Genomic DNA, 121,896 nt, shown 5'->3' with positions numbered 1-121,896 from the left:
ACCTGCTAGACCTTTTATTAAGACATGTGCCCTTTCAAATAATACTTGTTTAACTGAATTTGCCACATCTACAAGCAATATGAATGCCGCTGAGCTATGAATAAGCTATGAATACTTATGCAATGGAATCATTTCAGTTATTTTTAAGTTATTTTTAAGTTATTTTTAATAAATTGTTAAAAATCTGTTTTTTGCTTTGCCATTATGGTGTATGGAGGTATAAAAACTTTCACATAGCACTGTATGTTTAGACATTTACACAGTAGAATGTATAGGTTGTGTTTTTGTTGAATTCATCTCTACAAAAAAAAAAAAAAAAAAGAAAAAAAATTCTAAAGCATTGTTTTGGCATCCTTGCAGAACTTTCCTATGAAGATCAACTATTTATGGTTATGCGTCACTTATCAGTGTAAAAATTCCATGTCTTTGTGTCAATCTTTATTCTTATAAAGAATACTGTCCTGTTAGGAATTGAACTATTAGATCTAACTTTACAATACAAATGTGATCATCCTTAAACATCTAAACATGTATAATTAAGTACCACCAATCTAAATTTATTACTGAAAGCACTATTTAAGCTTCAACATTTGTGTGAACCCAATTAAAAACCCAATAGCACTGAAACAATGAAAACTGTTTAGGAGACCAAAGAATAATTTACATTTCATGTTTATTTCCAAGTCGTCTCAAAAAGGTAAGTCATCTCTAACGCTGAACCATTAAAATGTGCTAAAGCACAGCGGTCTAAATTTCTAAAAGCTGCTCAGGACAAATACAATTCAATGATAAAAAACAACATTGTCAATGTATCATAACAATAATACCATTAATAATAATAATATAGTAATAACAATAATAAAAAGAGTAAAACAGCTACACAGTAGAAAGAATTCAACATCACAAGTGAAGAAAAAATAAAATGGAGGGTAAAATGTACAAAATTCTGCTGGGCAGAAGATAGTGAACCTGTTCTTCAACAAGCATTTTTCTGGACTCGATGTGTGTGTGTGTGTGTGTGTGTGTGTGTGTGTGTGTGTGTGTGTGTGTGTGTGTGTGTGTGTGTGTGTGTGCGTGCGTGTTTTCTATTCAAACATATCGTCGTCATCATCGTCGTTATCGGACTCTGCAAAGTATTTGACTTCTTTCTTGGCTCGACCGGACCGATCTCTGCTTGAATCCAGACGGCTGAAGCTGTTAATGCCCGCGTTGTTATCATCTTCATCCTCAGACACTGCCTTCTTTGGTTTCTACAAGCCAACAAACACAACATTGTAAGAAACATGGGTAACTGCAAGCTCCAGAATTGAACCATTAAAATGTGCTCAAGCCACTGTGCAAAAATATTTACCAACGTGCATCACAGTCTTACAGTTCTCTCTCTCTCTGTATTTTGAGGCTTTAACTGGTACTAAGTTTTATTTTATTATTGTGCTGTAAAGTATAATTACAAGAATCACCAGATCACTGGCGCCCTCTGCAGGACAAAAAAATAATCCACCTATTCATTATTATAGTCATCATTACAAGTGATTATGAATAAAAAAAAAAGTTCTCTGTATTTCTAGTTCACATGGGTCTACTTTTAAAACTTTATTGCATTAATAAAGTAGGGCAAGTCAAGATTATTAACTGTGCATTTTTTTTTCGATGAAGAAAAATGAAACAAAAGCACCCACATCAGTCTCAAATGGGTGCTCGACTAAAAAGCAACAAGTACAAAATAAAATATAAAGTCGGCAACACCAAAGCTCCAAAAATATCAAAAATATTTATTTTTAAAACAACCTTCGCATAGCGTATGTGACGTTTCGAGCACGCAGGCTCTTCATCAGACACATAGTTGTTTTAAGAATAAACTTTTTTTTTTCAATGTAACGTTATATAAGGGTTTTTGATATTAATATTTTTTGTGAGGAATGATCATCTCAATACAACATCAATATTATAAGTGCTGTTACTGACAGGATAAAAAACAACTAGCCAGACGTTGCCTGCAAAGTGCAAGCATCCTACATGTGGCTCTTGGATATTGCAGTTGCAGGTTGGCAGTGCTTAATTTGTAAATAAATAATTGCCGGATCCAAAACAGCAGTTAAAAAGCGCTGTGATCGACACTAACACAACATTGAACGGTGATGCCACAACTATAAGAGCATTGTTTACAAGTTTCTGCATGGACTGCAGCCTAGAGCACAGGTTTTCAAACCCCAAAGAACCGAGAACCGAGATGACAGAACGTGCATCCTGTTTGTTTTTTGTTTGTTTCGAATTATGTCTAACTCTTACCTGTATTACCCAAAATAGTGGAGTACTTTATGTATTAGCTATCTGATCGCGCCGGCGCCACACACACACACACACGTTGGGTTTACATGTTTTATGGGGACATTCCATAGGCGTAATGGTTTTTATACTGTACAAACCATACTTTCTATGGCCCTACACCTACCCTACACCTAAACCTAGTCCTCACAGGAGATTGTGCACACTTTTACTTCCTCAAAAAAACTCATTGTGCATGATTTATAAGCCTGTTTCCTCATGGGGACCTAAGAAATGTCCCCACAAGGTCAAAATCTACTGGTATTCCTATCCTTGTGGGGACATTTGGTCCCCACAACGTGATGAATACCAGGTACACACACACACACACACACACACACACACACATGTTTGTTTTTGTGAATTGTGGGGACATTCCATAGACGTAATGGTTTTTATACTGTACAAATGATATTTGCTATCACCCTACACCTACCCTACACCTAAACCTAGCCCTCACAGGAGACTGTGCATATCTTTACATTCTCAAAAAAACGTATTCTGTATGATTTATAAGCCTTTTGAAAAGTGGGGACATGGGCAATGTCCTCATAAGTCACCCTCTCCTTGTAATACCTATGTCATACCCATGTTATTACACAAATTTGTGTCCTGATATATCACAAAAACAAACACACACACACACACACACACACACACACACACACACACACACACACACACACACATCACATATTTTAGCAATTCAAACTTGACATTCTCAGTCTGTACATTATCAAAATAAAATACAATCAAATGTTACTCTGGACAATTTAAATAGTGCATAGCCTAGTATAACTGGTCCACTCTGCTGTTATGCCAAGCATATTTTTGCTGAAGAGGCTATTTTTTTGTGACGTACAAAGCCTAGTTTACATCATAAATTATACTTTATCATTCAAATGCATTGCAAATATGGAAATAATAAATAAAAAAATGTTCTCTGTATTTCTAGTTCACATGGGTCTACTTTTAAAACTTCATTGCATTAATAAAGTAGGGCGGTCAAAATATACACATTAACTGTGCACTTTTTTTTCAATGTAACATATTTAAAATATTTAATGCAATTAACAGCATCCATTTTTTGCTGACATTCTTTGGCTAGCATTAGCGAAAGCTGCTTCAGACATTGGCCTTTTACTAGTTCTGATATTAATATTTTTTGTGAGGAATGATCCTCTCAATACAACATCAGTATTATAAGTACTGTTTTCCCTGAACATTCAATGACGCCATTAAACGGTGATGCCACAACTATAAGAGCATCGTTTATAAGTTTCTACATTGACTGCAGCCTAGGGCACAGGTTTTCAAACTCTGGGTCAAAAATAGGTCACCAGGATGATGGAAAAAGTTACTTTAAAAATAAAATTTGTTGTCATACACTGCAAAAAAAGCTTTTCTAGCTTAGATTTTTTGTCTTGCTTCCAGCCAAAATATCTAAAAATTCTTAAATCAGGAAGGATTTTCTAGACAAGTAAAAATTATTGTCTTGTTTTCAGAAAAAAAAGTCAAAATTAAGTGCATTTTTGCTTGAAACAAGATTATATATGAAAGGTATAACTATGCGAAATATATCACAGGCACAGCGCTGCGCAGTCAAGTTCACGTAAAGGAAGCGGAGAACCGCGATGACCGAACGTGCATCCTGTTCGCTTTATTTGACAAAAGCACAAATGTTTTGTTTGTACTGTGAGCGTGCAAAAATAAAAGTAAACACTTTGTGGTTTCGAATTATGTCCAACTCTTACCTGTATGATCAAAAATAATGGAGTACTTTATGTTTCAGTTATTAGATCACGCTATTGCGCACACACACCGAATATTCCAACAATTCAAACTTGACATCTCAGTCTGCACATTATCAAAATAAAATACAGTCAACCAAACATGTAAAATGTTACTTTGTACATCACGCTCGTATATCGAGGGGAAAAAATATCCTCTTCAGCAAAAATTGTGCTTGGCATAACAGCAGAGTGGAGCGGTTATACTAGGCTACGGACTATTTAAATTGACCATTTTACATGTTTAATAATATGTAAATGCTTAATAAAAGCTGAAACATAAAGTACATCATTATTTTTGGTCATACAAGTAAAAGTTGGACATAATTTGAAACCGCAAATTGTTAACTTTTATTTTTTCACGCTCACAGTTAAAACAGAACAGTGTTTATACAATATTTCGCTTGATTTGGTATTACTTCTGATATTATTACTCTCTCTCTCTCGAAACATTCAGCTGCTCACTAAATATGTTTTGCAAGCAGTGCGTGTTTGGAGAGAGTGGGTTAAGCAGTAAGCACCAATCAATGAGAGCGAGTTTGAACTTAAAGCTGACTGGTCGAAAATATGTTGAGGACCAATACATATCCTCCAAATACATCTACATAAACCCGTGCTTACTTTGTCTCGTATGCACGCACGCACTGTCACGATCTAATGCACTTGTTAATGCCGGATCTTTAAAAAAACAAAAATCCAAAATCTGACATTTCCCGGAACAGGATCTGGCTCAAATAAAGCACTGGCGGTGGGGGATAGATTGCGTTAATTATTTAAAATAATTTTTAATCAAAATAGTTCAAAATGAATATTAACATGAGATTATAGAAGCAAATAGTAATTCAAGATATTTCTGTGTTATTTTTCCCACCCCTAATTATTCAGTGGAGGATAATTCACTCACCCTGCTTGTGGCAGTTTTTCCAGTCTTCTTCACAGGACTATAGTCTTCCTCCTCTGAGCTCGACTGCTTCCTCTTCCTGCCTCGGCCTTTCCCGCCCCCTTTAGGCGCTGCTGGTGCTTTTTTAGTGCCTGTGTCTGAGTCTGAATCCCAGGCGGATGTTTCAGGCTTCTTGGCTTTTACAGGAGCTTTCCTCTGTTTAGGTGCGGTGTCTGCAGGTTTCTTAGCTGGAGTAACAGAACAAAACCATTCAAATAGGCTGGAAAGGAGCTATTCGCAGTTAATCATTAACATCATAAATGGCAAAAAATACTTTTCCAATACTTTTTTCAATACTTAGATTTGTTGTCTTGTTTCCAGCCAAAATATCTAAAAATTCTTAAATCAAGAAGGATTTTCTAGAAGAGTAAAACATTTTCAGAAGAAACAAAACAAGCCAAAGTTTTTGCTTAGAACAAGCTAAATAATCTTTTCAAATTTCAAACAGAAAACAAGATTATTTTTCTTACCCAACTTTGCTTGTTTCAAGCAAAAGCACACTTAATTTGGACATTTTTACTCGTCTAGAAAATCCTTCCTGATTTAAGAATTTTTAGATATTTTGGCTGGAAACAAGACAAACAATCTATGTAAGAAAAGCATTTTTGCAGTGTAAAAGGGCTGAGCTGGTGAGATACATGGCAACTGTACACACATGCTGGTAAAGATCTCTGTATAAATATATTTCTGTTCATTTAAAGACTGAAACAGGATGTTTAATAAAAAAAAAAAAACATGTTGGATGAGACCAGGTTTTCTCCATCAGAAACTGAATGGCTTGTGAAAAGTGGTTGTGCCATGAAAGTGATTTTGTGGATTGTGCAAGAGTACTGCCGGCACCCACTTTTTCACTAGTTATACAATTTTGATAAAATACTTCCAGGACACACTTTTCTCTCTGAAATAACATGCATGGATGAGTCACAGTTGCATGAACAACACACAAAGGAAATAATAAAGGATTACTCTTTACGGTCACGTACCTTTTTTCGCTGTAGGTTTGTCAAAAACAGATGTGCTGGAATATGATGAGAACACTGGACCCCTGTCATCATCGCTGTCTGACTTCACATCTGATGAACAAACACGCAGTATTAACACATGCACTTGCAGTTTAGTTCCTTGTTTTTACACATGATAAGCCATCATTTGACACATACCGTCATCGCTGCTCTTGTCAGCATAGGTGGCTTTAGATGACAACACAGTCTCTGGATCCTTTTTCTTCGCTGGTGAAGTGGACCTGAAAATGATTTAATTAAAACAAAAATGAGCTGGCATCCCTTACAATGTGAGAGTAAATGCATACTACACAGATTCACTAAATGGGTGGATCTCACTAAACCAATCAAAAATATGCAATTGTCTTAATTATTCTCAGATGTTAGGTTATTATTGTAAAACAACATTTGTTCCTTATATTAAAATGAATAATAATATTAATGCACTTATATTTGTATTTAAATCAGCATAAATGTAGTACACCAGAGCATGTATAAATAAAAATAGTAACAGTAAACAAATTGACATGGTAATCACAATTTTCTGGATGACAGTAAAGAGAAATGTTTAATTGTCATTCAAATAATGTCACAATGCAAAATCTAAATGGTCCTAAAAGAGCCAAATTTATACAAAACGTATTTGTGAAGTATGAACTTAAAATGCTTGTGACAGGCTTTGCGAGATTCACCCAAAAGTAAACATACAGACGGAACATACATAGTAGTAAATGTTGTTTTTGGAGGGAAAATGTCATCGTCGTCATCTTCATCTTCATTATGTCGCTCTGTATCTTTATAGGAGTGAACTGGTGATGCTGAAGCATCATTTTCCTGTTCTTCATCACCATCCTCGTCGTCCTCCTCCTCAGAGAAGTCAAAAGTGTACTTGGCCTTCACAGCTGTAAAACAACACAACACAAATAAGTTACTTTTGTTGAAAATTCAACTTCAAAATGTTTACATGTGCACTACCACTTTTGTATTATTTAATCTTTCAGGAGCTGGTCAGTTACTTCAAAAGATATTAAATATTTTTTTTATAACTCTTGCGTGTTAATATCATGTAGCAGTCCAGCCCACCGATGCCATACAAATATATATGGTGAAATAAAAAGTCTGTTGCATGACATGAACTGTCATTTCACCAAAGCCTGATTTAAATGATTAAAACATTAGCAGTACAGAAGCATTAACAGAAGCACGCGCACCTGATGCTCTCCTGGATGTGGTGTCTCTGGGAATAACAGGTTCATTTTCATCCGGCTCATTATCGGACCGCTCGTCATCGACTTCATCATCATCTGACCACGGATTCCTCTTCTTCACTTTCTTAGCTGGACCTTTAGCACCTGCTGGCTTTCTTTGTCTCGGAGTACCTGAAATGTTATATCACAAATGGAAATATTAAAAACAAAAGCTGTTTTGAAAGTAAACTGAAGTTCAAGAGAGTGCCAGTATTTATTGTTACCAGGTTCCTTCTTCTCTCTCTTCACCCGTGGAGCTTTGGGTTTAGCTCCTGGATTGGGAAGGCCAGATGGAGAAATGAGGGAATTTTCTGCTTCATTGGAGCCCAGTGCGCTGTCCTCATCAAACTCTGCCTTTATGGCCGCGTCTACCTCAAGCTGACACAAACATGCACATCATTAGACACGTAGAGACTATTAGCTGAGCTTTAGCCTATTTAAGTATAATTGATTTGCTCTTCACAAATAAGTGCAGTTATTATTAATCTTACATAATTTGTCTCACATTAATTTATTTGACAGTGAAGCAAACAGTGAGTTTGGTGTGCTGACATAACATAATAAAGAGTTTTTGTTTTCGATTCGTTTTATTTGTTAAGTAGTAATTTAAAGCTTTCTTCAAATAGATACATTTATAATTTCTGTGAGGCATGTATTCGCTGAGTTTCGGTTAATTTTTGTAAAGCGCTCCTGTTCAAGAAAGAGACGGCAGAAAGCGCATCATGTTTGCTTTCTTTATTTTATAAAAGCACTGTTTGTAACTTTTTGTTGAGTGCACACAAATAAAAGTCCTGCAAAGCAGCTTTAGCTTCCACTCTCTGCACAAACTATTGGATATGCGCCTAATACCGCACATTTATAGGTTTAAGGTTTAAACTAACATTGTTTTATACTTGAACTGTTTTATATCTATAGATTTTATTTTAGGCAAGTTGTGATGATTTGAGAAGGCAAATTGATCAAACAAACTATGATCAGTCTTTCGCTGGACGCTGTTCGTTAAAAAAACAAAAACTGGTCCAAACGTTTTTTCTAAATTAACTTTAATAGCTGAAACATAAGTTGTTTTGGGAGAAGTGGGAAAAAAGATGGGCTCGGGTCAGACTCAGGCCGAGAATTCAGTCAAGAATAACTGAAAGAGTTTGCCAAAGTTTACTAAACTGTGGGCAAGATTTTGACTCTTGCTGCTGGTTTAAATCTGGCTTCCAGTATAACATGAAATGCAGTACAACTGAATTCTATTACCCCTGTATTACATTTAATACACTGCATGACTATATTTACAGTAACATTCAGTATGGATACACTACATTTGTTGACCGATATATATTAAGTTTATACCACACACACTCATCTTTACCTTCTTCTTTTTGGTGAGTTTCTTGGAGGCGTCAGCTTTCATAGCAAGTGTGACCTGTGGCTCTATCCTGCGGCCAAACGGAGAGGGCAGAGTTTCCTCTAGGTGCATCTTCTTCACTTTAGGTTTGCCCACCTTCCCCTTCACCAGCTTTACAGCCCTTCCAGAGTTTACGCTCTCCTTCTCCTGCTCCTCTATACGCTGGAAGAAAGACAGGGAGAAAACTCTCAGACACTTTATCACATGCATCACAACTCAACCCAGTCCTACAGATAATGTCTATAAAAGAGACTCACATCCAGCTCCTCGATGAAGATGGCCAGATCTTCCCTCCACAGATCTTCTGAATTCTTCCTCTGGAGTTCATTCAGCTCTGCTTTCTATATAAAACATTGAAGAGCAACACTCACAGTTAACCCTAAAGATTTCTACCCTCTGCTGTTCAAACAAACAGCTCACTGTGTGATTTTTAGTGAATAACAACTGAAAATCTGGCCTTTTCCACACACAAATCTAGTTTATGACTTGAGAAGAATAGATAGCACAGGCTGTAAGAGTGATAGATAATAATACCTTCAGGTCTCTCTGCTTGAGGAGTTCCTCAACCTTCTCCTTGGTCAGACACCACAGAGGCATGTTCAGAATGTAGTTAAAATTTGGCCCAGAGGAAGAGCCAGAGTCCACTGAGCTGTCACTGTCATTACCATCGCCATCCTCATCCTCCAAAGACTAACGTCGTCATCATCCAACCCAACAGGGAGAAACAGCGAGATATGAACAGTGATTAAAAAAAAGTTTAAGCACTACAGACACTAGAAACTATAAAATCCAACTTACTATAATATTATAAACATAAACAATTAAAATAAAAAAACAACTTAATAACAAAGTCATATAGACAGGTCAGGCTCAGGATTGTTCAGCTGTTCATATCTAAAGCCTTGTCTATAAGTATAAGACTATAAGAAGTAAAAACATCTGATCATATTGCCAAACTTGTTTTAATGTCAACATTTCTTAGATTGGTTTAAAAATTGTGTGTATTCCATTAATTTTTAATAATCTTTTTTTTTATTAAAATATAAAAGAAATTAATTAAATACAAATACACAAATACAAATGGAAACGGGCTCTAACACAGTCAATGGACATCTTAGCAAACAGCAATGATGTAATTTTTGTTGAGTGCAACCAAACACTTAAGAAATAAGTAACTCACATTATACATGTCTACAATTTTGTGTTTAGTTTAAAGGAGAAGTTCACTACCAGAACTAAAATTTACAGATAATTTACTCACCCCCTTTTCATCCAAGATGTTCATGTCTTTCTCTCTTCAGTCGTAAAGAAATTATGTTTTTGAGGAAGACATTTCAGGAATGATCTCCATATAGTGGACTTCTATGGTGCACCCTTTGTTTGAACTTCCAAAATGCAGTTTAAATGTAGCTTCAAAGGGCTTTCTCGGTTATTTTCTAAAAAATATACTTTTTAACCTCAAATGCTCATCTTGTCTAGCTCTGCATGTGTATTCTAGTATTCTAGTTCAGGACAGTTAGGGTCTGTCGAAAAACTCCATCTCATTTTCTTCTCCAAATTCAATATCATCCTACATCTAGTGTTGGGCGATATGCTCAATTTTCAATTTACTCTGACTATCGTCGATACATGATACTATCGTCTATTGGCACAACCCTACCTACATCACTGTTTTTCCTTTATTCTAAAAAAAGTGTGTGATCTTCTTTGCACGTTCACTTTGTAAGCACTGAGTCGGTTGTTGCCCTGCATAATATTTGTTAACAGTGAACTACATGAAATATAAGATTATGTACAGGTCTGGGGAAGGTGCAAGTGCGTCAAAATATTTTATTTGCATAATTTTTTTTCATAACCCATTAATTAAGTTAACGTGTTAAGCCCCGATACAAAACTCTTTTTTTTTTTTTTTTTTAGAAAATTACCGATCGTTTCGCTAGTTAAGACCCTTCTTCTTCCGCTGGGATCGTTTAGAGCTGCATTTAAGCTGTATTTTGGAAGTTCAAACTCAGAAGTCCACTATATGGACTATATTCTCAAAAAACTATCTCTTTACGACTGAAGAAAGAAAGACATGGACATCTTGGATGTTCAAGGGGGTGAGTAAATTATCTGTAAATTTTAGTTCTGGAAGTGAACTTCTCCTTAAAAGCATAGATCTTATCTTAAGGCATGAGCTGACCTCTAACAGACCTCTACAGACAAAGCTGTATTTATCATTGATATTTCCTCACATACCTTCTCCTGGGCTTTGTTCCAGGCTGCAACAGGGTCGGATTCATATCCTCTTTGCACCAGCATTCGGATCAAATCTCTTTTTGACTTGTTCTCTGGTAAAATAATACAAAGCATTAAAACACACTGAGAGCACATTTATTTTTTAATGTTTAAATAAATGGATCTTCATTCATTTGTCCTCTACAGTAAGGCTGTCATTAGCAGTTAGACTGAAGTAGAGATTCAGATTAAGATCAAGATAAAGATCTCACCGATTGATATTTTTCCTTCAATCTTCTCCAGCACAAATCGTGCCTGGTTGGAGAGTTTGGCTGCCTCAGAACCCAGACTACCAACCAGCCAGTCCTTCCTCAGTTTATAATAGTGCAAGCGCAGCTCAAAGAACTCCTTCAAGATGTCCTGCACAGACTCATAGCGCTTCAGACAGCCCATGTGATCAAACAGCACCTACAGAGCAGAAATGAAAGAGCGTGAGGCAAATAAAAATCACATTATCCCAGAGATGGGCACTTCAGTTCAGACTTCAGACTTGCCTTCAGACTCTACCAAAAATAACTCCAGACTTGACTCGATCTGGATGCACACCGGCACCATGACGCGATTATTTTTATAACAGAAACATGGTAAGCAGCAAAATTATAGATTACTTTCACTAAAACACAGCAGTAAAAACAATGCTGCAAATCTAGTTATTTTTCTTATCTGTTTATCTATCCATAACCTATGACTCTGACTGTTCAAACCGGATGTGACAAGATGTTTCTGATCTAAATTTAGCATTATTTATCTGTAGGCTAAGAACATTTCAAAATAATCATGTGCACTCTTAAAAATAAAGGTGCTTTATGATGCCATAGAAGAACCTTTTTTGTCTAAAGGGTTCCATAAAGAACCTTTAACATCTGAAGAACTTTTCTGTTTCACAAAAGGTTCTTTTTGGAGAAAGAAGGTTCTTCAGATTACAAAAAGGTAAGAAACAGATGGTTCTTTAAAGAATCTTTGACTGAATGGTTCTTTGTGAGAGCAAAAATGGTTCTTCTATGGGATCGCTGTGAAGAACCTTTTTCAAGCACCTTTATTTTTAAGAGGGTAGGCTAATTATAATTAGGAATATTGCTGTTAGATGGCTGGGGTATAACTTAAAAACTTTTTTGTTTTTAATCTAGAGGCCATACCTCTTGGAACTTCAATTGAATACTCCTGACTTATATCAAAAAGAAATACTTTATTTGTATGGTTTTGTAATATCTGCGTCACATCTTTCCTCATGTGTCATGGTAGAAAGTACTCTTATTATAGCATTTGATTGCAGCAAAACTGTTCTGAACATGGTAATGGATTAAAACATATAAGTAACAGGCTGCATGTACATTAACCTTACATCTTAACACCCGATCATAGATCATATATTATGTCTATAGCCTATAAAACATCTTCGTAAATAGGAAGATTTCAATGCATGAGGATTCTGACTGGGATTTTTTAGCGAGCCATTAAATGACTTGAGACTTGAGACTTGACTCAGACTCCAGTGACAAAGGCTTCAGATTTCACTCAGACTCCAAGTTAAAGACTTCTACTTTGCTCTGTTTACGTATATGACACAGGTCACACAGGTAGTGATCTACTCCGCAGTGGTTTATGTTTCTGCAGATTGCTTTTGGCCTAATTATTAATGGAGATGTGAAATCATGCTTGATTCAGCAGCTTCAGGGGGAGAGGTTCTTACCATTGAGTTGCAGGTGAGGGACGACTGGAGTTTGAAAACCTTGTGGAGACCAGCTGCCTCTGCCTGTGCAAGCTTCTCCTCTGTCATTCGCACCACAAACTTCACTGTGGTGTCAGTGTGGTATTCCTTATAGTCGGTGATAAGAGGAGGAGTTTTATCCGATCCTTGGAGCATGGGCTCCAGAACCGACTCCTTATACGCCTGAGAGAGAGAAAAAGATGGCATTTCTGGCATCATCAGAACACCAGTATTACAGTAAAGAGATCCAGCTTTATAAAATCAAGTGACCTTACCTGAGTCCAGGTGCGAACAGGAAGTTCAGTGATCTCAATGGTATTTTTGTCCAGGACAGACACTTCTCCGCTGACCAAATATTGGTTCTGTCCTAGCTCGTGAATGGTACCTTTGAAATTCTTGTAGCTGGGCAGCTAACAAAAACATGAACAGATGCAGAGAATGAGTAACTGGAACTTGAACATGAGTTTGACGATCCCTTTATCCACATTGCAAAAAAATATTTTTTTGTCTTGTTTCCAGCCTAAAAATCTAAAAATTCTTAAATCAAGAAAGATTTTATAGATGAGTAAAAATGAGGTAAGAAAAATAATCTTGTTTTCTAAACTATTTAACTTTAGTTTTACTATCTTAACAACACGGACAGAATGGCACTCTTCTGCAGAGGCGCTTCAAAAAATAAAAAATTGGGTAAACGTTTGCCAAAGATTTACTTTGTCATCAATAATTATCAATAGCTAATCACTTCTGCAAATTAGACCAAATTCCTCTAATAAAACAGGCTCTGAATTGTTCAGACATGTGGTAATAATGAACATACATGGTATTAGCCGAAATACTGTAAATTAGATGTGTGCCAAATAAAAAGGAAAGTAAAAATTAAGTAAAAAGTTCTCAAGCTTACTGAAGAACCCAAAAAGAAGAATACTAAGTTTATTTTATTAAGTATACTTAAGTAAAGTTCAAGTATATTTTTAAGCATACTTTATGTAGTAAGTAAATAAATATTAGTGTACTAGTAGTATACTTTTAAGTGTACTCTTTCAATACTTTCTAGTATAAAAGTAGCAAACTTTGAGTACACAACTAGTTTACATCTAGTTGTTAGTTTGTACTGCAACTATACTAAAAGTAAACTTATAGATAGACTTATAGTTTACTAATTAAATACTTTTTAATGTATTTTTAGTACATTAAAAAGTAACAAGTAAAAATAATGGAACAAAACGAGTGCTTAATATGTGTGCTTTAAGTTAAAAATGCTCACACTGGAAAACAAGCATTGAGGTGGATACCAAGATTAAAGTTTCAGCCGTTCTCATGATATAAAATGTGATACCACACTAATAAACACACAGTGTTCAGGACAATAGTAAGAGGGAGGTCTTACCATGGGAAGAGGGTCCTGGTGGTTGAGCATACGGTTAATGTTGTTAACAATCTCTCGCGGGTCATAGTTGGAGATCTTGCAGGCCCAACCGGTCCCGATACCCTCAGCTCCATTCACCAGTACCATGGGAATTATGGGTATGTACCACTCTGGCTCCACCTTCTGGTTGTCATCATACAGAAACTTCAGCAGGCTGGAGTCCACAGCAGGAAACAGCAGTTTGGCCAGTGGACTGTAAGAAAAGAAAAAACAGATTTTTTCTTTTTTTATAAAGCAAAATATGATTACTAGTTAACAGTATGTTTTAAAATTACGACTAAAGCATTAGGGCTGCCACAATTAATCAATAAAATATATTGATAATAATCCTTAATTGCTGTACATGCTAGCACGTCACGCTACTATTTTCATTTTGCATAAAGACTCAACACAGCAAGTGAGTCTTCTTACAACAGTGCAATACAATACGATCACAATAATTTTGACTAGAACACACGTTGCTTTGTCTTGTTAGACATGGAGTGAATGTTATTGAGCGACACCTGCGCCACAAACTGGTCTCAAGAGCCACGGAGGAGCTCCAGAGGGATAAAAGAAAGGAGTGAAGATGAGAGAAGACCAGGCCTGGGATTTTTTTTTATTGGCGATTTGTTATGTTTATGTGTTTGTTATACGTTGTTTTTGTTTACCATTTTTTATTTAAACTGCTTTAAAATGGATTTTAAACAATCAGCAGTTGATGTTTTTGGTTTAGACTGTAATGTCTATATTTTAACTAGAGATGCACCGAAATTAAAATTACACACTGGGCCAAAGGTCGATTACCGAACATTTTTTTGTGCTTTTCAAAGAAAAAAAAAATCAATTACAAAACAATAACATTTAAAAATATTTATTTATCACTGAATATTTTTAAAATTCTAGCCTATTAACAAAGCAAAAAATTTATAAGTTAGTAAAATATTATTCTTTGGCCATTTTAAGACCTCTTGAATCAGGCATGTGCTTTTAATGTACAAATAAATGCAGCCTTGCTGAGCAAAGGAAAATGTTAGAATAAATGTATTATTAGAGCTGTTGGAATGATTGTTATTATTTTAGTTATTTAGTTATTTTATTTCACAGAACAACAGTAAAATTACAATACTAATATTTATGAATGTTGCCTTTCTATTTTTGCAGAAAACCGCAAGACCTCAGTACTACACTGCAAAAAATTATTTTCTTACATAGATTTTTTTTTTGTCTTGCTTCCAGCCAAAATATCTAAAAATTCTTAGTAAGGATTTTCTAGATGAGTAAAATTGTTTTCCAAAAAAAACAAGTCAAAATTAAGTGCGTTTTTGTTTGAAACAAGCTAAATAATCTACCAATGGGGTTAGAAAAATAATCTTGTTTTCTGTGTTAATTCTTTTTTTTTGCTTACCCCATTGGCAGATTATTTAGCTTGTGCTTATTTTTGAAAAAAATATTCTGAAAAAAGAAAATAATTTTTACTTGTCTAAAAAATCCTTGATTTAAGAATTTTTTGATATTTTGGCTGGAAACAAGACTCTAAGTAAGAAAAGCATTTTTTGCAGTGTACTTTTTGCTGACAGCAGCAAATTTATGAATGATTCTACTGTTACTTACTTAGGTAAAGTAGTGGTTAATGGACAGGTTCGACTAATTGAAGCCAAGATTGAATCCATTTGTGCCTTCCCAGTCCCTTCAAATCGTCGAGAATTGCGTAGGTTTCTGGGAATGGCTGGCTATTGTCGTGGATTTTGTCCAAATTTTGCATCCATTGTAGCACCCCTGACTGACCTTATAAGTACCTTTTGAATGGACCACCGTTTCTCAGCAGGATTTTGATGGAGCAAAAGCCTTGTTGGCTAGCGCTCCTGTGCTTGTTGCACCAGACTTTTCCCAACATTTTGTTTGGCTGTAGATGCCAGTGAAACGGCAGTTGGGGCTGTACTCCTGCAGAAGAGCCAGGATGGCATAGAGCATCCAATTTCTTACTTTTCAAAGAAGTTCAATCCTCATCAGAGGGTTTATTCTATTGTACAGAAGGAAGCACTCGCCCTTGTCCTGGCTGTGCAACAAGTCTATTTGGGATCGTCTGCCAGTCCCATTATTGTGTATATGGACCATAATCCTTTAGTGTTTTTACATCGGATGAAAAATCGTAATCAAAGAATAATAAGATGCAACCATCATCCTGCAACCATTCACACTTGACATTAAACACATTCGGGGCAGTGATAATATAATTGCGGATGCCCTATCTCGAGCATGAGGGGTTTTTTTTATCTATTTTTCCCTATTCTTTCCTCTTTCTATCCTGGAAGTGGATCGGGATCTGTTGAAGATTTTTTTTATATTTTGTTTTCCACCCCCCTTTACTTATATATTGTATTCCTCAGGGGAATATTTTTGTGGGGGAGGTGTTACGCCTGCCTATTGGGCTACAGGTGACAGTCTGGTAAAGCCTGGTATGTCTTTTAGTTGAGCGCTCTCTCAGGTGTTGCTTTGGCTTGTTTGTTTTTTTTCCCTTCTTTGTTTTTTTACCACTAAATACTCGTGCGTGCATAGTTTTGTTTTCCACCCATAGATGTCTATTTTTTTTTTGTTATGTAATTTTTTGGCTGGAAACAAGACTTTAAGTAAAAAAGCATTTTTTGCAGTGTACTTTTTGCTGACAGCAGCAAATTTATGAATGATTCTCATCACACAGATTTTCCTCGTGCTTTGGACTTTGAACCCTGGCTAAGGAGCTCGAGCAGCGCTGAAAGTATAAATACAATTTGTGCATGTATTAGACAACACAGCGTTCTGTAGTTTATTTACTAATCAGTCATCATACAGAAACCAGCAACAACCACACCTTTCTCTTCTCATGCGATGCAATACTAAACAGTCTCTCGCTGTCTGTGCTTGTAATGATTTTTGCGTCTTTCTCAGACAGTTTTAAATGCTTCCACGCTGCCCACATGTTTGCTGCATTAGTGCGCCTCTATTTTAATGTCATTGTTCGGTATAATTAGTTCGGACTTTTCACTTATTTCGGTTGCCAAACATTCATTATGTTTTTGAACATAATGTATGGCCTACACAAGTCTACATGAATACATTCACTGTGTTTTCATAGCCTTCAAAATGCACATTTTTTAGTTCTGCACCAGTATATTTCGAAACGAATAAAATGTTACCTTAGCATAGTGAAGATGTAACGAGGGCTAGCAGCATCTTTACCGCCATTGATACGGGTACCAAACTGACCCAGAGGCTGAAGGATGTTGACATTGTTGCTGCCCACAAAGTTCTGGGCTAAATTCACAATAGTCATCATCAGGGCTTGCTGCAGAAAAGATAACATTTCTTGTCAAAACATTTTCATTAAGCATACATTTGGCCATTTTTAACATAATATCTTGAACTTGAAAGGATTCAACATTTAAAATATGTTTTTTCATGACTGTTGCATATGATAAGAAACCCACAGTAAATCACTATAAGAGTGAGGACCAAAATCAATGTAAGAAGCAAGTTTGCTACAAACTTCGCCGTGATGGTATGCAGACATCTCAGCTACGGATCCGGCCAGCTGGGCCACCTTGACTTCCCTTTTATCATTCCTCTTCACACAGGTGAACAACACCTTCCTCTGACCCGGCTTTAGACCTGCATACAGCAGTTCAGAAGCTCAGTCAAACCACAGACAAGCAGCAAATCGACATCATAATCAGGACAGCAAAAATAAAGAAATATATTAAGGTTACAAGTGAAGCCAAGAATGTAACTGAAGATACACACCATCAACAAGCGATGGAATCGAACGCTCGTTGTCAGAGTTGGAGAAGAGGATGAGCTCTTTATTGATGAAGTCATTGTAGGACAGGTGTCGTGTTGATGTGCCGTACAGGAATTGCTGTGAGGTGCACAATGAAAAGGATTAGTTTCCTAAAAGTAGTCACTCATACTGGACAATGAGAATAAGAAAACAGAAATAAAAGTTTAGTTTAAAGGAAATAAAAGTTGGTGAAGGCAAACTGAATGTTGGCTTGACATAGTCTCGCCAAGTTTCAATTGACACTTGTAGTTTATGTTCGTTTCTGTGATTTTTGAGTTTCCTGAAGTAACTACGCTAAGGTCTTTTGCCTATATTACAGCATATGATCACTTTATCCATACTTGTTTTTACACCTCTCAGTAACGTCAGGGCTCTACACTTACTTTTCTTTTTAGGACTTAAAAAATTTAGGAGCACAGTCAAATATTTAGGAGTACATTTGAAACAATAATTAAAATGATTATAATAGATTGATTATAATAGAGCTTTGTGAGATCGCGACGAACTAAGATGAGATGTTGATTTAATACAACAGTTAAAGGAACCGTATGTAAGAAATTTATTTCAGTTAATCATAAAATGGCCCTGACATGTCACTAGACATTAAGAAATCATGTTCATTTCATACTGGTGGTGGTTGAGGAGAGATCCCCCATGTGACTGTAAAGCGCTTTGGGTGTATGGCAATACATAATTAAAGTGCTATATAAATGCATCATTCATTCATTCATTCATTTCAAATACTAATATCACTGACAACAGTGGTCCGGCCAGGATATTGTCATGTAAAAGTGAAAGTTGCAGCCCTCGACTGATGTTGATGTTGTCATGTTGTGCCTGAGGCGCCACCTTCCAGCTATCGACTAATCACAAAGTCAGTAGAGTTTCGTCATCCGGGTTGCCAGCTCTGCTCTAGTTACAGCTTCAGCTACGAACGTGTCGGATAAAACACGTATAACGTTACGAAACCTAAAAGACCTCGTTATGAATCCGAAATACGTCGTGACAAAGTCCAAAAAAAAAAAGGATTTGTATAGGAGATGCCTTTGAAAGACGGAGATGGCTGAAGCTCCTTGTAGTAGCCTACGTTCCTGCTGGATCCTGCAGCTTAGCTGGCAACCTCGAGTCACAGGGGAGGGGGAGGGGATACACCGTTCTACAGTATTTTGAAAGTGACTGCAGTAGGGTTGGGTCGATAGGCGATGCCATCGTCCATCGCCGATGGCCAATAGACATCACGATGCTAAGCCGGCATCGCGATCCTCCGCCCCGCCCCCGCCGCAGCACCAACCCGCTCACGAAAAACACACACTAAATCCCTATATAGCCAAATGAAATGCATGCTTTCAATTTCTGCATCTTTACTTATTTTATTATTATTATTATGAGGAAATAATAACAAGGAAGTTGTTAGTGATCACAATACAAATTACAGTGAACTCCTAACGAATTACATGAAAGTTCGTTTACATTAATAAATGAGGCATACAAAAACAGCAGAAAAAAAATCTAAATAATTTTAATTAAATTAGATTAAATAAACTACACCAAATATGCCAGAGCTTGGAACAAAAACAAGAGTATATCTTTTTTTCCATCGAAATACGAATGTACAATACAAAGCCTAGTTGGAACACTTGGATTTGTGCCGAAAAACAGAGGTGCGTGAGCCCAACGCGCTATTTTTAGTTTCGCTTTGTTTTAGTTTCTTAACTTTATATATTTTGTCTCATTTCTGTTCTGTTCTAAATACCTCTACATTTAAATCATTCGTTTTGGAGTCAGGGTAACTAACTTATAGCTATGTTTATAATGTTAATACATAATATTTTGCTTGATTTGGTATTATTTCTGATATTACCCTTTCTCTCTAAACATTCTGCTGCTCAGTAAATGCATTTGGAGAGAGTGGGTTAAGCAGTAAGCAAATAATGAGAGCATTATTGAACTTAAAAAAGCTGACTGGTCGAAAATATGTTAAGGACCAACACACATCCTCCAAATGCATTTATATAAACCCGCGCTTGATCTTGTCTCGTCTGCACGCACGCACTGTCATGATCTAATGCACTTGTTAATGCCGGATCTTTAAAAACAAATACCGGAACGCAAAAATCCAAAATCGGACATTTTCCAGAACAGGATCCGGCTCAAATTAAGCACTGGTGGACACGGTAGGCTACAATTAATTAATTCGTTATGAATAAATTATTTAACTACAACCATCCCTCACCCCCGCCCCCGCAGACGATGCCATCGTCCATCGCGATGTTTCACATTAGACATCGTACGATGCCAAATTGGTCGACATCGCCCAACCCTAGACTGCAGTACCAGTTTTGGCCACAATCCTACATACGGTTCCTTTAAATAAACAAAAAGTTATTATTAAATGACTAATATTGTCTGACTATAACGCTATCGCCTGATTAGGAAAGGAAATTAATAATAGAGTAGGTGTGTGTTTGACAATGGTTTCGAACACAACTCCAATCCTAACTGAGGACTGGAACTATCAATTTCATAAACTTTTGTTAGAACTGCTTCCGAATTTTTTGAAAATTACAGACTGGTGTGTTTGATTAGGGATGGAAGTAAACTCTGCAGGATTGCGGTCCTCCAAGACAGAATAAACATTTCTCTTTCATTTGTTGGAGTGTGTAATTGATAGCAGTACCTCAGGCAGCCCATGCATCCTCCTCTGCCGTCTGTCCTCCATGAAATTAGTCAGCCACTCTTTCCTGTCATCCGTTTTCTTCTTACTGAAGGCCTGAGCAGAGTTCATACACGATGTTAACGTCAAAGTAATATGTAGTTGATATCTGAATAAAAGTAATGCTGTAAACATAGTACAAACAAGACTAGAGGGGCTCCGATCAGGATTTTTGAGGCAGATCACCAATTGTCGATCACAGGAAGCAGCATCGATACGATCACCAATCTTTTTAAAGCCTTCTTTTTATCATGTCAAATTATTTATAGTGAAACTCCAATTAGGATGTTTAGGCATTTAATCAGTTTTTTAATTTGAGGGCTGGGGCAGAGCATTTTTAGACATTTTTCAAGAATACATATATAACTCACCTAAATGTTTGATCATGCAGTGCATTTTTTTAATTGTGCAATTCTTGAAAAAAACATGCTTTTCTCACTTAGATTTTTCGTCTTGTTTCCAGCTAAAACTTCTAAAAATCAAGAAAGATTTTCTAGACGAGTAAAACAAATTTCTTGTTTTCAGAAAAAGTCTAAATTAAGTGAGTTTTTGTTTAGAACAAGCAAAATAATCTGCCAATAGGATAACCAATTTTTTTTTTTCAAAAAGAAAACTAAATTATTTGTTTATTATTTGCTTCAAGCAAAAATGCATGCAACTTTGACTTATTTTTTATGAAATCAAGACTATTTTTACTTCTCTAAAAAAATCCTTCTTGTTTTAGGAATTTTTAGATATTTTGGCTGGAAACAAGACAAACAATCTATGTAAGAAAAGCATTTTTGCAGTGTGTTATTGAAAATGCTTTTTCAGCATTGTGATTCGTTTTTCTGCACAGTACAGCAATCTTTCACAGACGAGTTTAAACACAATGTAAGCAACACAATATTCAATGCTTTTTACTTTTGCATTTACTTCTAGATTTATATATCAAGTTGCTCAAGCAAGTGGAAAAACATTTAAACTGCATCTGTTTTCACAAACATTCTAAATAAAAAATGGCTATTGACAGAAACAGTCGGTTCTACTGCCTTTGCTTTTGCATTTAAATCTTTATTACAAGCAATCCTGTTTGCAACAAAGAACTTTGTTTTCCTATCTTGTATTATTGCCTTATCTAAAAATGCTCTTTTCCTTTAAGCCTAGCCAAAAACCCATATGTGCACTGCAAAAAATGCTTGTCTTACTTTCTAGACGAGACGAGTAAAAATTATTGTCAAAATTAAGTGTGTTTTTGCTTGAAACAAGCAAATAATCTGCCAATGGGGTTAAGCGATACATTTTCAAATCATTTTCTGTTCAAAATAAGATTTTTTTGCTTACCTCATTGGCAGATTATTTTGCTCATTCTAAATAAAAACTCACTTAATTTTGACTTGTTTTTCTGAAAGTCTAGAAAATCCTTCTGGATTTAAGAATTTTTAGATATTTTGGCTGGAAACAAGACTAAGAAATCAAATAAATCTAAGTAAGAGTGTTGACTGTGCAACACATTAGACTTTAATTATATGCAATTATGGTGTAATTATGACATTTTCACAACATGACATTATGACATTAACACGTTAACGCACTGCAAAAAACCTCTCACGGCAGGCACGTCATCAGCTTTAGATCGATTTATGAGATTGGCCTTTTTAGAGACCACCGAGCAAACATCCCAAAGCGATTCTCGGCCAAAAGTGTTCGGTAGCTGATCAATTGGAGCACCCCTAAACAAGACCAGTAGTGAACAGTAGTGACTAACTAACCAGTGTAATAGCTGCATCATCTTCAGTGCCATTGTACTTGAACATAATTCGATGTCTCTCCATGTCAGCGAAATATTCCTTTGCTTCTTTGCTTGTACTGGTACCCAAACCTGACAAATGTGCGGTAAACATAGTCATGAATTCTGTTTGTTTTCATATAGAAACAGTTTCAAATAAGTAGCGATCAAAAACAAACCTTTGTAGTACTTTATGTGCCAAGTTTTATAATTGTCTGTATGCTTCTTCCATTCTTCAAATTCTGGGATGCTGTAGAACGCCACTTCCTGTTTATTCTTGTTGGCCTAAAGAGAAAAAAACAAGTATAAAACCTGAAGCAGCAGCACTGATAAACAGAACATTTACTTCATTGGATGACTGTCATACCTTTACAATGGGTGTGATGAACTCCTCCAGGAAGGTGTGCTTCAGCAGAGATGGCCAGTTGTGATGGAAGAAGTTAATGAGGAGACCCTTGATGTGAGAGCCATCTTGATCCTGAGAGTACACATAATAGAAATGATGCATACATACTTAGTGGATAAAAAAGACATGTTCCTTTTCAAAAAATAATCAGTGAAGACCAACTAAAGCACGTAATCACACCTGATCAGTCATGATCATAATCTTTCCGTAGCGTAAGGTCTTCAGGGACTCTGGGTCATCATAGCTCTTCTTGTATTGGAGACCCACAATTTTGATGATGTTGTTGATTTCTGCGTTCTCCATGATCTACAATCAAAACAGGGGTCAACTTCCATTTGTATTCACAAAAAGCAATTTCTAACTAATGAAATATTTTAGAGCCAAGCATAACTAGACAAATAAAAAAAGACCACCTCAGTACTGTATTTTCAGTACAGTGCAATGAATTTTTCTTTTTTATTAAATATCAAAGTATAAACCCATTATTATAGTATTGTCCCATTCTATGGGAGTTTCCAATAATGTTACGCACACACAGAAGTTCTGCACACCCTTACCAAAAAGAAGTATACTTTAAGTTTATTTTTTTAAGCATACTTATAGGAACACTACACTTTTTTTGGAAATAGGCTCATTCTCCAACTCCCCCCGAGTTCATAAGTTGAGTTTTACCGTTTTGAAATCCATTCAGCCGTTCTCCTGTTCTGGCGATATCACTTTTAGCATAGCTTAGCATAGATCATTGAATCCTATTAGACCAATAGCATCGCGTTCAAAAATGACCAACGAGTTTCCATATTTGTCCTATTTAAAACTTGACTCTTCTGCAGTTATATCGTGTACAAAGACCGGTGGAAATGCAAAGCTTCAATTTTCTAGGCTGATAAGATTAGGAACTACACTCCCATTCCGGCGTAATAGTCAAGGAAGTTTGCTGCCGTAATAAGGCCAAAGCAGGAGCAGTAATACCACGCAGCACATGTGCAAATGCTAAACTAGCTGGGAACTCATTTCTGATAATACTCCGCCTGCTTCGGCCATATTACGGCAGCAAACTTCCTTGACTCATTGGTCATTTTTGAACGCGATGCTATTGGTCTAATAGGATTCAATGATCTATGCTAAGCTATCCTAAAAGTGATATCACCAGAACAGGAGAACGGCTGAATGGATTTCAAAACGGTAAGAAAACAAATTATTAACTCGGGGGGAGTTGGAGAATGAGCCTATTTCCAAAAAAAGTGGAGTGTTCCTATAAGTATACTTTATGCAGTAAGTATACAATATAAGTGTACTAGTAGTATACTTAAGTGTACTATTTCAATAATCCTTGGGACTAAATTGGCCCACTTTCTAGTATATAAAAGTATACTATAACAGTAGTAAACTTTGAGTTTACATTTTGAACAAAAAGCTTTAAAAAAAGTATTCATGATAATAAAGGCATAAAAACACCCCAAAGATTACATGTGAAAGCATCTGTTGTTTCGGTTTCTTCTTCACTTATGTTTTGGAAATTCTGTACAGAAGATGTGTAATAGCGCCCCTAGCATATAACAATGAAAACACAGATTCTCAGAGCACAAGTACAGCTCAAATATATTTAGACTTTTTCTAAGTTTACGTCAAGTATACTTAAATGTCATTTTAAGTATATTTCTGAGAAGTACATAAAAAGTAGACTGAACGTATACTTTCCTATTTTTTTGTTTAAAAGAAGTATACTAAAAGCACGCTTGAAAAAAGCATCTTTTGCATTGGGTAAAACAGTACTGCACTTGTTTGGAACATGCATGCTGAACCAAAAGACTTATAAAATCTTGTCATTCTCTATTCTTATTTTTTATCATGGTTTGTTTCTCCACGTCAAGGTTCTTGAAGCTTACCTGTTTGTGTGTGGCCTCCCTCACGTTGAGCATCTTTCCTCTGAGTGGGAACACTCCATATCGATCTCGTCCTATCACTCCTAAACCGGACACAGCCAGGGACTTGGCTGAATCTCCCTCAGTCAGGATCAGAGTGCACTCCGAAGAGTGTTTCCCCCCTACACAACGAGAATTAAGATAAATTAAGCATTTCAAACAGCTTTGTCATATTTACAGTACTTTGAGAATTCATCTGGCAAACACAGAAGCTGCTAAAATAAAACTGCAATCAACAAGTGAAACCGTTTTCACATAAAATGTTTTCACACTGACACTGATTTCCGCATGCAAGTTGCTTGTTCAGACCAGAAAGGCTACACAAAAGATGTGCCATTTGCTTATCAAGAAGCTGATTTATTTGTATTTTGTTCTTTTTTAATAATATTCTTATGTTGGCCTCAGTATTTCATGTGCTATGACTGAAAGCTGTTGCAACTTCCATTTCTGACACTCACTTGTCACAGAGAATAAAGTCAAACAGTCAGTTTTTTTTTTGCTCGGCTTGGTGTGAACAAGTCTAAAAGGCATAATTTTCTTTATGCAAGTTATTATTTTTTTCTAAAGATTTTTTTTGATCAAACATTGGTCAATCTCCTCTTTGGACGTGCATTTAGAGAGAAATGCATCTTTGCGTATTACATAATGAAAGAGTTTTTGTTTTCAATTTGTTTTATTTACAAATTTGTTTTATTTTTTTATTTTACAGCCTTCTATAGATATATTTATCATATTTGTGAGGCATGTATTCACTGAGTTTCGGTTCATTTTCCTGAAGCGCTCCTGAGACGGCAGAAAGTGCATCATGTTTGTTTTCTTTATTTTATAAAAGGTAATGTTTTGTTGATATTGTGAGTGCACACAAATACAAGTGGACCCTTTACAGTTCCGAAGGAAGTTTTACTAAAACGTTTTAATAAAAAACAAAACAAAATATAATTACTTTGCCATTACATACAAAACGAAACTATTTTAATAGCTGAAACAGTAAGTTCTTTTGGGAGAAAAGGGGGAAAAAAGACGTGCTCGGGTCAGACTCGGGCTTTAATGCAATGTGTGCGAAACCGAAATGAACAACTTGTATAAAAAACAAAATCCAATTGCTTATGATAAAATAAGACAAAAATATAGGGATTTGTTTCTGCTCACTTGGATAACTCCATAAACCTGATAGCATTTTGATCCACTGTTATTTGGTTAAACTGTTAAAAATTATGACGTTTTGTCACTATTACTTTTGTCACAATAACAGATATTAAACACGCGAAATGGCAAAACGTTGCAATGGTTTCCAAGCTGTTTCGAGACTTTTAGTGTAGATTATTTAATAATCGTGACAGGCCTATTTATCGTTATCTTTTTAGTTATTGTTCTTTGTGTGAACAGGACTTTAGTCAATTAATCAAATAAATAATCAACATATTATTCAAGTATCAAAATGATCATTAGTTTAAGCCCTAGTTCAATTTATTAAGGATGAAAAAGATTGCGTCCAAAAGTGGAAGTACTTCAAATCTCTATTAACATTTACAGCAGTTTTTGGTGCTGTTGTAAAAAGACTATTTTCAAGCTTTGTTTTATTGTGTGCCTTATGAAAAGAACTCACTACATTAAATATACTGAGATATATACGGTATATTGCCATTCTATGAAGGTGAAACAGTAGCAAAACTCGAGAGCTTGTTGATTTGAATGTGAAAACGTGTCATATTAATATTTGTATTTGTAAGCTGAAATATGAACTCACAGCTCTGATCTGAAAAGCTGAATCTTTGGATTTGCACACAGACAATGATCCAAACACCTGTGTTTTGAATTTGAAGTTGCAAATTAATAGCTACAAATGTGTAAAGTGATATCCACACAAACAAATGACAGACGCAAGTGTGTACGACATATTTGCTTTCGCACTTAACTTCAGTTTTACTGTACAACCTCAAGTCAGCACTTACAGCCTCTCAGATCTGGCAGTACAACTTCAAATCCTAGCGCTTTGACTTTTGCTGCTCTTTTTCCGATATTCCTGTTGCAAAACTCACTCGTGCACTTGTACATGCAGAGGTGAGAGAGCAGAGCCGGGGGCGGGGCTAGGGTGGGAATGAAGTCATTTTATTGGTCGATGCCTGACCAATGAACAACGCTAGCCATCACAAATTGCAGTGCAGTTAGAAACATTTTTAATGCATATGTATCCGTTTTTAGTAAAACACTGGAAACTATTTTCATTGAATATCCTTAGCTTTTAGGTAATTTTGCACTGCATTCATCTTGTCATTCAGTTATAATCTGCTAAACAAATAATGCAACATTTTTCATATGTATGTCCTATTGCATATTGCAGAGTAATATCGCTGTACCAGAACCGCTGAGAAACAGAGTTGCGACATGCTTTGATCTCGCCGCCACGCGGTTCATGGAGCTCTCAATAGTTCCAAAAACTCTGCGCTGTAAATACTGTATATTTGAATGGGATTAGTCAGGACACACAGGAGTTTCGCTGTATTTGCAGCAATTTCTAGTAATTATTAACACATAATGTGCATTGATTATGTTACTAAATAATATGCACAATAATTATGATGGTCATTTAAAATTAAACATTTTGTAATATGCCTATCGTTTATATAACAATTAGTGTAGTATTTAGGGTTAAAATAGAGAAAATGTTTTTAAATTCCAGTGCAAAGAGGCAAATTAGAGGCATTTAGTGGCTAGAAAGATAATATTCATGTGTAATGTCATGGTTTAACCACTAGATAGATAAATACTTTATCTCTACCCAGCAAACACAGAACATTCTGGGAACGTTCCCATATGGTTCCCATTTGGTTATTTTTTTCGGAAACCAAATGAGAACGTTATTTTTAGGTTTTAATTTTATAACCTACAGAGAACGTTCCCAGAACGTTCCCTGCAGGTTATTTTTAGTTTTTATTTTATAACCTAAAAAGAACCTTCCCAGAACGCTCCCTGCAGTTTTTTGTAGTTATTACCATGTAAACGAATTAAAACTTTGCAGATGACTCTGATTTTTCTAATGCTGAAATGTATTTTTTTTCATCATAAACAAACTAGAATCTCATGTCCGAAACAAGCTTTTAATAAATTACATCAAAGTGGTCAAACCGCATTATAATGATAATATAATTTTAATTTTATAGCTAAAATAAGCCAAGGTTAAGTGTATGAAAATCATATTATAAACACTGTTTATTTCTTTACTCAATCACACGCTTTCTCCTGTCCTCAACATAAAGCGGCGCGCTTACGTAATTTAAAAAATCATTTCATCACGGTCATTTCGTTTTACTGACTGACTAAAGTTTGTTGATTGATCTCTATAATAGATAATTCATTATAACTAATATATATATATATATATATATATATATATATATATATACGAGAGTAAATATTGTTATTTTAGGGAGATTTGACACGTCTTTACATATGTTAACCATAATATTAACCAAGAAGTTTTCGTTCAGTGACCAAAAGAGGGAAGCACATCATCGTTAATTCAGTGGTAAGAAACGAATGTAATGTTTTCCTAGTTAAAGTCAAATAAATGTTATTCGTTTTTAATGTCTGTAAAAAATTAAATAAAAGAAGCGGAACGCTCCCCTAACCTAAAAAGAACGTTCCGGGAACGTTCTAAGACGTTCCGGAACGTTCCCAGAACGTTCCCCTAACCTTAAAGGTGCAGTGTGTAATATTTAAGATTATCTCTAGACAGAAATGCAATATCATATACATAACTATGTTTTCAGGGGTGAATAAAGACCTTACTTAATTAACCATTATGTTTTTATTACCTTACAATTACCAGTTTATATTTACATACACCGCGGGTCCCCCCACATGGAAGCCGCCGTTATGTTTCTACTGTAGCCCTGAAAGGACAAACTGCTCTACAGATCACGTTTCATCACTGCTGTTCTTGGGAAAAAACACTGACACAATGATGAACAAGTAACTGCAATATTCACAATAACATCGTTTTATTGAATTATCAAGTAAATATAATTCTCTTATTTACGTTTTAAAAGAAACTTCGTTATTCTTTGCTGTCTGAAACGACGACATCTTAATCGCGTGTCGGTTGCCGTAGTTTCTGTAAAGGGAGGGGTGAGCGGTGGACGGAGCCGTTGGTTGCAATCAGGTTGCAATTCAAAACTTAACCGCTAGATGCCGCAAAAATCTACACACTGCACCTTTAAGAGAAAATTCTAGTTACGTAAAGAAAACTTTCCTGGCTAACCAATAGAGAACGTTCTTTGGAACGTTCCGGGAACGTTTTGGGAACAAAAAAACTAACGTTCCCAGAACGTTCTGGGAACCAAAAATTGTTAGCTGGGTAGTTGCTCAAAACAGTATTGCTGGTCATAACTGCTTATTTTTTAATATACATTTAGGCATTATCAAGCACTCGATTTTTTTAATTGTTGCATTTAAAAAGGTTCATTAATGACATCTAATGTTATGATATTTATGCTTATAAGCATAACCACAAGTGAATACTAATAAAGACAAGCAAATAAGGAATTTAACCCAAAAAAGAAGTTTAAATTATATTTGAAAAAATAATAAAAACAACAGAGTTATATGGCAACTCTTGTACAGCGATATTCATTGGTCAGTCATCGACCAATAAAATGACTTCATTCCCACCCTAGCCCCGCCCCGGCTCTGCTCTCTCACCTCTGCATGTACAAGTGCACGAGTGAGTTTTGCAACAGGAATATCGCAAAAAGAGTAGCAAAAGTCAAAGCGCTAGGATTTGAAGTTGCACTGAAAGATCTGAGAGGCTGTAAGTGCTGACTTGAGGTTGTACAGTAAAACTGAAGTTAAGTGCAAAAGCATATATGTCGTACACACTTGTGTCTTTAATTTTGTTTATGTGAATGTCATTTTACACATTTGTAGCTATTAATTTGCAACTTCAAATTCAAAACACAGGTGTTTGGATCATTGTCTGTGTGTGCAAATCCAAAGATTCAGCTTTTCAGATCAGAGCTGTGAGTTCATATTTCAGCTTACAAATACAAATATTAATATGACACGTTTTCACATTCAAATCAACAAGCTCTCGAGTTTTGCTACTGTTTTACCTTCATACCATTCAGCCTAAAATAAAATACAGATATGATTTTTAGACTGTATGACCAACCCACCCTAATGAGCAGACCATGCTGATCCAGTTGTGACAGCTGAAGAGAGCAAAGTGGTTTATCTGTCATGGACCTACCAGCATCATTGGCGTCATCTAGTTTGGGGATCCCTTTAATCTTGCTGTGTTTGACAGAGGAGCATTTCTTGTTCAGCTGCGTCTGGGCCTTAAACTTCACCCAGTTCAGAATGCTCTCCACAATACCACAGTTTGTAGCCTACGATTGGACAAATCAATCAGACATCGACACACATTAAATTCACATTAAACTTGTTTTCTTGTACACAATTCACTGGCCACAGCTTCAGCTTTATGCTGACTTCAACAAATGCAATTATAATTGTTATGTCTATAAAGCTAGAAGCTCTTGATAATGAGAAGCACTCTAAAATGAACTTACAGCTCTGATGAATTTCTCAGAGAGAACACATTTGGAGCCAAAGCTTTTGGTCTGTAGAGTCATGTTCTCCTTGGTCTGAGAGTCAAAGGTTGGGTTCTCGATCAGGGCATTCACAAACACCCACAGATGGTTTTTAACCTGAAATTAAAAAAGATTCTCTTAGATCTGTTAAGAGACCAAAGAAGCAAACATTCAAGTGCCTGTATAGGTATTTTATCATATGAGCATGATGAACTGTAAATATACACCTGGAATGGTTTCACAGTGACTCCAGCTTTGTTCTTCTTCTTCACCACTTCAATCAGTTTCCCCACTATTTGGTCCACAACATAGTCAATATGTCTTCCTCCCTAAAATATCACACAGCTCATGAGTATCACATGACTTTAAAAGAAGCATCAGAAGCAACCAGTACAGCAGACTATTGCAGAGCATGCTATTTGATGTTTTTACCGTTTAGTGTTTTACTGGTGCAACCCTCTAAATTTAGCTCCTTTTAAGCACCACTGCCCTCCCCAGTTTCAGTAATGAGTAACAGTGTTTTACAAACCTTGGTGGTGGCAATGCTGTTGACAAAGCTGATTTGCTGGAAGCCCTTCTCACTCATAGTGAGACACACTTCCCAGCGCTCATTCACTGACTCATTCACCACCTTCAGAGCAACGCCCGTCTCATCCAGTTTATCCTTCACATAGAGATCCACATAATTGCGGAAACCATTCACCTGCAGCAAGCGACACAAACGCAGATGCTCATTAGGGAGATGGCTCTTTAAAAATGTTTATCTGTTATGCTTTTATGCTTTTTCTGTTATGTCTGTTAGCTTTAGCAAAACATTTCATTACATTGATGCATACCTGTCAACATGCATTTTGCGTACCAAAATATAGGAGATGGTATCGGAATAGGGGTGAATCGTATCGCTTCACATTGCATCGCATCGGTTGCTGTTTCATATGTATCGTGTTGTTTGCCTTAGTTATGGACATGTATATCTTTAGTAAGGGATAATCAATGGCTTGCCCTGCATTAAAAGGATTTTAAATGCACGATGTGGAGGCATAGAACTGCCCGACGCGAAGCGGAGAGAGAGAGTATAATATAATGTAGCGATCTAGTCTCTCTCTCTCTGTGTGCGTTTGTGTATGAGAGATGTGTGTTGTTTAGTGTGCATCAATTAAAGCAGCGCATTAATATAGAACAGAGTATTAAACTGACTTGGAACTACCTGTGCATTTAACGGTTCTACTGCATACCTGCCAGCCAATCAGGATCCAGTATTCAAACAGACCATGGAATACGATTTTATAACGCATTAGCATCTTGCAGATCCTCTAGTTCACATTTACAAACTGCGTGTTTTCTGCATAAAAATAAGGGTTGATTTTCACTTTGGTGAATTCATTCTCTGTCAGCAGATGGCGCTTTTAGGACGGCAAAAATATAGCTGTTTCCCTGGGAATCTCCCCTTAATCTCCCCCGGAGATTAAAACTGATAGAAGATTGAAATTAAAGTCTTCCATCCAGCTATTGTTAAATTTACATGTATATTTTGTTTTGTTTTTTAGTGTACAATAGGGGTGGAACGGTTCACAGAAGTCACGGTTCGGTTCGTACCTCGATTCAGACGTCACGGTTCGGTATGATTTCGGTACAGTGGAGGGAAAAGCAAAACAAAAATGCAGAAGGCAATTAGATGTATTTCCACTCACATACCCAAACAACCGCTGAACAACGGCAACACACAGTCCTCGTCTTTTCCACCACTCTCTCGCCTGTACTACTGTAACTGACTGGAAAAGCGAAGTTTTCCCAAACTTGCGATCTAAGGGGCCGTTCACATGTCGCGCATAAAAACGCGTGAAAAACGCTAGGCGCGCCTCTTTCTTCAACAAAGCGCTCGGGCGCTTGCGCTCCGGAAGCGTCTGCCGTTTCTAAGCAACCATCAGCTGCGCTCTAGCTCCAAGCCTATGCGTCTCCATGCATTGTTTCTTCTATTAGCGTCAAAATAATGGGGGCTTGGCAAATCATAAAGTTCAGGAAATCCCTGGACCACAATGATGGACCGTCGAGCTGACAAAAAATTGCAGAGTGCCAGAGAATGTAGACGGGCTCTGATAGACCGCATACATAGGCGGAGCTCGGCTGCATCGACGCCAATCAGAGCTTCAGAGCTAAAGCGGGGCTAAATATTAGCTGTCCCTAAAGAACCCGCGTATCTAACAGTAGTTCCGCATTACATTAATTATTTTGCAGGCAAGTTTTTTTTTTATTTTCATACCGTGTATTCTCCGTTTAAATTCATGCACCGAACCGTGACCCCCGTACCGATTCGGTTCGAAACGAATACATGTACCGTTCCACCCCTAGTGTACAAGTGCATACACTGCAAAAATGCTTTTCTTACTTTTTTTTTCAGCCAAAATATCTAAAAATTCTTAAATCAAGAAGCATTTTCTAGATGAGTAAAAATTGTCTTGTTTTCATGAAAACAATTCAAAATTAAGTGCATTTTTGCTTGCAACAAGCAAAATAATCTGCCAATGTGGTAAGAAAAATAAGCTTGTTATCTGTCGGAAAAAAATATTTTTTGCTTACCCCATTGGCAGATTATATTGCTGGTTGTAAGCAAGAACTACTGAAAACAAGAAAATAATTTTTATTTGTCTAGAAAATCCTTCTTGATTTAAGAATTGTTTGTTTGCATTTTTTGCAGTGTAGTGTATAATAAATACATAATTGTATTTATTCGTAATTATAAAATTCTACCTTTTGTGTTTAATATTATCTGTTATGCACCAAGGGTCTGAGAGTAACGCAATTTCAATTCTCTGTATGTCCTGTACATGTGGCAGAATTGACAATAAAGCTGACTTTGACTTAGACTCTATAGTGTTGACAGGTATGCACTGATGTCAAGAAAGCACATAACCTTTTTTTTTACATATAGAAATGATAGGTAGGTGACTTACAGGTAGCTTCTTTCCATTGAGCATGACTTTAACGCCCTTGCAAGAGCCGGCCACATCATATGCCCTGCGTGTCAACAGAGCCACAATGTCCTTGTCTAGTTTCTCCATCTTGAATTTGGCCAGATCAGGCTGGAACGTGACACTTGTGTAATCTTCACCATCAAAGTACTTGATCTTCGCCTCACTGGTCTTTCCCATGTTGTCCTGCCATGTCTTTGGAAGAATCGGGACGAGAAAAACTTTAAGTAAATGTGTAAGACATCAAGATAGCTGTTGTTTTATGACAACCAACACGGATTTCCTGTTTTCCAAATTTAGAAAATGGTTGTACCTGTTTGAAGCTCCGTTTGTACTCCTTACAGGCCGTCTCCACTGTAAACTTTGTGCTGAATATGTTACACAGTTTTGCACCATATCCGTTCCTGCCACCTGAAAACCATCAGATTAATAATAATTAGTTACATTTATATAGCTGGTGCTTTTTGACAGCATAGTGTCCCCATTAGTAGATCTCATGATGCTATAGTCATGATTATTAATGGCAATAATACAAATTAATTTGTAAGAAGCAACTGTGTCATATTCTTTATGCAGCTACAATATTCAAAACGTTATCACTGCAAATAATGTTTTTTACGTAGATTTTTTTATCTTGTTTTCAGACAAAATATCTAAAAATTCTTCAAGAAAGATTTTCTAGACAAGTAAAAGTCTTGTTTTCAGAAAAAGAAGTCAAAATTAAGTGCATTTTTGCTTGAAACAATTAAAATAATATGCCAATGGGGTGAGAAAAATAATCTTGTTTTCTGTTTGAACCAACCCCATTAGCAGATTATTTAGCATGTTCTAAGCAAAAACTCACTTAATTTTTAAAGACTATTTTTTTTCTGAAAACAAGAACATTTTTACTTGTCTAGAAGATCCTTCTTGATTTAAGAATGTTTAGATATTTTGGCTGGAAACCAGACAAAAAAATCTAAGTAAGAAAAGCATTTTTGCAGTGATTGCAGTTTTATGTTAACACATAAAATTAAAAATAAGACAGAGCCTAAACATTTAACTACAAATTCTTCTTAGCAACATGAAAAACAAAAGCTGTTATTGAAACTATGAATAAATTATACACAGAAAGCGAGCAACACAGTAATATTAGAACACTTCAACTTCAACACAGAACTAATCACTTAAGTTCACTCACTGCAGGTTTACAGTTTCACATGATTGTTTGAGACAATATGCAGTCTCACAAACAATTCTGTTATAATCAATGACCTGTCTACACTGCAGAATAAATATTTTATTGACACTGTCAACAGCTTGTGAATGCAGAGCTAGCAAATCCAAAACATTTACATTTACATTCAGTCATTTAGCAGACACTTTTATCCAAAGTGACTTACAAATGAGGACAATAGAAGCAATCAAAACCAACAAAAGAGTGTTATGACAAATCTTGGTTAGCCTAACACAGCACAGCCTTCCGTTTGAGCCTTCTGTTTCATCACTTTCACTTTAATTCTTCTGCAATGACACGTACGCAAAACTGAGCATCCAATCAAGAGTTTTCACTCGTGTCGACGGCCCTGATGCCAACAACATTGAATTGGGGAAACTCAGGCCGACGTGAGCCCACCGTGTATCCAACTGATGAACAGAGGTGTGACGTGCGCTTTTTTTTGTTTGGTTTTTTTTGTCGTTAAAGACTAATTTTGCAGGACCATCACCTTAAACTCAACTTTGCCAAGGCACATCTGCTTGTGGTTTCAGCTAACCCATCATTTCATCACAATTTCACCATCCAGTTTGATGCATCAACTGTAACTTCTTTGCTGAATTTCTGACAACTTTGGTAAAACTGCCCGGTCATGCAGATTTGCTTTTGTACAACATCAAGAAGATCAGATGAACTGCTTATTGAAGCTCTTGTTCTGTCCAGGCTGGACTATTGGAATAACCAAACCTAGTGATGCCATGTAGACAGAGAAGAGAAGTGGTCCAAGAACTGAGCCCTGTGGCACCCCAGTAGCTAGATGTTGCAACTTCAACCCTCCAAGATACCTTGAAGGACCTATCTATGTGTGGTTTCAGGGTTGACAGGGGTTCACAGAAGGACCTGATTTTTTTGAGTTTGATGTGTGCAAGTCTGCAGCCTGAGGTTTATGTAGATGGACATTGAAGTCCCCAAGCATAACTTGAGGAGTACCATCTTCAGGAAATGTTGACATCTAATTCTTCCAAAAAGTTCCCTAGTTGTCCTTAGCTGGGCTCTACAGTGTGACCATTTTACTCGCATTTGCGACTGAAAACTACTGCATGCAACTATGAAATTTTTTTTAGAAGCACCATGTGCGATTGACCCCGTTAGTATATTTGTGTTGGTGCTGAGAGTAGCTTCAACGTGTTTTTGCAACGTTGAGTAACGTATCAGACATATCTCACGAATCCTTTCATAAGCAAAGTGTAGAGAGAGTGTAAATAAGAGATTCATTGTGCAGTGTACAGAGCTTCGTTGGTTATAATCGAACTTTGTGAGATTCCGATAAACTAAGATGAGTGACAGCTTTATGAGTGAAAGTATTTTTTCAGTTATTTAAATCATTTTATATTTCTGTATTCAAAATTGTATATTTAAAACATTAATCTCAACATGAATTTATGAATTTGACTGCACTCATGCCACCTCTTAGCCTCATTAAACATATGAAAACACATCTACAAGCCACTTCTGTAGTACAAATTAATTGTGTTTATACTAATTTCATTTGATTGGTCACTTCTTATCCTACTTGTTCTTATTCTGTTGTTCTAATTAGAAATTTTAAAAAGCTTAAAAATATATAATTTTTTACAACTTTGACAAGATGATATACTTTTAATAAAGTTAGAAAAATGTCATTACAAAGGTAAAAACAAAAATCCCCTGTAAATCACTTTAAGGCGTCAAATATCACCTCGTAATAGGAAAGGTAAATTTTTTTTATCAGATTTTTTTTATTATTGTATAGAACGTGCTCCTAAAAACTTGACTGTGCTCCTAAAAAGAAAAGTAAGCGTAGATCCCCGCTTAGGGTCGATAAACAACTACAAAATGGATTTTAAGAGGATGGCTAATAGTACCTAAATGTGATTTAAAGGAGCTGCATGGAATTTGTAAACATAAAAATCAATCATAAAAATCTTAAAAGGGAGGAATAAAAGCGATACTTATGTCCTTTGTCTGTGTCCTTGCTTGGTGGAGTCACACAAGTAGCATTGCTGATCTGTACACTGTTCGGTCTTCCCACCGAACCCATCTGACAAAACTGTTTATGAATTCAGCTGAACAAGCTGCAAGCGCACGACACTGACAAAATACGCAATGAAGCAACTAATGAGAGGAAATAAATACACTTACACGCTTTTAACTTCCTCTGATTGACTGCTTCTCTCAAAGTATTTCTTTGCACCGTCTTTTGTTGGCACTTGGCAAGGCAAGGTACGCGATAAAGCATGAGACTGAATGAATGCTAGCATGTCTCAACACAGTAATCAAAACAAGCATTTGCTAGCAATGACACTGCGCTAAAATCAAATAAGACAAGAAATAAATACACTTACATGCTGCTTTAAATTTTCACTGATTGACTGAAAATTTAAATTTGTTTTTAAACAGTCAGTGACCTTTTGCTGAAAAACCTTAAAAGTAACTAAGTCAAATTTTATTACGTTTCCCTGCAGAGATCACCCCGTTCTGCGGTTTTAAAGGACTGTGGGACACAAGCAGGACAGAGCCCATCTCTTGTCTAATAACTTCAAGTTTTCTCCAAATTTAACAAAGCTACTGTATAACAGCTAATTCACACCAGCAAGACATTTATATTGGATGTTGCATTGCCGGGGAAAGTGAAAATGAATTAACAGTGCGTGTGAAATTTTCTGTACTATGGAGCTCACACTGGTTTTGGTGTTCAAAAAATAGACATCAGAAAAACAATAAGAAGAATTTGCTCTTACCACTAGTAAATCTGTTCATACAACTTCATTTGTGGCCTCATTTCATTAATTCTTTACCTTGTTAAAGTAAAATTGAGGAACGAATTTGAACTAAAACGAGAAAACAACTTCTTAATTTGTGGTTTTGATATCTCAGGGCTCCATACAAATAAACTTGACTGGATTAACTTGTCTAACAAGCACAAACATACTAAATGTGAATGGCAAAACTTCCAACCCTGTAGCGTCACATGTTGTTGTGTTTGTTTATTTAACTATTAATTAGAATGGAAATCTATTTACTAAATGATGAATTAAGATAACTGCCTCAAATCCTCAGGCATGTGATTGGCTACGGACAAAAAAGCAGGAAAATATACTAAGACAACCCCCCCACGCCGATCAAATTGTTTTTAAATCAATAAACTCCTTTTAAAATTAATATTTTGTGTCAAATTATCGATTTATTTTGTAGGTATTGAAATAAGCCGGATAATGTAGAGTTTGTCTTACATGTGCTTCATGAGGCACAGACGCGCGGTCTCTTGCTCTCTCTCTCCCTCTGTCATGCACGCGCTACGCGGTCTCGCACTCACTCCCTCGCTCTAGATTCCGGGAGAAACTATTTGCGGCCATCAGATTCAGTCAGCTATATATGTAATATAATAATTCAAATATAATTATTGATTTTTCATTAGACTATTTTTTGGTGCCCCCTCAGCACTCGGTACCCTACGCACAGTGCGTGATGCGCGTGGTGGGAGCGGCAGCGCTGAATGAACCTTATTGAAAAGTGTTAACTTACCATCTTATCAGTTAACGGTTAATAATCGGATAATGATTTGCGGTTGTCGGTTGGGAAAATTAACCGAAATGAGCATCCCTAATAGCTAACAAATACAAGTAAGTTAAAGGTTGTATCAGCGATTTCTAGCCTGAAACATAAAGTGTCAATTTCAGCTCACCTTTCATCACGATCCGCTCGCTGCCTGCCCCATAAATTGTCTGTGAAAAAACCGCGTCTCTCTGGTCAGCCTAGGGTCCGAGATATGCCAAAAAAAACAATCGGCACTACCAACCTTTCCACAGATAAACAAACAGTGTTCCAACCAATCAGCGTCAGGGGTTTGGTGTTGTGGACTTTCGCTCCGCCTCCCTCACATCCCTGCACCAGTAGGAAAGTCCACAACACCAAACCCCTGACGCTGATTGGTTGGAACACTGTTTGTTTATCTGTGGAAAGGTTGGTAGTGCCGATTGTTTTTTTGGCATATCTCGGACCCTAGGCTGACCAGAGAGACGCGGTTTTTTCACAGACAATTTATGGGGCAGGCAGCGAGCGGATCGTGATGAAAGGTGAGCTGAAATTGACACTTTATGTTTTAGGCTAGAAATCGCTGATACAACCTTTAATGTTAATGCAGCTTAAACATCCTGCCATAGTGGAAAATCACTCAAAATCGATCATCTAATCAATCGACAACAAAGTCAAATTAGTAACTTATAGGAATTAGCATCATCTGAAACGGCACTGACCAAAGCATGGGTTCTTAACTCTGGCCCTCAAGGTCCACTTTCCTGCAGAGTTTTGCTCCAACCCCAGTCAAACACACCTGAACAAGCTCATCAAGGTCTTAAGGATCACTAGAAAGCTGCATGCAGATGAGTTTGTTTAGCTTTTGGAGTGAAAACTCTGCAGGAGATTGGACCTCAAGGGCCAGAGTTGAGAACCCCTAAACTAAAATATTGATCTTGGGATTTAAAGGGGTCATTTAATGTTGCTAAAAAGAGCATTAGTTTGTGTATTTGTTGTAATGCAATGTGTTTATCCAGTTTGAAGTTCAAAAAACATACTATTTTCCACATACTGTACATTATTGTTGCTTGTCTCTGTCCTGCCTTTCTGAAATGCTTGGATATTTACAAAACTCATTGTTTATGAAAAGCAAGGTGTTCTCTGAATGAAAACCCAGTATTATATGTTTTTGTTGCATCCAGTGGGGACATAACTACTGATTATAATGACTCATACCGTCTTTTATGCGTTAAAAATAAAATATAAAAAACTTCTGATGACCGTTGAATCGCTAACACACCAATATTACACACCAATGCACCGAAATGAAAATTCTCGCCCGAAGCCGAACAAAATTAAACACTGAGCCAAAAGCAGATTAACGAACATGTTTTTTCCTCCATGTATTTTGCCATTTTTTTCACCATTGCATAAATTAAATAGCCAAGATGTGCTTTTTACAGTTTTGTCTTGCTTTTCAAAAAAATAAATCAATTATAAAACAACAATTTAAAATATTTACTTAACACTAAACAGTTTTAACATTCTAGTAGACATTATAGCCAACCAAGAAAGCACAATTTAACTTAAAATTAATAAGTTTGGACATTTTAAGACATTTTTCTTGAATCAGGCATGTGTTTTTAATGTACAAATAAATGCAGCCTCGCTGAGCAAAAGAGAATGTTAAAATAAATGTATTAATAGAGCTGTTGTAATAATTGTTATCAGTATTTTTGTCTTACTTTTTAATTTGATTTTACAGATCAACATTACAATTACAATACTAACATTTATGAATGTTGACTTTTATTTTGGCGGAAACCCGCAAGAAGACCTCAGTAAAAAGAATACTTTTTGCTGACAGCAGCAGATTTATGAATGATTCTCATCACGCTGTTTCAGCGCAGCTTTTCCTTGCGCTTTGTACTTTGAACCCTGGCTGAGGTTGTGCAGCGCTGTCAGAATAAATACAATTTGTGCGTGTATTAGACAACATAATGTTCTGTAGTTTATTTACTTATGGTTTAAGGCCAGTTTGCGATTTCAGTCATCATACGGTTACCAGCAACAACCAGCCCTTTCTCTTCTCATCAAAGACATGCGATGCGATACTAAACAGTCTCTCGCTGTTGGTGCTTTTGATTTTTGTGTCTTTGTCGGACAGTTTTAAAATACTTTCACACTGCCCACATGTTTGCTGCATTAGTGCACACTAGGGCTGCACGATATATCGAAAAATTCTCCTTATCGCGATAACAGTATACACGATATTGCTATCGCAGAGAGTTGCAATAAATGACGTTTAATTGGTTTCACAGACTGCTGTGAGCTGATGCAGTGACAGGTTCGCCGTTCTCTTCAACATTACAATCATTTAAACTTAATCTTTATATTATTACCTTTAAAGAAGATTTGAGATATTAGCCGTCAATCACTCCCTGTCACTGACACTGTGCTCCGCTGAACAAGGAACCGGCCGTTTTTTTCTCTCTCTCACCTAACCTCTGTTCCGGATCTGCATAAACTGCATTGCAATTAGGCTTGGGCGGTATTACGGTAATATGGTATACCGCGGGATCTAAAAATAGCAACGGTTTCAGTTTCAATACCGTTATACCGTCATAAAAGAATGCACTTATATAGGAGACAAGGATTAAATATTAAATATAATTTATTTAATGCCTAAAAATGCGTAGTGATGCGCGGATGGTGGTTATATCCATATATGGGTCGGGTAATAAAAAATGCATTCTGATTGTGTATGAGTGTATGAGATAAATCAATAATGATGCTAATATTAACTACATTTTCTAGAACATGAACGTGTTTTATGTACTTTTTTCATCAGGCAGACGATTTCATTTGTGTAGATTTTGTAGAAACGGTGACATTCCCTATAAAGTTTGAAGGGAGTTATGCCTGTGCTAATGCTATTGAGCACGGCAATGCAGTGCTCGGCTTCGCGTTTACCCACTTCTCTGATGCGCATCTTTCCAAAATCATGACAGTCCACCGCATGAATAGCTAATTCAATCGCATTAATAAACTGAAATATTCTCTAAAAACACCCAGTAAAGACAGCGATGTGGTCAGGACCGTGGTGCCTTCTTTTGAAATATATTTGACGATGTGCCTAATGCGCCCGCTGTGTCCACAGATGCTGCCTGTTCATTCATACGCGAGAGCATGTCAGGCTAGGCACGCAGTGGTATAATAATAATTATTATTGATTATTTGAATCAGTAGATTATAACGAAAACAATACCTTAAAAATGAAAAGCAGCAGATTTTTACCATCAGACATTTCTTAAACTGGTGAACCCCTGTAAACTTCAGTCCAAGCATGCGTTTGAATAGTAAGTTCAGAACGGCTCTAATACAGAGAAAACCCGACCGATTTTGTCAGAGATTGCGGAGAGTCGCATCCAGATGTCAGTTATTCTTTTCTGCTTGGATTTGGCTTAAAATCATGAGTGATAAATATAAATGTGCAGCGATGTACAGATCAGCTGAATCAATCTGTTGTTAAAAATGAACCATCCGTTTCATCAGGATTACAATAGGCTAAGTGTAATATGACGATCAGGTGCAGTTAACTAAATCAGAGAAAAATATAGGAGCGGGTGGATAATTTATTTGAAGTCATCAAGTGACAGCGTGGAGGAGAAAGAGAGAGATGGCGAGTCACGCACCAAGTGTGCACATCAAATATTCGGTGTTTCACGACACCAGTTCAAACCAACATTCGCAAACAGCGTCACAATCTATTTCTTCCATTTAAACTAAATATAAATGCTACGTATTTTTGTGCGTCCTCTATAAGCACCGTTTATGAGTAGTGCGTGTGCACAAATGCCTGAGGGAACCCCGGTGTATGACGTAAGAGGGAACCCGTGATGAATCAAACATCAAATAAAGCGTAATGACAGGGGGGAAAGAAATGAGTCATTAGGTGCCATATTCAATATAGCTGCATTTTTGAGATCCCTAATCAGTTAAATAGCCGACGTTATCACTCGGTTACGTCATTGACAACTGCCCTACATTGTTGAACTAACGTGGTTCAAACGATGGAGATGCGACTGTGTTCGGGAAACACTCGTGAGCTAGTTCGTTTCCACAACAATGCATCGTACTATGGAGGTTAACCAGCGAGTTATGTCGTTCTACGGGAAACGCACCCCAGGATGTTTATGTTAATTTTATTCTGTTTGACTGTTGTATTTGCCCCTTTTTTTTTTTTACTGCTATTTGTTGTTAATAAAAGTTGTCAACATTGTTGTAGTGTTTGGTATTCAGTTTCTTAACGGTATAGGCACAAGCCAACAGTTTGGTGACGCTGTCTGAGCCTTACGTCATTTTTTTTTTTTTTTTATTCACGGTAATACCGTATACCGGGGTAAAATAGGGAGGAGGTTTGACGGTATCAAAATTTGGATACCGCCCAAGCCTAATTGCAATTAGGGGTGTGTGAAAAATATGACGATTTTTGATTGTGGACAGTTAAAAGGTCTCCACAATTGGCTTTTAAAGAAATATACTATATTTCGTGTTACAGCGCGCAAATTCTGTCAGATACAATTCTGGCGCCTCAGTCTCAATATAGGCTACTGTGCAATGCGGCATACATTCACATCAAATGATAACTCAGCGGCAGAGTTCCACTCACACAGGGGCGTAATTTCCACTGGGAACACTCTTTTCAAAATCCTGTTTGTGTCCTACCACTTTCAAATGGTTTTGTTAAAGTAATCTATTGTATTGCAGAATGGACGCTCAGCTGAGAATTTTGCACGGTGGCTAAAACGAAACCAAAAGTAAAACGCGCACGCGTATTCAAATACAATTTTAATACCCCGTGTTTAGGGAGCGACTTCCCAATGCGCACAAATTAGGCTACATAAAATATCTAGGCTGTTATATTAAGTTTTGTAGTTGTCTATAACTCTGTATCATGCTTGAACAATTCGGTCTCTATTTGCACTTTGAATATTGAAAGAGTAGCCTACTTTGATTATGGCTGCATTTATTGTCTACACGACTAAGAAAGAACTGTGTCCTTTATTTTTTGTTATTTATACTGTAGATTCTTTAAAAATGCAGTGGTTGTCTCTAATTTAAATGGCTGTACCTATAATAGAGAAAATAAACATCTTGTTTATGTACTCATATTTTCATTCATTCTTGTCCCTTGCTTAGGCAGTAAAATAAATATATAAAAAAAGGCTTTCACAATCAGCCCATTTTCTTGTAAAACATCGGCAGTCAGAATCAGCCATGAAGAATCAAGATTGGGTGCTCCTAATTTTTTTTTTTTTTTTTTTTTGATGCTCCTAACATTTTGAAGTTTAATAGTAAGCTTTGTGTTTATTAGTATTTTTTATTATTATTTAATTTTTGTTTATTAATATTTATTTTTATTTTTTAAAAAATAAATAAAACAGGCAAGGCAAGGAAATACTTTGTTTAAAAGATGCTCTTGAGTGTAAATAAAAAGTAATGTTTGAAAGCAAATGATTTTGTGTTTGCAGGTCTATGGTAACAGCAAACCAGAAATCAGAATATCTGCAGAGATTTTAAGTGATTCATAGTGTTTTAAAGTCTTGCAACTTAACTGACAGTTTTTTTAGCCTGAATTAGATTTAATTCAGATGACAGATGAATATCTATTACCTGTTTATTTTTAGTATGATCATTACATATATAAATGATTTAAAAAAACAGATAATACGAATAATAATCATTTTAAAAAAGCATTTATCTAGGGAAATATTATATCGCAAGAAATATCATTATCGCAATATTCAACAACAATATCGCATATTTTCCCAATATCATGCAGCCCTAGTGCACACCTCTATTTGATCACGTCACGTCATTGTTCGGTATCATTTCAGGCTTTTTGCTTAATTTTCGGCTGCCGAACATTCGGGTACATCACTATTAAACACAATTTTTTAACTATGAAAGGCAGAAATCGTAATTGCATGAAATACGATTAATTGTGCAACACTCAATCCACTACACTGCTTTCCCATTTTGTGATTCAGGTAAGTTCAATAATGAGCAAAACACTACCAACAAAAACTAGCTTCTTCAGAGAGATGTTTCTGCAGACGCTCCATTGCATAACTGCAGTATTTAATTATGCATGCATGCATTACCTGTGACTTTCTTCTCATTGTCATCATAGTTGCTAGAGGTGAGGAGATGTCCGAAGATCAGCGCAGGCACAAACATCTTCTCTTCTTTGTGTTCAACCACAGGAATTCCCTTCCCATTATTCCACACAGACATGGTGTTGGTCTCGCTATTAGAACGGACAGGACAAGTTAGGACGTAAATGTAAGATGTAAACCACATGTGAACGTATGTGTGTGGTTATGGATGTGAAGTGAATGTCAAATAAGCAGGCATGGGTGTTCATTAGATCGTTACACCCACTGCACGCTCTCCCAACAATCACATCAACTTCTTGCCACTGCAGTACTGTCAACTGTCAGCACCAACACTTATTTGATACAAGAGCATTCAGAGTCTTTACTCAGCAGATGTGAGCGAGCATTTTAAAGTGACACTCACGGGTCAATGGTGATTTTGATGGTGTTCATGTTCTTGTCTCTCTGTTTGTTATCAGCTGCATTGACTGATGGGAAAGAAAATCTGATGTTAGAGCAAAATATATCACAGACATTTATTATCATAAGAATATGAATGCATTTCATAATTATATGGAAATAATTTGTAATAATTCTTTAAAATGTTTTAATGTCACTACAGCAAATACATCAATATTTTACATAATGAATAGTAATAGATAATATTATTAAAGGTGAATTTACACATCGTTTTAACTTATTATTTTGAATAAAAACATTTTTCAAACAATTATGTTTTTCTTTTTATTTGAAAACATTTGCACTATAAAATGGGGCTTTCTGTACAACTGTTCTTTTTGAAATGCTACAAATATATGTTTAACCTTTTTCCAGTATACTGGATGCCTATGTTTACTTCACCATATTATAAATAAATCCTAATCTAGTCATGGCATACTATATATTTTTGGGAAAATCTGAGACTCCTAAATAGATATTTTACCACTTTTTTTGTGTTACAAATTATGTAGAAAAAGATTTATGAGCTTCAGAGCTTTTTCACAAAAAGACTTTCTTCATGGCCTTTTTCCCTATCACACTTTAGAAATCATAAGAAATTTTATATCACTTGAAAACTTAAAATCTCAAAATTCCTCCTTTGAAAACCATTTTAATATTAGACATTGCAATACCATGGAAATTGTACATGAAATTTATATTAACGAAATGTTTTTTTCAATGTTCATGAATTATAACATGTATATAACATATATATATACATATATATATATATATATTAACATATATCACGTCTATGTTCAAAACAGAAAGTTACAGTTAAAGGGTTAATAAATACTACTGTACAATTAAGTAAAATAAATTACTAAACAGTTATATTTTTATTTATAATTTTTTTTTGCCAGACAAAGTCTAAATGACTGAAAGGAACATAACAGCATTCTTACCAAGGATCTCATCAAAGATTTTATATAATCCCGGGACGAATGTGATCTCCCTCAAGTTCATTCCGATTTCTTCATCAAAAACCCACATTTGCTATAAAACATACAGTCACTTGAGTATTATGTAAAGAAATGAAAAGCACATGATAGAAATTGAAACAGTGAGGCTTTGAGGCCAGAAATCGGACATTTACTTCAACACTGACTCTACTACAGTTAGAAAAACATCATACACTTCAACTCATTTCTGTCTTAAAATGATTTAGCATTGAAAGGTTGGATAGCTCTCTAATCGTGATTCGATAAAGCATCGTTTCTCACCTGAGTGACGGGTTCCACGGAGCCGATGTAGGTGTCCGGACGGAGGAGGATGTGCTCGAGTTGGGTCTTCTTCTGGTAGATCCTCTCCACTGACATCTTCTTGGAGCTCTCTTTCTTGACCGCCTCACTCTTCGCTGCATCTCCCCGGCCGTTCACTTCCTCTTTTTTCGCACCATTGTTCTTGTCAAAGAGGGTCTGTTATTAGATACATCCATGCAACTTTGTTAAACTTGTCTGCGGCTATCAAATCAGCTTTTTAGCTTGCTTTAATGTTGTAATTATTTTACAGAAACAGGTGATGTCCTAAATTTACATCTGCTTTACCGCCGTTCTGAGTATATGATGTGAAATATGAATATGTGTCTGTATAAATTTGCTGAACTCACTCCACAAACTGAGTAAGGTCAAGTCTTACGCTCTCTGAGCTGTTATTTCCTAGATTACACTGAAATCATTTGTCAGACTTTCCAAAGCAATGACTTCAAATTGCACCACACACTAGACTCACTTGTTTATTAAGTTGTAATAAACTATAAGCACTATAGCTTTTTGATCATAGCCAGGGCTGTAATCTAACTATAAATCTAAGACTTCTATTACAAATGTTTAAAAATATTATCTTCACAAAGTCAGACAAACAAACAAGTCAAACTAGCAAATCCAGTAACTAATGTGTAACAAAGCATTAGTACTGGTCTGGGATCAGTTCTCATAATTAACATGTGTCTTGCCATGGGCTGCTCTTTTGTTGTGGCTTTGAATGGTTTTAAACACAAACTCTAATAATAAAACCTTCCACCTGGTGTCCTGGTTTTTAGCTCAGGGATTCTGGATGTAATAAAGCAATGGTCTGTGTTTGCAAACATTACATCTGTGAGTTTGACTCTAACAAAGATGAAAAAGTTGCAATCAGTGGAAAGAGTCATTCACAGCTGATGAGAATCAACACAAAAGAACTTTCCTCTACATCACCGTGAAGAACTACACAAAACATTATCACCATTCATAAAATGATGATCACATGTGTAGTAGTAAAAAATCAGACGTTATGTTAAAGGCTATATTGTGCACGGAATGAATAATAAAGAGATGCAGGAGTCTGTGAGCTCATTCGTGTTGAGCTAAGTGAAGCTAAAAGGCTAAAGCACATGTATGTGAACACAAAGTGGTTATAATATGTAATATGCGATGTCTTTGCCTAATAATACATTAATTACTACGTTAGTAATCATTTATGACTTACCACCCAGGTTAAGCCCCCGCTTCCCGCTGCACCGTTAGACATTTTCTATTGTTTGTGCCCAGATAAACGATCAGGAACTGTCCATATGTGATCCGCAAACGCTTCAAACGCCGGGCACCATCCGGACTGGGCTCCTGCGGTTTCTGTTTCTTTTGTTTATTCACTGCTGCAATGGAGGTAAGTTTCTCCGGGCTCGTCTCATGGAGGAAGTGTGTCCGCTTCTTCGTGACGGTTCCTCGGCTATTGTTAAAATCGACCACCGGCGCCTGCTCAAGGCCTAGGACTCTAACTAAGAGTTTAACTAAATCCTAAATATTAAAAGGTGTTAAAAGGTGCGTAATTACACGCTAATAAAGACAAAATAAGTTAATAAATTACGAAAACATATAAACTTGTTTTCTCGTGTGCTAAGTACGAATATCGACACATAAAAACGATTTTCATTCAATAACAAACAGCCGCGGCGTCCGTCCGGCTACACCATCCGCACGGCGACATGCCCCCATAGCTCCACCTGACCAATCAGATGCCAAGGAATCTGAGGCGCCGGCATTTCAACCAATAGGATTACGCTCTGCCTGCTGTAGCGTCACGCACTTTAAATTTCGGTAGAAAATTGATCTTGTATTTTTGTAAAATTGTATTTTTGTATATTTATATCTAAAATGTAAATTGTAAACCCGACTTTTTTTGTTTGTTTATTTTTATCTATTTATTTTATTTGGATGTCTTGTTATATTTGTAAATGTTTGTGTTGTAGTTTGTAATAAAAATATAGACTTGTACGTTTGTTACAATTTTATTACAAACTTGAAATGTACACCACAAAGGTCGCCGTAACATTAATAATGTCCCTTTGAATAGCTCCTTTAAACCAGTTACCTGCTTTAAAAATGCCGAGGATATTAAATAGGTCTTAAGTCCATACAGACTAATTTGTTAAACTGGATTTAAATGTATCTTCTGCTAAATGAAATATTTGTTTAAATATTTGATTATTATTCAATCAGTACTTTTCTCATACAGTACATAAACCTGAATCTCTTATAAAGTTAGTTTAAATAAAATAGGTCAGTTTTATTTTTCAACACTGTTCAAGGAGGTGCTCATAAAATGTTCGACGAAAATGCTGTTTTATATTTATTTTAGAATAGGTTTGCGATTTTCTATTTAGTTACTTTGGCTACTAGTGTTGGTTATTGATAAATGTATATTGCACACAAAGGAATGAAAACATTTGTTTTATAATTTCACTTACTAGAATTTGGGTAATAGGATTGAATGATTGAGTTGTTAACAGTTGAATTTGTGCAAAATAGAAAGTAAAATATCACCTGTGTGGATTTTAAATTGTGGAATACAGCTAAATATTATGTTTTTTACACATTCCTGTTGAAAAAAACAGCATATGCTGGTTAGGCAGGTTTTGCTGCTGGTATGCTGGTTTAAGATGGTCCTTTGATGGTTTATGCTTGTTTAAGATGGTCCTTTGCTGGTTTATGATGGTTTAAGCTGGTCCTTTGCTGGTTTATGCTGATTTAAGCTGGTCCTTTGATGGTTTATGCTTGTTTAAGATGGTCCTTTGCTGGTTTATGCTTGTTTAAGATGGTCCTTTGCTGGTTTATGCTGGTTTAAGCTGGTCCTTTGATGGTTTATGCTTGTTTAAGATGGTCCTTTGCTGGTTTATGCTTGTTTAAGATGGTCCTTTGCTGGTTTATGCTGGTTTAAGCTGGTCCTTTGATGGTTTATGCTTGTTTAAGATGGTCCTTTGCTGGTTTATGCTTGTTTAAGATGGTCCTTTGCTGGTTTATGCTGGTTTAAGATGGTCCTTTGCTGGTTTATGATGGTTTAAGCTGGTCCTTTGCTGGTTTATGCTGGTTTAAACTGGTCCTTTGATGGTTTATGCTTGTTTAAGATGGTCCTTTGCTGGTTTATGCTGGTTTAATCTGGTCATTTGATGGTTTATGCTTGTTTAAGATGGTCCTTTGCTGGTTTATGCTTGTTTAAGATGGTCCTTTGCTGGTTTATGCTGGTTTAAGCTGGTCCTTTGATGGTTTATGCTTGTTTAAGATGGTCCTTTGCTGGTTTATGCTGGTTTAATCTGGTCCTTTGATGGTTTATGCTGGTTTTAGCTTGGCGTTTGCTGGTTTATGCTGGTCCTTTGTTGGTTTATCCTTGACCAGCAACATGACTAGCTAAGAACCAGCATAAACCAGCTAAAAACAGGCATTAACCAGCTAAGGACCAGCATAAACCAGCAAATGACCAGCATAAACCAGCAAAGGACCATCTTAAACCAACATAATCCAGCAAAGGACCATCTTAAACAAGCATAAACCATCAAAGGACCAGCATAAACCAGCTAAAACCAGCATCCCAGCATCAAAACCTACCTAACCAGCATATGCTGCTTATTTCAACAGGGATAGAACATTTTGGTTTCTAAAATAAAACAACTGGCTACTAAAGGGACTATTACATAGGTACTACCCAGTTATTAACATTAACAATAGCCTACTTTCTCTAACATGGTTTAGTTTTTACTCTAAAGATTATACATATATAGAGTTTGGTTTGTGTGTGATTTCTGTGCATTGGCAGCACTATCAGGACAACTATTGGATTTATTTGCCAGTATCTTAATGGATTAAGCCACATTAAACCCCATTTTGCCCTCGAGGACAGGTGGGCTTTCCTATAATGGTGTAACAAGAAAAAACAATTACAATTTCAGTTTCATACCAGCTTTAAAGCGAGTACATAGACATAGGGGACACGATCATTAAACTTAATTTTGTCGTGGCCACGTCATATAAACGAAAGAAGTTTATCATGAATAAATGTTACATAAAGTACATCAAATAAAATAGGCCTACAAGAACATTTTTATGCAGTTTATGCAGATCCTCTTTTTTCCATAATATTTGCATTAGGCCTATTATTATTATTATTATTAGCCTATTATTATTGGTTATATTTTTATATTCATTTATATTCAAATTTTCTCTTTATTTCCATCTCTTTACTTAATGTTCTGAATGTAAATGATACTGTAAATGCTTGACTGCCAATAAAGCTTTGATTATGCTATATGACCGGGATTTTTAATGGAATGCAATTTAAAGGTTGAATTTAATTTATATTTTGTTTTATTTAGTCTAATTAATAGACTAGCCTATATAAATATGGTGTTTAATTGAAGAGTGAATCATTTACTACTTCCATTTGTTAATCATTTATTGTCACACACTGGCATAAATACAATCATAAAGTCAAAACTTTATGGCATAATTATCGTTTACGGTATTTGCAAAATATATGGTAGCAAATACTAGCATATACAGAACATTAATTAGGTAAAGTGATAAACAATACATTTAAAAATGTAGCCCTAAGTCACTTTATTATTATTATTAGGCTATTATTATTATAACTGGTTAGGGCTATATATATTTAACGCCTGATAATTATGCCAATAAAGTTTTGACATTATGATTATGCCCGTGTGTGACGATAAATGAGCGTGTTTTCATTTACAAATAAAACTACGTGAATGATTCATTCCTGAGTTAAACACTATCGTATTTATATAGACTAGTCTATTAATTAGATGAAATAATAATAAAAAAAAAAATATATATATATATATATATATATACAGTGAGGTCAATAAGTATTTGATCACCCTGTGATTTTGCAAGTTCTCTTACTTAGAAATCATGGAGGGGTCTACAATTTTCAGCATAGGTGCATTTCCACTGTGAGAGACAGAAACTAAAAACAAAAATTCAGAAATCACATTGTATGATTTTTTAACAATTTATTTGTGAATTACTGTGTCAAATAAGCATTTGATCACTTGAGTCAAACATTTTAATATTTGGTACAGAAGCCTTTGTTAACAATTACAGTGGTCAAACGGTTCCTTTAGTTCTTCAGCAGGTTTGCACACACTGCAGGAGGGATTTTGGCCCACTCCTCCATACAGATCTTCTCTAGATCTGTCAGTTTTCGGGACTGTCACTGAGCAACACAGAGTTTCAGCTCCCTCCAAAGATTTTCTATTGGATTTAGGTCTGGAGACTGGCTAGGCCACTCCAGAACCTTGATATGCTTCTTACGGAGCCACTCCTTGGTTTTCCTGGCTGTGTGCTTTGGGTCATTGTCATGTTGGAAGACCCAGCCACGACCCATCTTTAATGCTCTGACTAAGGGAAGGAGGTTTTTGCCCAATATATCACAATACATAGCCCCGTTCATCCTCTCCTTAATACAGTGCAGTCGTCCTGTCCCCTGAGCAGAAAAACACCCCCAGAGCATGATGCTTCCAGCCCCATGCTTCACTGTAGGTATGGTATTATTGGGATGATACTCATCATTCTTCTTCCTCCAAAAACGGCGAATGGAGTTAAGACCAAAAAGTTGTATTTTGGTCTCATCTGACAACAGGACTTTCTCCCATGACTCCTCTGGATCATCCAGATGGTCCCTGGCAAACTTCAGACGGGGCCTGGACATGGGCTGACTTAAGCAGGGGAACCTTCCGTGCGATGCAAGATTTTAAACCATGACGTCTTGGTGTATTACTGATAGTAGCCTTGGAAACGATGGTCCCAGCTCTCTTCACGGCATTGACCAGCTCCTCCTGTGTAGTTCTGGGCTGATTCTTCACCATTCTTAGCATCATTGATACCCCACGAGGAGAGATCTTCCGAGGGACATTGACAGTCATCATTAGCCTCTTCCATTTTCTGACAATTGCTCCAACAGTTGTTCTTTTTTCACCAAGCTGCTTGGCAATTGCCCCGTAGCCCTTTCCAGCTTTGTGAAGGTCTACAATTTTGTCTCTTGTGTCTTTTGACAGCTCTTTGGTTTTGCCCATGTTGCTACTTAGACTTTGGCTGATTGTGGGGTGCACAGGTGTCTTTATGACAGCTAATGACCTCAAGCAGGTGCTATTAATTTAGAATCATGAGCAGAGTGTAGCTGGACTATTTAAAAGCAAAATAACAGGTCTTTGAGGGTCAGAAATCTGGCTGATAAGCAAGAGATATACTTATTTGACACAGTTATTCACAAATAAATTGTTTAAAAGTCATACAATGTGATTTCCAGATTTTTGTTTTTAGTTTCTGTCTCTCACAGTGGAAATGCACCTATGCTGAAAATTGTAGACCCCTCCATGATTTCTAAGTAAGAGAACTTGCAAAATCACAGGGTGATCAAATACTTATTGACCTCACTGTATATATATGTTAAATTCAACCTTTGAACTGCATTCCAGTAAAAAATAGAGTCAAATAGCATTTGTCGAGCATTTACAATCATTTACATATATAACTAAGTAAAGAGATCTAAATAAAGGGGAAAAAATACAATTTACTGTGAAGTAATTAATTTACAGTACTGGAAAAATATATTGTTATTTTAATTAATTACTCAAATGTCTCCAGTCACAAATTGTTCTAATTTAGGTCTGGGATTTCAGTTTTATTAATTATTCTATAGTGAATCTACTGAAAGGCTTCCACCAAGTTCATTAAATTCATGCAAAATACCTATACATTCGCTTTAACCCCAGCCTGAGCAAATTATTTAGTGCAAAAGTATTTTTCTGCTCAGATTCCAGAGGTCTCCTTTTCAAAATGCATCTGCACTGCAAAAAAAGAAAAAAGAAAAAAAAAAGACTTTCTTACTTAGATTTTTTGTCTTGTTTAAATATCCAAAATATCTTGCCAAAATATCAAATTTTCTAGTAAAGGAAAAATCATTTTCTTGTTTTCAGAAAAAAAAAAAAACATGAGGTAAGCAAAAAAAATCTTATTTCAAAAGGAAAACAAGATTATTTTTGGCCCCATTGGCAGATTGTTTTGCTTGTTTCAAGCAAAAACGCACTTAATTTTGACTTGTTTTTCTATCAAATAAAAACTAATTTTGACTAAGAAATGAAATCTTTCTTGATTTAAGAATTTGTAGATATTTTGGCTGGAAACAAGATAAAAAAAATCTAACTAAGAAAAGCATTTTTTGCAGTGTGGTTAGAACAAAATAAGTTTAATGCTAATAAACTTGCCATTGTTACAAAATAACTATAACATAAGATGAATCACTTTTTTTTCGGAGACAGATTTATAACCAAAACAATTTATTTGCACGCTATCAATTACAACGCTGGTTTGAGCCTCAGATAACAATTCTAAAAGAGCACATGTGATGCTCATATCTCTTTATTTGGGGGAACTTGTCTCCCTCAGTGTCTGGTAATGACCCAGTTAGAAATGCAGAGAAAAGCATTTGTAAATATGTATTTCTATGCTGAAATACTACGTTTTACACTGTTATGCACTTACAGTGATATTGAAATGATCTTAAACATGTATGATATTGTTTAATAGTACAATATAGATGCAGACATGAATGAATAAAGAAATAACATTGAAAACTCTGAAAGGTCTGACAGAAGAATGATATAAAATGGTTCTCAGGTATGGTACTGTAATAATAGTACAGTCAGTCAGAATGGTTCTGACTGTAAATGCAGCCTCATCACAATCTCCAGCTAATGTAAGTGACTAGGTTGTTGTAAATAATTGCCAATGTCATCATAGTCACATTCTGCAGACACTGCCTCATTATCATAGCTGACGGGTGAGTACAACGGGGAGTCCTCTCTGCTGTCGCCCCCTTTATCTAGGTCTGACCATGAAAGATAAACCAAAGAAAATACATATTAGTGCAATTTAAAACATCACCAAACACTTTTGAGGTCAAGAGGTTTGTATGCTGCAAACAGTAAACAATGGACCACTGTACAACTTCTCAACAAACCATTAACAGATCAGTTTTGCATTAAATTGTATGTATTTTTTTCTGCTGCTAGATACACACCTTGGTAACTGAAGGGAGATTCTGTGATGTGTCCCAGGACTGGCTTTTCAGATTCTTGCTTCAGGAACTCTTCATTATCTACGTCGAATTTGGAAAACGGTTAGAAGTACATCTACAGTCCTCAGAAACACAACCTAGGCCACTGTTTCTAAAGCTTTTCAAAAGGTTTGTGTGTTTGTTTTTTAAGAGTAATTTATGGAAATCAGTAAATTATGCAACAGGAAATTATGCTCCTTTTCATAGATTTTAGATCATTTACATATTTACTCCACCGATTGCTGTTTGGGGTCATTTTATGAAGTGTAACCTCTTTTTTTAATGAAATATTACACTAATATAACACTCCTTTCCTCTGAAGTCGATAAAAAATTGTCAAGACCAACTTAGGTTAGAGATAGCCTAGCTTGAAATTTTAAAGCTTAAAGTTTTGAACATTATATAGATATTAGATGATTAGTATTATTAGAACATAGTTACATTGCAGTAACATTTTTCTAGCATGTTTAGTATGTTTCTAGCATGATTAACCTGTTTCTAGCATGACTAGCCAGTTACTAGCATGTTTCTGGCATGATTATCAAGCAAGATTAAGTTTACAGCATGATTAACATGTTGCTAACATGTTTCTAACATGATTATCAAGCTGCTAGCATGTTTATAGCATGATTAGCATGTTATTTGTGTCATTATGCTAGAAACATGTTAGAAATGTGGTAGCAACGTGTTAGTCATGCTAGAAACATGTTAATCATGCTAGCACTTGTCAGTTATGTTTCTAGCATGACTAACACGTTGCTAACATGTTTACATTTAATACCTGCAGGTTGTAGAATGTCTCTGATTTCTCCTGTATTTTCGTAACATTCAGCAGACTCCTGCGAGCACAGGTCTTGTGCATTTGTGCCTGTGTTTTCATAGCATTCTCCTGAAGAGGTGCAGGATGACTCAAACGAGTCCACTGTGTGGGAGGTGATTATAATACTCAATGTAGCCTAATCGAAGACTTTTATAGCAGTACATGTCATTTTAATAAGACATCTCTCTTCAGTCAAAGGTTTGTTGTAAACAGTTCTCACCACTTGTTGCAGATCCATGCATCTGGAGTGCATTATGATCAGAGGAAGCGTCACAGATTCGTTGGTATCCTCCCAATGTGACTTCTGCTGGGACAGCTGAGAGCAAGCAGTAATGAGTATGAGTGTTTTAGCATGTAATACATGGATGTTTCCAGACTTGTTTTTTCTCAATTGCTATTATTTAATAATAATGTTATATTTTAACATGTTAGCACTTTAGTCAACTCCTGTGACTTTGTGAAATTACATACTGATGAAAGAGTTTTTGAATGCATTAAAATTCATAATTAGAAAGTAAATTCAGTAGAATTTTGATTTCATGTTGATGTCTATTTTTATACTGAATATTAGAAATAAAGCTGAAATAAAAGCGTTCTTACCCTCCTCCATCACACTGTTCAGGTTTGTGCTCTTTGCAGGCCTTTTGCCATCTGCACTGTATCGCATTGAGTCTGAGAAAGACATAATGTACTTACTGTACTACTTGTTTTTTTAGTTTTATCTCATTTATAAAGAAATTAATTCTCGTATGGATTTTACAACAGCATTCTTACATAGGTGAGATGGGATGGTTGTAACAAATTTAGCTTGAACCTTAAGTTATCGAACGTTGTGGTATCTATTGAAAATGATACACCTGTATTTTCATCAAAGACATTAACATGAACGAGCTATTATAATAATATGATAACATTATATGATGATAATATGATATTGATGCTAAATTTCGAAAGAAGTGTATTGTTAGTGTAAACTAGTGTAATAATGTTATAGTGTGCAATTGTTAAAATTGCTGGTTTTGTCTGGCCAGAAAAGAACAATAATGTTTTGGTTCCTTCGACACACTATTTTTCTGTTTAATACCGTAAAGTTGCTTTGACACAATCTGTATTGTAAAAAGCGGTATATAAATAATGGTGACTTGACATTATTAATGTTAATACACAGTAACTTCTTTCAGTGTTACTGCTGCATTGCATACCCTGCTGAAAAAACCAGCATATGCTGGTTAGGTATGTTTTGGTGCTGGGATGCTGGTTTTAGCTGGTATATGCTGGTCCTTTGCTGGTTTATGCTGGTCCCTTGCTGGTTTATGCTGGTCCTTAGCTGGTTTATGCTGGTCATGTTGCTGGTCAAGGACCAGCATAAACCAGCAAAGGACCAGCATTAACCAGCAACATGACCAGCATAAACCAGCAAAAACCAGCAAGGGACCAGCTTATACCAGCTAAAACCAGCATCCCAGCACCAAAACATACCTAACCAGCATATGCTGGTTTTTTCAGCAGGGTAATCAGACAATATTTCTGTGGACTATCATGCACTTGCAAAAAAATATGCATTACTTTTATAATTAGTTACTGTAATTAATTACTTTTTTTAGTAAGTCTAAGTCTAAGTTTGCTTTTGAAAATCACTGTGTGGTTAAACGTTATAACAACTGACCCGTGTAACAACCATCCCTGCTCTCTCCTCCTTTCTCAGTATTGCTCATAACACTGACAATGACTAACTTTGAAAAGTGGATAAAGGAAAAGCTGTTTCCGGACTGATGTCGTGTTGCTCGTAGTCAGTGTCGTACGATGCACTTTCAATGCTACTCTGAGCCCAGATATGCTGAGGACATGTGGGAACTACAAGCACACAGAAAAAGCAATTTACAAATACAGAAATCACACGCAATATCAGCACAGACAGAGTAAAACACACTCACCCTCAGCATCACTGCCGTTGCTTGTGACTTTGACGAGATGCACAGAATCTCTGTAGTTGTTTTCCTCTGTTTCAGCTGTGGCCTGCAGGTTTAAGTATCTCTTCTGGGCCACGGCAGCTAACAGTGAGAGAAACACACAATTGGCTTTTGTAATTCGCCATTTATTATTTTCTATTTTTTATATGTTAAATTTGCCATTGATTATGGACATGCTCTTGACAGGTCTTGTCAGATTCATCCAATTAAAGGTATATTCCTTAACAGTTAATTGAAAGAGCTGTGCATTGGCTGGTGTTGAGCTGTAAGTTTGCACTCACCTTTCTTCTTTTTATCATGTCGACACCAGAGGATATTTGTGATGACTGCAATTAAAAGTAAGAAACCAAGAACAAAACACCCCAGCTGCTCTGAAGTCGGGACGAATGTATATGGTATGTGCACTGTCGTATTCTCTGGATGAAAGAAAACAGCCCTTAGACATGATTTTCTTTTCTTAGAAAAGATTTTTTGAATCAGTTTCAGCTATTTGGGATCACCTGTGATCGCTTGTGCTGAGGTCGGTGCTGGACTGGTGGGAACAGGCAGACCTAGAGAATCTAGAAAAGAAGAAATGTTTATCTCAAAGCTGTTTTACACTGCAAAAAAATGCTTTTATCACTTAGAATTTCTTGCTTCCAGCCAAAATATTTTAAAAATCTTAAATCCAGAAGGATTTTCTAGACGAGTAAAAATGATTGTGTTGTTTCAGGAGGTCAAAGTCAAAAACAAGCAAAATAAATAAATAAAATAAAAAAAGAAAGAGAAAAAATAAATACAAAACAATCACATATTCATGTCAAATTTCTCATGATCCTCAATTCCTGGTAATTCAAATAATATTATTTAAACATCAACTGATAATAGTATTTAATAGTCACATAAAATAATAAACAAACAAATGAAAAGAGGGAGGATTATGTAGAAAAGTAATTATTATAATATGTTTTATCTAAAATGAACACTGTGTACACTTTTGCTTTTAATTTCAAATGTATGTTTTTTATTATTTATTTATTTATTTTATATGTCTATGTAAATCTTATTGATATTTTTCATATAATTTTGTGAATGTGTGAGTGGTCGGTATTACCACAAAGGGGAAAAAATGGGGGAAAAAGAAAAAATTAGAAGAAAAAAAATATTGTCTTATTGTCTTTAAAGAAAAACTAATTTGTACCAATGTATTGAAAATGTTTTTTTTTAAAAATACATAATAAAGTATAAAAAAAAGAAACAAAAAAAATAATCTGCCAATGGGTAAATAAAATAATCTTGCTTTCTGTTTTTTTTTTTTTTTCTTACCCCACTGGCAGATTATTTAGCTTGTTCTAAGCAAAAACTCACTTAATTTTGACTTTAAACATAATTTTTACTCGTCTAGAAAATCCTTCTTGATTTAAGCATTTTTAGATATTTTGGCTGGAAACAAGACAAAAAAAATCTACGTAAAAAAATATATTTTTTGCAGTCTAGTCTTAAAGGCAGCTGCATCGCTTCTGTTTTTAAGCAGCATTAGAGCAGCCTTTCTAGATTTGAGCTCCAACAAAGAGAATATTTGTTTTGGGATATACTATTGTTTCATCTATTAAAATGTTACATGTGAGATTCAAAAAACAAAACATGTTACTTACTATTGCAAATCAGCCCAGCTGCTTTTGCTTCTCTGCACAGAAATGGATTGTTAATGTGCTCGCTACATTCCCACAGGTTTTTGTTATTCTTTGAACATATATAAAAAAACCAGAATGATCCATTTTTATGCTTGAAGGGTCGGTCAAAGGCTGTGAATTGTTTGGCCATTCCACAGTTCAACATATTACAGGCCATTGTAGCTTCTTCCTTCTGCCAGGAATCATAACACACTGTCCCCCAACTACCATTTCGATGGACCTCCACTCTCCCCGAGCATCGGTCCAGACCACCAGTCAGTCGCAGAGCCTTGTATTCTATATTAATATGAGAGAAGACATGTAAACACATGCAATGAGAAAAAAATCACAATATTACTTCAACACATACATTAATGTCAACTTTGACACAAACCAGTTTTAAACTTTTTGACCATAACGGCCTTAGTTATTCTGCAGTTGGGATTGTACAACAAGTGCTTTTGAAGAGGAAATTTTTAATTCGGTGTGCCAAATGGCGTTTTTTTTTAAATTTATAACTATTATTGTGTTTTTTCTCTATCACATAATTTAGTCATCACCATAAATTATATATCATCTGAAAGCTTACAACCTCCTGTGAAAACATTTTTAAATCGGACATTGTGTGAATTTTTTATATCAACTTCAAATTTGGAACATAACTTATTTAGACATAAGGCTTTAATTTTATAGCAGTTTTGAATTCAAAAACATTTTCAAATAAAATAAATAATAGGTACAGTGCATTTTCTTTACAGTAAATTAAAACTTCTTTAACTTTTTGATACTTTAATCATTGCATTACCATGGAAATGGTACCTTTAATTCTTTTAGAATCCAATTTTTTATAATCTTGACAAAAACATATCAGAATGGTCTCAAGATTCCATATTTGGTTATTTTTTGATAGAAGTAATAGTGACAGAGAAATTTAGAGATTTGTGACAGGAAAATGCATCAAAAATTCAATAGAGTTTTGATGGCACCCAGTGGCTGTTTGTGGTATAACGCTCTAAATAAAATCTCACAGGAACCTCAGGTTTTTTTATATCAACATCAAATTTGGAACATACCTTATTTAGACATAAGACTTTAATTTGATAGCAGTTTTGTATTCAAAATATGTAAAATATTTATTTTATATAAAATAAAAAATGGGTACAGTGCAGTTTCTTTACAGTAAAGTTAAACTGTAACATGCCTGATGACATAGCATCATATGAAAAACTAAGGTGAAGTACACTGTATTTAGCATTTATGGTAAATATGATGACATCAGACAAATTATTCTCTCAAGCAAAGTTTGTAGCAAGAGGTTCCTGCCAGTTCCTGTTCTCTTATTGTAAATCAAATGAGCCAGATTACGGAGACTGTTACCTTTTGTTTGTAATGGCTCTTGGTGCCTCTGCCCCACTCTTTGAGTGATTATGATGATTGGATTGGGACTGGTGAAATGGGGCATGTCACTATCCCTGAATACTTCATTTGCATGCTTTGTTTAAGGTTGTCACCCAGGTGCTTTGTCTCCATTTCTAAGCACTGCCCCCTAAATGTATATAAACTATAATGTATCTGCCTTAGTTAGGCTTTTGATGACTGCAGCGCCATGCAAGCGCGTTCAGAGAAATTTAGACATTTGTGACAGTAAAATGCATCAAAACTTCAGTGGAGTTTTGATAGCACCCAGTGGCTGTTTGTGGTATAATACTCTCTCTCTCTCTCTCTCTCTCTCTCTCTCTCTCTCTCTCTATATATATATATATATATATATATATATATATATATACTGTATATATATTTTATATCAACTTTAAATTTAGAACATAACTTATTTAGACATAAGGCTTTAATTTTATAGCAGTTTGGATAGTGCACTTTCATATCTATGTTCAAAAATGGGGAAGAAATTATATCAGATCTCTTATTAATAGTAATTACTGGCTAAAAAGTGGATGCATCTATAATGAAGTGTCTAAAATTAACATTGCTTGAGATGTCGCTCATAATTTACACATAGTGTTACATACCTGAGCAAACCACACCTGCATCCTCCTTATGCCCACAGTCATGTCCATTCGTAATTGCAGGACATTCCCATAAGCTCCTCTCTTTTCCAGTGCAGTTGAGCTCATCCATGTGTATGGGGCCTGTGCCCTGGCCGTACGGCTCACCATGCCCACTGACAGACACAGCGTACCCACAGCCCAGCTGTGCACACACCACATGTGCCTCCTCCATATCCCATCCATCATCACACACTGTGCCCCAGGACCCACTCCACACCTCCACACGTCCCCCACAGCGATGACCGCCCCCAACCAACCGAACAGCAGCATTGCCTGAAGAACCAGATAGGACATTTCTTTACTGAATTTTATTCAGATATGTTCATACGTGTTAAATACAAATTTCATGTCACAAAAGTGAGTACATCCCTCACATTTCAGCAACTATTTTAGTATTTCTTCTGTAGGGACAATACTATAGAAATGAAACTTGTATATATTTTAGAGTAGTCAGTGTGTCGCTTGTATAGCAGTATAGATACTCTGCTCTGAAAATAACTCAACATACAGCCATTATTGTCAAAATAGCTGGCAGCAAAAGTGAGTACACCCTAAGTGAACTTGTCTAAAGTGTCAATATATTGTGTTAGCACCATTGTTATCTGGCACTGCTTTAATCATCCTGGGTATGGAATTGACCAGAGCTGCAGATTGTTGCTGGGATCCTCTTCCACTCCTCACAGAGCTGCTGGACGTTAGACACATTGTGCTTCTCCACCTTACGCTTGAGGATGCCCCACAGGTGCTTAATAGGGTTCAGGTCTGGAGACATACTTGGCCACCCCATCACCTTCACCTTCAGCTTCCTCAGCAAGGCAGTTGTCATCTTGGTGGTGTGTTTGGGATCGTTATCATGTTGGAAAACTGCCGTTCGACCTAGTTTCTGGAGGAAAGGTATCATGTTCTGCTTCAGAATGTACAGTACATAATGGAATCCATGTTTTCCTCAATGAACTGCAGCTCCCCAGAACCAGCAGCACTCATGCAGCCCCAGACCAAGATGCTACCACCACCAAGCTGTAGGCTGTAGACTGTGGACAAGACCTCAACAGGGCATCGCCACACATGCTGGACACCATCTGAGCCAAACAAGTTTATCTTATGGTGCGTTCACACCACACACTTTGTCTGCGTCAGGCAACGCTCCCAACGCATCTAGTTTGACGCATGTACGTTGAAGCTTGCAACGCTTGCTTTTTGGTGCATTCACACCACACACGTCAGGCAACGCTCTGTCCCTCAGACTCCTCCACTGCTTTTTGCACACTTCCCCTGAATAAACCATGGCAAACTAGTAGGGACTGGACATTTTGGAATCTTCTCATGACCATGTTTCGCTAGCCAACGAAATGGGAAATAATTACGTTGAGAAAAGATTTGATAACTTACCTGACATCCCGATCTCTTCAGCGATCTTCATCCAAGCAAGTTCCTTTTCATTCCTAACTTTATACAACAACGAGGACGGATCATACAATTCTCTGTGATTGCAGACGGCCACAATGAGCTTGCTTTCCATTGTCTGATTGGTTGACGTACTGCGTCAAGTGCGTCAAGTCCATCAAAAGTTCAGCTAGCTGAACTTCTGCGTTGCTTGCGTTTGCTGCGTTGACGCTTGAAACACAGGTAACGCTTGAAAAGTTGACAGATCTAACGCACACAATGCACCGCAGAGCCTCTGACGGACTCAACCATAGACTTTACATGTAATCTTGCCGCAACAGACGGTGTGAACGCACCATAAGTCTCATCAGACCACAGGACATGGTTCCAGTAATTCATGCTCTTGGGCAGGTTGTATTCAGCAAACTGTTTGCAGGCTTCAGATGAGGCTTCCTTCTGGGACGACGCCCATGCAAACCGCACAGAATGAGTGCTCAACTTCGTTGATCGACCCTTGAGAGGCCTGTTCCGAATTGAACCCATCTTGGAAAACCTCTGTATGACCCTGACCACTGTAGTGTAACTCAGTTTCAGGATGTTACTGAACCTCTAATAGCCTTGGCCATCTTTGTGGAGAGCAACAATTCTAATTCTCAAATCCTCAGAGAGTTCTTTGCCATGAGATGCCATGTTGAACATCCAGTGGTCAGATTGAGAGAATTGTACTTAGAGCACCTAATTTTAACTGCTCTAATACGAGATACACAACTTTGTATGGTCCTGTCAAGCAGACAAAAACATAAACACGATGAATAGGACATGTGGCTTTGCATGGTTAAACAACATACTGCTGTTATCACTTAGGGTGTACTCTCTTTTGTTGCCAGCTATTTTGACAATAACAGCTGTACGTTGAGTTATTTTCAGAGGACAGTAAATCTATACTGCTATACAAGCTGCACATTGACTACTCTAAAATATATCCAAGTTTCATTTCTATAGTATTGTCCCTTGAGAAGATATACTAAAATGGTTGCTGAAATGTGAGGGGTGTACTCACTTTTGTGAGATACTGTATATATATTTAATGCATTAGTAATATTTTTAAAACATATTTTCAAAAATATAGAAAAAAATATCCCAAAATTATGTAGGTAATGAGATATTTTGAAATCTATTTTAAAAATATATTTTAAAATGCATTTTTGCTGTATGGGGTCCTGTAGACTTCCATTGTAAGCCCTTCACTGTAAAAAAAATTGAATTTTGTTTGAATGATTTGATTTGAATGTTTTTCACAAATTGAGGTACACTACTACTGACATGATGTCACAGTTGCTGTCAACAGAACTCAACTTGTACTGAACCCACAACATGTCACATGATCATGTAAAATGTACAGACTTACCACATTTAACTTCAGAAATGACTGAGCAACTGGAGTTAATAACCTCACTACAGTTCTTTAACTGATAGTTGTGATAAACACAATTTGTCAAACAGGTCGTGTTCAATCCTGCATCTTCCTGATTGAGACTGTAGACCGGTCCACAGCCAAGCTCATGGCATATCTCACGGGACAGACTGTGGACAGTGTCTTTAGGCAGAGACACAGAAGATTTGAGGTCTGGGGATTTGATAGTCCAGGAACATGGGCTAGATATTTGAGCCACATAGGGAGAACCTGGGGGTGAAGAAAATAATCAGAATTTCAAACTCTTGTCAATCAATTTTAAAACATTAAATATGTTGCTTTTCTTTGGAATATCAGCTAATATGCATCAGCCACATTTCAAACAGAGGGTTATCGTACGCTTATCTTACTGTCATTATTTTTTCTATGGAAACAGTTTTTACACACTGTAAAAGGTGAAGTTAGGTGTAAGATGGATTAATATAACTATTTGAGTCTATTTAACTTGACTTTCTGGTTTTCAAATTGTAACTTAGAATTGTAAGTTCTTTCAACTTAAAATGCTTAGAAATAAATCTCAACTTCACATCTAATTAAATAATTCAGTTTCAGGTTAAACGAGAATGCAGTTGAATTGACTTAGGAAAATTAAGTTGATAAAATGTAATTAAGTTGAAAAAACATTAAAAAATGACTTCAGTTGGTAACATCTAAAAATGTTAAGTTGATCCAACTGTTCACTAATGCAGCTGAATTAAGTTAGTGAAATGTAAATATTAGGATTGAATGAACTAAAATTATGTAAGTGTGATTGACCTAGCAAAAATTACGTTAATTAAATGTAATAAATTAAGTTGAAAAAACGTAACATTTTTAGGTGTTACCAATTGAAGTAATTTTGTAAAGTGGATCCAACTGTTCACTTTTTACTGTGCAGTTTCATGTAATGCTTCCAGCCTATAGACATTACGTTTGATTTCATGCCCCACGTCCTCGTTCTTACCGCAAACAACCTCAGAGAGGATCTTGCAGTGGCTGTTCACAGTCTGACTGCAGTTTCTTAGCTCAGAGTCACGGTAAAGGCACCCTGTGAGACAGCTTCTGTTGAATCCTGCATCATATGCCCTTAATTTATACACATCGCCACATCCCAGAGACAGACAGGTCTGAGAGGAGAGACTGTCAATATCCTCCAGGGCTATAAGTGAAGAGGTGTTGAGGGTCCAGGAGCACGAGCCAGAACGCTGATCTGTTTGTGATGCAACCGAGAATACAAGAAAATGCACACTTTACTTTCTCAATGCACATTACTGGTTTATAAACTACTCTTTGGTGTGTGTTACTGCAAAGAAAAAAATGACAAAACTTGCCTCTGTGCTATGAAACACCATACACCAGGGGTCCCCAAACTTTTTTCTGAGCGGGCCACATAAATTTCTTTTCTTTAATGGAGGGCCGGGTCGGTTATAAAAGAAAATTCCATGGGCTGGACTGACTACTATTATTATTATTATTTTATTATGATTTTACCTGTATTTATTATACTTTTTAATGCTAGAATAGTTTATTATTTTTTATGCACCAGACAGACAAATGATCATTTCTTTTCAAAAGATATACAGGTGCTTCTCAGTAAATTAGAATGTCATGGAAAAGTTCATTTATTTCAGTAATTCAACTCAAATTATAAAACTTGCCTATTAAATACATTTAATGCACACAGACTGAAGAAGTTTAAGTCTTTGGTTCTTTTAATTGTGATGATTTGGCTCACATTTAACAAAAACCCACCAATTCACTATCTCAACAAATTAGAATATGGTGACATGCCAATCAATCAGCTAATCAACTCAAAACACCTGCAAAGGTTTCCTGAGCTGTCAAAATGGTCTCTCAGTTTGGTTCACTAGGCTACACAATCATGGAGAAGACCGCTGATCTGACAGTTGTCCAGAAGACAGTCATTGACACCCTTCACAAGGAGGGTAAGCCACAAACATTCATTGCCAAAGAAGCTGGCTGTTCACAGAGTGCTGCATCCAAGCATGTTAACAAAAAGTTGAGTTGAAGAAAAAAGTGTGGAAGAAAAAGTTGCACAACCAACTGAGAGAACCGCAGCCTTGACAGGCTTGACAAGCCAAATCGATTCAAGAATTTGTGAACTTCATAAGCAATGGACTGAGGCTGGGGTCAAGGCATCAAGAGCCACCACACACAGACGTGTCAAGGAACGATCGCGATGACACATTATGTTGAATGTACCATTCTGTTGGTGAATTTAACAAATAATTAGGCTATGTTAATAACTAAGGGAAATTTTAGGTTGAAAGCCAACCTTTCTTATCAAATACCGACATTATGTAAGTAAAACATATTTAAAATTACATTTTCAAAATATATCTCTGGCATTGTTCAGAGGGCCGGTCCAAATGTGGGGGCGGGCCGCATTCGGCCCCCGGCCCTTAGTTTGGGGACCCCTGCCATACACTGCAAAAAATGATTTTCTTACTTAAATTGTTTGTCTTGTTTCCAGCCAAAATATCTAAACGTTCTTAAAATCAAGAAGGATCTTCTAGACTAATAAAAATTGTCTTTTTTTTTTTTTTTTTTAAACCTACTCAAAATTAAGTGCATTTTTGCTTAGAATAAGCAAAATAATCTGCCAATGTGGCAAGAAAAAAACTTTATTGCAAACAGAAAACAGGATTATTTTTCTTACCACATTGGTAGATTTTTTGCTTCTTGATTTAAGAATTTTTAGATATTTTGGCTGGAAACAAGACAAAAAAATCAAAGTAAGAAAAGCATTTTTGCAGTGTAGCTCTGTCTTTGCTCCTTGTCTACTGACTCCAAGGCTTGCACAGACTTTGCTTTTCTTGCTTCTTGCTTAGATTTTTTATCTGGTTTCCAGCCAAAATATCTAAAAATTCTTAATAAATAAATCAAAATTATTGTCTTGCTTTCAGAAAAAAAACCTACTCAAAATTAAGTGTGTTTTTGCTTGAAACAAGCAAAACAATCTACCAATGGGGAAAGAAAAAAATCTTGTTTTCTGTTTGAAATAAGTTTTTTTTTTCTGCTTAACCCATTGGCAGATTATTTTGCTTGTTCTAAGCAAAAACTCATATTCAAGTCAAAATTTATTTTGACTTTTTACTCGTCTAGAAAATCCTTCTTGATTTAAGAATTTTTAGATATTTGGCTGGAAACAAGACAAAAAAAATCAAAGACGAGACAAAAACCAATATATTTAAAAAAAAATGTTAGCATTTATTCTTGCAGTTGATTAATTTCCAATTATAAAACGGTTAGTTCCATTCCTCAATTCTGATTGGTCAGCAGCTGTGTCGTATTCATGATACTGCACTGCTATGACCGCTTCACTCAACGGTTTTGTGTATCATTGAACCCCCTTAGCAACCACCCTTAGCAACGTAAACACAGCTGCAGCAGTTAGGGACTACTTTTTACAGCGGAAGGCAGTTAATAATTTTACTTTATGAAAACGTACAACGTAATATATATAAATTAATATATATTTGATTTTAATATTTTTATTGTGTGGTAACCGTTTTATAAAAGCAATAAGGTACTTGAGGCCGTGCTGTATCATGAATAAATCACGGCTGAAGGGGTTGCAGGCCCTAACAACGCCCTTTAGCCGTGATTTATTCATGATACAGAACGGCCTCTCGTATTGCTTAATTAATCCCCAATGAAATTATGTTTGAGTTTTTCAAATTAAAATAACCTATTTCTGAAATGCATCACAATATGAAAGTATCAAGTGTGTGAATGGCATTTCATTTTGAGCGATAATACATCACCCGAAATACATCTTACATAAAATATAAAAATGAAATAAAATGTTGCATGAGTGCACAAACATATTTGAACCCAAATAAAGCAATTGAACACACAACATTCATTTATAACAAACTACAGTAATCATTCTTCAAATAGAAACAATAGCATAGAGCCCAACATGAGCTGATATCTCACATAATGTTTGATGTGCCACCTGTTTTAGTGCAACAAAGAGAAAAACAGTGGAAGTCAGCAATCATGCACCAGTTGAACAGTGTGTCGCCGCAACATCCTGTCACACTCTTCAAAGCTGTTACAAATTATGTGAAATATTCTTGACAATGCTCTAAATCTTTGCATGATTAATTCCAGGTAAGAGTAATGCACATGTAAACTACTAAAATAAAAATAGCCATGAATATCACTATGACATACTGTATTAGAAAAGCAAATAACTCACATTTCACATTGACCCTGACCTTCGGAGGCTCAGTTGAGATGTGATTGTCATATCCTGAAAAAAAAGGGCAAGAAACATTGCGGTCTCAATAAACTGTTGCCTCTATATTATATAGCTGGAATAATATTTTACCTTAAAACTAATGAGAAAGTGAGTATCTAATAAAAAAACACATGGTTTTGTTCCACCGTGTTCCAGTAACTTGACTTTCCACATCGAACAAGTGCAGCTGTCAACTCACTGTTTCTGCTAAAGTTTTATTCAGTGCACAGTTTTGGAGAAACTTACTTTTAAAAGTAATGCATTATACAATATTGAGTTACACACTAAAAAAGTAACTAATCATGTTACTTAGTTACTTTTTATGGAAAGTAATGCGTTACATTAGGCTTGCTTGTTTGTTTTTGATGTAACAAATTCTATTTTTTGCAAATGTAAAAGCCTTTTCACACCAAAAGCCTCAGAGTTAGAGAAAATAAAATTCACGTCTATAGAAGACGTAGAAGAAACAATGTCAGCTCTTCAGCAATAAAAAAGGAAAACAAATGTTAGATTATCTTGAGTAATTTTTGCTTATTAGTTTGGATGAATTGGATCATCGAAGGTCGGCAGCAAAGACAAATGGGATTAAATACATGAAGGATATTTGTATTATTTAACATATTTAATTATTGCAGGTTTGCGTTGAATTTCACAGTTTTGAGGAATACTGTATGTTTTTTTAGTGAGTGAGATTTTTTTTGCATGTTCACATTTATTCTAGAACTATAAAGTAACATCTTACTCACAATTTCTCTCAACATGGGAGCTTTTAATCAATAAATGGGGGAAAAAAGTAACTGGCATTACTGAATGGTTAATTACATAACGTTTACATAACTGTTTTTTAGTACTGCCCTGGATAAACTATTTCTCATATACGTTTATATATAGTACACAAGAGAAAATTATTTACAAAAAGACCCAGTTTACCCTGGAGCGCCAGTTTTTAATGCATTACGCTCTTTTCTTGAGAATTAATGAATGTTTGCACCATTTGTAATAGTTGTGTTTAAGTCTCTCAGCTGTTCTAAGTGTAAAAAAAGCTTAGAACAAATAAGGGAGTCATAAACTAATAAGACAAAAAAACTGTTCTATACATGTACACTCTTAAAAATAAAGGTGCTTCACGATGCCATAGAAGAACCTTTTTTGTCTTAATGGTTCCATAAAGAACCTTTAACATCTGAAGAACTTTCTATTTCACAAAAGGTTCTTTGTGCAAAAGAAGGTTCTTCAGATGATAAAAAGCTAAGAAAGAGATGGTTCTTTAAAGAACCTTTGAATGGTTCTGTGAAGAACTTTTTAAAGCACCTTTATTTTTAAGAGTGTAACGACACACAGCATTTTGAGTCAAGCATATTTGAACTTTGAATAGGGTCATTTTTATAAATTCAGAATAAATGATGTTGTCTTGTGGAAGATGCTGCATTTAAGCATATTTTGCTTGAATTTTATGAACTTGGTTAGAGTTTCCTTATCACCTTTCAGCCAATGCCCTTATCACCCTCAGACCTAGAACTTGGTCAAACATGTGGCTTAGACAAAAAAGTTTATAGATTACGGTTTGTGCATTTTACCCTAATGAAATAAAACATATTTCCAAATGTAATTAATTTAAATTCATTACTTTACAATAAATGCTAGTTCTAATAAATATTTTTCTTTATACATCTCCTTATTTATTCCTGTAATTTTCTATTTTTGACAAGAAAGTGTCTTTTGTATATCGATACAACCATGGTTGGTCTGTTCTTACGATTTAAAGTGTCAGTTCACCTAAAAATAATAATAATAATCACACTATTATCATTTAGCTTTTCAAACTGTGTTAGTCCACAAATGGTATTTTTTAATGAAATTGTTCATGACCATGTGTTTACTTATTATTACACAGACATGAAAATGCAAAAGTAAAATGGATTTTAAAGCTACGATCTTTGCATTCCAGATATCTTATAAGAAACAAGAAAACTTAGTTATAGACCTTGATATTTTTAAACCCCTGATATATCCATGATTTTAAATAATAATAATAATAATAATAATAATAATAATAATAATAATAATAATGATGATGATAAACCTTTTTAGTGCCTTTAAAAGTTACATCTCAAAGCGCTTTGCAACAATAAGATGAAACAAAAGCGAAACGCAAACATATTAAAAAATGCATTCATTTCAAAGAAGTGAATTCAAATACACTATACACTCTTAAAACCAAAGGTGCTTTACAAGGTTCTTCACAGCGATGCCATAGAAGAGACATTTTTGGTTCCACAAAGAACCATTCAGTCAAAGGTTTTTAAAGAACCATCTCTTTCCCTTTTATAATCCAAAGAACCTTCTTTCGCCACAAAGAAAGAACCTTTGGTGAAACAGAAAGTTAAAGGTTCTTTTTAGAACCATTTAGACAAAAAAGGTTCTTCTATGGCATCCTGAAGCACCTTTGTTTTTAAGAGTGTAAAAAATAAAAGCATGCTATCAAAACAAATCAAGAAATAATTAAACAGTATACAATTAAACCAGGAAGATTTAAAAGCCTTAAGAGTTTTGAGTTTTTCATATCTTTGGGGCTACTTAGAGAAAAAGCCCCCTTAAACGAGTTTTATTTAAATTATTTGATATTTTTGAATAAATACATGCAGCCTTTGTGAACATTATTTGAAAAAATAGATAGATAGATACATACCTTGTATTATAGCAATAGTTTGGACGATGGTTATGATCTTTAAGGCCCCCATTCTTCAAGAGTTGGATGAGGGTTGTGTTCAGTGCTGCTGTGCTTCAGTCTCTGAATCACAGGGAGGAAGTGAAACTTCATATAGACTGCTTCTTTTTTTTTTTTTTTTTTTTTTTTAAGCACGCATTCCATAACAACCATTACTTGTTTTATCAAATGTGCTGTCTGTATATTTATTCAAAACTATAAATAAAAGTGCATATGAACTAGGAACATATCCTAATTTATAATATCCTAAGTTTTCCGTCCGAGTTATTAACTTGGATGCGAGAGTATATACAAATAGTCGAAAATAAAACTATTGCATGCAACTATTGCATAAAGTATTACATGTAGAGCATGAATTCAGGAGCTTTCGTTCCACACACTTGTGTTTACATTCTTATAAAGCGCACATGGCAGCACAAGCGGGCTCTCCTATTGGCCAGTTCGTTTCTGAGCTCCACACATCCAGGAAATGCACATTAGAAAGTCTAAATGAAAATCGAATACGAAAGAAACGTAAACAAAAATGCACGTTAAAGAACGTCAAAAAATAACAAATGCATATCGTCTTCATTTTTCTCAGTTCGACTGATAGAAACCAACTTTTTTGGCATAAGGGTTAGAAATCAAAAGTTTACACTAAGTTTCATATATTGAAGATAGATATTTAATTACAGCTAGGAATACGCAAATAAGTGTCTAGTTCTTATTCTTGTGACAAACGAGCTAAAACAACAAAAGTAGTCAAGCAGGAAAACCGGATCACAAGCACGAGCGCATGCGCGTCCAAAAGCCGCTCAGCAACTACTTGGCGCCGGCGCGAGAGAGATACCACTTGATCTGGTAAGAAGTGCAGTCATTTTTACAAAATCGTTATTTTTATTAAATTATGAATAAAAAATAGAAAATATAATGCATTTATCGTTGTGCGTTTGCAAGAACTGTCGAATGCATCGGCTTTAGTACTTATTTTTTTAGTTGCACTTAGAATTGCATTCCAGTTTTAACATTATTTAATTAACGTTGCACCACCTGAATGCATTAATTTACTGTTAGTTCTACATATTAGCTAAATTACGTATTGTGCATGCATTTCTTGTTTGTTGCATGAGCCTATGTGCAATGCTAACAGGCTAAAGTGGAGGGACAGTATTCAGTTTGTAAATTAACCTCATATAAATATGGCTTTACCGTTCAGATTTATAAACGTATGTCATGCATCTGTAACGCAATGAATGTTTAGCTAAGTCGCGCGTCCTGTGCAAGCCAGAGAGTAATTTGGCGCGTGCCAATATTTATAGATAAAATGCATCTGGATCACATCCAACTGCGACTCAATTTCTATTGATTATTTGTAAAGTGTCTATTTTCGACTTTAGAACCTGAGCGTAATGCATTTTATTTTTATTGTCAAGCAATGGCGGTGCATTTGCTGTAAGTTATTGTTTTCCCGGAAACAGTATTATAGCATAATATTTTCATAATAGACCAGCTGCTGAAGAAGAAGGAAGAAAAAATAAATCCTACATCTTGCACACTGCATGTCATGGCCAGAGTAAGAACAAGGTAAGAACAATGTTATTACTGTGATTTCAGTAGATTTTCATACTGAGATTATAATATTTTCTATGCTCAAAACGTAAATCTAACCCTCACACATAGCATTTATAGCAGTTTTATATTCATAATATGGCTGTGCATGTTTATTAATTCAGTTCAATTCAAGTTTATTTGTATAGCGCTTTTCACAATACAAATCGTTGCAAAGCAGCTGTACAAAAAATGTAGGCTACTACAATATATTTAGTAGCTTATAAGTGGTGACTACTGTATGTTAAGTCGATGTACTTATGGTATAAATATAAAAAAAAGTAATGGTGTAATCAAAAACAGATGATGAGCACTAATAGTAATGATTATGTGTTGCAATCAAACTTGTAGAAAAATTGTGTAGTGCTGTATGTTGTTTCAAGGCTGGCATCATCTGCGGTCCTCTGAGGGGTTGGCATCATCTCTTCTTCTGAATCCGGGCTGAATCTTGTGTAATTCCTAGTTACCAAGGGATGGAAATCCCGTGGCAGAAACAGAGAAACAAATAGAGAAATAATTAGCGTAGCTGCTGTTCCAACCAAGCAAAAATTGTGTTTTGCCCAAGCTGAAAAATGTTGATGTGCATTTGATCAGATGTAACTGAAGTACAACGTTATGAGATACATTATGTGAATGCTTGGCTAAAGAGATGAGTCTTTATTCTAGATTTAAATATACAGAGTGTGTCTGTTCCCCGAACGTTATCAGGAAGGCTATTCCAGATTTTTGGAGCCAAATGTGAAAAGGCTCTCCCTCCTTTAGTTGACTTTGCTATCCTAGGTACTACCAAAAGTCAAGAGTTTTGCGACCTTAGGGAGCGTGAGGGATTGTAGCGTGGAAGGAGACTAGTTAGGTATGCAGGAGCTAAACCATTAAGGGCCTTATAGGTAAGAAGTAATATTTTGTAAGTGATACGGAATCTAATAGGTAGTCAGTGTAGAGACCGTAAAATTGGGGTAATATGATCATATTTTCTTGATCTGGTAAGGACTCTAGCAGCTGCATTTTGGACTACCTGTAGCTTATTTATTGAAGAAGCAGGACAACCACCTAGTAGTGCATTACAATAGTCCAGTCTAGACGTCATGAATGCATGAACTAACTTTTCTGCATCAGAAACAGGTAACATGTTTCGTAGCTTAGCAATGTTTCTAAGATGGAAGAATGCTGTTTTTGTAACATGAGAAATATGATTTTCAAAAGACAGGTTGCTGTCTAATATAACACCCAGATTTTTGACTGTAGAGGAAATAACAGTGCATCCGTCTAGTTGCAAATTGCAGTTTAAGAGATTCTGTGTACTGTTTTTTTGGTCCAATAAGTAATATCTCGGTCTTATCTGAATTTAGTAGAAAATTATTGGTCATCCAGTCTTTCACATTTTTAACACATTCTGTTAATTTCGCTAAGTTAGAAGTTTGATCTGGTCTTGTTGAAATATATAGTTGAGTATCGTCAGTAGGGCTGGGTATTGTGACCAATTCGGCGATTCGATTCGATTCTTATTTTTATGGTTTCGATTCGATTCGATTCGATATCGATTAGCTATCAATATTTCATTTAAAATGTTAGTTTTGCAGACATGGAATCCATATTTTGATATAAATTCTGGTAACTGAAACTCTCCTACTAAAGATTATTACTGAAATACACATCTACATTAATAATAGGGTGCACACAGTTGTTTATTTTAAACAACTTTTATTTTAAATGAACACTGTAACAAGAAGTCATAAATATGTGCATCCATTGTAGCCTGACAAGCCAGACCCACATAAATGTAGGGTCTGGGCACTCTCCATAGACAGCGCTCAACCGGAGGGGCGGGATAAACGGTTGTCTTTCAAACTCCTTCTCCACGCAATAGGATAGCGCTACAACCAATCAGAGCAACGAAGGAGGAGACGTAGTCAGAGCCATACAGAGAGTATGTATGGCTCTGGACGTAGTCAACTCCAAATATACATCCTTCTTTTGTAAGAACGACCTCAGTGCAGTTTCTTGTGAAAAGCTTAAAGTCTTTCAGAGTGGCGGCCAAAGCCGATTCGAAAGAAAGTTGTTCGCTAGCAGCAGCCATCGCTCTCTCTCTCACGCGTATGTAATTCACGGAACCATAGACTGACGGAACTTATGGTCGCAGGTCAGTCGTCATCATGTTAAACCCGCCCACCGACTCGTGATTGGCCCGGTCGATTTTGGATTTTTGGAAATCTCAAGTGAACGGAGAGTTACTAGACTGCCCTTGGAAGCAAATGTAATTTGCTGCCGCTAGGGGCGCGTCTAGATTCTAGGCTACATCCATTGTACACCATGTAAACAAACTGCAAAATGCACATTACTGTAAAAAAAAAAAGACTGTAAATGTGCAACAGTGAAATCTATTAAGAACTTCAAACATGTTTAAGAAATAAAACATTTTTCTAAATTCAAAACGTTCAAAACAGACCCATTATAAAGCCCTTGTCTGCGTATACAAAACAGACGCGGCGGTGGCGCTATCTCTGTTCCTGACGCGGCGGTGTCCGCTATCTCCGTGCCTGACGCGGCAGTGTCCGCTATCTCCGTTCCTGACGCGGCGGTGTCCGCTGTCTCTGTGCCTGATGCGGCGGTGTCCGCTATCTCCGTTCCTGACGCGGCAGTGTCCGCTATCTCTGTTCCTGACGTGGCGGCGACCGCTGTCTCTGTTCCTGACGCGGAGGCGACCGCTGTTTCTGTTCCTGACGCGGCGGTGACCGCGCTCTCTGTTCCTGACGCGGCCCTGACCGCGCTTTCTGTTCCGGACGCAGCGGTGACCGCGCTCTCTGTTCCTGACGCGGAGGTGACCGCGCTCTCTGTTCCTGACGCGGAGGTGACCGCGCTCTCTGTTCCTGACGCGGAGGTGACCGCGCTCTCTGTTCCTGACGCGGCGGTGTCCGCTATCTCCGTGCCTGACGCGGCAGTGTCCGCTATCTCCGTTCCTGACGCGGCGGTGTCCGCTGTCTCTGTGCCTGATGCGGCGGTGTCCGCTATCTCCGTTCCTGACGCGGCAGTGTCCGCTATCTCTGTTCCTGACGTGGCGGCGACCGCTGTTTCTGTTCCTGACGCGGAGGCGACCGCTGTTTCTGTTCCTGACGCGGCGGTGACCGCGCTCTCTGTTCCTGACGCGGCCCTGACCGCGCTTTCTGTTCCGGACGCAGCGGTGACCGCGCTCTCTGTTCCTGACGCGGAGGTGACCGCGCTCTCTGTTCCTGACGCGGAGGTGACCGCGCTCTCTGTTCCTGACGCGGAGGTGACCGCGCTCTCTGTTCCTGACGCGGAGGTGACCGCGCTCTCTGTTCCTGACGTGGCGGCGACCGCTGTCTCTGTTCCTGACGCGGAGGCGACCGCTGTTTCTGTTCCTGACGCGGCGGTGACCGCGCTCTCTGTTCCTGACGCGGCCCTGACCGCGCTTTCTGTTCCGGACGCAGCGGTGACCGCGCTCTCTGTTCCTGACGCGGAGGTGACCGCGCTCTCTGTTCCTGACGCGGAGGTGACCGCGCTCTCTGTTCCTGACGCGGCGGTGACCGCGCTCTCTGTTCCTGACGCGGCCCTGACCGCGCTTTCTGTTCCGGACGCAGCGGTGACCGCGCTCTCTGTTCCTGACGCGGAGGTGACCGCGCTCTCTGTTCCTGACGCGGAGGTGACCGCGCTCTCTGTTCCTGACGCGGAGGTGACCGCGCTCTCTGTTCCTGACGCGGCCCTGACCGCGCTCTCTGTTCCTGACGCGGAGGTGACCGCGCTCTCTGTTCCTGACGCGGAGGTGACCGCGCTCTCTGTTCCTGACGCGGCCCTGACCGCACTTTCTGTTCCTGACGCGGAGGTGACCGCGCTTTCTGTTCCCGACGCGGCGGTGACCGCGCTCTCTGTTCCTGACGCGGCCCTGACCGCGCTTTCTGTTCCCGACGCGGCGGTGACCGCGCTCTCTGTTCCGGACGCGGTGGTGACCACGCTCTCTGTTCCTGACGCGGAGGTGACCGCGCTCTCTGTTCCTGACGCGGAGGTGACCGCGCTCTCTGTTCCTGACGCGGAGGTGACCGCGCTCTCTGTTCCTGACGCGGCCCTGACCGCACTTTCTGTTCCTGACGCGGAGGTGACCGCGCTTTCTGTTCCCGACGCGGCGGTGACCGCGCTCTCTGTTCCTGACGCGGCGGTGACCGCGCTCTCTGTTCCGGACGCGGTGGTGACCGCGCTTTCTGTTCCGGACGCGGCGGTGACCACGCTCTCTGTTCCTGACGCGGAGGTGACCGCGCTCTCTGTTCCTGACGCGGAGGTGACCGCGCTCTCTGTTCCTGACGCGGAGGTGACCGCGCTCTCTGTTCCTGACGCGGAGGTGACCGCGCTCTCTGTTCCTGACGCGGCCCTGACCGCACTTTCTGTTCCTGACGCGGAGGTGACCGCGCTTTCTGTTCCCGACGCGGCGGTGACCGCGCTCTCTGTTCCTGACGCGGCCCTGACCGCGCTTTCTGTTCCCGACGCGGCGGTGACCGCGCTCTCTGTTCCGGACGCGGTGGTGACCGCGCTCTCTGTTCCTGACGCGGAGGCGACCGCTGTTTCTGTTCCTGACGCGGCCCTGACCGCGCTTTCTGTTCCGGACGCGGCGGTGACCACGCTCTCTGTTCCTGACGCGGAGGTGACCGCGCTCTCTGTTCCTGACGCGGAGGTGACCGCGCTCTCTGTTCCTGACGCGGCCCTGACCGCACTTTCTGTTCCTGACGCGGAGGTGACCGCGCTCTCTGTTCCTGACGCGGCCCTGACCGCGCTTTCTGTTCCCGACGCGGCGGTGACCGCGCTCTCTGTTCCGGACGCGGCGGTGACCGCGCTCTCTGTTCCTGTGGCAGCGGGGTCCACTCACGGTTCTCCGCTGCACGGACCTGGCCCGCCATCCCTCCCCCTGATTCGCCTTCCCCCGTTCCTCCTCCCTCCAGACTTGTGGAACGTCTGGAAGCCGTTCCGTGGGGAGGGGGTACTGTCATGATCTGGGCTGTGGGGTTTCCCTCAGCCACCTGAGGTCGCTGTTCCCCTTGCACTGCACTTCCCTGATTGTTCACTCCTGTCTTGTCATTAGCACTGATTACACTCACACCTGCTCACTATTATCTGGTCTATAAGAACTCTCATGTCTCACTGCTCTTTCTGGCTGCATTGTCTTCCGTATGGTTTGTTTCTTGTCTCTGTTTGCTGTCTTCAGTGTTCCCGGACCTTGTTGCCTAGACCTTGTTTTCAGTTCTGTTTATTTAGTTTGTATTCAAGTTGTGTGTGCCATGTTGGCCTTTTGTTTGTTCTGTTTTATTGTGTTTTGTTCATTAAAATCCTTCCCCTGCATTTTGGACCCAGACCTCCATCTCAAACGTGACAGTAACATTAAGTAGAGTACTTCAAATGAATTAAACCAGTACCCTGTTTTCTGAGTAACATTGAAAATATCTCTATATATTGTTGCAACACCACCGCCACGACCAATCTGACGGGGTTCATGCTTATAACAGTAGTTTGGTGGAGTAGACTCATTCAGACCAATGTAGTCGCTTGGTTTTAGCCAAGTTTCAGTCAGGCAGAGTACATCAAAGCTATTATCCGTGATCATTTCATTTACAATAAGTGCTTTGGGTGCAAGTGATCTAATGTTTAGGAGCCCAAGCTTTAAAAAAATTTTTTTTTGTTCATTTATTGTGCATTTTTCTGGTTTAATCACGATTAGATTTTTGTTTATTCATGTTTATTAACCTATTAACCATTGGCTAGGTCCCATAATATTGGTTATTTCAGGTTTTATCATCTTTGTAGTAGCATAACCTGACCAAAATTTTTCTCTTCTTGTGTCTTTTAGTGGAGGTCGGCAAGCTAGATCTGTGAATAGAAACACACACAAGATTGCAAGAGTCAAGAAAGAGGTATATGTTTGTTTTTATTTGTTCATCGTGCATGCACTACTGTTTGTGTATGTACCTGAGTCAATGCTCATTGTAACGGTGGATTTTTCTGTTTTGCAGTGCAACAAGAGGAGAAAATCAATTAAAAAGTTTAATGACGCTCAGGTATTTCACGTAAACACATATACAGTGACCCCAAAAGTATTTGGACATTGTAAGACGCATTTAGAAATGTCTGCATTGGATACAAAATAATAAGAAAGTGTCATGTGCAGAACTGCTTTACTTTTCTGAGCACATCGTCACAACCATAAATATAACTTTCTTCAGTTCAGTTCTTCAGAGACGTATTTTATATAATGCAATGACGTACTTATTCAGGTGTGACTTACAGTTATGTAATTGTTGAGCAACTGTAGGTGGGTGCGATGAGTAATGTTACGTATAGATGATGCATTTGTGTAATCTTTATATTTTGACGTTAATGCAAATATGTCGTCTGTTCAGAATGGATGGAGACAGAATGAACTGAACAGCGTGAGTGAAGTTGCGGAGGTGTCTCAAACTCTAGATGCACAGCCATCTCCACTCCCGACACTCAGGTGTGTTCCTGTAGTGAAATGACATTGTGACCACATTGTGTGAAATTAACCACAGAAAAACAACAAACTGGCTAAGAGGCAGAATTAAGTGGTTTGGCATTTTTTAGTGGCACAATTCTGTGCTCAAAATGGAACTCAAAATTGAAGAGCATGATGCAAAATGTTGTACCACTAACGTGAGGAGTCAGAAGCTATACAGATGCCATTTGAGACACAAAATTTAAGGTTTTACGTATCCAAGAGATACATAATAAAAAATAAAGTAAATGATAAAAATCAACTTAAAACCTATGTTTAAAAGCAACATAGTATAAATTAAGGGTGTATGTTACACCATTCACATGTGTGAGTTACTACTGGAGGTACTGCCATAACATATTGCGCCAAGGGCATAGCGTCTGGGTTTGCAGGTTCATATGGGCTAGGGCAGATTGGGGGCCTGCCAAGCTGAGGGGGAACTTTTAATTGAAATGAGGGAATGAAAAGAGTCCTGCACAGGCCCAGCCCTGGCCCAAGACGCTCAGGCCCGAGCCCTGACCTTGTCTGACAACTTATCAGAACAGAGCCTGTGTTGCAGCCACTAAAATACTTCAGTTTTGGATTTTAATGGCAAAGTGGCTAGATTTTGTTTAGTTTCTTTATTAAGTTGAATTAGAAATATGTTTGGAACATTTTATGTTTCTTAAATTCAAGCTTTTATTTTTTTAAAGTAACGACCAAACGGCCAGTGGCAATGAGTTGAGCATGTTTGATTAATTTAGCCTTATTAAATTACCGCAACTTGCCTAAAATAAAATCTATAGACATAAAACACTTGATGCAATTCAAAATATTCATTTAAAGATTTAACCTAGATAAATGTGCGCTGTTAGATGGATATCCAATTGTTTGTGCAGAGAATGAAAGCTAAAGCGCGCTTTGCAGTAACAGTGGAAACCTACCTAAAATACTCCATCATTTTTGCTCATGAAGGTAAGCGTAATACATCATTGGGAACTGCACAAGGTCTACTTTTATTTGTGTGCACTCACAATATCAACAAAACGTTGTGCTTTTGTAAAATAGCTAAAGAAAAAAAACATGCTTTCTGCCATCTCTATTGAGGAGGAGCGCTTCACAAAAATGATCCGAAACTCAGCAAATATTTGCTTCACAGACATTATAAATATATCTATAGAATTACTTTGAATTACTACTTTAAAACAAAAGAATTCATGTAATAAAATCATGTTATGTTGTGTAAAGTTAATGTGAGAATTCCACCTACTCTGCCCGCAAAAAAAAAGTCTGTGGCATCCAACCTGTTCTTACATTTAACATAAAAAAACAGAAATAAAAATGTAAGCTTCAACTCAGTTAACTGGCTGATTTATAAGAAAAATAAAAACCCAAACACAAATTGTTTGCATATGGGCCCGGGGCTGACTTGCTACAACATTGTATTGTGTCATGTGTCACAAGTCGCTTGCTCATGCCAGTGAAAACCAGATGTGCCGGATGTAGCATGCCATGTCAATCCAGTAGCAGTATTGATGTTAAGTGGCAAGAATCCCCATCATCTTGATGCTACTGAACTTCAGGTTGATGTACAGTTGTATATTTTTCTATATCCTGTTTTTACAATAGCTAAAGTCTGTATTTCTGTTCTGTTTTGTTTTGGAGAAGTTGGTGCAGCTCAGACGACGTTTGGATGAAAATGCTTAGTAAAGAGATAAAGTACAAACACAGCAAGAGCAGTTTGCACAGACACCCATCACTGCGTCCCAAAATGAGAGCCATGCTACTCGACTGGCTCTTAGAGGTACTGTCACATGATCTGTTCTTTACTCTAGATTGACCTCATAATGTTTCAGTTTATAGACTTTATAACAACATTTCGAGTGTTATAGATGGTGAGCATGTTCAAAAATATCTACATTTCTATTTATTTCACTGGTTTATTGTCTTATTGTTCACTTCTCACTAGGGATGCTCATTTCGGTTAATTTTCCTGACCGACAACCGCTGCTCTTTATCCGAACATTAACCGTTAACTGATAAAATTAGAATAATAAATTAGTTTAAAATAAAAATAGAATGCACGAGTATCTGTGATGATACATTAAAAATACAAGCAAATGTTTTATTTTAACGTGCAAACAGCAGCATACAGAGCAACAACAAAAACTGTATTGACATATACTTAAATTATCACGCATCAGCAGCTGTTCTGAGAACAGAGAAAATCTGAATGAAAAAAATATATATATAAATAGCCCTACACTAAATATGTATAAATTAAATAACTACCTAATTAAGATGACAAAACTAAAACACACTGAATCCTTTTATGTGCTTTGAAGAACTGTACCTCTCGTCGGACATAAAAATATATAGCAGGCCAGCCAATACCTCAGTGTGCCTAGTTTTTAACATGTCCACATGCTGTACGGATAGGCAGGACTGCTGCCTGTTAACTGTTAGATCCGCGACAAAAACACCATCACAAAAATCCTTTCAATTTGCGGTTCGGGTCTTCCATCCACTGTCATATGCGTGTGGAGAAGCGCGTGTTTTACAGCCTTCAGCAATAGCCAATCACAGACATGTATGTTGATTTGATGATCAGTGGCCAATCAGAGGAGGCTATGTTACAATCCACTCACCAACCAAAGTGCTGGTTTCAGTTTTGCTGATTTCTACACTTTCGCGAACTCTCTTATTAAAACAAAGAAAGTGTTGGCATTATATAAATAAGAGATTAATTGTGCAGTGTAAAGGTTATTTTATTACTTTTTAATAACTTTATGAGATTGCGATGAACTACTCTAGGATGAGTGATAGCTTTCCAGTGATTGTAACGGGAGCGCCTATTGCGCACTTTCTATAATTAATTCAGAATTTGAACACATTCACTCACGGATTCACTCTCTAATAACCCAATAACGCCACTTGCCATTGAGTTGCATATACTACATCCGTTTACTAAGTAAAGGTGAAGCGAAATATGTCTGTACAGCCACACTGCACGTGTCGACGTGCGCGCGTGAGTAAACAGATAACTTACAAATAGCATTATTTCTTTCACCATGCAGCAAGCGTAAAAAAAAGAATAGAAAAAAAACCCCTTTTAAACCGTTTAACTGATAGTAATAATCGGTTAAAATTCTTACTGTCGGTTAACGGTTAAACGGTCAATATGAGCATCCCTACTTCTCACTGATTATTTGAATGCCAAATGCAGCCCTTCAATTATGTAACAAAACCAAACTGATCAAATAAATATTTAATATTTTTTTTATTAATGAAAGAACAAAAAGGATGAATTCCATAATTAATTCATCCGACTCCAACATAATCTGACTCTATTAAAGTTATTTATTTAACCGGTTTACATGTCAAAGAACTGGAAAAATGTACTATTCCACTGCCTGCCTGTCTTGTTATTTATTGTTGAAGACATTGCATTTACAGTATCTCACAAAAGTGAGTACACCCCTCACATTTCAGCAACTATTTTAGTATATCTTCTGAAGGGACAATATTGTAGAAATTAAACTTGGATATATTTTAGAGCAGTCAGTGTGCAGCTTGTATAGCAGTATAGATTTACTGTCCTCTGAAAATAACTCAAAATACAGCCATTATTGTCAAAATAGCTGGAAACAAAAGTCAGTACACCCTAAGTGAACTTATATTGGGTATCATGTTCTGCTTCAGAATGTTCAGCACATAATGAAATCCATGTTTCCCTCGATGAACTGCAGCTCCCCAGAACCAGCAGCACTCATGCAGCCCCAGACCATGATGCTACCACCACCATGCTGGACTGTAGACAACACACAGTTTTCTTGGTACTCCTCACCAGGGCTGGACACACAGCTCTGCTGGACACCATCTGAGGCCAAAATTTTATTTTATAATCTCATCAGACCACAGGACATGGTTCCAGTAATTCATGCTCTTGGACAGGTTGTCTTCAGCAAACTGTTTGCGGGCTTTCTTGGTAGCCAGCTTCAGATGAGGCTTCCTTCTGGGATGACGCCTATGCAAACCAACTTGTTGCAGTGTTCAGCTTATGGTCTGAGCACTGACAAGCTGACCTTCTACTTCTGCAACTGTTAAAGCAATGCTGGCAGCACTCATGCATCTGTTTTTTGAAGCCAGGTTCTGCACCTGACGCACAGAACGAGTGCTCAACTTCGTTGATCGACCCTTGAGAGGCCTGTTCCAAATGGAACCCATCTTGGAAAACCTCTGTATGACCCTGACCACTGTAGTGTAACTCTGACCACTGTAGTGTAACTCTGACCACTGTAGTGTAACTCTGACCACTGTAGTGTAACTCTGACCACTGTAGAGTAACTCTGACCACTGTAGTGTAACTCTGACCACTGTAGTGTAGCCAGGGTCCGAAATTAACACTCGCCACTCGCCAAATGCGAGCAAATTCTCTGTCTGGCGAGTTAAATTTAAAGCGCCACCCGCCACATGGCGAGTAAATCTTTTCACCAGTAATGTTAATCAGTATCAGTCTCACGGATCTCTGTGATGCTCCCCCGATCGGGCCAGTGCTGCCTTGTCACTAAAGTTTAATTTGCCGTGCCAAATACAGTCTAATGGTGCGTTCACACCGAAAGCCAAGCAAATATGCGCATCGCGTCACTCGCTGTAGTTTTTCCCGTCACTAGCGCGAATAACAAGAAGGCGCGATCAACCATGGCAGAGATAAATATGATCGCTGCTTTGTACCTGTTGTGTAAGTCCTAAATACACCAGAAAGCCAAATGCGGACGTGTCTGGGTTCACAGCACAGTAATGTATCACAGATATATCTCAAGAATTCTTCTATAAACAAAGTATAGAGAGAAGAGATTGATCTTGCGGTACAGAGAGCGTCGTTGATTATAATAGAGCTTTGTGATATCGGAAACTAAGATGAGTGACAGCTTTTAATATTTTTTTATGGGAGTTTGTAAATGAGATATTGATTTAATACAGCAGTTAAATAAACAAGAAGTTATTATTAAGTGACTTACATTGTCTGACAATAACACTATGGCTGATTTTCCGTCGTCAAAATTATTCTGGACCAAGTCACACTGCTGTGTTTGATTGTAGATGTGCAACGGCTCTGCGCGTCTCCATTCGAACACAGCGGTGTTTCTTTTATAAGTAAGTGAACATGTGTTTTTAAACGAATCTAGTGAAATGATTCAATTTCCCATTCATAAAGAGAGTCACTTGCTTTATTCTTGAATGAACCATGCATTCAAACAAATCAAATGAATATGATTCAGTGATCAATTTCAGTTTCGTGCCGCCACCTGCTGGCATATATTTTTAGTTATTGAAATCTTAAGTACTTCTTTAATTTTTTAAATTATCAATTGTATTTAAAGAAAAGTTATGCTGAATAAAAAGTGTATGTATAGTTATATTTGGCTTTTGACATATTTAAAATATGTGGCTAAGAAATAAATATTAACTTTTTTTTTCTTTTTGGTGGGGCCAGTAAAAATTTTGGCAGGGCAAGTAAAAATCTGAACCACTGGCCCGATCGGGCCAGTAGAAAAATTCCTTAGCGTTGAACCCTGCTGTGGGACAAAGACTGCATCAGAAGCAGGAGGCCAGATTTCATGGACAAAGAAAACAAGTAGTCTGACTAGATCAGATAGTTCGTTAAAAAAATTTCCAAGTTATAATAAAAAATCTAAAATTACCATAAAATTGTTTTTCTTATTGATGTTTTAAATGTCACTCCTCTCTGTCCGGAGCACACATAATATACAGAATAACGTGCTTTGGAAATATATGTGTTTAATCGTTCAGAATTTTAGCAGGTAAAAAATAAGCTTGGCCAACTTGGCCGGTGTGTCAAAAACTTAATTTCGGTCCCTGAGTGTAACTCTGACCACTGTAGTGTAACTCAGTTTCAGGATGTTACTGAACCTCTGATAGCCTTGGCCATCTTTGTGGAGAGCAACAAATCTAATTCTCAAATCCTGAGAGAGTTATTTGCCATGAGATGCCATGTTGAACATCCAGTGGTCAGTATGAGAGGAGTGTAGTTAAAGCACCTAATTTTAGCTGCTCTAATACGAGATACACAACTTTGTATGGTCCTGTCAAGCAGACAAAAACATAAACATGATGAATAGGACACGTGGCTTTGCATGATTAAACAACATACTGCTGTTATCACTTAGGGTGTACTCACTTTTGTTGCCAGCTATTTTGACAATAATGGCTGTATGTTGAGTAATTTTCAGAGGACAGTAAATCTATACTGCTATACAAGCTGCACATACACCTTATTCAGCCCGCCTCCATTTTGAATCAAAAACGAGGCTGTGAGCGATAGCAGTCCATCAGCGCCCACTGTGGCGTATTGTTGCGTATCGGGATGTAGATTGTTTAGTCATAAAAATAAAGAGAAAATATCATTTCACTAATTTCCACAGGACAAAGAACTTCAGAAAATGTGTATTATTAACGTTCGACGGGACATAGGACCTAACTTTCAGGTAACAATATTGCATTTATTTAAGAAAATGACTGTGGAAACTAGCCGGTTGGCTAATTGCTAATTTATAATGTTTATCTTCCTTTAAACGTTTACGCAGAGCTGTTATGTTTTACTACAGCAACTAAACTAAATATTTCCATTTTGTATAGATTACAAAGAACACAAGAGTGTGCTCAAGATTTTACTCAGGATTGTTTTTCAAAAACTCATCCTGATCCTCATCCTTCAGTACTCATCTTACTGGACCTTTCTGCAGCATTTGACACGGTAAATCACCAGATCCTTCTGTCTACCCTCTCATCGTTGGGCATCACAGGGACTTCACTTCGCTGGTTCAAATCCTATCTCTCTGGTAGGTCTTTCAGAGTGGCCTGGGGAGGGGAGGTTTCCAAAACTCATCAACTGGTCACTGGGGTTTCTCAGGGATCAGTTCTTGGACCCCTCCTCTTCTCCATATATACCACATCTCTGGGCCCCATCATACAGGCACATGGCTTCTCCTACCATTGCTATGCTGATGACACACAGCTCTATCTTTCTTTCAAACCAGATGATCCATCAGTAGCTGCAAGGATCTCTGGCTGCCTGGCGGATATCTCTGCATGGATGAAGGAACACCATCTTCAGCTCAATCTAGCTAAAACTGAGCTCCTTGTCTTTCCCGCCACTCCAACTTTACAACATGACTTCTCCATCCAGTTAGGTTCATCAACAATTACCCCATCGACTTCAGCCAGAAATCTTGGTGTAATCTTTGATGACCAATTGACTTTTAAAGAACACATAGCTAAAACTGCTCGATCCTGCAGGTTTGCATTGCACAACATCAGAAAGATCAGGCCCTTCCTAACAGAGCATGCTGCACAACTCCTCGTCCAGGCCCTGGTCATTTCCAGGCTGGACTACTGCAATGCTCTTTTAGCCGGTCTTCCAGCATGTACAATCAGGCCTCTACAAATGATTCAGAATGCAGCAGCACGGCTCGTCTTCAACGAGCCCAAAAAGGCCCATGTCACACCTCTCTTCATATCCCTGCACTGGCTACCGGTTCCGGCTCGCATCAAATTCAAGACACTGATGCTGGCCTATAGGACAGCCACCGGCTCATCACCGGCCTACCTCCATTCACTACTACACATCTACACTCCCTCCAGAAGTCTGAGATCCTCTAGTGAAAGACACCTCATTGTACCACCACAGAGAGGCACGAAATCACTTTCCAAAACATTCTCCTTCAACGTCCCTGTCTGGTGGAATGATCTTCCCACCCCCATCCGAAACGCTGACTCCATTACTGTCTTCAAGCGACTGCTGAAAACCCATCTTTTTCGACACTATCTAACTCAATTAAAAAAAAAAAAAAAAAAAAATTTCTTCTCCTCTCTTTCCTGATCTTCCCTTTCTAGCCCGTACTCATCTAACAACGCTTGACATATGGTATTTTTGAGCACTTCCTATGTCGATCTGCCTCCTTAGGATGAATCATTTGTTGTATTCCCAATTGTAAGTCGCTTTGGATAAAAGCGTCTGCTAAATGAATAAATGTAAATGTAAAAACACTGACTGGAATTAGGAAGTTTAAGGAGGGTTCAGCTCCGTCTGTGTTTACCTGGACTCAAAGACCTCACGAAAATAAAACCTTGCGATCGTAAATGAAAAAGATATTATTTTTAAATGATGTTTTAAAGATTAACATGCTCAATAGTTTGTGTTAAGAGCCTGCAGTTAGATCGTAAGCCTCTTTCAGACAACATGTCAAGTCATACAAAAAACAGTGGGTAGAAAGTTTATTTTTATGCAAAGCGATCAAAAGATAACATTTATTTATTAGTTTGCCGTGTAGTGTTTGAGGTCAACCCCTTTTAAAATCGCAAGATGATATTCAGAACATTATTTTTTGTTTCTGTTTTGCTTTAGACAAGGAAAATGTCATGTTTATCGTAATTTCATAATAAAGGTCGGGAAGACGCTTATGACCTAGCTGCAGACTCTTAACACGAACCATTAAGCATTTTAATCTATATAACATCATATGAAAAACTCTGTATAAGCGTTTAAAGGAAGATAAACATGCTCACATTGGAAATTAGCAGTCTTTCCACAGTCATTTTCTTAAATAAATGCGATATTGTTACCTGAAAGTTAGGTTATATGTCCTGTGGAACAATCCACGATTTCTGGAGCTCTTTGTCCTGTGGAAAAATGTGAAATACCGTATTATTTTACGGTTATACGATCTACATCCCGGTACGCAACAATACGCCACAGTGGGCGCTGCTGGACTGCTATCCCTCACAGCCTCGTTTTCGTTTCAAAATGGCGGCGGGCTGAATAAGGCGTATTGACTACTCTAAAATATATCTGAGCTTTATTTCTATAGTATTGTCCACAGAGAAGATATACTAAAATGGTTGCTGAAATGTGAGGTTATGCACTTTTGTAAGATACTGTATTAAACTTGTCAGAGAATTCTAGTCAACTAGAGTCAGTTAATGGTTGTAGAAATATATCCTTTAATATCTTTTTCAATTGTTTTTTCTCCAGGTGTGTGAAGCCCACACACTTCACAGACAGACGTTCTACCTGGCTCAGGACCTTTTCGACAGGTACATGTTGTCCCAAAGTAACGTGCAGAAGGATCGACTGCAGCTCATAGGAATCACTGCTCTGTTCATCTCCTCCAAAATAGAGGTATACAGTTGTTAGAAACAAACCTGTGCTCAAACTATGAACATCACATTAAATGACTGTGTTCACACTAAATGCAAACAACATAGATTTGTTGATAAAAATGCTTTTGACGCACTGTCACTGAAGGGACTGTCTGCATGGGAAATAGATCATTGCATGTTCCTTGTTCTTATAGGAAATATATCCTCCAAAAATCACTGAGCTGGCTTATGTGTCTGACGGAGCCTGTCTGGAGGAGGAGATCCTACAGATGGAGCTGATCATGTTAAAGGTGTGGACGGAGAAATAATTTCTGTGTCCTCTCATATGAGCATGCAGCAATTCTTAGAGAAATCCACAAATCAGTTTTATCAATACAATCACAAAATATGGATGAATAGATCATAAAAACAACATAATAGATTGAAAACAACTGTGCATTTTATTGTCATTTTCAGAAGTCAAAATCAAAATTAAGTGCGTTTTTGCTTGAAACAAGCTAAATAATCTGCCAATGGGGTAAGAAAAATAAGTGTTTTCAGTTTGAAATAAGATTATTTTTGCGTACCCCATTGGCAGATTATTTAGCTTGTTCTAAGCAAAAACTCACTTAATTTTGATTTGTTTTTTCTGAAAACAAGAAAATACGTTTTACTTGTCTAGAATGTCCTTCTTGATTTAAGTATTTTTAGACATTTTGGCTGGAAACAAGACAAAATATCAAGTAAATCTTAAGTAAAAACATTAAATGAAAAAGTATTTATGATTCAGCTGTGGATAAGTATGTTATTTACATCTTTGGAAACAAAGATGAAGTTCATAAGGTAAATGCGTACCTTGACGCTAGGGGTCAAAAAACAAAAAATCAAGTCAAGAATCTGGGTGTGATTCTGGAGTCAGACCTCAGTTTCAGTAGCCATGTCAAAGCAGTAACTAAATCAGCATACTATCATCTCAAAAACATTGCAAGAATTAGATGTTTTGTTTCCCGTCAAGATTTGGAGAAACTTGTTCATGCCTTTATCAGCAGCAGGGTGGACTATTGTAATGGTCTCCTCACTGGCCTTCCCAAGAAGACCATTAGACAGCTGCAGCTCATACAGAACGCTGCTGCCAGGATTCTGACTAGAACCAAAAAATCAGAGCATATTACACCAGTCCTCAGGTCCCTACACTGGCTACCAGTTATGTTTAGGATAGATTTTAAAGTACTTTTACTCGTTTATAAAGCACTCAATGGCCTAGGACCTACATACATTGCAGATATGCTCACTGTATACAAACCTAACAGACAACTCCGATCACTAGGATCGAGTCAGTTAGTAATATCAAGAGTTCACACAAAACAAGGGGAATCTGCTTTTAGCTATTATGCTGCCCGCAGTTGGAACCAGCTTCCAGAAGAGATCAGATGTGCTAATACATTAGTCACATTTAAATGCAGACTCAAAACTCATCTGTTCAGTTGTGCATTTATTGAATGAGCACTGTGCTACGTCCGAACAGATTGCATTATTTTATGTATAATCATTTCTGTATTAATTAATTTGAAATCATTTTCTTTTTTAAATCATCTTTAATGTTCTTAATTTTGTTTTTATTGTTGTGATTATTATTTTAAATTTTTATGATTTTTATGCTATTGTGATTTTAATTCCTTTTTATGTACAGCACTTTGAATTACCATTGTGTATGAAATGTGCTATATAAATAAACTTGCCTTGCCTTGCCTTGCCTATTTGAACATTTCTTTATGTCCTTAACAGGCGTTAAACTGGGATCTTTGTCCAGAGACTGTCGTCTCGTGGTTGAAGCTCTACATTCAGATTGCATCTCTGTACGACGTCACCAATATAATAGTGCCTCAGTTTTCTCAGGAAACCTACATTCAGATCACACAGGTACACACACTTTCCCACACCTTTATGGACTATTCAATAATCTAAATATTTGATTGATTTAATGTGTTGTTTACTTTAGCTCTTAGATTTGTGTATCCTTGATATCAACTCTTTGGACTTTAAATATGGAGTCTTAGCAGCTTCTGCTTTGTGCCATTTCATGTCAGCTGATGTCGTTCAAAAAGCATCAGGTAAGATTTTCATTTGCAATAAATGTTATATATGAACAAATCCCTCTGTAAAAACATTCAGGATGTAGACAGGAATAAACATGTAAAGTTTGGTGTGTGTACGTGTTACTGAAGTGGAGATTTATGGCTCTGAGAGAATATTCTAATTGAAATCTATTGACACAAATAAATAAAGTGCTATTAAAGACACACTTAATAGTGCTTTTTGGATGTTTTCTTTCCACTAGTCTGAAAAAACACTTTATGAAAAACCAAAAAGCCCAAAATCTCAAACTTTATAGGTGCATGAAAAAACAATTGTTTTAGCCTGCAGTGTGTCCTGAAAAAAAAAAGATGATGTATTTCATAGGGCCATAAATATGTACTTTTTTATATGTTAATAAAAGTGTTAAAATCATTTGGTTTTCGACCACTGAAAATGGGTAACATTCAATCAATCTGGACATTAAGCCTCATTGAGATCCCCATGTCTCAGGGACTGAATGATGTAGGGCTTTGAAAATTAAGATTCTAAAAGAAAAGTTTATGAAGAACTAGAATCATATTGTGTTACCTTAAATATGTCTTTAGTTTTAGGCACTCAAACTTTGGAAAAATAATATTTATGGCACTCAGACTGGTATGTTTGATGCAGTTGAAAGAAAGAAAGAAAGAAGGAAGCAGGGTTGGGGTCAATTCAGGAATGAACTCAACAATTCCAATTCAAAGAAGGAAATGGAATTGGAATTAGAATTCAACAACAATTACAGGAAACAGAGTTGGAATTGAATTGGAATTACAGGAAGTGGAATTCAATTCAGGGAAATTCCACTGAATTCCGTTTATTGCTGTTTCTTATGGAAGCATATGTGTAGCAATATTCAATTTGCAATGCAATATGCAAAAGGGCAATACAATATTCAAAATGACAATGCAATATTCAAAATGACAATGCAATATTCAAAATGACAATGCAATATTCAAAAAGGCAATATAATTCTGTATTTAAATTTACATTTTCAATCACCTCAACGCGTGCAAAATTTGTTGCATAATGAAATTGAAAATTAAATTATATTATTTACATTTGCCATTTCCAACAGTAGTCTTAAGTTGTAAAGTGCAAACTATTTTAATGCTTTAGAAGTAGCAAAATTAAAATTAAAATGTATAACCCAAATTGATTTGATATGTGTAACGTGTCCAAGCAGAAACAGTAGCAAAATTATCATTTAAATGTTATTTGTCCTAAATGCATTTAGACTAACAGTAAGGACACTTACGATTGCATTTTCATCCCTGACTCTGCTGAATTATTTTTATCCACGGTGGGGATAAAACGTCCCGCGAAGTCGCTCCTACGTCCTGATCTAAATCAAATTATTCACGATATGCGCTTTAAAGTCGTCTGAATCAAATGATTCGTCATACGGATTTTGAAGTTGAACGTTCTGAATCAAATGATTCGCGATCCGATTGGAGCGCTTCGAAACAGTGAATCTCTTTGCGACGCAGTGGTTTACTGATTCGGAGTTTCCAAAAAGCTCCGTTGATACTTTGCTCACCTTCTCTATAAAATGTATTCGTTGTTTGAAAATAAATCATTACTATTAATAGACCTAACTTACCCTGTTTTTATTAAATTGTGATCACATAATACAGCTTCCGTAGTATTAAAAACATTTCATGACTTGACACTGGTTCTTGCCTAAAAAGAGGGGTATATAATGCGCGTTGTTAACAGATTTATAAACAGTTAACAGACTGTTTTTAAAAGAAAAAACAGTTTTCAAAAGCACCCCCCCCCCTCTCTGGTTTTTCCGCAAATCACACCCTGTATATATATATATGCGTGTGTGTAAATCAAAGTAAAAAGTAAACATTCTAACAGCGTCTTTATATCCATTTTGACCGCTCTCAGCATGTAAGTGCGCGATTAGACGCGCAAACCAAGACTCGGCTGGCGTGACCGCTGTCTTTGATTACGACGAAGATAATCGATCTTCCATCACTCTCAAGGGTTCAGCAGCCAAACGAGTGTCGAGGCCTGTTAAGGTCGACAATTCTGCAAGAAGCTTCAATATTGATCTTGTCCTGTCACCTACATACACGTTAAAATCTTCTGAAACATTATTTCTCTGTTCACGCTCCACTTCATCTGCCAATGAATTCAACGATCTTATCAGATCTCCAGCCGCCTTGTTTCAAACGATCTAAACGTAACACGCTTCCACCAATCCCCGCCTTGACGCCTTGATTGACGTAGGGTGGGCGTGGTCAGCTCGGAATGCATTTTCAAAGCCACATTGAATTTTGCTACAAATATCCCACGGCGTCATGATGAAAATGCAATCGTAAGTGTCCTTACTGTTAGTCTAAATGCATTTAGGACAAATAACATTTAAATGATAATTTTGCTACTGTTTCTGCTTGGACACGTTACACATATCAAATCAATTTGGGTTATACATTTTCATTTTAATTTTGCTACTTCTAAAGCATTAAAATAGTTTGCACTTTACAACTTAAGACTACTGTTGGAAATGGCAAATGTAAATAATATAATTTAATTTTCAATTTCATTATGCACCAAATTTTGCACACGTGGAGGTGATTGAAAATGTAAATTTAAATACTGAATTACATTGCCTTTTTGAATATTGTATTGCCATTTTGAATATTGCATTGCAAATTGAATATTGCTACACATATGCTTCCATAGTTTCTGAGCATCTGTGTGTGATTGCATTTAGAGACATAAATTTGAACTTTATTTATGATGCTTTACAAATACCAAGTAATGTATGAAATAGAGTTGATCAAATGCAAGTAAATAAAAATGAGAACTGTACATTATGAATTAATAATTGAATGACAGTGGTGATAAGTTTCTGGATGTACTATACATTCAATATATGATTAGCACATATATTATGTCTCAACTCACAAAAAAATGAGTCATGTTCATTCATGTATTTCATTCAATTTTTATTGCATCGAATTATCATCATTTCCTGAAATTTGGCATGTGAAATGATCATGCTTAACATACTAAACATACAGTACTTTCTATTTCTTGTATGTTTGTTGCTTATGTGATTTACAATATTTAATGTACTATAAACTATTAAGCAAATCAAGTCAAATTATTTTATTTAGCAACTCAAGTGGAATTTATTTGAATTCAATTCTGTTTCCTGACATTCCAATTCAATTCCAATTCCATTTCCTGTCAGCTGCATGCAATTCCAATTCCAATTCCATTCCAGGAAGTGAATTGGAATTTACCATTCATTCTCAATTCAATTCATGAATGGCCCCAACCCTGGAAGGAAGCGAGATACATCTCTAGTTTTAATATTATTTGTTCTTCAGACATTTCTTTCTAAAAGAAAATAAGCATTGTACTTTTTCAAACTGACCCACATGGTTTTTGACCACTGAAAATGTGTACGTTTGAATGGTTTACTCCTGGAGCCATATTGAAATTATCTCTGGAACTGAATCTCATAGAGCTTTAAAAATAAAGGTGCCAAAAGGAAAGTTTATTAAGAGCCAATATCTGAAAGGGCATTAAAATATCTTTAATACTTCTTGAGTTACAGGCATGCAAACTTAGGAGAAAAACTTGAAAGGTGCTGTTTCTCCATTTTTGAATGGTCACCATTGGCACATAATGCAACAAAGATGGCTAAAGTCAACAGATTTTACTAATATAACTACCAGTCTCAGTGGAAAAATAACATAATGATGCTTCCATCTTTCTAAAGTCATTTTTAACCCCCTGTAACTTGACTCTAAGGTGAAAATTGCCATTTTGACCTTCCTCTACAAAATAGTGGATTACTCAGTAATTATTCATCCATGACATTTAATATTTTGGCCTTCATCACTATACATGTCTATCTTTCTTCAGAATAGTCAGGGAAGTTTGAAATTTGGTTGATTTGATACAAATTGACCCCTTTAAAATGGTGAATTAGTTTTCAGGGTTTAACCGTAACTGCTGCAGCAGTGAAAAGTAAAAGAATATTTTTAAACGTGTTAATGCGTCTCAATGTAGTGTTTGTCATGCACACAGGACTGAAACGGGAGGCCATTGAGACGTGTGTGAACTGGATGGCTCCTTTCGTGGAAACCATGACGCGTTATGACAGCGCACAGTTAAAAGAATTTGGGCAGGTGCCGCTTGAGGACAGACACAACATTCAGACACACGTCAACTACCTCTGCATGCTGGTGAGTCTAGTGCTTAACTAGTATGAGTCCCTGAGATCACTATATCTGCAATCAATGGCTGTAGATCATCGTTCATGTTCTCGTTTACAGAAAGAGGCTCAGGAGAAGCAGTCAGAAAGTCTGGAGCCCTTCTTCCCACCAACACCACCAAGCAGCACTGAGAAAACCAGTTAACACCAGCGTTCGTTCAGCAGGACCACTGAATGTGCCTTAGCCGTACTGTGAATTTTACCATCACTCTAGCTCTAGACTTCATCTCAAGAGTTCAGGTCATACGTTGTAAAATGTGCACAGGGCTTGAACTGCTATTTAAGTAATAGACTTTGATAAACTGCACTGATTTTTATTCTGAATAGGCAACTTAAGTTTGCAAGTGCTGATTATTTTTATACTCTATAGTACAAAAACCTGCACAATTAAGAGCAGGCCTCAGGATTGCTAGTGTAGTATTTTAGTATTTTGTTGGATGTTCAAAAGACAATTTTTTTCTTAATTTGTATATAGAATGTGCGCTGTGTACATATACCAATGTCAACTTTACCAAAGGCATTAATTGTTCCTGTAGACACAGAACCTCTGTATACATTTGTACAGTATAAAAATAAGAGACCTGAATTAGCATAAGCATATTTATTTGAAAACTGTTTTTCCAGTATAAAAAAAACAAAAACACTTTTTTGAAATAATTTAGAAGTAGAGTTTAGCCAGGGCCTGTAGGAATTTCTTCTTCCTTTTTTGTGCTGCAAGCTGCAGGACTTCCTCTGGATTACTGGAGTTTAACTCTGTCTGTCCGATGGCCTTGATCTGTGTTCAAATAGATTAACCATCATTAGCTTCATATCTATGTACTATCTAAAAAAAAACAACTTCTGTGCAAATCTTGCTCTGAAACTGCACTGGAATTAAATATTGGTAGATACTGTTTTTAAAAATTGCATTTTTACACTATCTGCAATAAATGTTTTAGACACTTACCGCAACTTGTCTTTTGTCACTCTCTCCTCGTTTATGATGAATGTCTAAAGGCAAAAGTTATGGTACAACCGTGGACAGAGAATGTCAGATGTAAATATAGCTGCAAGCAGCAATTACGGGGCCAAGCACACCAAAGGGAAAATGAGGAGCTAAGCATGGAATGGAGCAACAGATCAACTGCAACAATGATTAAAAGGAAGCCATTTTAAGATGCTTTTAGTCAAAATGACAGAAAAATTATATAGAACTGCTAGTATTATTATTTAATGGCTTGCCACTTTTGACCAACAGGTGGCGCTGTTATCAAACCGATGCGGTGTGTTTAGTGTGAGGTGTCAAAAGCACACACAAAGTTTGGTGTCATTATGTCAAAGCTTTGCAGAAGCTTTAAAATTTTAAGTGGTTGCTGTACGAAAACTTTCATGTATCAACATGAAATCCATAACTTTTTGTCAGCACAGTCTAAAGATGATCTGATTTGATTTTGGTGAAAATCGGACAAATGGTCTAGGAAAAGTTCGAAAAAGTATGCTTTCAACATAGATCAATATGGCGGACAGAAAGTTCGGCCAACTATGTATAATTGGTATCCATGTTGTCGGCATGACCTAAGGAATATTTAGAGATCGCTTTCATTAAAATAGGCTAAAGCAATTAATAGTTATTAGCATTTTTTGGAAATGTCATAATGGTTAATGAATGGTTTATTACTCTTGACCAATTGGTGGTGCTGTTACCAAATTGACGTGGCGTAATCAGTGTGAGGTGACGATGGCACATGCAAAATTGGGTACAAATAAGTCAAAGTGTTGCAGAGATACAGCCTTTAAATGCACTTTGGCATCTTTCCAGCAAATTCATTGATGCGTTAAACAAAAACTGTTTCGTATTTTGACACAAAATCCATAACTTTTAGTCAGCAAGGTTTAAAGATGATTCAAGTCAAATTTAGTGAAAATCGGACCAACGATCTAGGAAGAGTTTGAAAAAGTAGGTTTTCATGCCCATCTGAATCTAATGAGAATCTAATTTAGCCAAACCATTCAGTAGTTATAAGCATAAATAGCCATTTTTCGTATCGCCTGACCACTAGGTGGCACTCTGCCAAAACACTGCAGGTCGCCTCAGGTCATGCTTGGTATAGCACACACCAAGTTTGGTCTCAATACGCCAAACCATTAAGGAGATATAGCTCACATCAATTCGTTTGCGTGTTATTCGAGAACAGTTTGACTAATCAACTTGAATTCCATAACTTTTTGCCAGCATGGTCTAAAGATGATCTGAGCCAATTTTGGTGAAAATCAGACAAACCGTCTAGGACGAGTTTAAAAAAAGTAGGTTTTTCAAACAATTAAATGGTGTTCATTGGACTCGGCATGAGCCGAGGATTTAGAGAAAAAATAAATAATTTTGATTCTGTGCCTTATGGTTTAAAAGTTACTAGCATAAACATGAGTGAAACTTTGGACAAGTGGTAAGAGACTCCAAATTTCCTATGGTTAATGTTGAGACTGTCCTCTGTTAGTGTGCCAAATTTCACAACTTTAACGCAATCGGTTCTATGGGCTGCCATAGACTTCAAGAGTGGAAGAAGAAGAAGAATAGGAATTCTAACGAATACAATAGGTGCTATTGAACTTTCAATGCTTGGCCCCTAATTAAAAAAAAATAGTAATGCATTTGCAAATGCAGAAGAAACTCCTGCCTTCACATTCATGTTGGTGTGAAATAGAGCTTTCTTTAAAAAGGATACATGTCAGATATTCCAGAATGGTCACATCCCAGATGTAGTCATAGAACGAATCCATGGAGTCATGACTGATGGGGGAGAAAAAAGAACACAAGAGTTTGTTTCTGACTTCAAGAAAGTACCTGAATTACTTTGTAAAGCATGCACTGCATTTGCAAGTTCACCTGTTTTGCTCTTGTAGAGCTTTGAATGCAGTCATGTAGTCCACTTCCCTCAGAAACTGGCAGAGGACAGCCACCTGCAGAGTGCACACAATAATATCAGGAATCACCCAATACCATTATCTGAAATGAGACTGATGCGGTTTGTTACCTGAGTGTGACAATTCAACAGCGAGCAGCACTTGATCATTCTCTTGAGAACCTGAGAAACATTGATCACAAGTCAGACCTGAATATATCCCACAGTCACATCTCTACAGGCATTTTAATACCAAACCAAAAGTAGAAATGAAAGCATCTTTATTCAGAACAGATTTTCGGCACCTGGTCAGTATAGACGTCCGGAGGAACTGGTTTGGTGAAGTAATCTGAGCACACAGTCCCTGCCTGCAGGTAATAATGCATAGCTGCAGAATACTGGTTAGTCACTGAAAAACAAAAGAATTATTACTTATTATTATGATTATTAGTAGTAAAAGTGCTGCAACACGTTTTTTTGTTTTTTTTTTTATGGAAAGAACTGAATAATTACGTACAACAAAAAGCTACGATTTCTGTGCATTTTGTAGAAGCTGATATTATGCTAAAAAAATTCATTTGATGGTGATAAAGGTTTTATATCTATGCTTGGTTTGATTATTATAATTGCCATTACTATATTCATAAAGCCAAAGAGAATGATAAACGACAGTTTTAAACAATTTAAAGTTGATGTTAAAATATATTTGGAGACAATAGAAAAAGTAAAATTTAAAAGCAAAAAAAGACTATATAGCTGTTCAATAATATTATTATTTAACTTTTTATTTATTGTATTCTTTTATACATATGTGCATTGCCCCTGACATCTAAGGATATATGTGCTCTTGTGTGTAAAATACATTGTTGTTTTTTATGTAAGTGTTTTTGTTAAAGTACAATAAAAATAAAAAGATGTAGTCACGTAATATGTTTTTAAACACTTTCTTTGCACCTAAGTATTGGGCACTGTATTAATCATTCTGTTAGCATTAGGCCTATTTACATGTGAATTTTCAAATACTTACATACAAATACCTACAATATATAATTAGGAGCGATTTTCCTCCTAATTTAAACACTTTAAGAGCATCTTCTGATCAATAATCAGAAATACTGATAAAAAAAAATTGCCTTCCTAATATGAAGTCATTTTCTTTGTAATAGCATTTTTCACATTTTATTAAAAGTATGTCATTTATGTCAAATTCCAATATATATATAAAAAAAATTAAGAAATGTAAGCTTTTTAAAATTTGTAATAAAAACAATACAATAATAAGCAGAATAAGACAAACTGGTTACTAATCATATGAAATTAGTATTAAAAAAAATGTGTACTACAGAGGCACAGAAGAACACAAAATTGGCTTTTAGGTGCATTTTCAGACATTTAATAAGGCTCAGAGGTGGCATTAGTGCAATTCAAACATTTATGTTTTAAATATACAATTGTGAATTTAGAAATATTAAATGATTTAAATATCTAAAACTATACGTTAAAAATAAAACTAAATCCACCAGGAGGTGGCAGCAAGTCACTGATTTTATCACTAATTTTGAATCACTGACTTACTAGATTCTTCAAAAATGCACTTTCATTCATGAAAGTTGTTTGCTTTTAGAGATGTGCAGCGGCTGAGCTGTTTATTTGGAACTATTTTCGTTGATGAAATAGAGTAAAATCAGGCAGTAGTGTTGTAGTCAGATAACGCAAGTCGCTTAATATTAAGCGACTGAGAACTTTAATCCCTGTATACATACAGTATGCATAGCCTGTACTTACCAAAGTAAATGTCAGCCTGTGTGCAGAGCCACGACTGATTGTTGGGGTTGAGGCTGAGAGCGTAGTGCACCAATTCCTTTAACGTGACGACCACGGCTTCAACATCCACCGACTGTAAACTGCATCAACACCATCATCATTACAACATTTGACACCAAGATAACACCATCAAAACAAACTATCATTACAGATTCAAACATATGAGCATTTCTTCATCTAACAGCATTTTATTCGTTGTGACATACTTGGCAAGAGATGAAGGCCATATGGAGATATGCTCAGCTGTTACTTCATTCACTATATCATCCTGGGAGAAAAAAAAAACAGATACATAAAAAAAAAGTATCAATTTTCCCATTACAGTACACACATTCTGTTCTTAATTGTTTTACATATTTCAGTAGTTCATTAAAAAAAGAAGGAAACTCTAACCAAAACTATTACAATCTGGAAAAAGTGATAAGTCTTTTTGTGAAATAACTTGCTCTGCACTGGTTAGTACATACCCGTACAATATTGTGCAGCCGTACAAACAAAGAGATGAGCGTTGTCAAAACCAGCGGCTCCTAAAACCCAAAAATATATTGCAGATTAATACTGGAAGATCTCTACATTTAAGATTACTTTTACGTAAAAGACACATACTTGGTGTAGTTTACTACACTTACCCGCAGTTTTTTCATAAAAGTCATGAATTTGCTCCTAAAAGCACAAACAAAAGAAAATATAACAATGCATTAACATATAGAGAGATAGTCTCTGGAGTATTAAACTGTCAAAAAATGCTTTTCTTACTTACAAGTTTTTTTCTTGTTTCAAGACAAAATATCTTAAATCAAGAAGGATTTTCTAGACAAGTAAAAAATTATTGTCAGAAAAAACAAATTAAGTGAGTTTTTGCTTAGAAAAAGCTAAATAATCTGCCAATGGGGTACACAAAAAAAAAAAAAAAAAAATCTTATTTCAAACAGAAAACTAGATTTTTTGTCTTACCCCATTGGCAGATTATTTTGCTCGTTTCAAGCAAAAACTCACTTAATTTTGACTTGACAATTTTTTACGTCTAGAAAATCCTTCTTGATTTAGTCATTTTTAGATATTTTGGCTGGAAACAATCGCAGCGTTTCAGGAAGGCGAGGCAAAGAGAAGCAACAATAATGTACAGTATGTGAAAAATAATGTGTTTTTTGAACCTCAAACCGCATAAACACATTGCATTACACCAATTACTAGAGTTGGGTTCGAGTCCACCTAAGTCGAATCCGAGTCGAGTCCGAGTCCAACTAAACACTACTGTTTGTCAGTATCTTAACCTTGTTTTAACCTTTACAACTAGAATAAGGCAATTTAAATGTAACAAAAGCAAACCTCTATTGCATATTGCCATTTTGATTTTTGATTTCACACCATCTCATAATTAGTGTCCAGCTCAGCAAACTTAAAGTCATGTAACAGAAGTTATAGCGTATGTATTGTGACATATTTCAGAGTGAAATAGCTTTTAGAATGTGAAAAATTATAGGGCAGGACAGGACTTGACTTTACTTGTTGTTATATAGTAAATTTATAAATTCAATGGGGTGGGTAGGAAGCTTAGTGGATGAGACCTGAGGAGCAGAGAAAGCACCTCTTATCTCTGTGGCTGTGTTTTGGGTTTTATATGACGAATGGTTAGACCTTAGATAGGGTAGATGGCATTTAATTTTTTTTTTCTTGAATGAAGAATAATGACAGTTTTTAAGTAGCAGTCTACTTAAAGCCATGAAATAAAAGAAGCCATGGAATAAAACAGTAAAAAAAGTAAATTTGAGTTTATGTTTTAAAAATTTCACGATTCCGAGGTTATATCTCACAATTCTGATAAGAAAAGTCATTCTCCCTTTTCAGCTCAAAATTAATGGGTTTCTATCCCACACTTCTGGCATTTTTTCCTGCATAACTGACAAACTCACTACTGTTGAGGTAAATTGAGTTACAAAGTCTGAACATATAAGCGACTTATTAAAAAAATGATGAATTGTGAGATAAAATAGGTAAATGTAATATGACGCAGTCTACTGCAGCAGGTTTACGCTGCTGTTGCTTTAAGACCGAATGCACAGATCATATATTTTGACACATCTGTCAAATTAACTCAAGACAAAACCGACATGCAAAATAACATGCAAAAGAATGCTTAATTCAGCATTCACATGCTGACTGAGAGGCGCTTTTCGGTGAGCCCGCTTTGGGTGTTTGTGTATGCAAAGAAACAGCAGGCTTTCAAGTACTGGCAAGACTTTTAAACACGTGTGAATACTGAATGTCACTTTCGTAATAATGCATCGAGTCAGTAAAATTTCCATCAACTGTCCCTGGACTCGGCAATTACTCCCGAGTCCGAGTCAAAATGAATCCAAGTCCGAGTCCCCTAAAAATTGTACTCGAGACCAGACTCGAGTCCGAGTACCCCAACTCTACCAATTACACAACAAAATGTCTTTTTAGCTACATCATATGGCCCCTTTAACATATGCTGTAATCGCTGAAACAGGCTCTGTATGATTTTGTTCCCCTTTCAGGAAATCATCTACAGTAAGGCAGGATTTAAAATGATTCTTTATGTCCCACAGTAAATGCCCTCTGTCTCACCGGGGCAGGATGCCAAGCGAGGACTCTCTCTGTTTGAGAAGGCTCACTCGACCGTCACTGGTGCGTTTGTGCTGGCTGGAAATACTGCAGATCTGCACCACCACCTCCCAGAGCTCCTTAGCCATGCGTCTGCTCTCTTTAGGTCCTGGCAGCTCCTTACACGTGGACGCTATCAGCTGCCCGAGCTGCATGAAGAACAACAAACAAGAGGACATAATCTCAGGGTTAAGAACTCTAGACCTGCGCAGATTTAAATAAGTGACAATTCTCAAAAAAACTTGTCTGCACCATCAAAAAAATGTGTAAATGTGAAAATAATTATATTTCACAAAGAAAACTTTCAGATTTTCATACACTGACTTTATTGATAGCAATGAAGCACAGAAGCATTTGTGGGAGAGTGCAGATACCTTTATATACGGGTTGCTGTTGACCAGAGACTGTGGCACCTGCAGCGTCAGATACTCGTTCTCCCTCCAGTTGAGCATAAACACAACACATTCCTCCCCAACAATCTGACGCAGTGGAAGATCTGCGGGCATAAAGAACATTGCGAGAACATTGCGAGACCACAATCCTACCCTAAAATATGAACAATTTTTTTCTCTTTACAATGTAAAAGTTGTTTTTCTCATACAATTTTGCTTTGACACAACTTGTATTGTAAAAAGCGCTGTATAAATAATCTTGACTTTAATAATCTTGACAATGTCATTACATTGCCAGAAAGAGTTCGCTCTGCTTCATTTTAAGCTAAAGATCATTGCATTGTCTGCAACAGTCAACGTAATACCATGTATCCTCATCTCCAGATATCCGCGGACCCTGCTGACCAGGTCGGGTGGAGGTCTCTCCATGTTGCCTTCAGCAGCGCCGGCCTCGTGTGCTCTGACCTCCATCAGCAGCAGTTCATTGAGCATTACCTGCCGCAGCTTAGGAGAAAACTCTGTCACCAGCTCGAGGCATGCCGCGAACAGCTGACGAGCGTGCACGAAATCCTACAGCAGCCAGAGACAAAAAGGTTGGTTCAAACTACAAACTAAAAGTAAACTGACATTTGAAAAAGATAAGCCTTGATTTAGTCTTTAATTACAGTTTTTTTATTTCTGTATGGTCTCTTCATGTGCTGCTTTGTAAAAACAATCTAACATAAAAGTTTTGGAAAAATATTTTTAAGAAAGTGTGCATGTGCATGGAAACGATTAGACAACTAAAATAATGCAAAGTCTAGAGCAAGCTGTTTACTGATCTACACAACTCTGTTCAAGACTTAACAGCACAGTGCATATCAGCATAAACATTGCTTTTATGCCTTTAGCGGGAACCATCTTTTTGGTCTGCATATAAACATACTCAATTTGGGAGGTAAGTCTTGTTCAGATACGCACCTTTATAACGATGCAGTGCAGACCCTTGGCCATAAGGATATACACCAGGTCTCGTGTCAGGTTGTCTTTTATTGCTAATATGACGTTTACATAGTCGACAGGAACCTCCCACTACAGAAAAAGGTACAGTTGGAAGAGTAAAAAAAAGAAGCTGCAAAAAAATGGCAACAACTATAATGTACTATTTTTGGAAAAAGTTGCAAACGTTATTGGTTAATTGGCCATATGCACGGAGCGTTCTTTAGTAAACTTCAGCTGAAGCTCATTTTATACGTGCTATAAATAGGCGGACACTCTTGAGTCTCTTCTACTGCCTCGTTCTTATCAGAAACTGAGAAAAATAATAATTGCACCATTGTAAATAATGATAACGAATGATAAACATTCAGTTTCATATTATTTAACAACATATAATTTAAATGCGGAGCCTGGTAATCCCAGGAGAGTACCTGCATAGTTAAACATTTAAATGCTGACAGCTAAACACTATCATAAGGTGTTTAGGCTAACGTTAGCTATCTAGCGATACTTCAAGGACATCTTAATCGTATTCTTGATAATCAGTAACTTGCCTTCATAGTCATGAACACATTTTTTAAATCTTGTAATATTTTAAAGCCTTTATTATTTTTCAACTCTACAGCTGTGCAATAAAATTCACTTCAAAGATTCACTTTTCATTCATAGAGACAACATGGAAAAATAAAGATAAAAATGACATGAAATGACCCATATAACCTCAAGATGGCAGCAGAGGATCAATCATTGGCTGCAGCTGCCATTTCAACTCCCTAGTTTTTTTCCAAGACGTCTTATATTATAAAATTACTGTAAAATAAATTGTACTACTTTTACCACACTGAAGTATATAGTATAGCAAGAGCAGAAAGTCATTAAAATAAATAAAGGAATAAGCTCACACACAAACAGCTTATAAGGGTGAATTATTTAAATACTTATATATAGTTCACTACAAATTAAATAAGTTAAATATTAATGGTTAAATTAAATAATGCACTCAATATGAATTTGAAATATTTTATATAACTGAATAACCTTAAATCTTTTAAGATTTATCTTAAACTGTAAAAGCTAGTAAATAGCCTATATTTAACCAACACAAACTTGTTTCTGATGTAGTTTAGTTACTCTGAATTTAGTCTGAATCATTTATTATGAATCATCAGATTGTCAGACATTTTGTCTGGTTTTTACTGTCAATCATAGCAATGACTCGCGCATATTTAGCTGATTTATTCATATTTTTTTAAACTCGTGTTTGTCATTCTTGAAAAGGTATACATGGACGTTTAGTCCTCTTAGACAAACACAAGGAAGCAATCTGTGCATATGGTCAATTTGCTGCAAAAACCTCAGAAAAACAAACAAAACATTGATCACCTCTGTTACTCAATCAGCAATTTAAGACGACTAGATTATATCTATTATTTCATGTTTTAAAACGAGGCATAATAATGGCATTAAAAACATCATTTGATCTCTACGGTCTTTCCTGACCTTACTATTAACCCTCCAGAAGGGTCGTTCAGCCATCCCATGCAGCTCAATGAGGATTTGTCGGATATTTCGAGGATCCAATGACAGAATGAGCTGCTGTTCGAGCTGACTGATATTCACGCTGGCAGATGCTGTTGAGAACAAAACACAAACAGCACATCAACCAACAGCAAGTAAAGTTCTTCAGGCGATATAATTAAGAATCCCATATGGTCATAATTAAATATCAGCCCATCAGACTGTTTCCTCCATGATTTACCAGGTATATCGTAGAATGAGGGCAGTAGTTTGGCACTAAGGTTGACTGTGGCTGAGCTCTTCCTCATCTGCTCCATCAGGATCTTCTTCTCCTCATCTTGAAGAAGTTCCATGAAGAATTTATGAGATGACACCACGAAGGCCAGAGAAATATCTTCCAACCTGTTACAAACCATCCTACAATGAAAACAAGAAAGCATGTTAACAGCTAAACACCATCAAATATTTGTATTTTTACACAATGATACAATTTAAAAATATAGCTGCAAGCAGCAATTACGGGGCCAAGCACTAGGCAAGGGAAGCATCAGAACAAGTGCAGCAATGAGTAATTGAAGTCATTTTAATCCAAATGTGTGAAAAAACATTAAAACAACCACTAGTAATACGGTTATCACTTTTGACCACAAGGTGGCACTGTCTCAAAACATTTTGAATGCTTTCAGGTCATGGTCTCCATGGTACATACCAAGTTTTGTAATGGTACACAAATGCATTGGTAAAAATGTAGCATTTTACACTGCAATACTCTATTGTAGCCAATGACAATTTCATGTTTTGTTCAATTATAGCACCACCAAGAGGCACAATCCCACCTTAGAGTGTGCCCATGCATGTATGTGTCAAATTTGGTGAAATGATCACATTCGGTTTCGGAGTTATAGACATTTTCCTATATGAGAAGAGAAAAAAAGATAAAGATAGCTGACTTTCTTTGCATTTCTTTCTCATTTAATATCAATATTTTTGCAACTGGGCCTAAACATTTGACTGGCACACTATGTTTCCGAATTTCCTGCGGTGGTTTTGTGTCGATAGGAATAACGGTTTCTAAGATATTGGCAAATGTTTTTGAGTGCTAAAATGCAATTTTGCACAAGCCATAAGGCAAAACCTGGCATGTTTGGTATTGCTGGACTCGGCAAGGATTCAGGAGTCTAAAGAGGTGACTCCGTCAACATAAGTTGACCACACCCAAAGTTATAAGCATTTACATTTTTTTATTTTTCTGCTAGGTGGCGCTGACTCTAAACTTTTCAAGCTCCTTCAGGACATCGTGCTGATGACCCATACTGAGTTTTGTAATGAAACGTCAGTGTGTTCGTAAAATGTACCATTTTAGTACAAAATTCAAAATGGTTGATGGCAAAAATGGCTGACATGGGGAAAATTGGGTATAATTCGACTTAACATGATGTACCGAATCCAAAGAGACTTTTGTGAATTTAGAAGCAAACCACTGAGAAGTTATAAGCAAAAATAGCCATCTTTTGTATCCCCTTATCACTAGGTGGCACTGCGCCAAAACCCTGCAGGTAGCCTCAGGTCATGCTGGTTATAACACACACCCAATTTGGTCTCAATACACCAAACCATTGCGGAAACATAGCCTCACATTTATTTGTGTGTGCTTTCGTAAAATTGGTTTGCGCATTATTTGAGAACGGTCTGACTAATCAACTTAATTCCATAACTTTTTTTTTTAAATGGTCTGAAGATGATCTGAGCCAATCAGACAAACAATCAGAGTTCGAAAAAGTAGGTTTTTCAAACTATTAAAAACAGAAAAAAAAATCGAAACCTTACGATTTTTTAATTTTGGTGTTCATTTGACTCGGATAGAGCCAAGGATTCAGACAAAAAGTATTTAGATTTTGTGCCTTACGGTTCAAAAGTTATTATCATAAACATGAGTGAAAATTTTGGCATGTGTCGGTGCTAGAGAGTTTGAGCTAGAGACTCTAAATTTGCTATGGTTAATGTTGACACTGTCATCTATCAGTGTGCCAAATTTCACAACTTTCCCGCAAGCGGTTCTATGGGCTGTCATAGACTCATTAGTGGAAACGGAAGAAGAATAAGAACGCCAATGGTTCAAATGAAATACAATAGTAAATACAAAAGATGTTTAAAAATAGTGAACAGTTACAGGACCTAACATACGCACTTCTACAGATTATATATAATCTAAAACCCTTCCACTCTAAAACCTGACAAGTCAAAAGTCAAAGTGAAAATAGTTCTAAAAACTGTAAGAGTGCTCACTTGATAAAAAGAGCCATTTTCCTCTTGCTTGTTTCTGATTTGTGCTCCTTATCCAATGACCTTGTACACACCTAAAGATATTAGAGAGAGAGTATTAAAAGTAAAGCAACACTTTATTTTAATACAAGACCATGTGAACTAAATCATTTCAGTAAACGAACTAAGGATGTCATGTTTGACGCAGCACGGTTTATACCTCCAGCAGAAAACTGATGATGTTTTTGCTGGGTTTGAGAAGCAGCTGATGGAAGGAAACACTGAGGACACCACCCTCCAGTGCATCTCTCACTGCATTACACACACACAGTTTATGACACACTTCCTCCAGAGCTTTGTCCCTGTCATTTAAAACACACAGACACATATAGATTAAAGGATTATACAACAAACATGTAGCATGTCATCATCCACGTGTTGGCTTTGCTCTCTATTTGTAAAACAAATCAAAAAAATGTTTATAGTAAACCACTTATAAAGTCCATGGGGCAAGACATTTAGGAAGATTATAATCAAAAGTATAAAGCTTTGATTACATAAACTCTATAAGAATTTTGTACAAGGAAAAAAAGAGTTTTTATTAACTTATTCAGTTCATTAGTGTTAAAGCCATTAAAGAAGAAACTGCATCTACTGTATTTCATTTCTGGCTTAAAAATGAAGAAAAAAAAAATGAGTACACAGATGTTTTACACTGTACCATCAAATGCTGTGATTTGCATGGTTGCCTTCTTGCTTGCAAGGCTTTCGTTGAGATCACAAGAAAATAAAACTGCATACATACATGATGTGTTCATGAATACATGCATGTATGCGTAAATATATACGTGAATTCATGCATACGTGAATACATGCATGCATGAATGCATAAATACATACATGCACACATGCATGAATACAAGCATACATACAAGATGCTGTCCAGAGAGTCATTTTGAACCCTGAATACACATATAATCGTCCATTAAGCATACAAACAGCATCTCACCCCTGTTGAAGCTTGTGCAACAGCTCTAGCTGAATTGAATGTCTGAAGCTGTTGGGTAGACTGAGTGCAACATTGTCTCTGATAAAGGCCTCGATCAATGCCTACAGTATGAAGACAGAAGCAAGGACAATAATAGTTTATGTTACACAAATTCACATTCCATCAGCTGCACAATCATATCAAGCTCCAGTCAGTGTGCATCTGGGTTCTACAACTGTTATAGAAGGATCTAAAAACAAAAGTGTGCCACAAGTGCTTGCTTCGAACTGCACACATCTTGTTACAGATGCAGGAATGGCCGTTTTTACTTCTTGATTATTATAAGGATCGATGCACAAGGCTTCATGTGCTTGATTTCATAGATACATATTGAGTCTGCTTTTTTAAGCAAAGAAAAGGAGGGTGGTCAGATGCAAAAACAGCAGAAAACTATGTATGTTTGTGCATGTCAAAAGATTAAATCTCATGAAGTTTGTGACATGAACATGCAAATCAATAGCATTATGCCTTATGAATTTTTGTGAAGCTGCTTCAAAACACTTTAGACATAAGCAACTGTTAATATGTAAACCTTGTGTGTGTGTGTGTGTGTGTGTGTGTGTGTACCTGGTATTCATCACGTTGTGGGGACCAAATGTCCCCACAAGGATAGGAATACCAGTAGATTTTGACCTTGTGGGGACATTTCTCAGGTCCCCATGAGGAAACAGGCTTATAAATCATGCACAATGAGTTTTTTTGATGAAGTAAAAGTATGCACAATCTCCTGTGAGGACTAGGTTTAGGTGTAGGGTAGGTGCAGGGCGATAGAAAGTACGGTTTGTACAGTATAAAAACCATTACGCCTATGAAATGTCCCCATAAAACATGTAAACCCAACGTGTGTGTGTTTGTGTGTGTGTGTTTTAAGATTTATTTTTGCCATTTTTGCCTTTATTGTGATAGGACAGATCAGATATGACAGGAAGCGAAAAGGGAGAGAGATAGGGGACGGGATCGGAAAAGGTCCTCAGAAGGCGCTAAACCTTCTGTGTTTTGACAGTAATAGCACAAACTTAGTTCAGTAATTAGGCGCTATTTAACAGGCTTTTAGTTTGCGTACGCTTCAGGTTTACGCGCACTAGAAAAGCGTGTCAGAACAGCACGCATATAAAACGTTTACCCAGCAAAGCTTTAAAGCAAATAATGTACTTTTGTGATTGTGAATAAGTGCAGTGTCATGTGAGTCTAACTCTAAAATATTTTAATCAATTAGAGTACCATGGTACTTCTTTAATTTGAAAATTAATTGTAGCACAGTGCAGTGAAAGCTCTTGCTGACCCCATAATTGTGGTTCCTCATGAAGCAGCTGATTTGGCCATACGGGGTGTGCTGGCTCTCATCGGGTTCTGAGGCTCCGGTGAGAGTTTTGCAGGCGTTCCAGTATCCAGCCAACCGCTGCTCATCCACACAACAGAGAGATGCAGAGGAATCCAGCTGCCATCAGACACAACAACAAAAGAATTTCATGTGATGATTCAGAAATCCAATATGGACAACCTCATCAGATTGAGTAGCCAACACAGCATTTCAGAGTCATGAAGGTAAGTAAATAATGACAGCAGGTACCTTTTTGGGTAAAGTGTTCCTTTAAATTGACAATGTCTTACCTTTGTGAGTATTTCTCGTGCCATTCTGAAGTGTTCTCTGGCTTTCTCGTACAATGAAGGATCAGAACAGCCTTGCTGAAAGTAAATGCCTCCTAAATCATAATGCACCTGCCAGAAGATAACATAGTTTACTTTTAAAGAAAGAATTAACCCAAAAGTGATACAAAATTTCCTGGAAATATCCTTACCCTCAGGCGAACCAAGATATAGAGACATTTGTTTCTTGAAGGGAACAGATTTGGTGCAATAAAAACATCACAATAATCCACAAGTAATCTATACATCAATTCCAGTCCATCAAATAATGTCTTGTGAAAAGCTGTGTGTGTGTAAAAAAAGCATTTTAACCTTAAAATTAGGGCTGGGCGATTTGGCCTAAAATCAAAATCTCGATTAATTGAACATTTTAACCCGATTACGATTAATGAACGATTATTTTATTAATTAATAAAATTATATTTAAATATTTTTTTTTTTGCCCTCATAGTTCACTGACAAGTTCTGTACAGTAAATATGCTCACATATTACAAGTGAGAGATTTTTGAATGAAGGGTGCACGCACTATCTACTATCTATGATTATTTATTGAACATCAGTGTTGAACAACTGAAATTAAAGCACACATTGCTTAAAATGAAAAGTCACATTTTTCTTAAATTAGTGAAAATAAATAACTTGCACTTTTGGAAACAAAATAAATTTATAAAATAATAATAAATATTAAAAGTAGAAAATAAGCAGTATCTCTTCTAAATAAAATTACTCTTGTATATCCTGTAAATACTTTTTACTGTATAAATACTGCTTAAGCTCTCCATCGACACGTCGGCGGAATAACGCAACGTAACGGAGCGGGGTCACGTGACTCCACACGCGGTAGTGTTTTTAAAGGGAAAGTAATTGAAATAATTGACCTGGAAAAATTTGATCGATTATAGGTTCTGAATGTCGATTTCGATTACTTTTCGATTAATCGCTCAGCCCTACTTAAAATGTTATAGTAACTTATGGTATTTTAGCTGGAAGCAATAGATTCAAGTGAATAAACTTAATGATTTATTTTTTTACAAATATATAGCTTTACACGTCAAAAGAAGTTAAATGATGGATAGCAGTCATGTGGATTACTGTGCTGTTTCTATCAGCTGTTTGGACTCTCATTCTGATGGCACCCATTCACATCCACTGGTAAATTAAGTGATGGAATGCTACATTTCTCCAAATCTTTTCCCAATCAAATAAACTCATCTACATCTTGGATGGCCTGAGAGGAAGTAAAATTTATCAAATTTTAATTTTTGAGTGAACTACTCCTTTAATAACAGACTCATTTTCTGTGTAGGACACACCTGACAGTGCAGGTGATCGGCGCTGATGCGCAGTCCGGCGGTGGAGGACTCTGTCTCCCCATTGGCTGTACTGGGATCAGCAGCTAGCAGGTCTAGGGTTCGAAGCGTGTGGATGTAGAAGTCTTTTTTAATGTTCAGGGCTCCTTCCAACACCATTATAGAGTCTGTGGCCTGTTCTCTGAGCTGAGGAGCACAGCGTTAGACGGCTTTCTTTGAGAATGAAAATGGAATTTTTAAGAGTGACATCAGATATTGATGAAAGTTAAACAATAAATCAATCAACATGAAATCGAAACTGAATCTAATTCTTAACAGAGATTCCTGTTCTTACGGCGAATGATAACTATGATTTAATTACCTCATTTCACACACAGACCACCTTTCAGCATTAAATAAATTCCTAACGTAAAAAAAAAAAAAGAAAAAAAGCTGTGGTGTTGTATTACATCTCAGTGCTTCTTTTGCAGGTAATCTCAATGAAAATCTCCTTTTCCTAGCCAAAGCTAGAGCAATCAGATGTCAAAATATAAAACCACAAATTTCAGTCATACCACACTCAGAATGTTCTCTGTGAGTTCCTTTTCCTGCTGGACCAAATTCATCCTGTAGAACACAAAACACTATCAGCACAACTTTAACAGCACACAACTCACTCACACACAAAACGGACACCGCTGCTATTCGTTCCTTACATATTCAGCTGATGGGGTCCAGGTTTGGTCTGTTTCTCTGGAAAGCTGCTCAACACAATGGTACGAATGGCCCTATTGAGACAAAATTCATATGACAGCGTTAACACAACAAATGGCTGTAGCAGCATCAGCTGTAATCTGCAGCAGACTCTTGCTACACTTAAGCAGATGTGCCACTTATTTTAATAATTCAATGAACACCAGTAGATTATTCTGCTTATATGAACGGTTACAAAACAAGAGACATTGTTCAGATTTTTTATTCCAAGATATATTGTCAATAGTTAATACAACTAGATAAAAAAGTTAATCAAGACAAACTTTAAGTTGGCTTGAAAAAGCCTCAATGATATACGTGGCCAACAAATGCAATCTCCGAAGGACCTTGTAAATGAGACACAGCCACAGATATTACAAAGTTTCACCTAACCATGCATAAGCTGACACACAGTTGAACTGACCATCTGTTGTAGATGAGCACGGCCATGGCTGTGGTGGGCGGCAGGGTGGACAGATCCAGATCTACGTGTTTAACTCCAGGAGGAACACGACTGACGCACAGAAGCTCATTCAATAACATATTAAGCACAGGGATGGTCAAACTGAAATTCAAACAGAAAGAACAAAATGAGAAAGTAGAAAAAGTGCACTGCAAAAAATGCTTTTCTTGACTCGATTTTTTGTCTTGTTTCCAGCCAAAATATCTAAAAGTTCTTAAATCAAGAAGGATTTTCCAGACGAGTGAAAATTGTTTTCTTGTTTTCAGAAAAAAAAAAAGTTAAAATGAAGTGAGTTTTTGCTTAGAACAAGCAAAATAATCTGCCAATGGGGTAAACAAAAATATCTTATTTCAAACAGAAAACAAGATTTATTTTTGCTTACCTTATTAGCAGATTATTTGGCTTGTTTCAAGCAAAAACACCCTTAATTTTGACTTGTCTAGAAAATCTTGATTTAAAAAAATTTTTCAAGACAGAAAATCTAAGAAAAGCATTTTTTGCAGTCAAATGCCTTGACCATGCACATTTTTATAGATGTCCAACACAACTGAGACTGTCCAGTTCAATATAGTTTACATTTTCTTAAGAGAATGTAAGTGGAGTTTGCCTGTGCAAAAAAAAAAAAAAAAACAATATTTCAATATTCGTTTCAAAATATTTAAAAAATGTGGTTGCAATTATTTATAAAAGTATAATGACTAAATGAGTTTTTGCTTAGAACAAGCAAAATAATCTGCCAATGGGGTAAGCAAAAAAATCTTATTTCAAACAGAAAACAAGATTATTTTTTATACCCCACTGGCAGATTATTTTGCTTGCTTCAAGCAAAAATGCACATAATTTTGACTTGTTTTTTCTGGAAACTTGTTTCACAATGCCAAACTTTCATCTGGGACAGCTGAAAATCGTGCAGTGTTTCAGGCTTTAATGTACACTGGGTTGCTGTTGATAGACATAGAATTACAAGATTTATTTAACCCTTTATAGGGCGAGGCACCATATTTGATCACTTAATCGAACATTTTCAATAGCGTCTGCCTCCCTTGTATGAGATCGTGTAAGCACATGGATTTGTCCCAGCCAATCAACATATGTTAGTCTACGTCACGGATAGCGACACAATGGCATCTGACCAATCGGAAGTTGTCTGGGGCGTTTCAAACTTCAACGTGCTTCCGGAATGAGAAAATGCTGATTTACGCTCCTACTTTGTCCCACAAAAACGGAGAAAGCATCGAAATGCACAATGGTAAGTCAATGAAACTCACACATTATATAGCTGAATAGTTGTGTTATATGGTGATATGGACGTTGTTTGCGTTTGATTTCTAGAAATTAGTGAACGATGTGGTAAAAAAAATGGTGTGATCATATTTGATCATATGCCCGTTTGTGGTAACACAACAGAATGTCCATTTTTAGACATACGCCCGGTTCAGGTAAAAGTAAGGCAAGTGATAGTTTGGCTGTTTTTATGCCTGTTTTTTGTCCACTGAATATTGCAAAGGCTTGTATACCATGATGCAGTAATCCAGTGTCAAACTTAAACCATTTATTGAAATGATCAAGAAATAAACAGTGAAAAATGTGTAATTTTGGTTTTAGTACCAATAGATTGGTGTTTATTATTTCTGCTAAAATAGGTGGTACCACCAGTACTTAATGCTATTTTTTTCAGTTCTTATTATAAATTTACTATTTATGTGAATATTATATGTTTTCAGTAGATCTGCACTTTTCTTTCACAAACAAATCAACATGGGCTTGATACTGACTCAGGCCGCGATCACACCAAACGCGTTTTTGCAGTTGGAGGCGCCTCTTTTGAATGGTTTTCTGTTGGCAGTGAGCGTTCTCCGCGCTGCTTATGTGCCCCGGGCGCCTCGCGTTTTCGCCGCCTGCTGCGCCTCGCGTTTTTGCAGAAGCGCTCTGAGCGCCTGAAGTTGATTAAAAATCAACTCTGAGCGGAAAAACGCCCAACGTCATTCGCGTTCTTTTCCACTGTCCAATCGAATGAATGGAGAGGCGGGCCTTCTGTTGTGGAGACGAAAGTTTACCGTTGCTTAAAAAGTCCGGAGACTGCAAGAATTAGAGGAGAAACCTTTGGTGTCTATCGTGGGTAACCCGGAGCTGTATTATTTAGGGTTTCTGCTAATATGACAGTTTACTTAACAACAAAAAACTAAGATTTTAGAGCGCTCGCGCTATAATCCTTTGATTTGACTGACAGGACAGCTGTTTTGGTCGTTGCTTAGCGACATAAAAAAACCGCAGCACACTGCTCTTTTTTAAAAGTCACCAAAAAAAGGCAGTGCTGTGCGCCTCGCGTTTTTAGAACTAAAAGACGCGTTCGGTGTGATCGGGGCCTCAGAAACCTTTTCTTTCGCAGCTGTCTACTCAACAATTCTATGGATAGAAGTCAGTTTTGTTGTGCCAGCTGACCCCATCTAGGGTTCTGACGAGGAAGACAGCAAGATTTTTAATTTCCTAAATAAATATTCTGTTATGTTTTTGTGTTCACACATATATATGTAAGGGATAATCAACGGTTTGCCGTGCGTTAAAGGATTTTAAATGCATGACGTGGAGGCTAATAACCGCCCGACGCGAAGCGGAGGGTGGTTGCCTCCGCGAAGTGCATTTTAAATCCTTTAACGCACGGCAAGCCGTTGATTATCCCGCTTATTCCATGGTTATAGACAAATTAAAACTAGGATTGATATTTGCAGCGCAAAATTTGACTGAATGGATAAAAAAGACGGTTATTTTCGTCAGTTATGACACGCAGCTCTAGCATTCTGCCCGCTTCAAATCAGACTCAGAGATTAAATAGTCCGGTAAAATCACATTTATTTGAATGAAAAATAGCATTTGTTTCAGTAGATTGTCGATCGACCAAGAGAGAGTGTGAAGGCAAGAGAGATGACAGTTGCGCGCGCGCGTGTGTGTGTGTGTGTGTGTGTGTGTGTGTGTGTGTGTATGTGTATGTGAATGTGCGTGCGTACCTGCATGCTGTGCGTCTCTCTCTACAAACAACAATTCATTCAAAAACAGCAGTTTTACCACCCCGTTGCTGAGGAATATAATGTAGCGATCTAGTATCTATGCTATTTTAATAAGGATTGCAGGCAAACGCTGACAAGAAGTTTATGTATGTGCGCAGCACAATGCGATCTCCGACCTCTCTCTCTCTCTCTCTCTCTCTCTCTCTGTGCTTTTGCGTGCATCAATTAAAGCAGCGCATTAATATAGAACGGTGATTAAACTGACTTGGAACTACCTGTGCATTAAACGGTTTTACTGCACACCTGCCAGCCAATCAGAATCCAGTATCCAGACATTCCATGGAATAAATATATATATATATAAATATATATATATATATATATATATATATATATAATTTTTTTGTGTGTGTGTAAATTGTTTCTAAATAAATATTCTATGAATATTACATATGTTTATATGTTTTATGTATTTATTTATGCCTTATATTTAAAATGTATACACATTTTTTGGGGGGGGGGAAAGATACCATAGACCGGCAAGTAACTATATATGATCACTTCATTTAACCTAATTTTCAACATAAAAACATTTAAAAAAAATTTAAGTCACAAAAGTTTAAAGGTCTTGTAATAACCTCCAATAACACTCTGGGGTTGAATTTTTGAATTTCCAAGTATTTCAATGAGTGCCCTATAAAGGGTTAAGGTGTTATAGAAAATCAGAATTTTACCCTCAAAGGAAAAACAACCATTCAAATCAAATGTTTTATCTTCACTTGCCCCTTCTCTAGTTTGTTCAAATCCCATCTCAGATGGGCAGCGACCTTGAGAGCCATTAGCTTCAGTGTGCGGTTCCTTCGGTTGTCCACTGGTGGCTGAACCTGGTTCTGCTCATTCACACATGGTTTGGAGGCTTGCTCGAGAAACTGAACGACGAGCTGAACAGGAGACGGATCTGTGGAAAACGGATAAAACTTAATTCTGAAGCTTGTCTCAGTAAACATTTGGTCATTATAACGTAGAAAATTTCAGTACACAAACACACACATCCTCTGAATATTCAATTTATTTTCTCTGATTGAACTGTTACTCTACACTAGGGCTGGGCAATTTGGCCTAAAATCAAAATCTCGATTAACTGAACATTTTAACCCGATTACGAGTAATGAACGGTTATTTTATTTATTAATAAAATTTATTTAATTATATTTATATAATATTTAAATAATATTTATTTTTTTGCCCTCATAGTTCACTGACAAGTTTTGTACAGTAAATAGTGAGAGATTCTTGAATGAAGGGTGCACACACACTATCTACTATCTATGATTATTTTTTGAACATCAGTGTTGAACAACTGAAATTAAAGCACACACTGCTTAAAACGAAGAGTCACATTTTTCTTAAATTAGTGAAAATAAATAACTTTTGGAAACAAAATTAATTATTTTCAATGTTTTTTATATGAAAAGTAGAAAATAAGCACTATCTCTTCTAAATAAAATTACTCTTGTATATCCTGTAAATACTTTTTACTGTATCAATACTGTTTAAGCTCTCCATCGGTCACGTGACTCCATACGCGGTAGTGTTTTTAAAGGGAAAGTAATCGAAATAATCGACCTGGAAAAATTTGATCAATTATAGGTTCTGAATGTCGATTTTGATTACTTTTCGATTAATCGCCCAGCCCTACTGTATACATAGCAACCTAAAAAGGGTGTATCAACTGTACCCACTTTACCACCTTGTATATTTCTTAAAATGCTATTCATGTTTGAAAATATGTCCTTTAATAATAGACAGTTAAAATATCACAAATATAATTTTTAACATAATTTGCGTAGCATGTGTGTGAATATGACTTTTAACTTATTATTATACTGTACAACTACCAGCATGTGACACAACAGGACACCAATCCACTGACATACTCGCACGTTTCTCTGTAGATTATGAAAAGACCTTGAATGGCACAATGCCATAAAATATGTCTACTTTTAGATCACAGAGTGATGTATGCAGAGATATGTGTTTAAGATAAGTTTAACAATCATACAAAATAATAATCTATTCATTGTGGAAGTGACACAGCGAAATGAAAAAAACAAAAGATCTTCCCAGGATTAAAGAGAACACTAATACACATGTGTGGAGCAAAAATTACGGCTTGGGGTTCCTGTGTATGCAAGTTATTTGTTTGTTAACAGATGTTTCAACTGTCTCAAATGTACTCATTACTCATACTTATTACTAGGACAGTCCTCTGGCATAACCTCAGCCCCAAAACACTTATAATTGACCATATGCACGGATTACTTCCTAGTTTAGTCAAGCCAGCTCAGTCATTTCCAGTCAATAACCGGACGAAATCTGACAAGCTGATGTCAGAAACAGAGTTTAAATGATTCAGACTAAATTCAGAGTAACAAAACTACAGCAGTAACACGTTTGTGTTGGTTACATATAGGCTATTTAATAGCTTTTACAGTTCAAGATTTAAGCTTAAAAGATGTACTTATTAGATTATATAAAATATTTAAAATTAATATCGATTCATATTGAGTGCATTATTTAATTATTATACCATCAATATTTGACTTATTTGTAGTAAACTAATATATATATATATATATATATATATATGTATTTCAATAATTCACCCTTGTAGGCTGTTTTGACTGAGCTTATTTATTTATTTATTTTAATGACTTTCTGCCCTTGCTATACTATATAAAAAGTAAAAGTACTACAATTTATTATACTAGTAATTTGATAATAAATCAAAAAGCAAGACGTCTTGCCAAATATAGGGAGTTGAAATGGCAGCTGCATAATAATTAAACCTCTGCTGCCATCTTTTGGTTATTTGGTAATTCCATATCTTTTTTAGCCTTTCCGTGAAAAGGCATTTTTTCATCTTTATGAATGAAAAGTGAACCTTTGAAGTGAATTTCAGTGCACAGCTGTAGAGTTGGAAAATAATAAAGGCTTTAAAATATTACAAGATTTAAAAAAAAAATGTGTTCATGACTATGAAGGCGAGTTACTAATTATCAAGAATACCATTAAGATGTCCTTGAAGAGAAGTATCGCTAGCTAGCTAACGTTAGCCTAAACCAGGGTTGGGGTCAATTCAGGAATGAACTCAATTCCAATTCAAAGGAAATGGAATTCAACAACAATTACAGGAAACAAAGTTGGAACTGAATTGGAATTACAGGAAGTGGAATTCAATTCAGGGAAAATTCTACTGAATTCCATTTATTGCCGTTTCTGAGCATTTATTTGTGATTGCATTTAGAGACATACATTTGAACTTTATTTATGATGCTTTACAAATACCATGTATGAAATAGAGTTGATCAAATCCAAGTAAATAAAACTGAGAACTGTACATTATGAATTAATAATTGAATGACAGTGGTGATAATTTTCTTTATGTACTAAACATTCAATATTAGCACATAATATGTCTCAACTCACAAAAAAATGAGATAATTTCCTGAAATTTGGCATGTGAAATGATCATGCTTAACATACTAAACATACAGTACTTTGTATTTCTTGTATATGTTTGTTGTTTATGTGATTTACAATATTTAATGTACTATAAACTATTAAGCAAATCAAGTCAAATCATTTTATTTAGCAACTAAAGTGGATTTTAGTGGAATTTATTTGATATCAACTCTTTTTCCTGACATTCCAATTCAATTCCAATTCCATTTCCTGTCAGCTGCATGCAATTCCAATTCCATTCCAGGAAGCGAATTGGAACTTACCATTCATTCTCAATTCAATTCATGAATGGCCCCAACCCTGGCCTAAACACATTATGATAGTGTTTAGCTGTCAGCATTTAAATGTACAACTATGCAGGTTTCCTGGGATTACCAGGCTCCGCGTTTAAATTAAATGTTCTGAAATAATATGAAACTGAATGTTTATGCCGCTATCATTATTTATAATATATATCTTATATATATTTATTCTCAGTTTCAGATAAGAACGAGGCAGTAGATGAGTCTCAAGAGTGTCCACCTATATATATCACATAAAATGAGCTTGAGCGGAAGTTTACAAGCTTATCTTTATTTGGAAGTTCTAAAGAGTGCATATGGTCAATTACAACAGTGTAAAGTCATGATAACATACAATTTCCTTCGAGAAATGTAAGAGGCTTTGTTTGTTTTGTTTATTTAATTGTCCAGTCACAGTTTCATAAACTGAGCCAGTTTTCATAATAACATGAAAGTGGTTTTGCACATTTGTTTTGACAATGCATTTGTCAGTCGAATTGTAATAGAAATCAAGACACAGCTTAATGCGCTCGGTGGGGACCTTAGTCTAGGCTAGGGCAGGGATCCTCAAATCTTACCCTGGAGGTCCAATGCACTGCAGAGTTTAGCTCTAACCCTAATCAAACACACCTGAGAATGCTAATCAAGGTCTTCATTAGAGAATCACAGGTAGGTGAGTTTCATCAGGGTTGGAGCTAAACTCTGCAGTGCATTCGACCTCCAGGGTAAGATTTGAGGAACCCTGGTCTAGGGTCTAGGGCAGGGGTGCCCAACCCTGTTCCTGGAAATCTACTATCCTACAAAAGTTAAGCTCCAACCCTAATCAAACACACCTGAACCAGCTAATTAATCTCTTAGGTAGCCCTTGATAATTACAGACAGCTGTGTTGGAGCAGGGCTGGAACAAAAGTCTACAGGTAGGTTGATCTCCAGGAACAGGGTTGAGTAGCCCTGTTCTAGGCTATAAGACAGATACCTGGATGAGGGCGGTGCAGGTGGTGCTCCAGTAACGATGGATCAAGCAGAAACTCAAACCAGGAGGTCTGTGGAGGGGTGCAAGGCCGACTGCCGCTCACCGCCTCCCGGTCTGCCGCCTCCGCACTCATACTGACCTGCAGAAAAAAAACAACAGTGCGATACATCGCATAAAACTCACATAAGAATCAAAACAGAGCGAACCGGTGTCTTAAATAACGTTAGTATTGTTGGGCTTGAGTGCGGAGTGATGCCCAAAGATGTTGTCTAGAAAGGCAGCTCAGTAGGATTTGGCACACAGCCCATGTCTGTGATGTACTGGTGCAATATTTTTTGAGCTTCTAATTGCGATCATATCATATTTTCACCATAACGTTTTAGTTACCGATGATTATTAACAATAGCAATATATTGGTGTCAGTCATGCTCAAGAGTTAATAACATCAGACTCGTGTTAACGGTTGAGTTTTGAGCTCAATGTTAAGTCTTTGATCTGCTTTATCATCTCCTGCATTATCGCTCACCTGTTTCCAACTTCTGAATTAATAATACGAGAGATATCGCAAACTATTTTAGAGTAGTCTATCTAAGACGCCATAGTAATATGTTTCTTCGCTGTAGAGGATCTATGGGAGGCAACGGAAAACAGCGCCGCGAACTGGACAGGCGGTTACATATTTTACGGAAAATAAGAATAATTTTGAGGACAGAAAATAGTTTAAACGCATTTGCTACAACATAAAATTTGATTTGGTATACTTAAGCGCTATTTTGTGTTAACATGTGTAATTTGATTGGTTTGATAATATATTCTCTATATGTTTTATATTATGTTTTACATTCCAAAAAGAATCGATTCCTTGATTCCGAGGCTTTGGGCATCGAGAATCGAATCCAAAGGCTCGATTCCAGGCTCTGTCTCCGTCTCAAATCGGAAGTGGATGAAAATAATGATCAGCTTATATTTTTTATTTCCTTTTCTTATTTTTAATGTTGTTTCTTGATAACGTGTTGTATGTTATTTGAAAAAAAAAAAAAATAATAATAATAATAATAAAATAATACAAATATTAGTGATATACACCAGAAATGGCACTAATTATCTTTGTGTAGTGTTTCAAAGCTGTTAATGTTAAGTCAGTATTTAATTTAAAGTTCAAGTTAAAGTTTTTAATTTGTGTACACACGTGTGTGTGTGTGTGTGTGTGTGTGTGTGTGTGTGTGTGTGTGTGTGTGTGTGATATTTTATTTATTTATTATTTTCTTATCAGTTAATGAATTAGTTAGACTCTTAATAAATAATAACAGTAATTTCTGCTATTAATCTTTTGATATTTTATTCAAACGTTTTCTCATATTTTTTTGTTGTCTTAAAAGATAAACTGAGTACAAAGCTCAAAGAAAAAAACAAAACAAAACTTGAGCAATAGAATGTTTTTATTTACTTAGTTAAACTATATTTTTCACTTAATCATTTCAGTAATAACCAATTTTTTATTGTACATAATACCATGTAGGCTACTATTTCAATTTCAATGTAAATTGGGACATTAAGGTTGATAAAAAACATCTTAAACGGTTAACAGGCCAATTTAATCTTAATCAGCTAGTTGAACAATCCACTAGAGTGACAAGTCAATCAAAAACAAGAATTGACTTGCTTTTTTCAAATAAACCTGAAAGGATTGTGAAGGTATACAACCTATTTACTGGGCTTTCAGATCATAATGCCATATTTTTTTCAAGAAAACTAACCAAAGCTCGATTCTGTAACATCCACAACTGTAAAAAAGTAGAGTGTAATATAATACCTAAAAGCCTACAGCAAGATTTTGAAAATGCACTTAAAGCTCATAATTGGTTAAATGTGACCTCGTGCAGTGATGTAGAAACGAGTAGTGAGTGTCTTCACTCAGAGTTAAAAGAGATTATCGCATCACACACGAGAAAAGTGAGACCAAGAGGCAAAATGAGAAACCTACCATGGCTCACGAATGAATGTTGGCAATTAATGAAAAACAGAGACCTTTTGCTTAAAACATCATTAAAAACTGGTCTGATAATAGATAGGCAGAAATTTGTATCAGTGAGGAATAAAGTGATCCAAGTTTTGAGAAAAACCAAAGCAAATTACTTTATTAACGTCATTAAAGGTGCCAATGGGAACAATAAAAAGATATGGCAGCAATTGAATAAATTAACAGGAAAGGAACACACAAGGGAAAATAAATTGTTAGAGCTTAAGATTAATAATGTGATAGAGTCCAATCCTACCATCTTGGCAACCAACCTAAATGCATATTTCATTGATTCAGTCAAAGAAATTACCAATCTTTTCTCTTCACGTGTATGTAAATACAATTCAGTAAATCAGGAGCAGTCTGTTTTCACCCTAAAGGAGATATCAGACAGCGA

The 121,896-nt window shown here is 36.7% G+C and overlaps 4 protein-coding genes across 5 annotated transcripts; 1 reads left to right on the top strand and 3 right to left on the bottom strand.

The window, feature by feature from the left end:
- Positions 1-656: 656 nt before the first annotated feature.
- Positions 657-47,635, bottom strand: top2b (DNA topoisomerase II beta). Of its 2 annotated transcripts, none has more exons than XM_073821744.1 (35): positions 47,154-47,635; positions 45,911-46,105; positions 45,593-45,683; positions 44,611-44,674; positions 44,193-44,338; positions 33,589-33,686; positions 33,258-33,470; positions 30,836-31,009; positions 30,534-30,635; positions 30,286-30,423; positions 29,964-30,102; positions 24,680-24,837; positions 22,974-23,099; positions 22,755-22,865; positions 22,567-22,672; positions 22,371-22,480; positions 20,584-20,676; positions 17,870-17,984; positions 17,616-17,737; positions 17,266-17,414; positions 14,072-14,303; positions 12,960-13,094; positions 12,667-12,867; positions 11,189-11,384; positions 10,938-11,029; positions 9,234-9,389; positions 8,957-9,040; positions 8,664-8,861; positions 7,528-7,681; positions 7,268-7,435; positions 6,778-6,958; positions 6,216-6,298; positions 6,039-6,128; positions 5,020-5,243; positions 657-1,250 (listed from the first exon to the last, which is right to left on the bottom strand). In XM_073821744.1, the coding sequence occupies exons 1-35, from the start codon at positions 47,193-47,195 to the stop codon at positions 1,086-1,088; spliced, it is 4,851 nt and encodes a 1,616-aa protein (XP_073677845.1). In that variant the 5' UTR covers positions 47,196-47,635; the 3' UTR covers positions 657-1,085. The 2 variants fall into 2 exon arrangements, with proteins under 2 accessions (XP_073677845.1, XP_073677846.1); XM_073821745.1 differs by having other exon boundaries at positions 45,911-46,090.
- A 5,667-nt stretch (positions 47,636-53,302) lies between these two features.
- LOC141290159 (T-cell differentiation antigen CD6-like) lies at positions 53,303-70,474 on the bottom strand. The gene is made up of 15 exons (XM_073822362.1): positions 70,381-70,474; positions 67,650-67,703; positions 64,386-64,631; positions 63,377-63,652; positions 60,547-60,858; positions 58,502-58,816; positions 57,368-57,427; positions 57,149-57,283; positions 56,832-56,948; positions 56,632-56,751; positions 55,498-55,569; positions 55,118-55,213; positions 54,859-54,999; positions 54,042-54,119; positions 53,303-53,849 (listed from the first exon to the last, which is right to left on the bottom strand). Exons 1-15 carry the CDS (start codon positions 70,430-70,432, stop codon positions 53,713-53,715), a joined length of 2,211 nt encoding a protein of 736 aa, XP_073678463.1. The 5' UTR covers positions 70,433-70,474; the 3' UTR covers positions 53,303-53,712.
- A 752-nt stretch (positions 70,475-71,226) lies between these two features.
- LOC141289668 (G1/S-specific cyclin-E2-like) lies at positions 71,227-94,449 on the top strand. Its single transcript, XM_073821826.1, has 12 exons — positions 71,227-71,259; positions 71,904-71,982; positions 77,852-77,915; positions 78,015-78,059; positions 78,402-78,496; positions 80,162-80,297; positions 87,549-87,695; positions 87,871-87,966; positions 89,441-89,575; positions 89,655-89,766; positions 93,827-93,984; positions 94,075-94,449. The coding sequence occupies exons 2-12, from the start codon at positions 71,963-71,965 to the stop codon at positions 94,156-94,158; spliced, it is 1,092 nt and encodes a 363-aa protein (XP_073677927.1). The 5' UTR covers positions 71,227-71,259; positions 71,904-71,962; the 3' UTR covers positions 94,159-94,449.
- A 150-nt stretch (positions 94,450-94,599) lies between these two features.
- Positions 94,600-120,109, bottom strand: ints8 (integrator complex subunit 8). Its single transcript, XM_073821825.1, has 28 exons — positions 120,006-120,109; positions 119,483-119,618; positions 115,484-115,658; positions 111,657-111,797; positions 111,196-111,267; positions 111,055-111,106; positions 110,504-110,686; positions 109,154-109,261; positions 108,825-108,980; positions 107,504-107,604; positions 106,715-106,856; positions 106,519-106,589; positions 104,474-104,649; positions 104,215-104,345; positions 102,697-102,807; positions 102,102-102,306; positions 101,719-101,840; positions 101,309-101,493; positions 99,346-99,379; positions 99,184-99,243; positions 98,923-98,984; positions 98,678-98,796; positions 97,198-97,301; positions 97,025-97,075; positions 96,877-96,950; positions 96,716-96,780; positions 94,960-95,003; positions 94,600-94,788 (listed from the first exon to the last, which is right to left on the bottom strand). The coding sequence occupies exons 2-28, from the start codon at positions 119,610-119,612 to the stop codon at positions 94,672-94,674; spliced, it is 2,991 nt and encodes a 996-aa protein (XP_073677926.1). The 5' UTR covers positions 119,613-119,618; positions 120,006-120,109; the 3' UTR covers positions 94,600-94,671.
- Between the last annotated feature and the right edge of the window lie 1,787 nt (positions 120,110-121,896).

This window comes from Garra rufa, chromosome 17 (assembly GCF_049309525.1).
Source record: "Garra rufa chromosome 17, GarRuf1.0, whole genome shotgun sequence".
NCBI lineage: Eukaryota > Metazoa > Chordata > Actinopteri > Cypriniformes > Cyprinidae > Garra > Garra rufa.
The sequence above is the reverse complement of the archived record's forward strand: the minus strand, read 5'-3'. Positions and strand labels throughout refer to the sequence as shown.

What these genes read in the sequence shown, in the direction of transcription:
- LOC141290159 (XM_073822362.1), bottom strand. Translation starts at nt 70,432, where the DNA reads ATGGGGGCCTTAAAGATCATAACCATCGTCCAAACTATTGCTATAATA. An exon ending in CATTTCTGAAGTTAAATGTG is followed by an intron (nt 60,859 to 63,376) that starts GTAAGTCTGTAC and finishes CTGGTTCTTCAG; the next exon opens with GCAATGCTGCTGTTCGGTTG. An exon ending in AGACATTCTACAACCTGCAG is followed by an intron (nt 54,120 to 54,858) that starts GTATTAAATGTA and finishes AATTCGACGTAG; the next exon opens with ATAATGAAGAGTTCCTGAAG.
- LOC141289668 (XM_073821826.1), top strand. Translation starts at nt 71,963, where the DNA reads ATGGCCAGAGTAAGAACAAG. An exon ending in ATGGCCAGAGTAAGAACAAG is followed by an intron (nt 71,983 to 77,851) that starts GTAAGAACAATG and finishes TGTGTCTTTTAG; the next exon opens with TGGAGGTCGGCAAGCTAGAT. An exon ending in TGGAGCTGATCATGTTAAAG is followed by an intron (nt 87,967 to 89,440) that starts GTGTGGACGGAG and finishes TGTCCTTAACAG; the next exon opens with GCGTTAAACTGGGATCTTTG.
- ints8 (XM_073821825.1), bottom strand. Translation starts at nt 119,612, where the DNA reads ATGAGTGCGGAGGCGGCAGACCGGGAGGCGGTGAGCGGCAGTCGGCCT. An exon ending in TGGCCTTCATCTCTTGCCAA is followed by an intron (nt 98,797 to 98,922) that starts GTATGTCACAAC and finishes GTGTTGATGCAG; the next exon opens with TTTACAGTCGGTGGATGTTG. An exon ending in TGTTGAATTGTCACACTCAG is followed by an intron (nt 96,951 to 97,024) that starts GTAACAAACCGC and finishes TGCACTCTGCAG; the next exon opens with GTGGCTGTCCTCTGCCAGTT.
- top2b (XM_073821744.1), bottom strand. Translation starts at nt 47,195, where the DNA reads ATGTCTAACGGTGCAGCGGGAAGCGGGGGCTTAACCTGGGTG. An exon ending in GCGGGGGCTTAACCTGGGTG is followed by an intron (nt 46,106 to 47,153) that starts GTAAGTCATAAA and finishes ATCTAATAACAG; the next exon opens with ACCCTCTTTGACAAGAACAA. An exon ending in CTGCATACCATCACGGCGAA is followed by an intron (nt 17,415 to 17,615) that starts GTTTGTAGCAAA and finishes TCTTTTCTGCAG; the next exon opens with CAAGCCCTGATGATGACTAT.